The 141,558-nt window shown below is 51.1% G+C and overlaps 2 protein-coding genes across 9 annotated transcripts; one reads left to right on the top strand and one right to left on the bottom strand.

Moving 5' to 3' along the window:
• Positions 1 to 94,776: 94,776 nt before the first annotated feature.
• Positions 94,777 to 107,245, bottom strand: KLHL28 (kelch like family member 28). Of its 5 annotated transcripts, XM_086892732.1 has the most exons (7): positions 107,145 to 107,229; positions 105,071 to 105,323; positions 104,031 to 104,929; positions 100,225 to 100,668; positions 96,488 to 96,696; positions 96,307 to 96,356; positions 94,777 to 95,289 (listed from the first exon to the last, which is right to left on the bottom strand). In XM_086892732.1, the coding sequence occupies exons 3-7, from the start codon at positions 104,927 to 104,929 to the stop codon at positions 95,272 to 95,274; spliced, it is 1,620 nt and encodes a 539-aa protein (XP_086748858.1). In that variant the 5' UTR covers positions 105,071 to 105,323; positions 107,145 to 107,229; the 3' UTR covers positions 94,777 to 95,271. The 5 variants fall into 5 exon arrangements, with proteins under 5 accessions (XP_086748858.1, XP_086748857.1, XP_086748854.1 ...); XM_086892731.1 differs by lacking the exon at positions 105,071 to 105,323 and having other exon boundaries at positions 107,145 to 107,245; XM_086892728.1 differs by lacking the exon at positions 96,307 to 96,356 and having other exon boundaries at positions 107,145 to 107,233.
• Positions 107,246 to 107,547: 302 nt separating this feature from the next.
• Positions 107,548 to 141,169, top strand: TOGARAM1 (TOG array regulator of axonemal microtubules 1). Of its 4 annotated transcripts, none has more exons than XR_015287983.1 (22): positions 107,548 to 108,951; positions 114,119 to 114,275; positions 114,715 to 114,840; positions 115,415 to 115,711; positions 117,219 to 117,949; positions 120,284 to 120,513; positions 122,379 to 122,479; positions 123,063 to 123,146; positions 123,415 to 123,578; positions 124,398 to 124,569; positions 124,705 to 124,839; positions 126,256 to 126,403; positions 127,563 to 127,668; positions 128,012 to 128,247; positions 130,911 to 131,069; positions 132,056 to 132,182; positions 132,326 to 132,444; positions 133,061 to 135,974; positions 137,089 to 137,308; positions 137,586 to 137,672; positions 139,615 to 139,864; positions 140,879 to 141,169. XR_015287983.1 is itself a non-coding variant. In XM_086892907.1 (22 exons), exons 1-21 carry the CDS (start codon positions 107,590 to 107,592, stop codon positions 139,845 to 139,847), a joined length of 5,181 nt encoding a protein of 1,726 aa, XP_086749033.1. In that variant the 5' UTR covers positions 107,549 to 107,589; the 3' UTR covers positions 139,848 to 139,864; positions 140,879 to 141,169. The 4 variants fall into 4 exon arrangements, 3 of the variants coding, with proteins under 3 accessions (XP_086749034.1, XP_086749033.1, XP_086749032.1); XM_086892907.1 differs by having other exon boundaries at positions 107,549 to 108,951; positions 117,222 to 117,949; positions 135,785 to 135,974; XM_086892906.1 differs by having other exon boundaries at positions 107,549 to 108,951; positions 135,785 to 135,974.
• Positions 141,170 to 141,558: the final 389 nt, after the last annotated feature.

The following is a 141,558-nucleotide window of genomic DNA, read 5'->3' as shown; positions in this document are numbered from 1 at the left end:
AGGGAATGTAAATCTCGATGGCACCAAGAGCATTGATCTATTGGGAAGGGGGCAAGAGAAAACTGAACAGAAGAACCCCAAAGATCCACAGAAGAATGTCTGAATATGTGTGAGAATTTCTGGATATGGAGCAGGGTTCTGTTTTTAAGGGACAATCCTTTGTCACTGAGGTGAATGCAGAGACACACAGACAGATCTGTAGACTTTATTCTTTCTCCTAATTGTTTTTTGGTTTTTTTAATTAAACTTTTAAATTCTATAAAAATTCTGTGAAGCTCGTTTTTCACAGCTGGCAGAGATTGAGTGACAGGGCTCTGGAAGGAGCAGCCCTGGGCTTAGCAGCAGTCACCGAGGCCAGGGCAGTGTTTGAGCAGGGAAGGAGAGGCAGGCAGAGGTGGGGAATGGCACAGATCTGGTGCCCCTGGAGAGCGAGGGTGGCATCAGGGCCCTGGCACTGCCCTGGGCAGAGCTGAGAGCCCCAGGGGAGCTGAGAGCCCCAGGGCTTCACCCAGCACAGTGTTTCCTCCTGGGATTAAACAGCAAACCCGAGCTCTGGTCCCAGAGTGAGTGCCCTGTGCCCACCACAGGAGAGCAGTGGGGCTCTGGGGACCACCCAGACCATCCCTGTCCCCTCTGTGTCCCCACCTGACCATCAGAGAGGTCACCCAGGAGATCCAGCCCCATCCCTGTCCCCACCACACCCTCAGAGAGGTCACTCAGGAGATCCAGGCCATCCCTGTCCCCTCTGTGTCCCCACCCCACCATCAGAGAGGTCACCCAGGAGATCCAGCCTGCCCTGGTGCCCCTGGCTCAGTCACATCCCGTGAGCTCAGCTCCTGACTTTCCCATGACAAAAGGAAAGTTGGATTTGTCTCCTGGAGGTGGAATCGGAGCCTTTTCCCTCCAGAAGAAACATCAGCCCCGAGGGATGATTTATAATCCTAAATACACTGATATTATCCTGCCCAAAGCAATATCCTACAGAGACAGAGGACAAGTGATGGCAATCGTTTGTTCATGTGTCACCGGGCATTAGAAACAAGGCAGCATTAAAAATAAATCCAATTCATTTGCTCTGGGCTTATCTTTGAAAAATATGTTCATTGAGCCGTGATTAGAGTGAGTCTGAGATCAGCCAGAGGAGCCCAGCCAGCCTGGAGCCTGGAATAGAACGGGGAGTGAAACTTCAAATTACTGCTGCCAACAAGGCAGGGGCTGGGGCTGGACATTGCACGTGCTTATCCTGGCACAGCACAGGGGATGGTGCAGGGAAATCAGTGCTGCACACCAGGGACAGCAACAGCCAGCAGGGACAGACCAACAGCCAGCAGGGACACAGGAACAGCCAGCAGGGACAGACAGAGCAACAGCCAGCAGGGACAGACAGAGCAACAGCCAGCAGGGACAGACAGAGCAACAGCCAGCAGGGACAGACAGAGCAACAGCCAGCAGGGACAGAGCAACAGCCAGCAGGGACACAGGAACAGCCAGCAGGGACAGACAGGGCAACAGCCAGCAGGGACAGACAGAGCAACAGCCAGCAGGGACAGAGGAACAGCCAGCAGGGACAGACAGAGCAACAGCCAGCAGGGACAGAGCAACAGCCAGCAGGGACAGAGGAACAGCCAGCAGGGACACAGGAACAGCCAGCAGGGACACAGGAACAGCCAGCAGGGACACAGGAACAGCCAGCAGGGACAGACAGAGCAACAGCCAGCAGGGACAGACAGAGCAACAGCCAGCAGGGACAGAGGAACAGCCAGCAGGGACAGACAGAGCAACAGCCAGCAGGGACAGAGCAACAGCCAGCAGGGACAGAGGAACAGCCAGCAGGGACAGACCAACAGCCAGCAGGGACAGACAGACCAACAGCCAGCAGGGACAGACAGAGCAACAGCCAGCAGGGACAGAGGAACAGCCAGCAGGGACAGACAGACCAACAGCCAGCAGGGACAGACAGAGGAACAGCCAGCAGGGACAGAGCAACAGCCAGCAGGGACAGAGGAACAGCCAGCAGGGACAGGGGAACAGCCAGCAGGGACAGGGGAACAGCCAGCAGGGACAGGGGAACAGCCAGCAGGGACAGAGGAACAGCCAGCAGGGACAGACAGACCAACAGCCAGCAGGGACAGACAGAGGAACAGCCAGCAGGGACAGAGCAACAGCCAGCAGGGACAGAGGAACAGCCAGCAGGGACAGACAGAGCAACAGCCAGCAGGGACAGACAGAGCAACAGCCAGCAGGGACAGAGCAACAGCCAGCAGGGACAGACAGACCAACAGCCAGCAGGGACAGAGCAACAGCCAGCAGGGACAGACAGACCAACAGCCAGCAGGGACAGAGCAACAGCCAGCAGGGACAGACAGACCAACAGCCAGCAGGGACAGACAGACCAACAGCCAGCAGGGACAGAGCAACAGCCAGCAGGGACACAGGAACAGCCAGCAGGGACAGAGGAACAGCCAGCAGGGACACAGGAACAGCCAGCAGGGACAGGGGAACAGCCAGCAGGGACACAGGAACAGCCAGCAGGGACAGGGGAACAGCCAGCAGGGACAGACAGACCAACAGCCAGCAGGGACAGACAGAGCAACAGCCAGCAGGGACAGAGGAACAGCCAGCAGGGACAGGGGAACAGCCAGCAGGGACAGAGCAACAGCCAGCAGGGACACAGGAACAGCCAGCAGGGACAGACAGAGCAACAGCCAGCAGGGACAGAGGAACAGCCAGCAGGGACAGACAGACCAACAGCCAGCAGGGACAGAGCAACAGCCAGCAGGGACACAGGAACAGCCAGCAGGGACAGACCAACAGCCAGCAGGGACAGACCAACAGCCACCACACACATGGCACAGGGACAGGCCATGGGATGGGCACAGAGCTGAGCATGGATTCAGATCCTCCACGGGCACCACAGCCCTGGGACAAAGGTTCCCACAGAGAACAAACTCACCAGGAAGTCGTGGAATCACAGAGGCAGGAATGGTTTGGGTCCAAGGGACCTTAAATCCCACCCATGGTGGTGACACCTCCCACTGTCCCAGCCCCCGTGTCCAGCCTGGCCTTGGGCACTGCCAGGGATCCAGGGCAGCCCCAGTGCTGGAAGGGGTTTCCCTATGAATCACCCTCTCATGTGGTTAATGTAGTATTTAATAAATTGATTGTTTTCTTTCTTGCAAACCAATCTCAAATTTACAGTAAAGCCAACCAACCTTCTCAAGGACTTCCACCCCACTGGTTGTGCTGTGCCACCATCAGCTTGGGGGGGAAAAATACAAAATAACATTTTTCTGTGGGTTTGAGGATTGCTTTTAAATAGAAATCAGGGGGGGGAAAATAATTAAAATCTTCTTTCTGTGTTTTATTCCTATCTAACCTTGCACAGGCATCAGCAGATGGGCCCAGCACAGCCCATGGCCGTGGGCAGCAGCTTGGAGAGGAGATGATGGAGATGAACAAATCCAGCTCTCCAAAGCCCGGCACAAAAGCACCAGGAAGCCACAGGAGCTGAGCCCGGGAAGATCCCTGGCTAATGAGGTTCCACTGATTAATCTCATTAAATATTTCATTAGGGTAATCAAGGGAAAGCAGTGGGTTCCTGCAGCAATTCCACCTTCAGCAGAACAGCCAGAAGGGAGAGGAAATCGCAGAGGGGCTGAGACTGATCCCATTTATTTATGGGATACTGGCTGGGATGCTGACCAGGAGAGCTGGAATAAATGGAAGCAGGAGAAAATGAATTATTTTCTGATCCATTCCTTTTCTGAATAAACACCATTTATGTCACCTAAAAACCACACATGGAGAGAACACATGGAATCTGGGAGCAGAGCTCTGGAGTCCTTAAATCCTGGGAGGACACTGCAGGAAAGGCAAAGCAGAGGAGGTGGGCAAGAGGCAGAGCTCCCACACTGGATTTTGGAAGGATTGAGGAAATGTAAAATGTGGCAAACTGCTGATGTGGCAGACTGAGGCCCCCACACCACCAATCTCCCCATTTTCACTTGGAGCAATGATATGGGCACATTTTTTGCCTAACACGGAGTTTATTGGAATTAAGTCTGTTGCAGATCCCTTGTTCCCACGGCACACTGAATGTTAATCAAAATGGGAAACGACACGAACATAAAACAGAGTAAATAGATTAAAGTTGAATTGTTCATTATTCAATAACAATTCTCAGCATCCCACAGAATCCCAGGATCACTGAGGCTGGAAAAGCCCTCCAGGATCAGAGTCCCAGCTGTGCCCACCCTGTCCCCAGAGCTCCGAGTGCCACCTCCAGCAATTCCTGGGACACCTCCAGGGATGGGCACTGCAAACCTCCCTGGGCACTTCCAGTGCTTAATTCCACCCTAAAAGCTGGTGAGAATGTTGGAGCAAAAGGGAATTACAGTGACTTTGGAGGGAGCTCCCTTTGGGAGCGGGAGATGCCCAGGGACACGGTGCCAGCAGCTCTGCAGGGCTGGGACCAGAGGGATTTGGGATCCCTTCATTCCCTCAGCACCACCCACCAGAGAATCTGCTCTGATGGAAAACCACAATGGTTTGGGGCTGGAGGAGGGCAGGGATGGATGGGAGATTGGGAATTGGGAATTGCTGGCTGGGCTGGAATTGCCAGAGCAGCTGTGGCTGCCCCTGGATCCCTGGCAGTGCCCAAGGCCAGGCTGGACATTGGGGCTGGACACTGGGACAGTGGGAGCTGTCCCTGCACATCCAGGGTGGGATTGGGATGGGATTTGAGGTCCCATCCCACCCAACCTGTCACACTGTGCTAGGAACAGCAAAGTGACAGCACAGACTCTCAATCTTAGCTGCAAACAGAGGGGGTTTTATTCTTCCAGATCCTCTTTATGGACAGTTCTGAGAAGGTCTGAGAGGTGAAACTCTCATTGGCCATGAAAGCAACACATCACCATCACTGGACAGCTGGAACAACACCTCTCGACTGTTTCTTACAAGGAAACAGCAAAGAACAAACACCTGCAAAGGTTGTTTTCCTTCTCCAAGGGCTGTTTGAGTTCCTCCTTATGATTTCCCAGGCCAGAGTGAGCAAGTTGTGTACCTGACTTTCCCACAGGCTCAGGCTAGTGCCTAAAAATCTCTGATTTAAGCACTGTCAGTTCCCAGCCAACCCATCCCGGGATTCTGTCTGATTGCTGCAGTCCCAGGAGAGGCACAAAGCTCAGCACTGCTGAAATGAGGCTGTGCAGGGGCTGCCACCACAAACCAACATCCCCAGGGGCTGGGGCTGGCAGAACAGGGAGCACCCTGTCCTTACAGCCAGGGGAATACAGCCCTCCCTCTGAAACAGCCAGCAGGGAAAGAAACCCCCTGGAACAGCCAGCAGGGAAAGAAACCCCCTGAAACAGCCAGCAGGGAAAGAAAACCCTCCAAAACAGCCAGCAGGGAAATAACCCCCCCTGAAATAGCCAGGGAATGAAAGCACCTTGGTCTAAACCAGGCAGAGGAGTTAAACCCCTCACTCTGAAGCAGCAGGAGAATTAAACCCCTCACTTTAAACCAGCCAGGGGAGTTAAACCCCTCGCTCTGAAGCAGCCAGGGGAGTTAAACCCCTCGCTCTCAGCTCCCCAGCACTCTGCCAAGGCCCATTGCCACCCCTGGGGTCTCTGTCTCTGGGGGTGTCTCTGCTGTGACCCCAAAAGGGGTTTGGCCTGGCCTCAGCCCTGCTCTGGGCTCTGGGTGCAGAGGCAGCAGGAGATGAGAGCCCTGCTTCCCTGCCTGGGTGCTCAACTGGCCAGGAAAGGTCAATTGGAGATAAGAGGTGGCCAATAATGCACAGCTCTCAGCTGGTACTTATCATTTCACAGAGAGACTTCAAATTGCTTTGCAAAGTTGACCAAGCATTATTTCTTAACCTCTCCATGTGCTAGAGAGCCCATTTTCCTCCTGTAACTTCCTGGAGATGATTTGAGCCCGGTGATTAAGGGAGCTGTCTCATGAAGAAAGCACTTCAGTACCACTGAGGCCTGGAGAATCAGGCAGGAGCTTGGACTGGAGGAGGTGAAGTGATGAAAACGATCATTTTTCCATTAGAGATGGCAGAAAGCAGAGCTTTGGACACACCTGGAGGCCCAAAGCCAGAGCTGGAGCAGGAGAGAAGAGCCCAGGGTGTGACCCTGCTGCCCCAGGTCCCACTGGGGACACCGAAGGCAGGCAGTGCCACAAGGAAAGTGGGGATTTGGGGGGCAGAGTGGCTCTTCCAGACTTTTCCAAGTGCAAGGACACAAATCCAGCAGATTTTTTGAGAGATGGGTGTCAGTAACTTGCTCTGGTCATCCCACATTGACAGGAGGTTCTTGCTCAGGCCCCGGCACGGGGGCACCAGCTGTGAGCCAGGAACGGCCTCAGTCTCTGGAATGTTCCTGGACACGGGGTGATCCTCAAGTTTTAGCTTTCATATTTCCCACATTCTGCATTCTGGTGTGTGACTCTGAGCTGGTGCAGAACTGGAGCAGAGTTAAAGGAATAAAGCAGGGATTCATTAAAAGCCCTTCCAAGGATCACCTTGGGCAGTGCAAGAGCCCGGCCCTGGCTCCAGCCAAGATGGGTCAGGAGTTGGACACTGGGATCAGTTTTGCTCCATTCCCACCTTGGGTTCATTGTGCAATTGCAGCCTCAGGTGATGAAGGCCCATCCTCCCAGATTCTCTCCTCAATTCCCTGCTGCTTGCACTTGTTGGGGCTGAGGCTGCAGCGCTGCCCTTGCTGCTGGGGCTGGCTCTCGGAGTCTGCAATCCAGAGTGTGTGCCCTTCTTTCTGATCCTTACTTATGAGACCCAGAAAAACACTGAATTTCATAGAATATGGAATTCATGGCCGTGTTTTCATGGTGATACATGAGAACAAATGTTAAAGTCAGATAGGAAAAGCTAAAAGTGTGAGTGTGTAGATTAGAGAGTTTTCTTAAATCCCTGTGTGGAAAAGGTCAGTTTAGAGAACAGAGACAAGGTGGAGGATTTGGGGTGTTGTCTCTTGTCCTTCTTCTTTCTTCTTCATGTTCTTCTCCTGGAGGTTTTTGGGTGACAGTGAGTGACTGGACAGAGAATGCCACAGGGCAGCACAGAGGTGATGGGTCATTGGCTCATTAAGGAAAATAATATACGTGTCTGTTGTTAATTGGGTAAAAATTAGGGTAAAAAAAGGATTGTTGTGTGTGCTGAGCTGTGAGGAGACCCTGCTGACACTTTGTGTGCACTTCAGAGTTCTGCACAATGACACACTCTGCAAACAGCAAAGCTCCAACCGAGGGATCCCTGAGGGCAGCACAGCTCACCCTCAGCACCCTGCTCCTGCCACAGCCTGGGGTGGCATCACAGCTCCTGTCACTGTCCCCTGGCCTTCCACAGCTGAGAAATCACAGCAGCAAAGCTCAGAGCTGGCACTGAGCCACGGAACCATCACCAGCACAACCTGCCAGGGCTCCTCTGGGGCTGCTGCCCGTGGCCACAGCAGGGACAGCTCCTGTTGGGAAGGTAGAATCAGAAAGGAATTATAAATATGACTCTTTAGCCAGAAAGGCTAAGGAAGAAATACAAATGAAAGCAGGGTTTGAATAATTCAAACAAACCAGGCTGCTATGCCAGAACACATTCTGTCCCCCAATAAAACTGAGACCCCTCTCCCCAGCCTCATGAGGAAAGGCCTGAAGGACCCTGAGATAACTAAAAATATGCAAAAGCAGTGATTTCTATAGGTCACACTCAAATGTTACTGTATTAGTATACTTAGAGAGATTGGTTAGTGAAGGAATAGAATATTCAATGTATAGATTATATAAATAATTGTAAAGGAGAACTTGCTCTCTTGTTTCTCTTGTTTCTCTTGTTTCTCTTGTTTCTCTTGTTTCTCGCTATGCTCTTGCCTCTCTTGTTGCTCTTTTTCCTTCTCTTCTTCTTGCTCTTCTTTCCCAGCTCTCTCACTTCTGTTCTGTCACTCTCTTTCTTAGCAATCTTAAATCTTAAACTCATGTATTCATATTTTACCCCTTTTGAGCCTGCTTTGAGCTCTATCTGCTGCCTCCTAGCAGGCTCCCCCTCTCTCTCCCACACCCTAAAATAAACTCCTAACACCTAATTATAAATAAACTCCTAACACCCAACTCGATTTTAAAGGTCTTTGCTGTGTCTCAGACCGTCCCCAGAAAGCGTCTCCTACAAGCTCCCCCTGCCCAGCTGCTCCAGCCCCAGTGTCCAGCCTGGCCCTGGCCCTGTGGCCAGCAGGGAGGGGACAGCCAGGCTGGCAGTGGTGACACCCCCAGCCCTGCTCAGCCTGATCTAAAGAACGCTCAAAAATTGATGGATTTATTTTTTTCCTCCCCTCTCAGGTGATGAATTGATGATTTATGAATATATTGCATTTCTGTGGCTGGCTCTGGAGCCCTCTAAGGATTATTCAGGATAAAGGGGATGGACAGAGAGTAGGGGATGCCAAAGCCTTTCCAGCAGCTGATGTGGTTGGGTTTTTTCTTCGTTTTTTCTCAGTTTTCATGGCAGTTAAATCCAAAGCTTTTGTGGCACAAAACTGGTGCTGAGGCAAATCCAGTGCAGCTTTTCCTGCTGGAGGAGAGCGTGGCCTCAGGCCAGCTCGGGAATGTCCCAGGGACTCCTCTCCTGGAGCAGCTCACACCCAGGGGGGGCCTGGCAGGTCGCTGTGAACGGGAATTAATCAGCATTAATTGGGGCTGGCTGCTCACACGTTAAAATTACATCTCCTGGAACCCTGGGACTGGGCTTGGAAACCAGAGAGGGGCTGGGGATGGAGGGACAGGAGCCAGGGAATGGCTCCCAGTGCCAGAGGGCAGGGATGGATGAGAGATTGGGAATTGGGAATTGCTGGCTGGGCTGGAATTGCCAGAGCAGCTGTGGCTGCCCCTGGATCCCTGGCAGTGCCCAAGGCCAGGCTGGACATTGGGGCTGGACATTGGGACAGTGGAAGGTGTCCCTGCCATGGCAGAGTGGGATGGGTGGGATTTGAGGTCCCTTCCAGCCCAAACCATTCCATGATTCCATGGAAATGGAATTCCCAGTCCCACACCCACCCCCTGCAGCCTCACCAGGCTTTGCTGCCCCTTCCTGCTGGGCAGCTGCTCCAGGAATCCATTCCTCCAGCAATTCAATCCCCTGCTCTGAATTTCACGGCTTGAGGACAGGACACTGCAATGTTTGGAGGATCCAAGGCTCGAGTCTGGGTTCCCCCTGCCCGTGGGGAGCCCAGGAGTGACCCCTGCCCTCCCTGGGGTCCCTGGGGACCCCTGCCCCAAGGAAGGAAGCGCTGCAGGGCTGGCAGTGCCTCCTGTGCAGAGCTGCTGCCGGAGACCTGGAGGGAGCTCCCTGTGCTCAGGAGGAGACTGATTTCATGGGAAAGCTGCAGGAGGAGACTGATTTCATGGGAAAGCTGCAGGAGGAGACTGATTTCATGGGAAAGCTGCAGGAGGAGACTGATTTCATGGGAAAGCTGCAGACTGACGTGGCAGGAGAACCCTTGAGCAACAACAACTTCAGAGCAGGAACAAGCAGTGCTGAGAGAACGACCCCGTTCACATCTTCCCCTGTTTATGATACTCTGGGAACTTCAATTTCTGTATTTCCTCCTTTAATCTGGCACTTTGATTTGGGCAGCTCCAGAAATTACATTTTAGGAACATTTTCCAAGGGAAAAACTCTGCCTGTTGTTTGTATAACAGGCTGGGAAACAAAGCAATTGCAGGCTACTCCGAGTGTAATAAAGGTCTGTGGAAAATGTGTTTTGCTCAGCAATGTCAGCTTTATTTAAATCTTCAAAGTGATTGTTCTGCATTTAAGCATATTCCAGTGGCTGTCTGCATCGCTGCATGGCAAAATGGAATTTCTCTGACAGATTATTCTCCTATTCAGGGCGTCAGGTGAGAAGTCTGTGAGGCTGAGGTGTCTCTGTGTCAGGCTGAGCTGCTTTACAAAGGCGCTGCGATTGCTGCTGGCACTGCCTCGTGCACAGACACAGCTTTCCTGAACTGCCTTGGAATAAATTCACTTGGTGGCTCCTGGCTCATCCTGCTGAGCTCTGGGTGTTCTGCAGCGGTACCTGCTCTGAAACAGCCCCTGGCAGGGCCTGCAGGGGCTCCAGGAGAGCTGGAGAGGGACTGGGGACAAGGGATGGAGGGACAGGAGCCAGGGAATGGCTCCCAGTGCCAGAGGGCAGGGATGGATGGGAGATTGGGAATTGGGAATTGCTGGCTGGGCTGGAATTGCCAGAGCAGCTGTGGCTGCCCCTGGATCCCTGGCAGTGCCCAAGGCCAGGCTGGACATTGGGGCTGGACATTGGGACAGTGGGAGCTGTCCCTGCCATGGCAGGGCTGGGATGGGTGGGATTTAAGGTCCCTTCCTTTGGAATTCCATGATTTTTTTAATGTACTTTAATTTATTTTTAATTTTTATTTCTTTTTAATAATACATTAATGTATTAATGTATTTTATTAATTCTAATTAAATATTATTTGGAATTCCATAAAACTGCCTGATTTTATTAATTCCCAGTTTCCCCCCGCCTTCCTGTGCTGCTGTGGGAATGGGGGTCAGGAGGAGGCACCCAAAGGCACCTCAGGGCTCAGGGTCCTGCAGGACATTCCCTGCTGAGCTGCCAAAACAAATGCAAAGAGCCCAGGAAGGGGAAATCCCAGGCTGGGATGGGGTTTTAAGGAATAAAACCCATGGGATTGCAGTTCCATGAGTGCTGCAGGCTGAACTGGGGTGACAGGAACAACATCCCTGTGTGTCTGGGACCATTCCCAGCTCCCAGTCCCTGTTCATCTCAGCACACAGAATGGGTTGGAACCCAAAAGACCCTAAAACTCCTCCGGTTCCCACCCCCACAGCAGGACAGGAACAGCTTTCCCTCCAGCAGACTGCTCAGAGCTGCATTTGGGTGATCCTACAGCGCTCTGTGGGGTCCTACAGCGCCCTTTGGGATCCTGCAGCACTCTGTGGGGTCCTGCAGCACCCTTTGGGATCCTACAGCACCCTTTGGGGTTCTGTAGTGCCCTTTGGGATCCTACAGTGCCCTTTGGGATCCTACAGTGTCCTGTGGGGTTCTGCAGTGCCCTGTGGGATCCTACAGTGCTCTGTGGGGTTCTGCAGTGCCCTTTGGGATCCTACAGTGCTCTGTGGGGTTCTGCAGCGCCCTGTGGGATCCTACAGCACCTTGTGGGATCCTGCAGCACCCTTTGGGATCCTACAGTGCCCTTTGGGGTCCTACAGTGCTCTGTGGGATCCTACAGTGCTCTGTGGGGTTCTGCAGTGCCCTTTGGGATCCTACAGCGCCCTTTGGGGTCCTACAGTGCTCTTTGGGATCCTACAGCGCTCTGTGGGGTTCTGCAGTGCCCTGTGGGATCCTACAGTGCTCTGTGGGGTCCTGCAGTGCCATTTGGGGTCCTACAGTGCTCTGTGGGGTCCTGCAATGCCCTTTGGGATCCTACAGCGCTCTGTGGGGTCCTGCAGTGCCCTTTGGGATCCTACAGTGCTCTGTGGGGTCCTGCAATGCCCTTTGGGATCCTATAGCACCCTGTGGGATCCTACAGCGCCCTGTGGGACCCTGCAGTGCTCTGTGGGACCCTACAGTGCCCTGTGGGATCCTACAGCGCCCTTTGGGACCCTACAGTGCCCTGTGGGATCCTACAGCGCCCTGTGGGATCCTGCAATGCTCTGTGGGACCCTGGAGTGCTCTGTGCAATCCTACAGTGTCCTGTGGGGTCCTGCAGCACCTTGTGGGATCCTGCAGCACCCTTTGGGATCCTACAGTGTCCTGTGGGATCCTGCAGTGCCCTTTGGGACCCTACAGCGCCCTGTGCATCTCCCCAGTGCCCCCACTCTGTCCTTGCCCCTTCAGAAGTCAGGAGCCGCCTGCCTCCTGCTCCATTCCCATGTCAAATTCCAGGAGTTCCGTCAATCCCTGGGCTCCCCTCCCCTGCTCTCGGATCCAGAGCTGGAGCAGATGTCTCCTGGAGGATCCTGCACACGCCGAGACATCTCCTGGGGGAAATTCATCTCTTAGCCAGGCTCACTCTGCTCGTCCTGGGCACCGAGGAGGGCGAGGGGAGAGGGATGGGGAGGAATCCTTCCTCTTCCAGAGCCACCTCTTGCTTTGCTCTCTGCAGAGGAGGATCAGGTCTGCACTGCCGAGCCAGGCTGCCAAAAGCTCATTACAGTAATTACAGCGCTCCTGACAGAGCCTGCAGCCCAGGAAAGCCGAGCTGTGTGTGTTCTGCAGCGGGAATCTGCCAAGAGCTTTATTCCTCATCCCGGATAATGATTCCTAGAGCTGAGCGTTAGCTGGGGTAGCCATGGCAATTCCAGAGCCTTCCCCAAACCTCACATCCAGCCCATCCCAGCACCTGGAACGGGCTCCGTGGGTTTGGTGTCCCCTGGTGAGCTCAGGACAGGAATCCTGCATTTCCCCTGGCTGGAATATCCCCCTTTCCTGTGGGGACACAGCTCTTCCTTCCCCTGCCACAGCCTTGGGGGGCTGGGAGCACCCCCCGACCCCCAGGGCACCCGAGAGGGGAACAGCCCAGTTGGGAAGGGAATTGGGAGAGTTTGGAAGGAAATTGGGAGATTTGCTCCAGCTCAGGTGAGATCTCACCTGCAGAGCTGGGTCAGCCCAGGGCACCAGCACAGGAGCACTGGGAATGTGCTGGAGGCCAGAGGAGCCACGGAGCTGCTCCAGGGCTGGAAGAGCTGGGAATGCTCACCTGGAGAAGGGAAGGATCCAGGGAGAGCTCAGAGCCCCTGGCAGGGCCTGAAGGGGCTCCAGGAGAGCTGGAGAGGGACTGGGGACAAGGGATGGAGGGACAGGAGCCAGGGAATGGCTCCCAGTGCCAGAGGGCAGGGATGGATGGGAGATGGGGAATTGGGAATTGCTGGCTGGGCTGGAATTGCCAGAGCAGCTGTGGCTGCCCCTGGATCCCTGGCAGTGCCCAAGGCCAGGCTGGACATTGGGGCTGGAGCAGCCTGGGACAGTGGGAGCTGTCCCTGCCATGGCTGGGTGGGGTTTGAGGTTCCTTTAACCCAAACCACCCTGGATTCTGTGCTGGAGAACAGCCTGGGACAGGTCCCATCCCGGTGACCCCAGGGGGACACTCAGCCAGGCAGTGGCTGCCCTTCAGGCTGTGGGGGACAGGCAGGGACAATTTCAGCCCCACACCCCATCTCTGTCCCCTCCAGTCCCCAAAAAACACAGCAGGCAGTGCAGAGCTTTCAGCACCACGACCCTCATCTTCCTCACTCATTTAAAGCACAACAATCCTTTTAATCCAGGGACCCTTCCCAGGACACCAGAGCCTCCCAGTCCCTCCCAGGACAGGGACAGTGACAAGGCAGTGCCACCTTTGCCTGAACATTTAAAGCAGAGCCTGCAGTGCCCAGCTGAGCCCTCCAGCCTTTTCCTTTCCATATCTCTGGAGAAACCACAGCCAGAGAAGGGCATTTCAACGCCTGGCACAGCCAGGACAAAAGCTCTCACCACAGCCCAGGTTGCCACAGTCCCTGAGACATCAGGAGATGAAAAACTTTCTTCTCTCAATTCTCCCAGCCCCTGTGGCAATCGATTCTTTGGGGAAGAATAAGAGTTTTTAACTTGCAAACCAATTTAGAGTGTTTGAATATCCACGAGCTGCCAGTGATTGGAAGCCTGCTGCTGCCAGGAAAGGGAACAGCAGTCACAGCCCTCAGACGAGCCATTTATAAATGGCACACTTCAATTAAAAGAAATCAAATCGATATGACAATAATTTCATTTGCAGCAGGTGGTGCTGCAATTTTTCTCTCTGGGAAATGGGATGCACCTGTGCAGCACAGAAAGAGCAGCAAAGGCCTCATCCACAACCTTCAATCCCGGTTTTGCTCAGACCTCCAAGGGTTAACAGCAGCCAAAAGCAGTGAGAGCAGAACGAGCTGCAAGGTGGAGAATTTATGGAGATTTTTAACAGCCAAAATAAAAAATAAACCAGCAGTGACATCACCTCTCAGTGCCACCCTGAGCCTGTTCCCAGCTCTCCTGCAGCACCTCCATCGCTCCTCTCCACGGGAAAAAGCCCTCTTGTCCCTCTTGGCAGGGTGGGAATGGTCAGCAGCACCTGGGACCAGTCCGGGGCAGGATTTGGGATGATCTCAGCAGCTGGGACCTCACCTGCCTGGGCAGGGCCAGCAGCACCTCCTGTCCCTGCTCTGGTTTGGGCTGTTCCTGACCCTGTCCTGCTCCTGTCCCTGCTCTGGTTTGGGCTGTTCCTGACCCTGTCCTGCTCCTGTCCCTGTCCCTGTCCCTGTCCCTGTCCCTGTCCCTGTCCCTGTCCTGTCCCTGTCCCTGTCCCTGTCCCTGTCCCTGTCCCTGTCCTTTCCCTGGTCCTGTCTCTGCTCTGGTTTGGGCTGTTCCTGTCCCTGTCCTTCTCCTGTCCCTGTCCTGCTCCTGTCCCTGTCCCTGTCCCTGTTCCTGTTCCTGTCCCTGTCCCTGTCCCTGTCCTTTCCCTGCTCCTGTCTCTGCTCTGGTTTGGGCTGTTCCTGTCCCTGCTCCACTCCAGGCTGCTCCTATCCCTGCTCTGCTTTAGGCTGCTCCTAAGCCAGAGCAGATTTTATCCTGGTTTGGGCCAGCCGGGTTCTGCCCGTCCCTGCCAGCAGCTCCAGGTCCTGGCAGGGCCCTGAGGACGAGCAGAGCTGCTCATGGACAGCATTCCCAAGCTTTGGGGTTCGCTCCTCTCCGTTCACAGCTGAGGGAAGTGGTTTTGAGTACAAAGCCCAGCCTGGGCAGGATCAGAGGCTCAGACTTGACTGTGTCACAGGAAAATACCGACCCAAGGCTCCTCCGCTCCCTCATTCCGCAGGGAAGGAGCTCCCTGCTCGCATCCACAGCTCCTCCAAAAGCTGGGAAAGAGGAGGGAAGACCGAGAAAATGCTACCACCAAGTGGAGGTGAATGTGCAGGTAACAGCAAGGAAAGGTGGGGCGACACCAACACCTGCGAGTGCCACCAGAGCTCCCAGTGATTTATTCAGGACAGAGGGCACCGTTCCATTTTGATCTCCCACAGGGAGCAGTGGGTTTTCCTCCCATTTCCATTCCAGCTATTCCAGAGCTCCGTGCTCAGCCCCAGGTCTGGGAGCACAGGATGGCTGGGTTTAGGGAGCAGGAGGAACAGGAGGATGCAGGAGCATCTCCCACCCCCAAGGATTTCCCTCAGTGGCTCTGCCAGATGCCAGCTCCCAGCTCCGGCGTTCTGGCTCCCGTGCCCGGACATTCCCGAGGGAAGGAGCATTCCATGGCACCTGGCAGGCAGGGGAGAGGCTTCCCCATGGCAGGAACAGCCCTGGATCCTGCTGGAGCCTCCAAGCCCACGGGGAAATTCCTAACCCGTGCTCACGAGATTGATTTGTTTTCCAAAACTCACCGACAGTTTGAGCACTCGGGTGTTTAATAACAGATTCTTGCAAATATTCTTTATTCCCTAGACTGTGAAATGCAGATGGAGTCACAGGGTCCCAGGGAAGGGACACCAGAGGTGCCACCCCCTGCTCCAGCAGGGCAGAGCTCAGGGCACAGCAGAGGGCTCTGGAGTGTCCCCAGGGTGGGATCCAAAAATGGCTTTGTAATTCCTCAGGTAAGAGACTGCAGAAACCTGGGCTGGGGGAGATCAAAACCACTGAGCTCAGGTTATTGCTCTTGACTCCTGGCTTTTCTTTCACCCCAAACATCTCCTGGCAGGCCAGGAGTTCTCCTGGCTGCGGTGCTGGAGAGCCCAGGAGCTGAGCAGGAAGGCAGAGAAACCCAAACTGCTTCCATCAAGCGGCAGAGCTGAGCTGTCCTGTGCAATCCAAACAAAACCAGGGCTGCAGGAAACCAGAGCTGCTCTCCAGGGCCTCGGCTCCAGTGAAATTCCCATCCAGGTGCTCCAGGACGCTCCTGCTGTGCAGGGATACACTGATGAGAACCCAGAGAAGATTTCTGGGCAGCTGTCCAAGCTCTGGGAGCAGAGGTGGGGCAGGCCGAGGTGCAGCCCTTTAAAGCCAGGTTTTAGAGGAGAAGGCATCAGAGGAAAGCTCTGATGGTGGCCAGGCTGGAACAGCCCCAAGGCCAGGCCATGAGCAGCTGCTGGGCTCTGGAGCTGCAGCTGGGGCAGGGATGAGGGGCTGTTGGTACCCAAACCCAAAAATGCTCACTCGGAGCTGGGCAGGAGGAGTTTGGGAGGGTGGGGGCTCCTTCTGCCTCTCCTTTCCCCACAAAATCTCCGGATTTCTCTCTCCCTAAAGGATTCTGACAAAATGTCTGTCCCTATGGCAACCAGGGAAAACAAATTGATTCGAGAGGTGTCTGATCTTCGGAATGCATAGAAATGATGGTTGCCATGGCAATGCTATTTCCAAACGAATGGGGCTATTTCGGGAGCAATTAGCGATGGAGACTCCGGCTCCAGGTGAGTCTCAGGTGGCTCCTCACCTGCCCAGCCTCAGAGAGCTCCAGGAGCTTCCAGGAGCTGGAATGGAGGAGGCAGGAATTTGTCAGGGACGTGGAGGGAAACAGCGGCCAGGGCAGGTCAGAGTGTGGGGATGGCCAGGCTGAAGTGACAGCAGCTGTGCAGGGCGGGGACACCCCCAGGTGACACCAACAGGGACATTCCAGCTCTCCCAGTCTGGGGCTGGAGAACAGCTCGGCTGGGGGGCCACGGGGATGAGGTGGAAGCTGTGTCCCAGCCCTGGGGACAGGGGACAGCAGTGCAGAAGAGCCAGGACCATGGAGCAGCCCCCTCCAGGCCTTTGATGAGCAGAATCCTGACATGCTTTGGGTTGGGAGGCATCCCAAATCCCACCCAGTGCCACCCCTGGATGTGCAGGGACAGCTCCCACTGTCCCAGGCTGCTCCAGCCCCAATGTCCAGCCTGGCCTTGGGCACTGCCAGGGATCCAGGGGCAGCCACAGCTGCTCTGGATAAGCTGAGCCCCAGTCTGGAACCTTCCACAGAGCAGCAGCAGCAGCAGCAAACACCAGTTCCATTGCTCCAGACCCAACACTCCCGTCTTTCCCCGGAGTTTGGCTGTCACACAGCCCCTGCCACAGCAGCTCCACAGCCCATGGCAGGAGGTCTCAGAGCAGAAAGGCCTTGGATGGTTTCCTGGTTTGCCAGAGGATTCTGGAGCTGGGCTGAACACTGGAGAGCTGGGGGTGCAGAGCTTCCCGCAGGAGTTCTCCATCCCCCTTTCACCTGCACACACCTGCTCATGAGAGGTGCACCCCAAACTCTTCCATCGCTGCTGGGGGCTCCCCAGGCTGGCACAGCTACGGAATTTCTGAATAGAAACACAATGAGGAGACAGAAATAAATACAAATGAACAAATGCAGCCCCTCAGCATTCAGCCAAGCCCTGCTGACAAAGGATTGTCCCTTACAAACACCGGCCTGTTGCACATTCACAGATTCTCCTGCAGGATTCAAACATTCCTCTGAAGCTGAGATGTTCCTTTGTTTAACTTCAAAGTTAAACTTTGTTTAACTTTGTTTAACTTCAGCTCCCCCCAGCAGATCAATCTTCCTTGTGGCTCCATCGAGTCTCTCACTCCCCATAACAGAGGTTCAGGAAATTCCTCCCTTGGAGCTCCTCTCACCGCTGTCTTCATCTGTCAGAATAAAATAAATAGAAAATAAATAAAATAAAATAAATAGAAAATAAATAGAAAATAAACATAAAATAAATAGAAAATAAAATAAATATTAAATAAATAAATAAAATAAATATAAAATAAAATAAACATAAAATAAATAAATAAAATATAAAATAAAATAAACATAAAAGAAATATAATTAATAAATAAATATAAAATAAATAACATAAAATAAATATTAAAAAATATAAAAAATAAATATAAAATAGATAAATAAAATAAAAATAAAATAAATATAAAATAAACATAAAATAAATATAAAATAAATATTAAATAAATAAATAAAATAAATATAAAATAAAATAAACATAAAATAAATATAATTAATAAATAAATATAAAATAAATAACATAAAATAAATATAAAATAAATAACATAAAATAAATATAAAATAAATATAAAAAATATAAAATAGATAAATAAAATAAATATAGAATAAATATATAAAATAATAAATAAATATATAAAAATAAATACGAAATAAATATAATAAATAATAAATGTATTAAATAAATATATAAAATAAAATAAATATAAGAATAAAATAATCTGAGAATGCAGGGGGGTTTCTGGCTGTCTTTTCATTCTCTGGGTTATACGAACAAAAGCAGTCTTTATTTTAATACCATACTACAGGCTAGGAAATATATAGATAGATAGATAGATGGATATAGATAGATATAGATATTATTACACCACTATTTCCAAGTTTTATCAATAACAGAAATGAACTATATTAACACAGCAAAGTTTTCCAACATTACACACATAACATTCATTTTAATATTTGCAAAAAGCCAACAATATAATTTGTACTTACAACACACCTAAACTTTCAATGGTCTCAGACTCTTTTCTAGCCTAAATGAGTCCATGATAAAAACCAGAGATCCCCATCCCTCCTCCTTTATCAAGCTGCTCTGGAAAGACCTGACCACCCCCGAAATTCCATGGATTCACAGCTCAGCCTTGCCCCCTCACATCAGGCTAATTTACAAATAAAAGCCTTTCTCAGATGATTATCTGAACACACCCAGTGCCACACACAAAAACTGGAAGCAATTCGGTCAGAGAACACGATATAAAATCAAATTAAATGTACATGACTAAGATCTAAGTCCCCAATAAGAAGTTTTTATGCCTCAGTAAGCAAACAGGGCTCTCCTTCACATTTCCATTTATAATCTCCTCTTATCATCTGCTTAACTCTGACAATTTTAGCAGAGAGCTTCGGGCTTGTGGAAGCCCAGAAAACATCCAGGTTTTACTGAGAGCAAGAGAAGCTGATAATCCCACTTCATTTTTTCTTTAATATCCCTAAGAAGTCCAAGTTCAGCTTGGGGCAGACCTTCCACCACAGACAATTTTCCATTTGAAAGTTGCATTTCCTCCTCTTCAAGAGTAATAAAACACTTCAGCATCCGAGGGTTACACTTGTCCCTGACCCCAAGGAACCCTCTGGGGGAACTGGGATGGGAAAAGAGCCATTCAATCCCACCATCAGGATGTATAAATCCACAATCACACTGACATCCAGCAGCCCCTGGCACTGGATATCCATGGGAAAAGGGGCTTTTTCCAGGAGTTTCCCAATTGTTGTGGCACAGATCAACCCTTGAAAAGTGTGCTCTGCTGTCTCCCAGGTGAGTTATGTGCTGCTTGCTGCAGTGATTGGACAAACTGACAGACTCTTCTGACAGATCAGATGTGCCCATGCGTTTACAAACCATTCCCAGAGTTTTTCCCTGGCTGGATCGTTTGTTTTCCGATTTGTTGTTGCATGCAAAGCCTCTTGCTGAGATGGCTGGGGGTGAATTTAAACATCACAGTGAGGCAGGGAGTGGATGAGGAGCTCTGGCATTCACAAAAGCTGGCAGAGCTAGAGAGAGATGATGGATTATTTATCCAGGAGGATGGAGGCGAACATTCCAATGCAGTTATGGGTATTCATTTAACAGACAGGAATAACAGGATCTGCTCATGGGCAGACGTGAGGCCAGGGCTTCCCCACCAAACTGAGCTCCTGGACAGTGAGCTTCACCCCAAATCACCTGGATGCAGGAATTTCCACAGCTGCTGTCTCAGCAACCAGAGTGTCTGTGGAAAATGAGGAATTCAGAGAATTCCACAGCCTGGAGCTGCCTGAGATGTCTCTGATCCCAGCTGGGAGGCTCCGTTCAACTCCCAGCCATAAATAACCAGGAGACAGGAATAAACTCCTCAGCTCAGTGGGAATGCCCAAGCTCCAGGCTATGGGATGAAGTATTGAGGTTTCCTCTGCACTCAGACACTGCAGCAGGATGTCATTCCTGCTCCAGACACCCTCGGGATGCTGGGATCCCCTCCACGGAGAAATGCTGCAGAGGAGTGAGAGGTTCACAGCTGAAAATCTCTTGGTGGGGAGGAGCAGCCCCGAGGCCAACACCAGCAACATGTGGGGAATGCTGAGCAAAAATCCGGGACTAAAACCAAAACAGCAGGGTGTAAAATCATGGAATGGTTTGGGTGGAAATGGAGCTCAAATCCCACCCATCCCCCCTGCCATGGCAGGGACAGCTCCCACTGTCCCAGGCTGCTCCAGCCCCAATGTCCAGCCTGGCCTTGGGCACTGCCAGGGATCCAGGGACAGCCACAGCTGCTCTGGCAATTCCAGCCCAGCCAGCAATTCCCAATTCCCAATCTCCCATCCATCCCTGCCCTCTGGCACTGGGAGCCATTCCCTGGCTCCTGTCCCTCCAGCCCTTGCTGATATCAGGTCTGGGACCAGGAGCTGGTGCTGAAACCACCCTGGCCTTGATCCTTGCAGGAATTGAGATTTCCCTGGGTAAATCCTGCCCCACCTCCTGCAGTGAAAGAGGAAAAAGGATCCGTGGATCTTCCCAGACCCTTTGGAATGTGTTACCAGCTCCTCCATCCTGCAGTGTGACCTCCTGGCTCCTCTGGGTGGAAAGAAACCAATATTGAATTAACACAAATTTCAGGAGTCGTCCTTATCCTTGCCCTCCCAATTTATCTGCTCAAGATAGTTCAATTAATACTTTTGAACTTCAAAAAAAAGAAGTAACAGATGAATCTGCAGCTTCCCCTGCTGTGGGGTTTGTTTTTGTACCTCGCCAGCCGTGTCAGTCCCCACCTGAGTATGAGGCCACTGATCCAAACCCACTTCCCAACCCTCACATTTCCAGGATTTTGGTGTGTTAAGGAGCCTTTTGAGCAGGGAAAGGCCTGGAGGCACTTCCCAACCCTCACATTTCCAGGATTTTGGTGTGTTAAGGAGCCTTTTGAGCAGGGAAAGGCCTGGAGGCACCCAAGGTCTGAGTGTGTGCCTGTGGAGAGGAGCCACGGCTTGGATGGGAATTGTGCTACAATTTTTGCTGGAGCTGAAACTCCACTGGGGGAAAATCAGCTCGTGGTGTGTCCCCAAGGCAGCAGGAATTGCCTCTCTTCCTTTTACTCCGGAGTTTGGATGGATTCCCAAAATCCCAGATTTCCCAGCTCTAAGGCAGAGAAACAGAACAGCCCCAAAGAAGAGCAGACACGACCTCTCCTCCCTGCCACGAGCAGGGATTAAAGCCCTGCAGGGAGAGCATTTCCTGGGCATCTCTGTTCCCCTGCAAGGCACTGAAGTCTCCTTGTGCACTCCTCAGATGAGAGAAACATCTCTGGTAGATCAGAGGGAGTCTCTTGAAAGGGAGACGGGGTTTGAAAACCTCTCTGCTTTGAGGGATTCATTAAAGGAGGAAAGGAGCAGGAAAAAGCGAACACAGAGAGGAAGGGAAGCGTCTGATGGGGTTTCAAAGCTCCTGGGGCTGAAGCAAAGCCAGAGAAGGGATCCAGGCTGCAGGGTCACAGCCAGCTGGATGCAGGGAAACTGGGAAAAAGGGATTTGGGGGAGGAAAGGCCATAAAGGGGTCTCATCCTCATGGATGAGCCTTTGAGGGGTCACTGTGCTCCAGACACCCTAAAGCAGGACTTGGGGATGGGCTGGAAGGTGCTGCTTCCTGCTGGGAATCCCTGAGGGATTCCTGGGTTATCCCAGATACCCAAAGCACAGAACCTCCCAGGAGAACCCGTGACCCTGCTGAGGTTACAGACCCTGGGGCTGAATTTCCCCGAATTTCCCGATTTTCCCTGAATTCCTCTTGAACCTCAGAACCTGATTCTGCAGGCACAAGCTGCAGTCACAATCTGATCTTTTCCTTTGTGCTTTCTGGTGGCTGAAATGCTGAACTTTTCTCTCAGATCCTGTGAATTCCATAATAAGATTCCACAGGAAGGACCCTGGTGAGCAGGGCTCATTCCAGGTGCTGCCCTGGACACCCAGCAGAGATCACCAGACAAGGATGAGACTCGCTTTTCTCAACCTTCAGCTTTGTTTTCATCCTTAATTAGAACAAAACCTGAAAAGTGCAAACTCCTCAAAGAGAAATACTCAGAAAAAATGGCAATTTGGGGCTAGGAAAAGACAAATTGGAACTTGCTGATTCAGTAAAATGTGTGTATTAAAAAGAAAAAAAAATAACAAAACCCCACAATATTTTGTTTAAAGAAACATTTTCTGAAGATGTCAAAACAGAAAACTCCTCCTGACTCTTTTTTTTTTATGAATTTTCTTTCAGAATGAAATCTACTCGGTTGCATTGTTCCTGAGGGGGTTTTAGGCTTTTTAAAAGAAATGGATATTCAAATTTAATGCCATTCTGCTGTTTCTCCCAGAAGAATTGTTGACCACCAGATTATCCCACAATCAGCTGGAGACCAAAGTATTCCTTTAATTGTTTGCCCCATGCTGCTCAGAATGAAATTCTTCCCCAAAAGTCACAAGGTTGTTGTGGCCAAAGCCAAGGAGCAAAGTTGTCTTTTGCTGTTATCGAGATCAAGAGGGGATTTTGTTTTAAATTTAAAAGCCTCTCACCAGTTTGTTGCTCTGCTGATCCTTTGATCTTGGAAAACAGCGGGATGAGCCCTTGGAACGAGCCTTGCCTGGGAGGGAGCTCTGAATTGCTTTTCTATCTCAGATCATTTTCTTTCTGCTCCCATTTCAACCCATGTGTGGGATATCCGTGTGGGATACTTAACTCCCATCATCCACGTTCTACTCTCCTTGTTAAGCAGAAATCATCATGCAGAGCTGGCAGGGAATTCTCAGGGATGACAGGAGGAGCTCAGGTGGGTGTCACTGCAGCTCTGCCTGCCCTGGCTGATGGACACAGATCTGCAGCCAGCGGTGTCCAGAGCCAGCAGTGAGCAAACCCTGTCACTGTCACACCGTGTCCCATGGAATCCTGGAATTCCTGAGCCTGGAAAAACCCTCCAGGATCAGAGTCCCAGCTGTGCCCACCCTGTCCCCAGAGCTCCGAGTGCCACCTCCAGCAATTCCTGGGACACCTCCAGGGATGGGCACTGCAAACCTCCCTGGGCACTTCCAAGGCCTGAGCGCCCTTTCCATGGGGAAATTCCTGCTGCTGTCCCCCCTGAGCCTCCCCTGGCCCAGCCTGAGGCCGTTCCCTCTGCTCCTGTCCCTGTTCCCTGGCAGCAGAGCCCGACCCCCCCGGCTGTCCCCTCCTGCCAGGGACTTGTGCAGAGCCACAAGGGCCCCCTGAGCCTCCTTTGCTCCAGCCTCAGCCCCTTCCCAGCTCCCTCAGCAATTCTCCAGCCCCTTCCCAGCTCCCTCAGCAATTCTCCAGCCCCTTCCCAGCTCCCTCAGCAATTCTCCAGCCCCTTCCCAGCTCCCTCAGCAATTCTCCAGCCCCTTCCCAGCTCCCTCAGCAATTCTCCAGCCCCTTCCCTATCACGAGGGGCCCAGAACTCAGGATCTGAGGTGTGGCCTCAGCAGTGCCATCACAGGGAGACAATCCCTGCCCTGCTCCTGCTGCCACCTGTTCCTGATCCAGCCCCTCTGCCCTTCTGGGCACACCTGGCTCATGTTCACATCCCATCCTTTGCCCACAATTGACCAAAGAACCTCTCCTTCCCCAGGGAAGGGATCCCATTCTGCTCAGTTCAGCTGCACAGCCACGTCCCCAAGTCCAGCCCCAGCCTCTCCTCCTCCTCACATCATTTATAAAAACACTTCTAAAAAGCCTGCTGTTACTCAGGAAGCTCCAAGTCTCACAGCACTGCCTCCTCCAGAATTTCTGAGAGCCCCAGGAATTTGTCAGACAATCATTTCATTAAAAAACTCCACCAGGCTGTATCACTCCTCTTTTATTTTCTCCTGTAAATAACAACAATAAGCCAGGAGCACAATGACCCAACATTTGGAAACAGATGATGAAATGTAGCTGGAAAAAGGGCTTGAGCAGAACCTTTAATTCAACATTTCCCTCCTGTACCAAACAACAGCACCAAAAAACAAAACAAAAAAAACCAAACCCAAACAAACAAGCCCCACAGAAAAAACCCAAACCAGGATTAATTTAACAAAGCAGCCGTGGCTGTCCCTGGATCCCTGGAGGTGCCCAAGGGACACTGGGAGCAGCCTGGGGCACTGGGAGGTGTCCCTGCCCATCCAGGGGTGGCACTGGGGGGGATTTAAATCCCTTCCAAGCCAAACCATTCCGGATCCTGTGAGCTCAGGCTGGATCTCAGGAGGGGGAAGAGGCACAGCTCCAGGGGAAGTGAGTGCCAGCTGGAGCTGGGGGACACCAGCAGCGGGGGAATCTCCTGCAGCAGAAACAAAGCCTGAGCGCCCTTTCCATGGGGAAATTCCTGCTGCTGTCCCCCCTGAGCCTCCCACAGCCCCAAGTCTCAGAGGAAGCCCCAGAGCCCAAGGCACCAAACCAGTGCTGCGGGTCAGACACAGCAGATCACAGAATCCTGGGATGCCCTGGGCAGGGAGGAATTAAATCCCATTAAATCTCTGCCATGGGCACCTCCCACTAACCCAGAGTGCTCCAAGCCCCATCCAACCTGGCCTGGAACATTCCAGGGATCCAGGGTCAGCCACAGCTTCTCTGGGAGACCCAGAACAGCCCTGAACAGGACTGAGAGCAGCCACTGAGTTTCACACACATCAAATCTCCTGGAGAAGGTGCTCCAGCAGCTCAGCCAGTGGGAAATGCTGCACTTCGGGAAGCAGCAGGAACGTGTTCAAATGGACTCATTGCTACCAACAACATGTGGGGAATTATCTCTCCTAAGGTAGCAGCACATGCAGAGCTGTCCCCAATTGTAAAGGCTGAAATATAGCAGCAATCTACAGCCATAAGGTGAGATTTCCATCTTTATATGACATGAAAAATGTGCCACACACAGGTTTGCCCATAAACAAAATTGCTTTTTTTTCAGCTCTGCCTTTAATGTGAAATATCAATCTTTTGGTGGCTTTTATTACAGAGAATTTAGCTTTTGTTTTTGACAGATGGCTCGCACTCAGTCCAGAGCACGACTGTATATCATCCCCGTTATAGACACATCTGAATTGCAGAACATATATTTTAAAAAGGCAGTAATAAATGGCAAAATACCACCTGGCAAAGCGAGGGCAGGCAGAGAGAGCCCACTTGGCTGTGGATTTGAGAGTGAAGAGCTCTGTCAGCTCCCAGGTTTGTGTTCACATGACAACATCCACCCTTTTGGCATCCAGCTGCTGCCCCACTGCAGCACAGCCCAAACGAACAAAAATACCGTGGAAGGCCAGCTGGCAGGGGATGGTGGGAGGAACACACACAAATTTCAGTCATCACAGGTTTTCTTCAAGCTTTGTGAAGTTTACTGAAGTTTTGCAAATAACTGATCCAAACCTGGGAGCCCCACCTGCCTCACCCTTCCCAGCCCCCTCCATCATTTCACTTTAAATGAATTTGAAATGATTTTATCACAGAGCTATTTAATTTATTTCATATTCAAAACCAGAAAGAGGCTATTTCAGTAAAGAGTAGCTGTTAATCACATTTTCTATCCCATTAACTCACCTGTCCCTTCAGTTTCTGTTCTCTTTTCCACCACCCACTCCAAAGTCCAGATGTTCAGCTCCACATCTGCCTGGGTCTTGTCTTCCCCCCAGTCCCTGCAGGTGCTTCCTGCTCTTTTCATGGGACACTGGGGAGGAATTTCTGGCTGGGCTGGGATTGCCAGAGCAGCTGTGGCTGCCCCTGGATCCCTGGCAGTGCCCAAGGCCAGGCTGGACCCTGGGGCTGGACACTGGGACAGTGGGAGCTGTCCCTGCCATGGCAGGGGGGATGGGTGGGATTTGAGGCTCGTTTAACCCAGACCATTCCATGATTCCCTGATTTAAGGAGCTCTTTTCCAGGAGCAGTTTGAGCACCCAAGGCAGGAGGAGGCAGAGGTGGGGACACCTCGGAGCTGTGCCCATAAATCATCACTGGGGCTTTTCTGCTGGGCAAACAGGCAGAACAAGAGACATCAACCTGCCCAGCTGAGTCAGTAAAATCCCTGACTGAGGAGGACAGGCAGAAATTTGGGATGCAGCAGCCAGAGCTGCTGTGGTGGTGTTTGTTCAGGAACACAGCCCTGCAGAGCCCCCGTTCCAGCCACACCGACACACAATCAGCGTTTATTATCAGCTCTCTGCCATCAGCCCCTGGATTTACCATTTCCCAGGTAGCTGCACAAAAATATTACTGCATTTGAAATAACAAAACCAACTGCTTTTAAAAAGCCCTGGTATTTAAAACCTTTTGGTTCCCGACACAACCCGAGGCAGCTGTGTGGCAAAAGCGAGTGTTCAGAACATAAATGGCTGTGATGAATCCATCAGGAGTGATTCACTCCCTTTGCTATTCAGAACAGGGTTTCATGGCCCTGAATTAAAATCAAATAACACCCATTTCATCCATTCCTGCTTGGCTTTTTGTTCCAGTCCTGCGTGCAGGTCGCTTTTACATTTTTAATTGCCTGCTCTGTGGGGATGACCAGGGCACAGTGTTGGACATTCTGGGCACTGCCTCCTCAATTCCAGGAGCAATTCCCACACCAGGCAGAGGCTGGTACAGGTTTTTCCTGGATGGACCAGGCAGGGAAGAGCTGGAGAGTGCCCAGGAAGGGGAGATGAGGGAAGGAGCCAGCCCAGAGCTCCAGGAGGGCTCGGACACCGCTCGAGGGATGCCAGGGGTGGGATTGTTGGGGTGTCTGTGCAGGGCCAGGGGCTGGGACGATCCTTGGGATCCCTTCCAGCTCAGATATTCCATGATTCTATGATCTCTGCCCTCTGTGATGAGACAGGAGTCTCCACAATTTACAAATTGCAAAGAAAATGGAAGAAGTCCAAGTGAAAATTAAAAGCAAAAGGTGCGTGGATTCACGAGCAAGACCTGAGAAATTCCCTTTCCAAACAACTCCCAGGTAGGCATGGAATGGCAGGAAAAGGGGAATGGCCTGAAGCTGAATGAGGGCAGGGATAGGGGGGATATTGGGAATTGGGAATTGCTGGCTGGGCTGGAATTCCCAGAGCAGCTGTGGCTGCCCCTGGATCCCTGGCAGTGCCCAAGGCCAGGCTGGACACTGGGGCTGGAGCAGCCTGGGACAGTGGGAGCTGTCCTTGCCATGGCAGGGGTGGGATGGGTGGGATTTGAGGTCCCTTCCAGCCCAAATTATCCTCTAAGTGCCCCCATGGGGCGAGCACCCCACCCCACCCAACCCATCCCACCCATCCCATCCCATCCCATCCCATCCCACCCCACCCAACCCATCCCACCCAACCCATCCCACCCATCCCATCCCATGGACTGGCTCCACCTCATCAGGGTGTGGTGATTAAATCAGAGACCGAGCTCCTGATGGCCCAGGTTTATCCAGGCCCACCTGGAATAACAAATCCCACTGCCTCGTGCCACTACTTCCTTCACATCATTCTTCAGGCACAATTTTTAAGCATTTTCTTGATTCTTGAGCACAAAGGACTAATCTTTGGTAAAAAAAAGCTATAAAAATTTATCCCAAAAGCACAAGGGGGACCCTGCAGGGCAGTGGGTTGTTATGGATACACAACACATCCCCCAGCCCACAGCCCTGGTGGGATCCCTCTCCAGATCCATCAGAATAGCGGGAATGACTTCAGCAGCTTTTCTCTCACTCACATTGTTGGAACAAAGCCCCTGAGTTGGAATAAAGTCCTGAAGAGCCCCCTTGGAGCTGCAGCTTTTGTAGCACGGGCTGAGTGTGCACGCAGGGCTGGTTATTCTCCTCTGTAATTGATGTAATTCTCTAACCTGTTTAATTCATCCAGGGGTGTCAGGAACTGGCTGCAGCTCTGCATTCCCTGGATGCACATCCTGTGCTTGCTCTCTGCTCGCCCCATGGCACAGCCAGGGTTTCACTGAAACCTGAATATCAGAGCAAAGTGATCCTGCTGCAAATCCTGAGCCTCTGCCAGCCCTTCCTTTCCTTGGCACTGCGCCTGAAATTGAGGACTTGAGAGTTCAGCACCTGCAGCTCTGTGAAACCATGGGGAGTCTCAGTGGAGAGGTGAAGTGGTTAATTCCACACTGGGAATCAGAATCATGGGATGGTTTGGGTTGGAAAGGACCTCAAATCCCACCCATCCATCCCACCCCTGGATGTGCAGGGACAGCTCCCACTGTCCCAATGTCCAGCCCCAATGTCCAGCCTGGCCTTGGGCACTGCCAGGGATCCAGGGGCAGCCACGGCTGCTCTGGCAATTCCAGCCCAGCCAGCAATTCCCAATTCCCAATCTCCCATCCAAAGAGCAGCCAGCATTCCCAGCAATTCCAGACTGACTGGGATTGTCCCCATCCCTCACACCTGCCCCTTCTCCCCCAGTGCAAACCAGAGCAGGAGCAGCAGAACCCAGCAGTCTCCCCTGAGCCCTCAAGATTCATTCAGGCCAAGAAGGAAAATCTGAACCTACACCAGGATGGAGCTGAAAATCAGGAAGGGAGAGCTCTGGGCAGGTCAGGCTTCCCCAGAACCATTTACTGCCCTGGGATTTAGTGCTAGCCCAGCTGGAGGCACCCACACCAGCTCTGCTCTGAGTCCCTTCCCATGGAGACTGCCTTCGTGGCACAATCAATTCAAGGAAAATTCCCTGCCCAGGGAGAGGGGATTGAATTTCACACCCACAGAGTGGACATGAGCCAAGGCTTGAGCAGGGAGAGGGGATCATTCTGGATTAAGATTTAAAAGATGTTCTGTGATCTTGGGCTTAATGAGTGGAAAGGCCAACACACATAATGCAGACAAGAGTTCTACATTATTGCTGTCTTCAAGGGAACATTATAGAATTTTAAAAATCCATGTTCAGTAATTATTAGAGCAGGGTTAATTAAGCAGCCTGGTGCCCCAAATCTCTCTGCAGCAGCCAGCCCTGACCATTCACCCAGATTTCCACTTCCAGGCAGGAAATTACTCTTTTTCCATGGATAATTTTACCCAAAGCTTTCCTGGTGGGGTAGCAGTTCCTTCCTCTCCATTTTTACTTCAATTACCCACCTTTGTGTCATCTTCCCTGATGAATGAGGTGCATCTGAACCTTCTCAAACATTTAAACTCAAAGTTTCTGTTTGTTGTTTTTCCCAAGGCTCCCCAGCCTCCTCCCAACATCAAATGGAGTTAGGAGGTGTTTCCAGGAGCAGGAGGGGGTGGCTCAGGGAGGACAAACTGGGATAAATCAGATTTACTGTCATCTCAACCCAATGAAAGGAAACATTGGGTGCTTTCTCCTCTCCGTGAGGAAGCAGAGGCTGAGGTGCCACCCTGGGGCATCGCCTCCTCTTGTAGAAATCAGTTAAATTTAATGTCAAATGGAAAATCTGATCAATAAAAGCCGTGCCTGAGCTGTGCTGCAGTGACACGTGGGAAGCAGAGAGAGACTGTGGGACCAGAAGCCGAGAGAGGAGATGTCAAAACCCTTAATTTAATTGGGAGAGGGAAAAAGCAAAGGCTGCAGAGCTGTGCCACAGCTCTCCTGTAATAATTCCTTATTTACTGGGAATAAAGCAGGGACAAAGAGCAGCGGGAAGGTGGCTGGAGAGGATTTGTTGCAGCACTGGGGTCGTTTGTCCTGTTCCAGCTGGAAACCTCAGACCCTGAGCTGACATCAGCTGGGTGTTGGTCAAACTGAGGGCAGCAGCTCCAGGATTCCCCACCCAAGGTGTCACTGCCCCAGGCGAGATCTGCCACGCTGTCATCACAATCCCCTTGAGCTTTGTTTCCCCAAACCCATTTATTTCTCCTTGTTCTTCTCCTCTTCACCAACCTCGTCCACAGGGTGAGGAGCCACAAACTGATCCCTCAAACCAAGGGCACACGAGTGTCTCGGTCCTCGTGCAGTAAAACTGGAATGTGGCTTCAATTCTGAGTGGTCAGTGAGCATCATGGCCAGGAATCCAGCTCCAGGAGAGGATTCCATCCTTCCAGCTGGATGGGATTCCATTCCATGGGATTCAATTCCATTCCATTCCATTCCATTCCATTCCATTCCATTCCATTCCATTCCATTCCATTCCATTCCATACCATGGGATTCCATTCCATGGGATTCCATTCCATTCCATTCCATTCCATTCCATTCCATTCCATTCCATGGGATTCTTTTCCATTCCATCCAGCTGGGTGGGATTTGAGAAATACAGGCACATATCCTCTGGATTCAGCAGTGGTGCTTTGGTTCAGCTTTGGGTGAATCACGATTTCTGGAGGGTTAAGGTTTAGCTAAGGGTTAGAAGCAATTTATAATGACCAAGATGTAAGTCAGATAAGCAAATTGTAGGTTAATGATTATGAGATGCTCAAGCCAGAGCTAATTGTTCTGTTGTTGATAGAAGGAAGTGCAGTGAGTGGTTCTGGGAACAGACTGAACCCAGGGAGAGCAAGGGCAGCACCTGGGCTCTGCCCCAACCCATCCCTGAGCAGGGCCTGGATCCTGCCAGAGCTCACACTCACCTGAGGAAAACATTCCTGACTCCCCTGGATCCTGCCAGAGCTCACACTCACCTGAGGAAAACATTCCTGACTCCCCTGGATCCTGCCAGAGCTCACACTCACCTGAGGAAGACTTTCCTGACTTCCCTGGATCCTGCCAGAGCTCACACTCACCTGAGGAAAACATTCCTGACTTCCCTGGATCCTGCCAGAGCTCACACTCACCTGAGGAAAACATTCCTGACTTCCCTGGATCCTGCCAGAGCTCACACTCACCTGAGGAAGACTTTCCTGACTTCCCTGGATCCTGCCAGAGCTCACACTCACCTGAGGAAAACATTCCTGACTTCCCTGGATCCTGCCAGAGCTCACACTCACCTGAGGAAAACATTCCTGACTCCCCTGGATCCTGCCAGAGCTCACACTCACCTGAGGAAAACATTCCTGACTCCCCTGGATCCTGCCAGAGCTCACACTCACCTGAGGAAAACATTCCTGACTCCCCTGGATCCTGCCAGAGCTCACACTCACCTGAGGAAGACTTTCCTGGCTCCATCCCTTGAGGCCACTGACCCAAGTCCAGCCCAGCCACCCAAACCAAGAGAAGAACTGAGCAGGGTGAGGGACCCACGGGCTCATTTTAATGCTGAGTGGGGATGGGAGGTGCTGGGGGTGGCCAGATGGGCTGGAAGGTGTGGATGGATGGGGATGGAAGGGTTTGGGGAACAAACAGAGGGAGGAGAACCTTGTTTGGGGCGGTCACACCTTTTGGGGATGCCCCTCGTGAATAAATGTACCCCTCTGTGACTTTAATTAGTGATCTAACTTTAGTTAGTGATCTTTGTCCGTGATCATATCGGTTTTTAACGATTCAAGGGAAGGAGGAGTGGAATTCAACCCCAGCACAGGGCTCAGGCTGCCAGCCCTCCTCAGAGAAGCTGTTTCCATCTTCAAAAGGCAGAAAAAATCCTTCCTGAAACTCCCTCCCTCTACAAAGAAAGGGGATACAGGATTTTACACTGGAAGTTTTATTTATTTCCAGGGATGATGCAGCCACAGCTTCTCTGGACAAGCTCTGCCAGGGCCTCACCACCCTCAGAGCCAAGAATTCCTTTGATAGAAAAGATTCCTTCTTTTCAAAGACTTGCAAATATTTTACACACACCATTGCCCTTTCCCCTTCCACACTCCACAGCTCCAAGTGGTGTTTGATTTTTTCAGTAATACGACTTAATACTCGAGCTCAATGGTCGGGTTTTTTTTTTTCCAAGTCATGTAATCCCCTCAGCTTAGCTATTTAATTAAAAAAAAAAAAGAGAAGAAAGCAAATATCTGAGCTGCAAAAGGTTACAGACTGCAGTGACTCCGTGTGGAGATGGTGCTGCCTTGGGAGGAGCAGGGAATTCTCTGTGCCACTGACTGGAAATGTTCCTCCTCCTGCTCCCCCTTCCTGTGAGGGAAAAGGACTTGGGGGGAAAACTCAGAGCAGCTGAAACATCCAAACAGCAGCTGGGAGCCTGGGGGTCTGGGAGTGGGGAAAACACCACAGATTTATGGGAAAACCACAGATTTTATAGGGATAGCCACAGATTTCTGGAAAAGCCACAGATTTTATGGGGATAGCCACAGATTTATGGGAAATATATCTGGATTTATTTTCCATAAATCCACAGATTTGTGGGGATAGACAGAGATTTCTGGAAAAGCCACAGATTTCTGGAAAAGCCACGGATTTTATAGGGGTAGCCACAGATTTATGGGAGAAGCCACAGATTTATGGAAAAGCCACAGATTTTATAGGGATTGCCACAGAATTATGGAAAAGCCACAGTTTTTTATGGGGATAGCCACAGATTTTATAGGGATAGCCACAGATTTCTGGGAAAGCCACAGATTTATGGGGATAGCCACAGATTTATGGGGGAAGCCTCAGATTTCTGGAAAAGCCACAGATTTCTGGAAAAGCCACAGATTTTATGGGAAAACCACACAGTTTTATAGGAAATCCACACACCCTCAGTGGTTGCTGGGGCCAGCTCAGAGTTGCCCAGGCACAATTCCATGAGGTGCCACTGCCCCTCTAAGCTGCACATCACCTCACCCTGTTTATCACTGAAAACCCAGAGCATTTTCCCCAGGAATATGGCAGAGCCAAGGGAATTTTGGGGAAAGGGATGTGCCACTGCTCAGGGCTGGGATCTGCTGCTGGGGCCTCCTCAGCCATGGGGAGGCCTCACTGCCTCCCAAGCCAGCTTATGCTGAATAAAACTTTCAAAACACAGCTCCCAAAATGTGTCTCTGCTTTGTTTCACCACCTCTGGAACTCCAAACAAGCCCAATTAAACTATCCTGGATCAGACCACCTGGTTTTGTCCCTGCCCTGGATGGACAGGGCCAAAAAACTCCAAAATCTGCAAGAAATGCTGGCCTGAGGTGACCAGGCCTGTGCTGCCTCCTGCTCTAAAAGTCCTTTGTCTTCCAGCCAGGTATTGCCAAATTCTGAGGGGTTACAGAAATGCTGAAGCTAAAGAAACAATGGAATATATGTAATTAATTCTTAGGGGTCCTGCATGAGCTCTGGTGCCAGGAGTGAGTTCATTTCCCCGAGCAGCAGGCGATGTCCAGCCAAAGTTTCACCTCTGGGATTGCTGTGTTCTCCAGCTCATCCTCATTTCTGGGGAGAGGAGTTTGTCCCCTCAGGAACTCTGACATTTGAGGGAGATTTCAGGGTCATGTTTAGATTTTTGCTTGGATAAAGCACCTTGGCCTGTGAGCACCAGCTTCAAGGAGAGGCCACAAGCGCTGTGCCAAGGGAGCTGCAGGAAGAAATTCCCAGCTCCAGCTCCAGCTCCAGCAATGCCCTCAGGACAGAGCTACTCTTCACCTTCGTGCTCACAGAATCCCTGGTTTTTATTAAAAAAATAATTTAATTTAATTTAATTTAATTTTAGCTATAAAATTATAATTTTCTAAGTGCTGAAGTTCACAAAAGCCACCCTGCAGCTCTCAGGGTTCCTGTCGTTCTCCTGTGTTTTCCCAGTGTTTTTCCCACCCCAGGGCCCAGAGACTGGAGCCAGTTTGGATCCCATCCCAAAGCTTCCCTGATCCCACAGCTCCCGGGCTCAGTGGATCCTGTGGGGGCAGGGGGGGCTCTCCCAGTGCTCCCACCAGGAATTCCTGGCTGGGCTGGAATTCCCAGAGCAGCTGTGGCTGCCCCTGGATCCCTGGCAGTGCCCAAGGCCAGGCTGGACATTGGGGCTGGACACTGGGACAGTGGGAGGTGTCCCTGCCATGGATGGGGGGGATGGGTGAGATTTGAGGTCCTTTCCCACCCAAAGCATCCCCTGATTCCCTGACCCTGTGAAGGGGAGGCTCACTGGTTTCTCCCCAGCTCCTCCCCACAGCCCCACTCCCTTCCTCCATGGGGCTTTCCCCCACTCCATCTCCAGGAGGACATTCCCTTCCTGGGCATCCCATGGAAAAGGCTTTTCCTGCCATGTCATCCGTGCCCAAAGGACAGCAGGAGCCTGGATTCCCAGCACTGTGTCACAGCTGACTGCTGGCACCGGAATTTTTGCAGCACAGCTTTCTAGAATAAAACCGAGTCTTTGAAATAGTGGCTTTCATTAAGAGAAAATTTTAATTTGTCTTCATTAATGACATGTGTGCTTAGTGAATGACCTACATTTTGATTACTGAAGGGAATAATAGATTTTTTTTCTCTTAGCTGGAAGGTACCAAGTTATTTTTATTTTCCTCTTTAATCCTGGAAATGGGTTAGGCTTTAGTTGGATACAGAGATTCAAACCCACCAAGCTCATGATGCAACGGGGTCACAGCTCTGGGACTTCCAGCATTTGCATTTGTGCATGAGGCAGATAATTCCTGAGGGATCAGAGAGAATGGCCAGGCTGTGTGTGCTCCAAAATAAATCCCATGTCTACAAAATTCCCAATTCCCAATCTCCCATCCATCCCTGCCCTCTGGCACTGGGAGCCATTCCCTGGCTCCTGTCCCTCCATCCCTTGTCCCCAGTCCCTCTCCAGCTCTCCTGGAGCCCCTTCAGGCCCTGCAAGGGGCTCTGAGCCCTCCCTGGATCCTTCCCTTCTCCAGGTGAGTATTCCCAGCTCTCCCTGGATCCTTCCCTTCTCCAGCTGAGCATTCCCAGCTTTCCCAGCCCTTCATCCTCACCCTGGGGACCCAAGGGCTGGGGCAGAGGTGAAGCCAGGAGCAAATCCTCCCTCAGGAGGCACCCATGGGGTGCAGGGCCATGGACCAGAGCTGAGCACGGGGTTCTTTTCCAGGGAATTCACTCCTGGGGGGCCTCTTGGGCTCACAGCAGCCAAACCCAGCACCCCCAGCCCTCCTCCCCTGCCAGGGCCCGGCAGCTCCTGCTCAGGCACTTCTGCACCCTTAACCCCAGAAAGGGAAAAAAAAAGCCCTACTCAGGCTCCCTGCTGCCATCCAAAAACCTTTCTCCCTGATTTCCCTCCGTGAATTTGAAATCCTGTGCTGTGAATCTTAATTAAATCCACATTTTTCAATATTCAAGTGTGTTGCCAGAACATTTTCTGTCCTTCCACGGGAGCACTGAGAAGCCTTTTAAGTGTTTAGGAGTTCCATTTTCATTCTTAAAAGGCACGTTATGTCCTTCACTCTTTCAGATTTAGGCTCCAGGCACTCCTACAAGTTTTGTTGGTTTTTTTTTTTTTCTCCCCTCACTGATGCAGTCTTAAAAGAAAATATAATTCCAAAGTTTCTGCTTTCCACTCAACCCTTGTTTTTCTCAGCTGTCTCCTGGGCTGGCTCCACTCTTTATGCAAATTTCCTGCAGTTATGCAAAAAAAAATCTAATTAGATTGATTGATAGTGTCATATCAACAAAGCCCAGCCCTGCTTTGCAGTGCGCAGGAAATGCGAGTGCCAGGCAGCATCGGCAGCTGTCCCTGGGGATGCAGTTATCATTTCCTGAGCAGGGCTCTCTCCTGCCCTGGATCACATTTCTGTGATCACAGCTCTCCTGAGTGCTGGTAATCTCCTTTTCTGGCTGCCTCAGGAGCTGCCCAGGTGAGGAGGAGCCCCAGGTTTCCCTGGGAATGGGAATTGTGGGGGTCACACACGGAGCCCATCGCAGTTCCCAGGGAAATGGGGCTGGTCTGGGAGGGCTGGAAATTCCCTGGAAATGCTGCTCCCCTGGCTGGGAGAAGCTGTGAGGCTGAGCACAGAGCAGATCCCACACTGGAGGAGCCATGGGGGCAAAAAGGGAATTCTTTATTGCAGGAAAAAGACCTTTTAATGCAGGAGAACTGACTGGGTTGGGTTGGAAGGACCTTAAATCCCATCTTGCTCTGTTCCCCTGCCATGGGACACATCCCACTGTCCCAGGGTGCTCCAAACCCCATCCAGGGCAATCCAGGGATGGACTTTGAGGGATAAAGCTCTTCCTTGGCTTCAGAGATGCCCTGCACATGACAGAATGATGAAAAACCTCATCCCACCCCCTGCAGTCCCCCTGGAACGCCCCAGCCCATCCCAGGGCTTCAGGGGAAGGCAGGTGGAGTCACCCTGGGCAGTGAGAGGGGGAAAACCCAAATTCTCAGAGGGCTCAGTAACAACTTTGACTTCAAGCTGCAGAACATTCAAGCGGAACAAGGTCCTTGACAAATCTTAAGCCATCCAAAGGAAGGCTCTTTGCAGACTTTAATTACCAAGACACAAGGTTTTGGTCTGGTTTATGGTATATTTTGAGAAGAAGTAGTCAGGAGAAGAAGCAGAGAGAGAAAAGGCAGAGATGAGGTGGATAATGTCCTGCCTGAGATCCAGGGTGTCTCATCCACAAAAATGGGATCCATCAGCCCTTGTGCAGCGAGGCAGTAATTCCACACTGGAGAGACCTTGTGTGGCTGTTTCAGAGCTGGGAGCTCAGTGCTGCCCCACAAACCAAGCACCACTTTTTATACATTTCAGCACAGAGGAACTGGCTAAAGTCACACAGTTATTAATTAGCATCCTGCCTGTCCTGGTTAACGATCCTGTCCCAGGCTGATTGGTCTCATGCTCAGTGCTCCTCTTGTCTGGGTTGTGGTTTCCTGGGTCAGGGTCCCAGCTCTCCTGCTGGAGCTCCCTTTCCCCAGCTAGAGCCTGTTTCAGTGCCTGAGTTGCCTTTCCCAGTTTCATTCTCACCCCTGGAGCTCTGCCAGATGTCCTTAAATCCTGCCTGTCCTGTGCCCACTGCCGTGGTTCATCCTCCTGGCCTCATTAACCTCCCCCTGAGCCCGGATCACTGAGCCCTGAGCCTTAACAAGGCAATTCCACCCAGTAATTTGCTTTTCCAACAGCTGGACATCACTTGGAGCTCCTTGGCTGCTCCGTTCCCTGGATTCAATCTCCCTCCTCGTGGATTAGGCTGGAAAAGACACGAAGATCAAACATTAAAGAACACCCTCCTTTAAGACAATTTGACATATCCCACATTTTGCACCATTCCCAGCTGGCTGTTTTGAGGTTCCTCTGGTCTCCCACAGCCCCTCACTGAAACTGCTGAGCGCTGCCAGGCCCTGCTGGGGCACAGGACTTTGCTCCTCCACTCCCTGCCAGAGCATTTTCTGTGTTCTTTGCCACAGCTCCTCAGTGTTTGAGCCCCTGCTTTAATCCTGGCACCCCATTTCCATTCCCTAAAATTCACCTCCGTGCTGTCCCTTCCCCCCAAAGGAGGGGGAGATGCCAATTTTGGCAGAAATTCTCAGAGGGGCTGGGGAGCTGGTGGCTGGAGAGCAGCTCAGCAGTGCTAATCACAGATTCCCATTAATTCCATAATGGGAGGATTCCCCAGCAGTGGAGCAGCAAAGGCTCTGCAATCCCTGTGAATTTTTCCCAGGAAGGCTGGGAAAATCAACCAACAAACTCCAAGTGTGCCAGGAGAGGCAGCTCAGCTGCAGCCAGCCCTTCCTGCTCCCCTCATCCCTGAATCTGAACCCACCACAGAGAAACGTCTGTGTGTGACAGCATTGGTGGCATCCTTTCATCACGGTGAGAAGGGGAAATGCTGCAGAATGAGCTCTGTCCTCCGTCATGTGATGGGTGTGAGAGCTGGGGAGGCTCGGGAATATCCCTGGAATATCCCTGGAATATCCCTGGAATGTCCCTGGAATATCCCTGGAATATCCCTGGAATATCCCTGGAATGTCCCTGGAATATCTCTGGAATATCCCTGGAATATCCCTGGAATATCCCTGGAATGTCCCTGGAATGTCCCTGGAATATCCCTGGAATATCCCTGGAATGTCCCTGGAATGTCCCTGGAATGTCCCTGGAATGTCCCTGGAATATCCCTGGAATGTCCCTGGAATGTCCCTGGACAGGCAGGGCAGGGATCAGGCCAGGATTTACCCCAGGAGGGCAAGAGAGAAGCTCCAGGTTCCCAGGGAGAACGAGAAACACAGAGGCCCAGAGAAATAAGAAGAATGAAATATTTCCTGCCTTGGAAAGCTGCTTGTCACCTACCTGAGGAAAGGAGGAGAATAAAGATAAATCTGCTGCAAAAGGAAAATCCCAGGCCTGGAGGAGAGCTGGCATTTTCCCAGGACAAAGCAGGAGGAGCAGCTCACAGAAAGGCACAAGAAACTGTCTGCTAAAAAGTGTCTCTAGCTTAAAGCCATGTTCCTTAGTGCCTCTTATTATTACTCCTTAAATACTCCCATTTTACTCTGGAGCTGAAGAGCATCCAGCTTTCCCTCCAGGAGGAGGAGAAGGATTCCCCAATCCTCGCTCCCCACACATTCTCTGGGCATGTTTCTGATTATTGTCCCAGCATTGCTAAATGAGAATATTTAATAAAATTAACTAAAATTGCTCCCCACTCTTGTCTTTGAGAAAGTCCACAGGTCCCTGCAGCCTGTGGCTTCCTCTGGCAGCGTTTTTCATCTCTCCTGCAGGCAATCACTCATCTCCTCGGTCCGATTATGGCTCTCATTATTATCCATCCTCTCCTATTTCAGCAGTAATATCCCATCTGTGCAGTGGCAACTGCTCCATTCCCTCCTTCCCTGCATTTCCCCACTGCAAATCCGGATCATGGATGTGCTGTGGATCTGCTTGGATTTAAACAGCCTCGAAATCCTGCCCAGCCCCTCCACTTCTCCCTTCCTGCCCTCGTCAACTTTGAGATTCACTCTTTCATTTCCTTTATGGAGTTTATTTCCTTTATTCCTCTCCTGGGGCTCCCACCATTTCCCTCTGCATTGTCTGGATTTGAGGGTCACTTCTTTCCTTTCTTTGCTGAAGATTTATCCCTAATCCCTTTCTGGGATGGATTTGTTACCCCAAGACCCAGCTCTAAAAGGTTTTGGCACTTTGGGGTCAAACAAATTGGGGATTTATCCACATCCAGCTCCCTGATTTCTGCCAAATTTCCCAAAAAACCCTCAGAATTCCTCAGTTTATCCCTCTGAAATTCCCAACCTGCCTGAGGCTCTGGGCTCTTTGGCAGTGTTATAGATACAGTTTATATTGTTGGCTTTTCCCAAATATTAAAATGAATGTTATGTGTATAAGAATGGAAATATTTGTTGTATTAATATAATTTTCTTTATTTCTGTTATTGATGAAATTTAGAAATAGTGGTATAATACATATATGTTAGGTTATGGCATAGCATTAAAATAAAAACTGCTTTTGTTTGTATAACCCAAAGACTGACAAAGAGCTGGAGATCTTTTTTCCTTTTGTAAAGTCTCTGATCCAGATGAAGCCAGCAGTGCCCAGAACTCTGGGGGAGGAATTTATTGCATTTCTGGGATCAGGGAATGTAAATCTCGATGGCACCAAGAGCATTGATCTATTGGGAAGGGGGCAAGAGAAAACTGAACAGAAGAACCCCAAAGATCCACAGAAGAATGTCTGAATATGTGTGAGAATTTCTGGATATGGAGCAGGGTTCTGTTTTTAAGGGACAATCCTTTGTCACTGAGGTGAATGCAGAGACACCCGGCCAGATCTGGGTACTTTATTTTATTTTTTTCTCCTAATTGTTTTTTTATTAAACTATTAAATTCAATAAAAATTTTGTGAACCTCGTTTTTCACAGCAGCATCTCCCCCCCTGCTTTTTTTAATCCCTTCAGACTCGGTGGCTGAACCTGAGCTGACCTGTGAGTGCTCAGTTCAGGGCTCTTGCTCACAAAAAGAAGAGAATTCTCTCCAATTCTGTCCCCCTGCTTACCCAAACACTGCAAATATCATTATCTGCTATTGATCAGCTGCCTGCCAGCTAAAGGAACCGTTTGGCTGCTCTGCTCTCAAGTGCTATTGACTCACCATTATTGCTGCAACTTTTTTGGGCTGATTTATCCACGGCAAGATCAAGTCTCTGCCACTGATTTGATTCTCATTTATCCCCGTGAGGGGCATAAATGGATGTATTTCCACCCTCCATCCCCTCCCTGAGGACCAGAAGCAGCATCCTCTGATATTTCACTGTTTTATCCACTTTTCCTGCTTTTTTTTTAACCTTGTCACTTCACCCCCAGCCCCTTTTCTTCAATCAGTGCTGTTTGTTATTATGGTTTGATTTTCTTGTCCCTGGACCATGAAATCAGGGTAATACAATACCAACCAGAAATATCACAAGAGGGGATGTTAAAGTATGAAATGCTTAATGCTGCCTCAGTATTTTAAAAAAGAATATTCTGACTGGAGGGAGCAGAGGCTGCTGGCAATGCTCCTTTGAATTAATGCTGCTTAAATATGCCAAATTTCCCTTTGATCTTATTAATTCCAATCACAAACCAAGCGCAGCTTTCAATCTGAGAGGGGCTTTTATTTTTTTTCTCCTCCTGAAAAAGATCAAAATATATCTTGTGTCCAGCAATTAAACAGTTTGTTTCTGAACTCCACCAAGTTTAATATTCCACTTGAAACGCAAGGGTAGGAAGCCAATTAATAAGAAGTGTATTAACCGTGATTTATGCTGAGCTTAAACACTTGGCAGTGAGGCTTTAATGGGATTTTGACTTATTTAATGGGTTGGGAGAAGTGGGAAGGCAGGGAGGAGGTGACTTGGGGTCTGGAGCTTCCTCCAGTCTGTAGGACTCGCTTCCAAAATTTAAAATATGAAGGCAGAGCCCGGCAGTGCAGCTGTCCTGGTGTGCTATTTCCATGTGCTTTAATCCTGGACCTCCTTTGCTCCAGGCTGAACTTTCCCAGCTCCCTCAGGGATTCTCCAGCCCTTTCCCAGCTCCCTCAGGGATTCTCCAGCCCTTTCCCAGCTCCCTCAGGGATTCTCCAGCCCTTTCCCAGCTCCCTCAGCAATTCTCCAGCCCCTTCCCAGCTCCCTCAGCAATTCTCCAGCCCCTTCCCAGCTCCCTCAGCAATTCTCCAGCCCCTTCCCAGCTCCCTCAGCAATTCTTCAGCCCTTTCCCAGCTCTGTTCCCTGCCCTGGACACGCTCCAGCCCCTCCAGGTCTCTCCCAGCATGGGCCAAGGATATGAGGTGAAACCCAGCCTGCCTGGTTCCTGTCCCTCATCCCTGCCCTCCCTCAGCCGCCCCCCATCCCCTCTCCATGCTGGAATCTTCTCCAATAGTTCAATCCCCATCCCAACAGGAGCTCCTCCACAGCCAGCCCAGCTCTGGATCCATCCCCTGCCCTGCCCCAACCACACACGTTTATTCTTCACAAAGAAGAATAAATTCACATTTCTTCACACAAAGTGCAGCCAGAACTGGGATGTGCTGTGTTTGGGTGTCTCCTCTGCTTTGACAGCATTCCCATAAAGCTGAAGAGATCCTCTTGTGCTGTGATGGAGCTGAAAATCCGCGTTATCCCAACAATGGGATTGTTTATGCAATTTGTTAGTGGTGTTTTAAAAACCCAGATGTTCAGGCAGCTCTGGAGGAGCACCAGGATGCTGGAACGTTGATGCATGTCATAAACCACAATATTTTATTTAACTCTGAGTAAAACTCAGCTGGCAAAGATACTTTATGGATCCCTATTAATGGGAATGGGAGCCATGGATCATCCCTAAGGCAGGGAACAAATTGTGTGGGCCGGCTGCTTCAGGAGGAATCGCCCAGAGCTGCGTTTGCCATCCAACACAACAGCTTCATCTGGGGGAGAGGTTCTTCCCGTGCTCTGCTTCTGCTGAATGCCTGATCCACTGAGAAATATAATCATTTCTGCTGGAAAAATCATGGAATGACAGAATGGTTCCTGTTGGAAGGGACCATAAATCCCATCCCATTGCAGCCCCTATCCCATTCCACCTCCCAGTGTCCCAGGCTGCTCCAGCCCCAATGTCCAGCCTGGCCTTGGGCACTGCCAGGGATCCAGGGGCAGCCACAGCTGCTCTGGCAATTCCAGCCCAGCCAGCAATTCCCAATTCCCAATCTCCCATCCATCCCTGTCCTCTGGCACTGGGAGCCATTCCCTGGCTCCTGTCCCTCCAGCCCTTGGGAACAGTCCCTCTCCAGCTCTCTTAAAATGTCCAGGCTGGACATTGGGGCTGGAGCAGCCTGGGACAGTGGGAGGTGTCCCTGACATAGCAGGGCTGGGCTGGGCTGGGCTGGGCTGGGCTGGGCTGGGCTGGGCTGGGCTGGGCTGGGCTGGGATGGGATGGAATGGGATGGGATGGGATGGGATGGGCTGGGCTGGGATGGGATGGGATGGGATGGGATGGGATGGGATGGGATGGGATGGGATTTAAGGTCCCTTCCCACTCAAACCATTCTGGCATTCTGTGACCCTCGAGCTGACCCCAGCAGTGACACCACCTGCATCCCCAGCAGTGGCTGTGAGGGATGTGCAGGACGTCCCCTGGAGATGGGAAGGATGAGGACTCTCTTTGCCACCTTTTCCTGGCAGCAGAAAAAGAGGGAAGGGGAATGGAAAGCATTGAATTGAGCAGCTCATTTGGCACACAGGGACTCAGGAGAGTGCAGGGCGAGGAGGGGACACAGGGACAGCCTGGGGACACAGGGACAGCCTGGGGACACCCTGGCTGCTGTGGAACAGGAGCAGCTGGGATGAAGGTGCTGCCCCTTCCAGGTTCCCTTTTCCTGACAGGTTTCCCTGGAGCGTGGAGCATTCCTTTTGGGACAGCCAGCCCTTCCTTCCCCGAGTGTCCCTAATGGACACTTTATTTTGGGAATCCCTAATGGATTCCTTCAGCTCCTGTTCCGGGAGGCTTTGGAGTCCGAGCTCAGAGCAAAGCCCCGCTGCTCTGACAGGGATTTGTTCCTTCCAGCTGGCCATTTTTGCATGACTTGAGAGCACCAGGAGATTACAGAATGTCCTTTCCTCTTCGGGGTTTTTAATTAACATTTCTATTATCGAGCTTAATTAGCACAGCTCTGGCTTCCATCTGCTTTTCCCTGCTGCAGACGCTTTGCTCCGACATCCTGCAGCCCATCACGAGGGATAATAAATGAGCAGTGCCGCTGTCACAGGCCCATCTGGAGGCACAGGGCCTGGGGGAGCAGGGACAGCCACTCGGGTTTGCTCCTGGTGTCACCGGGGCTGTTCCTGCCGCGGTGGCCGCAGGAGCTGCAGGTGCTGGGAGCGCTGGTCTGGCCGAGCTGAGCTGTGTCCTTGTGTGGCTCCCTGGGGATGAGCAGGACCCCGTGCCAGGGCCCTGGGCTGCAGCACCAGTGAGGCTGGGCAGGGATGGGCAGGACAGAGCAGCTGAGTGCAGTGACCTTGCAGTGTCCTGGCACAGATGGAAGTGCCAGCTCGGCTCCTCAGAGCAGAGCAGCTTCTGACTGAAGCCATCACCTTCCTGCTCCTCTCCCCTTTCTCCTCTCCCCTTTCACCTCCCAGCAGCCCAAGAGTTCCACAAATGCCCCAGACACCTCCCTGCCTCCCTCAGCATCCTCTGTCCTGTGCAGCTCCCAGCCTTGCCCTGCCCTGGTTCTGTCCAGAGCAGCTCCCAAGGGTCCCTGGCCCTCCACAGCCCCTGCTGGGAGCTCCTGCTGTCCCCAGGAAAGCAGGGTCTGAATGCCAGAGCCCTGGAATCCAGAGTGGTTTGGGTGGGAATGGACCTAAAAATGACCCAGTGCCACCCCAGCCATGGCAGGGACAGCTCCCACTGTCCCAATGTCCAGCCCCAATGTCCAGCCTGGCCTTGGGCACTGCCAGGGATCCAGGGGCAGCCACAGCTGCTCTGGCAATTCCAGCCCAGCCAGCAATTCCCAATTCCCAATCTCCCACCCATCCCTGCCCTCTGGCACTGGGAGCCATTCCCTGGCTCCTCTCCCTCCGTCCCTTGTCCCCAGTCCCTCTCCAGCTCTCCTGGAGCCCCTTCAGGTCCTGCCAGGGGCTCTGAGCTCTCCCTGGATCCTTCTCCTCTCCAGGGGAGCATTCCCAGCTCTCCCAGCCCTGGAGCAGCTCCGTGGCTCCTCTGGGCTCTCTCCAGGTCCTGCTGTGTCCCAGCTCTGCAGGTGGGGTCTCACCTGAGGTTCCCGTCCCTGCTGCCCCCACTGAGGGCTCAGCCCCGAATTTGGGGTTTCTGGGCTGTCAGAGCACACGACCAGAGCACATCCAACTTTTCATCCAGCAGATCCTCAGGCAAGGCTCCACCCTGGAGGAGACTTGAGCCAAACACAAAGAGAATTCCCAGAATCACCAGGTTGGGAGAGACCTCCGAGATCATCGAGTCCCTCCCAGCCCTGACACCTCAAGCAGCCCCTGGCACCGAGTGCCACATCCAGGCTTTTCCTAAACACATCCAGGGATGGTGACTCCAGCACCTCCCTGGGGAGAGCATTCCAGCACCTCATCACCCTTTCTGGAAATCCTTTTCCCAACCTCCAGCCTGTATTTCCCTTGGTGCAGCTCGAGGCTGTGTGCTCTGGCTCTGTCAGTGGTGACCCCACAAGCTCCTTCAGGGGTGGTAAGGGCACCTCTGAGTGTCCTTCTCTCCAGGCTGAACAGCCCCAGCTCCCTCAGCTGGAGCAGGGAGCGAGACTGGGAAGCCCAGCAGGAACATCCCAGGGCCTCCCTGGAGGCACCAAACCCCTCAGCTCTGATTTCCCAGCGCTGCTGAGAGGGGCTGAGCACTCTGGCCGGACCCAGGGAGAGCAGCCAGGCACCCCTGGCTGGGGAGATGGATGGGATTGGCTGGATAAATCCCTCAGATCTGTGTGAGGCAGCTGGGTTTTGGTGCTGATTTATTGCAGCGGGGCTCGGAGTTGCCCGAGAGCCCCAGGAATTAGCGGGGATTGCAGGGAGCCCCTGGAATTTATCTGGGAGCTGGGTTAAAGCAGGGAGGAGAGATGTGCTGGGTCAGCAGGCCCTGTGTCATCCCAGCCCTGTCCAAGATGGAGATCAGAACTTTCCTGGGCTGCTTGGAAAGGAGCTCAGCTGAAACCTGCCTCAGTGACACCAGAGAGGCACCGGGAACGTGTGGCAGGGAGACACCTGGGTCCTGTCCTGGGTGATTGCAGGGAATTAATTAATGCCTGGTGCCAGGGCTGGGATCCCTGGTGCCACCCTCAGCCCAAGCTCACCCTGAGCCTCCCAGGAGCACACAGGGTGTTGTTTTTGTGGGGAAAACACTGAAATTCCAGCCCCGAAGGAACAGCGGTAACACAAACCTTGCGGCTTCCTGCAATTAATTCTCACAGAGCTTTGTGAAAAGATTGATTTTATTAATTCCCAGGGGTGGCCGATCCGTCAGAACCCTGCAGAGATGTAGGACTTCAGTAGCCACAGTGCCTGCTGCTGCTGAAAGCTGCCTGCAGTGGGAGGACACGTTCCCTTCAGCACCTTCCCTCCTGACCTGGCCAAAACCAACCACCAGGAAAGGCCCCAGCATTCCCAGCAGAGGGGACAGGGCTGGGAATGTGTCCCTTGGGAAGGGAAGGAGGGTAAATATAGATGGGAGATTGGGAATTGGGAATTGCTGGCTGGGCTGGAATTGCCAGAGCAGCTGTGGCTGCCCCTGGATCCCTGGCAGTGCCCAAGGCCAGGCTGGACATTGGGGCTGGACATTGGGACAGTGGGAGCCGTCCCTGCCGTGGCTGGGGGGGCACTGGGGGGGATTTGAGGTTCGTTTCACCCAAACCATCCCAGGATTCTGTGATTTTCTGATTTTCTGAAAGGATGGTGAGTTCTGGAGAGAGCTAAGGACCAATCTGAGCCTCGCTCCAGGTGCCTACAGAAGTGTGGGATCTCCAACACAAGTGCTTCCATCTGGGACACAAATGTCTGAGATCTGCTGGCTGAGGCTGGAAAAAGACGAGTTCAGACCAGGAGCAGGAGAAATCACTGAAGGAATTCACCCACCAAAACCAGCTGAGCACGAGGCAACACAAATCCTCCAGAGGTTCTCACTTCAATCCCTTAAATCCATCAGGTGCTTGGATCTGGATTCCCAGAGATGGAGAGGGCACAGCCCAGCTGTGGCAGATCCCCTGGGATGAGGGTGGGATTCCCTGCAGGCCAGCCAGGGCAGATGTGCTGGGATCCCATTCCTGCCAGGATTCCCTGCCTCCAGCCCAGAGCTGAAAGCCCCGTTCCCAGCTGGACTCTGCAGATGTGGACTCTGCAGATGAGGACTCTGCAGATGAGGACTCTGCAGATGTGGGCACTGCAGATGAGGACACTGCAGATGAGGACTCTGCAGATGTGGACTCTGCAGATGTGGACTCTGCAGATGTGGACTCTGCAGATGTGGACACTGCAGATGTGGACTCTGCAGATGTGGACACTGCAGATGTGGGCACTGCAGATGAGGACACTGCAGATGAGGACACTGCAGATGTGGGCACTGCAGATGAGGACACTGCAGATGTGGGCACTGCAGATGAGGACACTGCAGATGAGGACACTGCAGATGAGGACACTGCAGATGTGGGCACTGCAGATGTGGACTCTGCAGATGAGGACACTGCAGATGAGGACACTGCAGATGTGGGCACTGCAGATGTGGACTCTGCAGATGAGGACACTGCAGATGAGGACACTGCAGATGTGGACTCTGCAGATGAGGACACTGCAGATGTGGGCACTGCAGATGTGGACTCTGCAGATGAGGACACTGCAGATGTGGGCACTGCAGATGTGGGCACTGCAGATGAGGACACTGCAGATGTGGGCACTGCAGATGTGGACTCTGCAGATGAGGACTCTGCAGATGAGGACACTGCAGATGTGGGCACTGCAGATGTGGGCACTGCAGATGTGGGCACCAGAGGAGCAGGATGGCCCAGCCCCGTCCATGGGCTCCATGTGCACCCACAGGGGCTGGCAGCAGGATTGGGATAAATCCCACCCCACCCCTGCTGCTTCCACATCTCCATGGCAACCATCCCGCTCAAATTAGCGAATGGCAGCCAGAAACTGGAGACTACTCAGGAAATTCTCCTCAAATCCTCCCTGCTCCCCCAGTCTGCTCCACTGCACTGCACACAAACATCTGCAGGGATGTGCTGGGTGTGGGGCTCGTGGCTTGGCTGAGTTCCCTGTGCCAAAGCTGCTCAAAACCCCGAGTGCTCGCAGCACAAGAACTGAGCTTTTATTTATTGGTGTCCCCAGGTGTCCCCAGGTGATCCCAGGTGTCCCCAGGTGTCCGCAAGTGTTCTCAGGTGTCCCCAAGTGTCCCCAGCTGTTCCCAAGTGTCCCCAAGTGTTCTCAGGTGTCCCCAGGTGTCCCCAGGTGTTCTTAAGTGTCCCCAGATGTCTCCAAGTGCCCCCAAGTGTTCTCAAGTGTCCCCAGGTGTCTCCAAGTGTTCCCAAGTGCCCCCAAGTGTTCTCAAGTGTCCCCAGGTGTCTCCAAGTGTTCCCAAGTGCCCCCAAGTGTTCTCAAGTGTCCCCAGGTGTCTCCAAGTGGCCCCAAGTGCCACAACACTGTGAGGTCACCCTGCAGCCCCCTCCCAGCTGGGCAGAGCCTTCCTGGGATCAGAGCTCCAGGCACAAGTTCTGAGCTGTTGGAAATGTCCTGGTTTCCATTTTCCAAATCTTCCTGCTTGAAGCACCAAAGCCACAGAACTTCCCTTCACTCCTCCTTTAGCTCCTGGGTAATTCAGCCTCCCAAAGGCTGGGGGCTTTCCTGGAAGAGCAGGAGGTGCCCCTTTGGGTGGGCACCAATCCACCCGAGGCTCCATCTCTGCTGTGTGAAGTGAAACCCAGCAGGCAAATCTGAAATCAATCTCCTGTTTTCTGGTGCCTGGCTGGGTTTTATTTGTGCCTGGAGAGGCAATCAGGAATCAGGTTTGTCTCCAGGTTTAGATAAATCAGTGGGAGGTGTGGAGCAGGAGAAGAGCGGGCAGCACGTGGCAGTGCCACAGCTCTGGACACAGAACTTTCAGCCACAGGTCCAGCTTCAAATCTGAAAATGTCAGAAGTCCTCACGGCACCCGAAGGCAGAAGGGATAAAATCCATGTTAAAGTCTGGACTTTGGCAAGGGTGCTGAACTGATGGCTCTGAACTCCCGCTGAGGATGGAGAGCAAGGCCCAGCTCAGGCTCTCCCAAAGGCCATCTCGGTGTGTCAAACGTGGAAACAACATCAGAAGAGATAGAATAAATAAAAGCCAGAGGAGGCTGGATACTGGGAAAATTCCCTCCTGGAAAGGGAGGGAAATCTGCCCAGGGCAGGGTGGGAGTGCCCATCCCTGGAGGGATTTCAGAGCCCTGGGGATGTGGCACCTGGGGACACCTGGGGACACCTGGGGACACCGGGCAGGGCTGGGGAAGGGCTGGATGATCTCAAAGGGATTTTCCAGCCTAAACAAGTCTGTGATTCCATAAATCCCAAACCCCATCCCAGCAGCAGCTGTGGCTGTCCCTGGAGCTTTGCCTGATGAGGGTGACTCCGAGCCCTGTCCCCCCAAATCCCAGGGTGGGGAACAAACAGGAACAGTCCTGGGCTCGGAGGGAGGAGAGCTCCCTCGGGTGGGAAGGGAGATTCCATGGGGAGTGGGAAGCACGGGGCAGCCCCCCTGCTGCACAGCAGCTCTGGAGCTGGAATGGGAGCTCCGGGAGGGGAAAAGCACTGCTGTCAGAGCAGAGAAGAACCAGCACTGCTCATTGCTGAAGCCTGCTGAACAGAAAACAAAGCTTTAAGCCTGAAGTGGTCTTTATAAAACTCTGTATTTTTTTTTTCCATGGAGTCTCTTTTTCATCCTGTGGCACTCGGAGCCTCTCTGGGAACAAGAGAGACCTTGGGGTGTCGCACAGCTCCACAATGAACTGCTCAGAGCACATTTCTTAGGAATTTCAGAGGGGTACGAGGCAGGACTTCCCTCTTTTTGAGCTTCCCTTCAGTGCTTTCAGACATGGACTCACCCTTCTGCTCAGAATCCGTGTATCTCATGGGATAAACCCGGAACAGGAAAGGAAATGTTATGGGATTGTTCCCCTTGCTGTCCCTTTGTGCTGAGCTGATCCTGGAAGTGCAGCTGGGGGCCGGATCCCAGCAGCCTGAGCATCCAGGTTGGGAATGGAACCTTGCTCCAGGATGGGAGAGCTGAGCAGAGGGGCCAGGACAGGGAATGCAGCCTGGGAAAACCCCAGGGATGGAGAACAGAGCCTTGGGTGATGTTTGTGGTGCTGGGCGGTGCATTCCGGCCCCATCCTCTCAGGATGCCGGCATCACCGCGGTGGGAACAGCCCCGCAGGAGCCCGAGCTGTGCCCGATCCCCACCTCAGCAACACCAACATCCAGGGATGGGCACTGCAAACCTCCCCCAGCCCCTGCCACCGCCTGCCCACCCTGCCCTTGCACAAATTCCTGCTGCTGCCCAACCTGGCAGTGGAGGTCTGAGAAGAATCACAAATACTTGACCAGATTTGGATCATTTTAGGGCAAATATGAACCCAGAAGGGATTTCTCCAGAAGTTCCTCTCACCCCTGGGAGCTGCAGCACTGAGGGACTCTCAGGGAGGGTTCCAGGGCTTTGCTCCTCCCTGGATAATTCTCTTTGCCTTAGAAGTTGGGATTTATTGCTTGTAACTAAAAGAAAAACCAGCAAGCAGGAGAGGTATCCATCATGTGTCCATCACATCTCTTTAAACCCCATTCTCCTCTCATTCCCAGTAAATAACCTGCAAAATTATGAGAAAATAAAACCCCATCATAATAAAAATGACTTTTTAGGCAGTTGGCAAAGCAAATTTCCAAGCAAGAAAAATAGAAGCCTGGGAAATAACTCAATATTTAAGATACCAGACCATCTTCATCAGCCTGTGTTACCAGATTAAGTTGTCAATGGAAAATCTTGATTTAAGGCTTTTTTTCAGAAGTGCTGTGACTTAGATATTGAAATTTCCCAGCAAATAAAGTCATACACAGGGATAAATCAGCCCCTTCTCTCAAAACATTTGCTCAGGGATTTAATTTGAAACCTGAATAGCTTATGGCATTTATTATCAGCTCATTGAATGACAAGTTTAAACTTCAGTTAAATATTCAGCCTGCTTTTAATGCGACATTTTCACTGCTCATGTGCAGCAAAGTCTATTTATTATTCCCAGAATAAAGTTCAGATATGGGAAAACAAGCCCAGGAAGAAGAATTGGAATATTGAGGAGTGATGAGTTTATTTTAAGTGCTCTGCCAGCTACTTTTAAGAACAATTACAAACTAAAATGCTGGGTTTTGGAAAATTTTGCTGAATTGGGGCATGGAGGGTGATTAAGATGTGTTGGAATTTCCCCAGGCCCCCGTGACTGTTCCTGCCCTGTCAATCCCCTGTGAGAAGGATCCATCCAGAATATTCCATGTATTCCATGGGATCACATCCTGGGATTGTTTTCATACCCTGATAAACTTCAAACAAACTCATCCTCTTCCCCTTCTTTTCCTGTCAGGATTTATTCTTTATCTTCATGGATGTCAGAAACTTTCTTCTGCCTTTCAGCCTGAGCTTTTCCACGGACACTTGAAATCCCCTTGTCCTCACGGCAGCCCTGTCCCTCAGGATAAATCCTTCCCTGCTGTCCAGCCCTGGGTTTCTCCAAGGCAGTCCCACCCCTGCCAGCTGCTGCTCATCCCCACATCTCTCACCAGGGGAGAGGCTCAGTTTGGGCTTGCTTTGGGCACAATTGCCTTGAACCGGACACGAGGAGGGCACCAAAGCTGCTGGGCACCCCAGCTCCTCCCACATCAGGGCTGGGATGGAGTTTCCATGGAATTCTGGAGTGGTTTGGGTTGGGAAGGAGCTGCAATCCCGTTTATTTTCCTGCTGCCGTGGCAGGGACACCTCTGACTGTGTCGGGCTGCTCCAGCCCCCGTGTCCAGCTCTGGGCACTGCCGGGGCTCCAGGGCAGCCCCTCTCCTCCCTGCTGTGTCCCAGCCGTGTTGGGCGTGTTCTGCCCGGCACATTCCCACATCCCACACCCCACATCCATCCTGAAAGCAGGCAATTATCAATAAACCCCCGTGGAGGGCCCGGCTGTCCGTGGCCACCCCCAGCTCAGCGTTCCTGCTCCCCTCCTCAGCTCCCTCCTCTCCCTCCTCCCGCAGCCCAACTCCAGCGTTATCTGCGGAACACACACGGACACAAACCAAAACAACCTCCAGGAGCCAGGCTGGGAGCGCTGCAAACAGAAAGCTGAAAGCTCCGTACTGGAGCAAGCCCATGAATAAAACCCACTGCACGTCTGTGGAAGGAAGAGTTATCCCTGGAAATGAAGTTCCCCGGCTGAGGAGCTCGGAGCGGCCCTGGGCACGCAGGCAGAGCCCCGGGGAAGGATGCTCATGGAATTACAGGAGCTGTGGCACCTGCCAGCCCTCACAAGGCAGCGCAGGATTCCATTCCCAGTCGCTTTGGATTCTCTCAGCTGCTGAGAAAAGCTTGGAGCAGTTTGTTTGTCACGGGCATTGTCACCTGTGCTGTGCCACAGCCAGGGTGCTGCTGGCCCCCGGGCACCTGGAGGAGATGCAATTCCTTTTGGACACAAGGAAAACCACTTTAAAAATAGGAATTATTTGCATTTATCCCATTTAAATGCTGCGCTGGAACACAATGTTGCACATAATCCCAGGAGAGAACAGGTTAAAACAGAAGGAAAAAAGGTAATGGGAAAAAGAGGAAGATAATTTCACCACCACTCAATCTCTTGCATTAAATATCTGCCTCCAGATATATTCAATATCCAGATTTCAGAAAGAGCCAGAAGTGCTTTACTCTGCACTATAATATAAAAAGTCCTGCTGATGGATAAATACAGGATGGCACATCCCTGTCCTGCTAGCTGGCCGTGGCTCTGGAGCAGGGACAGGGACAGGGACGGGGACAGGGACAGGGACAGGGATGGGGACAGGGACAGGGACAGGGACAGGGACAGGGACAGGGACAGGGACAGGGACAGGGACAGGAGTAGCCTCTGCTGACCAGGAGGGGACAAGGCCAGGGCCAGGGATGGGGACAGGGCCAGTGTGGCCTCTCCCAAGGACGGAGCCTCTCTTCCCCGTGTCACGGCAGGAACCCCGGGCTGCTCAGGGAAAGTGCCGGGATAAGGAGCTGATCCCTCTCTCCCGCTGCCTTTCATCTGGAGAGCTGCAGGACTGGAGAAGCCTGGAGCTGCTCGTTATCCTGCCAGCCCCGGAGCACAGCGGGATCAGCTCCTCTGCAGGGCCAGCCCCGGAGCACAGCGGGGGCTTTAACCACGGGCAGCTCATTAGAGCGGGCAGGGCTCCCCCAGAGCGACCGAAAGCGGGGCTGGGGCCGGGTTTCCCTCATGGACCGGGGCCGTGTGTCCCTCAGGGCCGGGTGTCCCTCAGGGCCGGGTTTCCCTCATGGGCCGGGGCCGGGTGTCCCCCGTGGGCCGGGGCCTGGTGTTCCTCAGGGCCGGGTGTCCCTCAGGGCCGGGTGTCGCTCAGGGCCGGGGCCGGGTGTCCCCCGTGGGCCGGGGCCTGGTGTTCCTCAGGGCCGGGTGTCCCTCAGGGCCGGGTGTCCCTCAGGGCCGGGTTTCCCTCATGGGCTAGGGCCGGGTTTCCCTCATGGACCGGGGCCGGGTGTCCCTCAGGGCCGGGTGTCCCTCAGGGCCGGGTGTCGCTCAGGGCCGGGGCCGGGTGTCCCCCGTGGGCCGGGGCCTGGTGTCCCTCAGGGCCGGGACCGGGATTTGCGGGGACAGCCCGGGCTGCAGAGCATGTCCTGCCTCGCCCCCCGACCCACGGGCTCCCGAGCCCGGCTCCTGGCCCCTGGAGCAGCAGGAAGGATCCCAAATTCCCGCATGGAGCAGGAGGGAGTTAGTTATCCATGAAAGGGTCTCTTCCCACCTGGGCCTGGAACCCCGCTTCCCTCAGGAAATGCTGCTCAAGGAGCAAGGGATGTAGGAGATTTTCCGTCTCCACCCCAGGGATTCAAAGCAAGTCCGGAGGAAATGAATCCGCAGAAGGGAGGCAGAGCTCTCCCTTCATGGGATGGATTAAGGATTTCTCAGTCTGGAAGAAACAGCCCTGTATAAAATCATCTGCGACAGCTCCGGTGCCTAACACACCTGGAGCAGTGTTTAAAACCGCCAGGCTTTGGAGTGTGGGATAACAAAAAATAAATAAGAAATTAAATTTAAAAATAAAATTAAAATAAAATTTAATTAAAATAAAATAAAATAAAATCCTTCTCCTGCAATCCCTGCATGGCCTGTGTGGACCCAACACAGGAGCCCTGAGCTGATCCGACTCTTTCGGGACACAACCTTGCCCAGCCCAGCCGATTTCTTGCCCTGTAAATTGAATTTGTGTCAGGTTTCTGCCCCATCCCGGTTCCTGCAGCTCCCGATTCCAACATTCCCAGACAGGAGACCCCTGGATCCGGCCCCTTCCTCCTGCACTTCCCCACAAAACCCTCTGCCCTCGCAGGGATGCCAGGATTAACAAATGGCTTTGTCTGCAAATGGAAATGTCCAAGTCTGGTAATTTATATCACTTCATTACCCCCAAATGTAAATGTTAATAAAAGCTGGGTTCATCCTTCAGCACAGCTCTGATGGGCTCGGGGTGATCCCCCCTGTCCTGCCCTCCCAGGGGGAGCCGGGAACGATGGGATTGGGAAAAAAGAAGGAATTCCTGATTGCTGTGTGTGAAAAACGAGCTTCACATCATTTTTATAGAATTTCAAAGTTTAATAAAAAAAAAACAATTAGGAGAAAAAAATAAAGTCTACAGATCTGTCTGTGTGTCTCTGCATTCACCTCACTGACAAAGGATTGTCCCTTATATTATATTAATATATATTAGAAAATATATTATTATAAAATAAAAAATAAAATAAATAGTAATAAATAAAATAAATAAATAAAATAAAGTAATAGATTAGGTAAGAGACAATAAAATTAAAAATGAAACGTAATATAGAATATATATTTTATATATATTTCTTATATATATTTTATAAATAAAATATATATTTTAAATATTATAAATAAGAATATATAATAATATATTAAATGATAAATATAATAAATATGATAAATATGATAAATATAATAAATATAATAAATATAATAAAATAAATAATAATTATATCTATATATAATATATAGATATATATTTAAATATATAGATATATATAATATATAATATAATGTAATGTATATTATATAAATATATAATATTTAATATTATATAATATTAGGGTTAACCTAATATTATAACCTAACCCTAACCCTAACCCTAAATATAATATATTTAAATATTTGTTTAAATATTTTAAATTTAAAAAGAAAATAAAATGAACTAAGGCAAAAAATGCAAAATGAAATTGAAAAAATAAGAAAATAAAAATTTTTAAAAAATTTAAAAATAAATTTAAGCAAATTTAAAAAATGAACAATAAAATAAATGAAATAACAAAATAAGCAATAAAATATAAACAAATATATAAACAGTAAATATAAACAATAAGTGAACAATAAAATAAACGCAAAAACATAAATTAATAAATAAAATTAAAAAGAAATTAAAAATAGAAAACTGAAATAAAATAAAGTAAAAATAAAATATAATCAAGCAAAGTAAAGATAGTAAATTAAAAATAAATGTGCTAAACTGAAGCTGCCAAATGGGGAATGGGCAGCAGCTCCAAATTCCGATTAAACTTCCCAGAGCCCGTGATGCGAGGTTGGAGCTGAAATCCAGGTACAGGGAGCAGAGTCAGGGATGTGGGAATGGGGCTGGAGAGGCGGAACAGGAGCAGCTCCGGCTCTGCAGTGACACCCAGAGAGATGCCAGGGCACAGGGAAACGTGTCCAGGAGGGATCAGCTGCGGCAGCAAAGGGGAACTGGAGATTTCATGGAATAACAGAATCCTGGAAAATCCCTCCCAGCCCAGCCAGTCCCAGCTGTGCCAGCCCAGAGCTCCGAGTGCCCCAGCAATTCCTGCGACACCTCCAGGGATGGGCACTCCCCCATAATCAGAATTTTGGGCGTTGGAAAGGAGCTCAGACCCCACGCAGTGCCAGCCCTGCCATGGCAGGGACACCTCCAGCCCCTGTCCAGCCTGCCTTGGGCTCGGGGACAGACAAAGGTACAAATTCCACTCCAGAAGCACCAAACTGCAGCTTCCCCTCTCCTCATTCTCCTCTGCTGACCCCCAAAGCCCCGAGCCAAACCCTGCCCTCCAAAACAGCAATCAAAGGAATTCCTTGAACTCCTCGATGGCTGTGGGGACCAGCAGGGGACAAGGATTGAGGGACAGGCTGTCCCCAGCCCGGCTGCTGGCACATCCCTGCAGGGCACTTGTGGCTCTGCTCACCTTCACAATCCCACATCTCCTGCATTTCCCAAACAAAAAAATTCCTGCTGCCTACTAAAGCTGAAATGAGGCATTTTGAGAGCTTTTAGATTTATACAGGCAATGCCTCAAAAGAAATGGATGGCTCCATTATAATGAGAAAGAAAGGAAAACCTTTCCCAAAGCCCATTACGAAATAAATAATAATAAAAAAAAAGAAAAGTCATTGATGTTGCCTGCTCGACAAAAAAATCTAATTTAAGCTTTATGACAAACATGACAAAACAAGCACGGGCTGCTCGGGATCATTCAGGAAACACAGCAATAGATGAATAAACAGCCATAAGTAATGCAGGGAGAATTTGTTAATTAAACATTCCATGTAACCGAGCTCGTGGGCCGGCTGGGGGTTTAACCCAGCTCTATTTTTAGTGCTCCCTGAGCCAAGCAGCTCCTGAACCCACAGGAATTACAGAGCCCGAGCTGATTGTGGGCTGGAAGTGGGGCTGGCCGGGTTATCCCTCCCTGCGAGCCAGGGATTGTTTGGGATTCACATCCCTGGGGTGTGCCAGCCCTGCTGCTCCTCACCCTGCCCAGGGACAGTTCCAGGGATGGGACACAGGAGTTACACAGGGACACAGCAGGGACAGGGATGGGGCACAGGGCCCTCCCTGCCCAGGGACAGTTCCAGGGATGGGGCACAGGAGTCACCCAGGGACAATTCCAGGGACAGGGATGGGGCACAGGAGTTACCCAGGGACAATTCCAGGGACAGGGATGGGGCACAGGAGTTACCCAGGGACAATTCCAGGGACAGGGATGGGGCACAGGAGTTACCCAGGGACAATTCCAGGGACAGGGATGGGGCACAGGAGTTACCCAGGGACAATTCCAGGGACAGGGATGGGACACAGGAGTTACCCAGGGACACAGCAGGGACAGGGATGGGGCACAGGGCTCAGCCCAGGGACAATTCCAGGGATGGGGCACAGGAATTACCCAGGGACAATTCCAGGGATGTGGCACAGGAGTCACCTAGGGACACAGCAGGGACAGGGATGGGGCACAGGAGCTGCCCAGGGACAATTCCAGGGACAGGGATGGGACACAGGAGTTACCCAGGGACACAGTGGGGACAGGGATGGGGCACAGCTGGGCTCAGCACCCCCGAGCCCTGTGCTGGAGCTCTGCTGTCCAGGGCATGGCTGAGTGGGAAATTGATGCCTTCGTTTTCTTCTCCTACCAAGCTGTCCATCTCTGGAGATGGAGGGAGATCCCCTCCATCATGGAGGAGTCTCCAGTTCCCACCACCTGCACAAGCTCCACATTTTGGGCCGAAGTCCATCCCCAGGTGTGTCAATAATAAATTTTATTTAATAAATTTTATTTAAAAGCCAGCAATGGCAGCGTGGCTGAGCCACCAGCTCATCCTCCTTCCAACAACCAAGGCACCTCCTAAAGCCACCCCCTGGCTGCAAAGGCTTTATTAAAGCTGTAAGGTTTTAATAAAGTCATTAAAACTTATAAGATATTGGGAAGGAATTGCTGTCTGGGCTGGAATTGCCAGAGCAGCTGTGGCTGCCCCTGGATCCCTGGCAGTGCCCACGGCCAGGCTGGACATTGGGGCTGGACATTGGGACAGTGGGAGCTGTCCCTGCCATGGCAGGGTGGGATGGGTGGGATTTAATCCCCTTCCAACCCAAACAATCCCAGATTTCTATCTGATTCTGTACAGTCTAAGATGGACAAACCCATAAATACCCATAAATAAGATTTCCTTGAGGCTCTCAGGGGCTGTGCCCACTCCAGAGACCACAGGAATGGCCCCAACCTCCTACTCCCAGCAGCAGCAGCAGAGGATCACCCACCACAGCCCAAAACCGAGGGCCAGGCCAACAACAAATCCAGCTCTGATCACAGAGAATTCACCCAGGAGCCTTTAGCACATTAAGTGCCTGGTGACAACACGCTGACACACAGTTTATTACTTGCCAAACCCTTGGATGTGCTGTTAATAAAACCCATCATGTAACAGCCCTTCATTTTTAAGGAGCTCAATCCTCTTGCAGCAGAAACCAGACCCATTTATTCATGTTCAGAATGCTCTGAAAGGCATTCAGACCGTGTGGAACGGGCTGCTTGTGCCTGATCTCCTGCAGAAATGCTGAGGATGATGTTTTATCCCCGTGGAAAGATGTCCCTGAGTGCTGAGGTGGCAGCAGGGCCGGGGTTATCTCTGCCTGCTCCACGGGCAGCACAAAGGAGGCTGCAGCAGAGCATTCAGAAAGTTGGGAATTTCATTGGGAATGCTCAGTAAAGGCTTTTTTCCCTCTGGGAAGCCTTCCCCAGCCTTGCAGCCCCGCTCCCTGCTCCTGCCCAGGCTGGCATCCCTGGAAGGGCTCCTCGGAGCTGGGAGCTGCTGTTTGTGGCTGTGCTCAGCAGTGACCTGGAGGTGCCTGAGCAAAGCTGGCCCAGCTCTCCAGCGTTCCCTCACTCCATAAACACCACCAGAATCCCTCCCCTGGGGGATCCCTTTGGTGCCAGCTCACCCCATGGAGCTGGGGATGGCCTCCTGGGGCAGGACACCGCTCCTGGCACGTCCCCACACTGAGCTCCTGCTTCCAGGAGGCTTTGGGACATCTCCCTGTGCCCCCAGGAGCCCTGGGCTCACCCCACAGCCTCCAGGAGGCTTTGGGACATCTCCCTGTGCCCCCAGGAGCCCTGGGCTCACCCCACAGCCTCCAGGAGGCTTTGGGACATCTCCCTGTGTCCCCAGGAGCCCTGGGCTCACCCCACAGCCTCCAGGAGGCTTTGGGACATCTCCCTGTGCCCCCAGGAGCCCTGGGCTCACCCCACAGCCTCCACAACAGGTCAGACCCTGCCAGGAAGGGATTGTCAGTTGTCTCTTGACAATTCCCTGCAGGGAGCTGCAGGTGGGATCTGCTCCATGCTTTAATTCCTCGTTCTAATGGCACAGGTAAATACCCTGGAAGTGTTTAACAAATAGAGAAGATTTCTGATGGCCAGATGCCACTTGGGTGAGTTCAGGAGCAGCAGAAAGAGAAGGATTTCTATCTGCAGAGTGAAAGGGGCAGGATGCCAGGGACGGCTCCAAGACCTGCCCTAAAAGCACAGCAAAGGAGGGGAGGTTTAGATTGGGAATTGGGGAGAAACTCTTCCCTGGGAGGGTGGGCAGGCCCAGCTGGGGATCCCTGGCAGTGCCCAAGGCCAGGCAGGAGCAGCCTGGGACAGTGGGAGGTGTCCCTGCTGTCAGGAAAATTAACCCACAAACACCAGAGGAGCCCTTTTACTTTATTTAAATAAAGGGAGAGGCCATGGGCCATTCCCCTCTATTTTTTGCCTCCTTTTTATCCCAATTTCCCGGCTCCATGTGCCTCTCTTTCCCCACTCACTGAGATACTTGAGAGGCACAGACTTCCCTGAATGCCTGATACCTGAGATTCCCCTCTAATGTAAAACCCTCCCTCTTAATTTTTAATTCTTACGGAATTTATGGTGTTTCCCACTGTCTCTTTCATCTTTCAACACCCAGTTTCATTTATCAGTTTGTTTGTGAAGGCAAATGTATTTTTTCCATTCATCATCAGTCAGTGGAATCCTTCCCATTGTTTCTTGTTTCTCTCAGTGCTGGTTTTATTTAGCAGCAGACCCACGGCTTGTTTGGAAAGACAAACCCATCCTTCGTGTCAGGGGGAACACAGGGACTGGAAATGGGGAGGGTGGGCCCTGAGCGAGGCAGGAACCGTTTCTTTGGCAGCACAGAAAATTCACGTATTAAAAACAGACTTGGGAAGAGCTGGGCACCCACCCCGTGCTTTTTGTTAATCCTGACACCTTCCAGGGGCAGGGATTGAGAGCAGGGCTGGGGAGAGCCCCAGTTTTCAGCAGCTCAGGGGCTTTCTCTGAACCCCCCAGGCTCCAGGAGAAATTGTCTGGTGCATGGCCAGAAACCAGGGCAGGGAGATGAGAAATCAAGGAAAGACAACGAACCACAAAGTGAAATAAATCTGCCTAAATTATTCAGCAGCCTTGATGAGGGCAGCACTTGAGAGCACTGCAGGGAGGCTGGGCCAGCTTCCCTCAGAGCCTGCTGAGGAATCACAGCATCCTTCAGGCTGGGAAGGAAATCAGCTCCCTGGTCCAGGATGGGAGAGCTGAGCAGAGCAAAGGAGAAGGGCAGGAAGGGCAGTGCAGCCTCAGAAAAACATCCAGGAGAGGTTTGTGGTAAACTGCAGTGGATTCTGGTCCCATCCCCTAAGAATCCCAGGATCCCTGAGGTTGGAGAAGCCCTCCCAGCCCATGGAGCCCGAGCCCTGAGTGCCACATCCAGGAATTCCTGAACCCCTTCCCAGAGACCATTTCCATGTCCCTGCTGCTGGCAGAGGAGCTGAGCCCGTTCCCTCTGGGCTCTTCCAGCGCTGATTTAGGATGTGCAGGTGCATTTGGGATTTTGCATTCGGGCTGAGTTCAGAAATAGGAGCAGGAAAAACACAAACCCTTCCCATCCTCAGTGCTGGAGCACTGTCTGGAATCCTGACAAGCAAACAAAGCTCCTTTCCCAGCTCGGTGGAAGGTTCAGGGGGAGCCAATGAAGGTTCCACGGCTCCTGCTGGCAATCAGCTCCCGGGAGAAACCTGCGGGAGCCCCAGAAATTGGCAAAAGCTCAGAGCCTCTGCTGCATCCTCAACCACAAACATCAGCTCCAGAGCCTGCTCTGCAAACAAATCCTTTGGTGCTCGCTGCCGATCTGGAGAGGTTTGGGTGGTTCTGGAGAGGTTTGGGGTGGATCTGGAGAGGTTTGGGTGGTTCTGGAGAGGTTTGGGGTGGATCTGGAGAGGTTTGGGGTGGATCTGGAGAGGTTTGGGTGGTTCTGGAGAGGTTTGGGGTGGATCTGGAGAGGTTTGGGGTGGATCTGGAGAGGTTTGGGTGGTTCTGGAGAGGTCTGGGTGGATCTGGAGAGGTTTGATGCGGTTCTGGAGAGGTTTGGGGTGCTTCTGGAGAGGTTTGGGGTGGATGTGGAGAGGTTTGGGGTGGATGTGGAGAGGTTTGGGGTGGTTCTGGATAGGTTTGGGGTGGTTCTGGAGAGTTTTGATGTGGTTCTGGAGAGTTTTGGGGTGGTTCTGGAGGGTTTTGATGTGGTTCTGGAGAGTTTTGATGTGGTTCTGGATAGGTTTGGGGTGGATCTGGAGAGGTTTGATGCGGTTCTGGAGAGGTTTGGGGTGGTTCTGGATGGGTTTGGAGTGGTTCTGGAGAGGTTTGGGGTGGATCTGGAGCGGTTTGGGGTGGTTCTGGAGAGGTTTGGGGTGGTTCTGGAGCGGTTTGGGGTGGTTCTGGAGAGTTTTGGGGTGGTTCTGGAGAGTTTTGATGTGGATCTGGATGAACACTGCTTTCCAAGGAAGCGGGGAGGGATCGTTCCCATCCCTTTCACTTCCTGCAAGGGTAACGAGGAAAATGTGGCTGCCTCACTAAAACAGAGCTGAATTCCTGGTTTTCATTTAAATAATTTAATAAAATAATTAAATTTAAATCATTTCAATCTCATTTAAATAAATGCAGCAGATCAGTAAGTCACCAACCTTGACTTGGTGGCACCTGAGGAATTAAGGAATAAGTAGAAATGATTTACACAAACAAACAAAACCCACAGACTGGAACAGCCCTTTCCACAGGGACCTCAATTCCTCCTCATCCCTGACCCACAGGGCATTCCCACACCGCATTCCTGCCCTGTTCCTGCTCCAGAGCAGGAGCCCTGAGGGGAGGAGAGCTTCACTCCCCCTCTGTTCCTCACTCTGGTGTCTCTGGATGATTCCTCCCCAGCAGCTGCAGGTTAAACTCCCACCACATGTCCTGCACATGGATTTATCCCCAGCCCACAGCCAAGCTCCCTTCCCATGGATCCTGCTCCCAGCTGTGTCCAGGGAAACCTGTTCTCCTCACTCTGCCTCTTGGTGCTCTGGCTTCCTCAGGGTCCCTCCAGAAACCTCCCCCTGAGCTCACAGGGAGGAGGAGGAACACAAAACTCCTGCTCTAGGTGTTAACAAGTGATTTCATTTTTGCTTGCCTTCTTTAAACCTTTGGCCCTTGTGGCAGACGGATTTAATAAAAGGAGGCACCCTCCAGATTCAGGTACTCAGGGCATTTTTGGAAAAAACAGATTTTTTAAAGCTGTTCCAGAGGGAAAATACTGAATCATTCCAAGCATTTAAAATCACATGACCTCCACCCTCATCCCTGGGCTGAGGGGTTGCTGAGGTACAGCTCTGAGGTCTGAACAGGAATTTCTTTTCATCCAGCCCAGCACGAGCACTCAGCTCAGGCTCACCAGGCAATTCCTCCTGCACAGAGCTCCTGCTGGACATCACCTGGGGACTGCACGAGGAACCTCTCCTGCTCTTCAGCACATCAGGTGCTCAGAAAAGCCAGGCAGTTTCCAAGGCTGCTTGGAGGAGCAGAAGGGATTTGCCATCCTGGGTGTTTTACCCTGGCACAGCCCACGCTTCTCTCCCCTGCAGATCTCTCCTTTTCCCGTTTCCACTCCAGCTGGAGAAGCTGTGGGCTGTTCCAGCTGGAGAGGCTCCTCCAGGTCCCAGGGAATGTGCTTCAGGGAACCCCCATGGGTGCTGGGACCCATCCCTCCTCGTTTGGCTCAGCCTCAATTCCTTGCTTTGAAAGCAAATCACCAGGAACTATCCCAGCACACATCATCCCACGGAAAATGCAGGGGATTTTTCCCAAGTGCTCGGCTCCCTTTGCTGGTTTGGAGCTGCTTTGTGTATTTTGAGCGTGTGGCCAATGGACACTGATTTTCCTTGAGGTTTCTCTGTCCAGCAATGGCTTGGGGAGGAAAAAAGCGAAGGAGAAGTGTCAGGGAAGGGGTGAGCAGGCTGTGTCCTCACCTGTCACCTCCCCTGCCAGGTGAAGGTGGCAGTGTCCTTATCTGCCAGCAGAGTGTGGTACCTGTGAGCCTCCAGGGAAAAAGTGAGAGGCTTCTTTTCAAAGAGGAACCTCAGCTTTGAAGTTCCACTGTTATCTCCAAAACAAATGTTCCAGTTGTTTCGGAAGCAGGAGATGCTGGTTTTATCCAAGCCTCCCCTCCTGGATCTGCTGGGCTGATGTGATGTGCTGCCACCAGGGACACAGCCCCACACAAAGGGGACAGAAAAAGGAGCAGGGGACAAAGGAAGATGGAAGCACCAGGATGATGCTGCCGTGGGGAGGGCTGGGCAGACACGGTCCCATCCCCCCTGAAATCCCTGCACAGATTTTGGGCCACACAGGAAAATAAAAATGGGAAATAAAAATGGGAAAACAGAACCAAGGGATAAATGGCAGTAATACAGAATGCAGGGATAAATACAAAATGCAGGGATAAATACAGAATGCAGGGATAAATACAGAATGTAGGGATAAATACAGAATACAGGGATAAATACAGACCTTGGCTTATCACAGAATCCCAGGGTGGTTTGGGTCAGAAGGGACCTCAGATCCCACCCAGTGCCACCCCTGCCATGGGCAGGACACCTTTCCATGGATGAGTTTGCTCCAAATCCCATCCAACCTGAACCTCTGGAGTCTGGGGCCTGCACCCTTTTCCACCTTTGCAGCTGGAAGAGCCTTGGTGGAGGAGCTGCTGGTTTCCCTAAGCCCTGTGCTGTCTGTGCAGGTGGAGTGGTGCTTCCCAGCCCAGATGAAGGGCCAGGAGAGCAGGAGAGGCTGGGAAATGGCAGAAATTCCAGCAGAAAACCACTTGGATGAACACCAAGCCTCTGCACTGACAGCCTGGAATCCCACAGGGCTCTCTTTGACACCAAGGGTTGGGGAAGGAAGGTCCCAGGGGGTGCTGGGGCACTGCTCGTTTGAAAAGGAGGTGAATTTTGGGGGGAAGGTTGGAAGTACTGGCTTCCACCTGGGGCCCACTGAGAACTGGGCAGTAACTGGTCAAAACTGGTCAGGAACTGGTCAGTAACTGGTCAGAACTGGTCAGTAACTGGTCAGAACTGGTCAGAACTGGTCAGTAACTGGTCAGTAACTGGTCAAGAACTGGTCAGAACTGGTCAGTAACTGGTCAAGAACTGGTCAAGAACTGGTCAGAACTGGTCAGAACTGGTCAGTAACTGGTCAGAACTGGTCAGAACTGGTCAGTAACTGGTCAGTAACTGGTCAAGAACTGGTCAGAACTGGTCAGTAACTGGTCAAGAACTGGTCAGAACTGGTCAGTAACTGGGCAGTAACTGGGCAGAACTGGTCAGTAACTGGTCAGAACTGGGCAGAACTGGGCAGAACTGGTCAATAACTGGTCAGAACTGGTCAGAACTGGACAGAAATGGTCAGAACTGGACAGAAATGGTCAGAACTGGTCAGAACTGGAGCTGGCTGCCGTGGGCAGGCAGAGCTCAGGCGGGAGCTGCAGGATCAGGGCTGCCCTGGGAGCTCCTGGTGGAGCTGGAGGTTTGTGGTGACCCCTGGAGCCACCAGCCCTCCTTAGGAAATCCTTTTGGAAATCCTTTTGTCTTTTATTGTGCAATTTCCAGTTCACGTTGGCAAATCTGCCCGGTTGCTTTCATCTCCTGCTGCAAGTTTTGAACATTTTGTCTTTTGTAGCACTTCAGAACATCAAATGGACTTGCACTGGAGAGGAGGATGCAGATTTCCAGCACAAACCACACTTTTATGCTCACTTCTCCCTGAATCCCCTGCTTCAAAAAGCAATGCCTTAGTGCTGCTGTAAATTTCCTTTAAAATCCATAAAAACATAAAACTCCAGGTTCAAGGGAAGAAACCAAAAGCACTGTGTAGCCCTTCAGCAATAAATCAGACATAAAGCCACAACTAAGTGTCTGAAATGAAGTCAGAAGGCTGCCAATGTTCCTGAAATTGGCTTGAAGTCGTGGGATCTAAAATCCTACTGGAACTCTTGGGGCTTCCTGTTTTCTTTCCGGAATGTGAATCTTTAGGATTTGTGTTTTCAGGCGTGATGGGTTTGCTTTGGATCCAGAGGCAGCTGTGAAGGGCGGTGGAGCAGGGTGGAAACTCCCAGCACCTCGGGAATCGGTGCCCTGGGAAAGGAGAAATTCCTGCAGGATCACAGAGAGAGGTGGGGGGAACCAGAGCAAGGGAGAGGAGGTTTTATGGAATAAAGGGTGGATTTAATTCAGATAGAAGGAGGAGGTTTTTACAATGAGGGTGAGGAAGAGCTGGGCTGGAATTGCCAGAGCAGCTGTGGCTGCCCCTGGATCCCTGGCAGTGCCCAAGGCCAGGCACTGGAGCAGCCTGGGACAGTGGGAGCTGTCCCTGCACATCCAGGGGTGGGATGGGAGGGATTTGAGGTCCCTTTAACCCAAACCAGTCTGGTGATTTTATATGGGATGGGATGGGATGGGATGGGATGGGATGGGATGGGATGGGATGGAATGGAATGGAATGGAATGGAATGGAATGGAATGGAATGGAATGGAATGGAATGGAATGGAATGGAATATTTCTTGATGCCCAGCTCAAGTCTCACTGCTTTCCTGGATGCCCCCAGTGCCCTCCATGCCCAGGGCCCCCATCCCATTCCCTGATCACCGCCCCCAACCTTCCCCTCCCTGCTCCCAGCACACAGCATCCCCAGAACCCCCATTAATGAACAATTGCCTTTCTCTCCTCATTTCATAGCTCCAAAATTAACTCAGCTCCTAAAAACCTCGCTTTTCGCCTGGCTTTGTTTTGCTCAGCTCATTCCAGCACAACCTCTTCTCCAGGATTCCAGCAGGGTTGGCTTCTCCCAGCCTGCAGCTGAGGGGGAACTGTAATTCCTGAGCCAATAACCATCTCACACTCGTACGTGCATAATTTCAAATAAAAATATTGAGCACCCCGTGGCTGCCTACAAAGACGTAGATGAACTGTGAGCCTCATTTGTGCTGTGTGGATGCCCGAAAATCCCTTTTTAATTTGCTCTGTCACAGTTAAATATGATTGCTCAGACAGCACAGAGCATCTTTTACGGCGGGGAGACAAAGAAATCATTTGGATGAAAGAAGTGGGGAAACAAATTTCCAGCCAGATCTCAGCGCAAACGAAATCCCACTCCTGGTTCATGGTACATAATCAAGGTTTTATTAGTTCTAAATCAGCTCGTATGAATAGAGGGATAATGCAACTGCTGGGTAAAAATAGATTTTTAGGGAATTAACAGCACAAGAACACGGAGCTGCTGAAAGGAAAAGAGCCCAAGGAAGGAAATGAAATCTCATGGAGGTGAAAGCTGCGGGCTGTGGCTGTTGTGATTTGCACCAACAGGAACTGGAGCTCTCCAGGAGCCGGGATGAAATTCCCTGGAATTCCCAGCAGCAGGATCAGGAGGGGCTGCTCTACCCTCACCCTTCCCAGGGAGCTGCAGAAACAGGGAATGGCTTTAAAGCACAGAGGGCAGGGATGGATGGGAGATTGGGAATTGGGAATTGCTGGCTGGGCTGGAATTGCCAGAGCAGCTGTGGCTGCCCCTGGATCCCTGGCAGTGCCCAAGGCCAGGCTGGACACTGGGGCTGGACACTGGGACAGTGGGAGCTGTCCCTGCCATGGCATGGCAGGGCTGGGATTTGAGGTCCCTCCCACCCAAACAATCCCATAATTTTCTGGGAATAAACCATTTCGTTCCTCCTCTGTCCCTGTTTCCATCCAGCTGTGACCATTTTGTCCTGGAGCCATAAATGTCACTGAGATTCAGCCTGAGAGCAGCCAGGTTCTCTCCTGTCAGAATCCTCTGGAGCCCCTCTCTCCACACTTTTCCCAGGGACACTTTTCCAGGAGCCACCGGGGCTGCCGAGCACCCGACACAGCAGCAAACCAGGGAAGGTGAGGTTTGCCATCAGCGCTCTCCTTCCAAACCTCCCCAGGACCTCTCTGCTCGAATTGCCCTGTAACAAACAATCCAAGATTTTGGATTCCAGGTGCAATTTGGCCCTGCAGGAGGCAGGGGAGGAACCTGGGACATGGGGCTGGGCTGGGCTGGGTTTGGTCTTAGGGATCAATCCCGAGCAATTCCATGATTCTCTAACCCCAGCAGCGTTAGGTTACAGTTACATTTCTGTGTATGCATTTATCTGGATAATCTATATATAAAAATTATATATATGTATAAATATAGAAAAGTATTTATGTATAAATATATAACTATATGAATAAATAAATATAAATATATTGATATAGTAGAGAAGTATAAATAAATATAAATATAAATATAAATATAAATATAAATATAAATATAAATATAAATATAAATATAAATATAAATATAAATATAAATATAAATACAAATACAAATACAAATACAAATATAAATATAAATATAAGATAAATAGAAATATAAATGTAAATGTAAATGTAAATATAAATATAAATAAAAATATAATATAAATATAAATACAAATATAATATAAATATAAATACAAATACAAATATAAATGAATATATAAATAAATATATAAATAAATATATATAAAGTATAAATATATAATAGATACATTATAAATATAACATTTAAATATATTTTTATATACAAAAATGTAAATATTACATTTTAAAATATAGAAATATATATAAAGATGTAATAGATACATTATAAATATATAAATATAATTTTGTATAGATAAAAATGTAAATATTACATTATAAAATATAGAAATATATATAAATATATAATAGATACATTATAAATATAATATATAAATATAATTTTATATATATAATGTAAATATTACATTTTAAAATATAGAAATACATATAAATATAATAGATACATTATAAATACAATATATAAATATAATTTTTATATATAAAATGCAAATATTACATTATAAAATATAAAAATATATAAATATATAAAAGATACATTATAAATATAATATATAAATATATTTTTCTATATAAAGATGTAAATATTACATTATAAAAGATAGAAATATATATAAATATATAATAGATACATTATAAATATAATATATAAATATAATTTTATATATAAAATGTAAATATTACATTTTAAAATGCAGAAATATATATAAATATCTATCAATCACACTGAAATGTTGTTCTTGGAATCCAGGCCAACAATAATACCAATTTTTCTGCTCTCCTTATGAAAAAAACTCCAAGGTAAAAGTTCTCCAAATTGCAAGAATTCCCTGCCAAGGAAGTTAAATTGAACATTTGCAGCAGCCCCTTGGGCTCTCCCAGGGGAGAAATCCACACCTGCCTGGATTGGACAGGGATTTTTGGGGCTGTTTGGATGGTTGGGTTCGGGATTTTTGCAGAGAATATTTTGTAAAATCATCTGGAAAGGCTGTCAGGTTTGCACAGGATGATGAATAAAGATCAGCCTCCGCTCTGTTCCGTGGGAGCAGAAGAAGATTCCGATATTTCTATTGATGAAAGAGAACAGCCCCACATCTGTTTGCTTCTCCAGCCCTTTCCCGTGGGACTGAGGCTCCAAAACTCGATCTGTTCCAACCCAGCCGTTGCTCAAAGACAGAATCCCTGAATTTCCACCAGGAATTCCCATTTTTACAACCCAGAGATTTTCAGTGATGTTCTGGGCAGTGCTGGGTTGCTCTGGAGCTCCAGAAAGGAGGAAAACGGAGCAAAGGCCTGGAAAGCCCAGGCTGGAAAAGAAACCCTCAGGAAATGGGATGAGACAGGACAGGGATGCACAGAGAGGGAAAAAATTCCTCCTCCCTCAGCTTAGAGGTGATCCCGTGGAATTGTCAGGCACGGAGCTGAAAATAAAGCTTAAGGGGGAGTTAATCACAAGGTACATCATTAACTCATGGAATTCACTCCTCCAGAGTACTGGAGAAACCAAACCATGAGGAGTTTCCACAGGTCTGGACAAAGCAGGAAAAGCAGATCTGTTGGTGAGTATTAAATGATGTCATTGCCTTTGAACTCCAGGCAGCTGGGATGAAATACTGGAGGAAAAATCTCTGGATTATTCTGTCCTCTCCCAATTTTCCTGGATTTTTATTCTGTGCAGGATCCCTGCTGGAAATGTCCCTCAAGGGCTGTTTTCTCACAGGGATCACGCTCCTCTCTCCCAGGGGGGATCATTCCAGCCCGAGCACAGGGATGGGATCGGGCTTGGAGCAGCACAGGAGCTGCAGGATCCCAGAAAATCAGAGCTGTGGTTTGGTGATCCCTGTGGAAAACACTGCTGGTGCTCACACATCCCTCTGTCTCCTCTGTAAATGAAACTTGTCAGTTTAAAAAAATGGAAATTAATTATTTTCTTTAGTTGATGACTTGTTCCAGTCCAGAGTGTATTTTATTTTTTCCAGCATTAGAAATGGCAGATTTTTGAGGGGAAAATTGTGAATGCAAAAAAGATCACAACCCATTTTTCCAGCATGTAAACACAGAACCATTAAAGCTGGAAAATCCCTCCCAGCCCAGCCAGTCCCAGCTGTGCCCAGAGCTCCGAGTGCCACCTGCAGCAATTCCTGGGACACCTCCAGGGATGGACAAACCTCCCTGGGCAGCCCCTCCAAAGCTGAGGAGTCTCCTAAAATTAAGGAAGCTTCTTTTTTATTTCCAGGCAGGCTGATATTTTCAATGAATAAATGGAATTATGTGGGAAATTGCAACGAGTTCTTCGGGACCCACATCAGTCAGTGATGGACAATTCACTTCCTCCCCCTGAGGGAACGCAGTGCCTGAATTTTTAGGAGCAGATGGAGGACAAATAACATTAAAAAGAGGGAATTTTCCTAACCCAGAATGATTGTTCAGTACAAAAGGAAATCCTTTGACAAGCCAGGCCCGGCTCAAACAAGTGGAAATCAGGTGGAGATGCAGAACTTTGATTTCCACCTCCATGTTGGGATGTGCTAATTGTGCCCTCTGGGAGCTGAGCCCTTTGAAAGCAGCATTTCTTCATCCATACATGAAATAATTCCTGGCTGTTTCAAACACAGCCTTTATGTCTGAAGTAAACATATGTTGATCAGTTATTTCTAGAATAATGCACCATCTGCTATTTGACAACATGTTCCTCTGAGTGTGGTGATTAGTGACGGGTGAAAGGGAACAAACATTTTCTGTGAAATTCTCCTCGCTCGCAGACATCTCTGGGGAAAGTTGGAATCTGGAAATATTAATCTTCCAAAAGGATCAAGAGGTTGTTTAATCCAGCCCATGGCACCGAGGCAGGTGATTTTAACCTTCTCTTGCAAACACACCCAGGAGGACACACCGGAGCCCCCCAGAACGCTCCCAGCCCCAAAATCTGAGAAGCTTTATCTTTTCTGGACAATTTATGTTGAAAAATAAATTGGCAATTTTCTTTCCAGGTTATTATATTGAAATATTCCTGCAGTGAACATCAGCTGGGAGAGGAAAACACATTTTCTTGATCCTCCTAAAGCCCTGCCCTGAGACCTCACTTGGGCTTGGACACACCACAAAGTTCTCTTCACCCTCCTGGTGTGTGGGACGTATTCCTAAAACAAAAAACCCTTAAACTGGGGGTTTTATTTGACATAATTTGGGGGTTTAATTTGACATAATTTCATCCATCAGTGTTAACCAGAGCAGCTGTGGCTGCCCCTGGATCCCTGGCAGTGCCCAAGGCCAGGCTGGACATTGGGGCTGGAGCAGCCTGGGACAGTGGGAGGTGTCCCTGCCATGGCAGGGTGGGATGGGGGGGATTTTAGGTCCCTTCCAATCTAAACCATCCCATGGTTTTGTGCAAAGCCCACAGCTGCAAAGCCCACAGTGGCTGGAAAAACTCTCCCTGCAGGAAAAATCCCCAAATCACCTTTCCATGTCTCTGGAAGCTGTGATGGAAAAAGCTGCTCCAGGAGCGACGCTGGAAAAGCTGTCAGGGTTTTTTTTTTTGTAAGTCAAGACGTTTGAACATTATTTCAGATTAATCTGATGCCTGATTTGGGCAAAATCAAATCATTCTGTGAAAGGGAAGAAAGATTAAATTATAACTACAAAAAATGTTCCAACAAAATCCCATTCAAACTGTAAAGAATCAATGATTTAATTTCACAAACACTGGAGCCCAGGATCACCAGCCCCTGTCTGGAAAGCAAAGGCTGGTTTTGAAAGCATCAGGTAAATATTCACTTCAGTTTTCACCGGGGTAAGTTGCAGACAGCTCTTCCCCAGCAAGAAATGCCAGAGCTTTCAGAGCAGAGTGAGAAAACGGGAGATAAAACACCACAAAGCTGCACAAAGACACGACCCAGCACGCTGGTGGATCATGAAAAGTGGAGTGAAGACCTGCAGCAGACCTGCTGGGGAACACTCTCCCCTTTGTTCAGCTACAGAAGCGCCAGAGCAGGGCCCCAGAGCTGCTCTGCTCCCATCACCCTCAGCAGAGCAGAGCGGGAAGGGCCCTGAGCCCTGAGCCCAGAGCGGGATCAAAGCGTTCCTCTGGTCCTCTCAGAGTTCCTCTGATCCTCTCAGAGCATTCCTCTGGTCCTCTCAAACCATTCCTCTGGTCCTCTCAGAGCGTTCCTCTGGTCCTCTCAGAGTTCCTCTGATCCTCTCAGAGCATTCCTCTGGTCCTCTCAAACCATTCCTCTGGTCCTCTCAGAGCGTTCCTCTGGTCCTCTCAGAGCGTTCCTCTGGTCCTCTCAAAGTGTTCCTCTGATCCTCTCAAACCATTCCTCTGATCCTCTCAAACCATTCCTCTGGTCCTCTCAAACCATTCCTCTGGTCCTCTCAGAGTGTTCCTCTGGCCCAGCTCGGGCCTTGCAGCACAGGCAGGGTGAATGAGAGGTTTGGGAGCTCGTGGCAGCTCTCCCAAGGATGGAGTGAGGGCAGCTGGGCCCCGCTCCCAGCCGGGGCTGTGGGAACCCAGGGCAGATCCATCTCTGTGCCCCTCTCCGTGGGGCTGGGGCTGGCTCCAGGGATCCCTCGGTTGGAGCTTTGCTGTTTGCAGAGTGTGTCATTGTGCAGAACTCTGAAGTGCACACAAAGTGTCAGCAGGGTCTCCTCACAGCTCAGCACACACAACAATCCTTTTTTTACCCTAATTTTTACCCAATTAACAACAGACACGTATATTATTTTTCTCAATGAGCCAATGACCCATCACCTCTGTGCTGCCCTGTGGCATTCTCTGTCCAGTCACTCACTGTCACCCAAAAACCTCCAGGAGAAGAACATGAAGGAGAAAGAAGAAGGACAAGAGACAACACCCCAAATCCTCCACCTTGTCTCTGTTCTCTAAACTGACCTTTTCCACACAGGGATTCAAGAAAACTCTCTAATCTACACACTCACACTTTTAGCTTTTCCTATCTGACTTTAACATTTGTTCTCATGTATCACCATGAAAACACGCCCATGAATTCCACATTCTATGAAATTCAGTGTTTTTCTGGATCTCATAAGTAAGGATCAGAAAGAAGGGCACACACTCTGGATTGCAGACTCCGAGAGCCAGCCCCAGCAGCAAGGGCAGCGCTGCAGCCTCAGCCCCAACAAGTGCAAGCAGCAGGGAATTGAGGAGAGAATCTGGGAGGATGGGCCTTCATCACCTGAGGCTGCAATTGCACAATGAACCCAAGGTGGGAATGGAGCAAAACTGATCCCAGTGTCCAACTCCTGACCCATCTTGGCTGGAGCCAGGGCCGGGCTCTTGCACTGCCCAAGGTGATCCTTGGAAGGGCTTTTAATGAATCCCTGCTTTATTCCTTTATCTCTGCCCAGCCCCTGCTCCAGGAGCCTCTCAGGCCTCAGCAGAGCCTGCAGGAGCCCAAGGGGCCACAGAAGCTTTTTGTGCCACCTGGGGCATAAAGGCCCTGAGCTTGCCAGTCCTCCTCCCCTCACCTTGCCCCTTGCCATCAGTCAGAACACAAATATCACACTGGAGGCACTGCCTTCTTTCCCTGGCTCCTTTTCCAACATATTAACGCATTCTGGAAAATATCCTGACAAATATCTCAGGCCCATATCCATGAATCGGCAACAAAATTCATGAAACGGAATGAAGTCATTTAAATGAGCAAATGTTTCTCACAGAACGGGTTGGGTTGAAGAGATTTTAAAGCTCAGATCATTCTTACCCCTCGATGCCCCTTCAGCATCCAGCTGGGATTTTCCACATCTTCCAGGGATTTACCACCTCTTCCAGGGATTTTGCACCCCTTCCAGCTGGGATTTACCACCCCACTCACAAGGAACTCGCTGGGAGTTTTGCTGTGAGTGAAAGCAGAGCGTGCAGGGGTTGGAAAAAGCAGCAAAGCAGAAACAAAAAAGGTATTTTCTGGTTGTTTTTCCAGCTGGTTACACACAGAGCTGCGGAGAGCGCTGACCCAGGAGGGTTCAGGCAGGAGACATTTCCAGGAATAATGCACCTTTCCCTCTTGGATGGATGGGAAGGTTTCCTGCACTCCGTGCTGAGGGCAGTGCTCCATCCCACAGCTTCCCTTTGAAATGGGAAATACCAGATAGGGATCCCCATTGGATAAACTGCACCTAGGCCCAGTTTTTGTAGGTAAAATCAGGATGTGCTGAAAGCACATTTTACATAGACTAGAAAGGCAGAAAACTACCCCAAATATACATAATATATCGTGTCTATGTGAATATATTTAATTTATTTTTATGTATGTATTTTATATTTGATGTATTTAATGTTTAATAGAATATTTCAGCTGGAAAGGACCTGGCCACAGCTGGACAGGGCTGGGAGCAGCCTGGGACAGCGGGAGGTGTCCCTGCCATGGCAGGGGTGGGATGGCTGGGATTTAAAGTCTCTTCCACCCTAAACCATTCTGGGATTCTGGGATGCTACACTGCTCATCTGCTCCGAGCTCTCTGATCCCCCCAGGGCTGCCCAAAGCTGCTGAGGCCTCACAGGGGCTGTTGGGGGGTCTGGGCAGGGCAGGGGCTGGGCTGGACCATCCCTGGGGTCCCTCCCAGCTCCCATTCCCTGGCTGTCCCCGTGTCCCCTCAGCTGTGCCAGCCTGGGGACACCAGCCCCTGCCCAGGAGCTGCTCCACCCTCTCCCAGCCTAAAAGCGGGGCTGGAGGGAGGAAATGTGCAGCTCCTGGGTCTCCCCGAGGACAGCAGCAGTGGGGCAGAGCGCCCTGGGAGCCAGCAGGGATTCAGGATGCCGTGGAATCACCGAGCCCTTCCCGTTGGAATGGGCCATAAACTCCCCAGGAAAAGACAAAACTCCAGGGGTGTCTCATGGCAAAACCAGGAGCAAAGTGTATCAAGGCTTTAGATGTTCCAAGAGTGGGCAGAGCATCCATTAATTAATTCATCCCAAAAGGTTCCTGGGAGCTCCTCAGATGACTGAGTAAAGTGTTAGTAACTCCTCAGTTATTATTTCCCTCAGTTTATTTGTTTCCACGACACATAAATGTTCTGATTGAACACTTAATGACCACAAAATACCTGAGCAGCACTTTTCCCCTAATAATGACACTTCCCATGTTCCTTATGGCCATCAGCCTGGAGCTGAAAAAGGCTGGAATAATCCCATTATCTATTGCAGCCATTTAGTCGTAGAAATGGAGCATGAAATAAACACTTTAGATCATTAGCCCTGGAACAGCAGCACAGCAGGAGCTGGAATCACCCCTAACCCACCTTAACTCGGGACACACCTCACAACAAACCCCTGGGATCCGTCCTGGGAATGCTCCTGGAAAAGGCTTTGGGAGCAAAGAGGCTGAACTTAACTCCAGGAGTCCTTAGGGAACAGGGACAGGAGGAGAGGGAACGGCCTCAGGCTGGGCCAGGGGAGGCTCAGGGGGGACAGCAGCAGGAATTTCCCCATGGAAAGGGCGCTCAGGCCTTGGAAGTGCCCAGGGAGGTTTGCAGTGCCCATCCCTGGAGGTGTCCCAGGAATTGCTGGAGCTCTGGGGACAGGGTGGGCACCGGGCACTCAGAGCTTGGTCTGGGAGGGCTTCTCCAACCTCAGGGATTCTGGGATTCTTTTCCATGTTTTTATTGTCTGTCCCCCCAGCTCACAGCCTTCCCCGGGAGAAGGTGATGCCAGCACCGTGAGGGAAAGTCGAATTTATTGATGGAAGGGGCACGAAAGAGCCTCAGTTCATTAAAGCAAAGGGAGGAAAATCAAGCTGTGACAAACAAGAAGTGATTCCCTCCAGGAGCTGCTCCTCCCTGGCTGCGGTGGCAGATTTCGGGGGGTGGCACAGGAGCTCCCTGTGGTGCCAGGTTTGGTGTCCCTGGCAGAGAGCAGCTCCCTGTTGTGTCATACCCACCTTTATTTCTCCTTTTGCTGCTGCTGTGGACCCTGCGTGTCCGTGGTGGCTGTCAGAGCACCGCACGCTCCCCACGGGAGAGGAGCTGCCAAAACACCCAGAGCAGCCTGGAGCAGGGGCTAATCCAAGCTGAAAGCTTCGTCTCCCTCTTTTATCATCACTTTTTAACAATAACCAGAAAATGATATTTGCCACAGAGGCTGTTGGAGGCACTCCAGGACGAGGGAATATTTCAAAATGTGTTGGGTGAAATAGATGCAAATGAGCCGCAGACAAAACTCGGATTGTTGTGTGTTGTTGGGTGGAAAATGTGACTGGGAAATGTGACAGCCTCCAGGGAGGGTGGCAGGGATGCACTTGGGAGGGGGAAATCGGGATGAGCTCATGGCCAGGCTGGAGAAAAGGAGGCTCAGGGGGACCCTGTGGCTCCACACAATCCCTGGTGGGACGGAGGATTCCTTCTCTGGAGCAGGGCCAGAGAGGGAACAGCCTCAGCTTGATGTGGGATATTGGGAAAATTCCTTCCCAAAAGGAGCTGTCCAGGCCTGGCACAGCTGCCCAGGGCAGGGCTGGGGTGCCCATCCCCAAAGGGATTTAAAGCCCTGGGTGGGCTGGGAATGTTTGGGCTGATGGGCTCCGAGGGCTTTTCCAGCCTGAACAATTCCATGATTCCCTAAAGCTGTGGTGTTGTCCCAAACTCAGCGTGAGCCAGACCTTCCCCAGTGCTGGGGTTTAGGTGGGAGCCCAGATGTGGCTGCTCAGATCAGCCCTTGGATGTTTAATTGTCACCTCTTCCCCCTCCGGGCTGGGTCCCCCAGCCACCAAAGCCGCGCTGGAATTGGGGAATAAAGGCTGGACCAGGGGCAGCCTGTCCCAGGAATCTCCTGCCATGATTCCGTGCCAAAACATGGAAAATTCAACTCCTCTTCCTGTGGTCCTTCCAACCCCATCCCCGCTAGGGGATGACCAAAAAAAGGGGTTTGGAAGCCGTTTTTGTGCCCGGCAGGCTCTACCCGTGTCCCCAAAAGCCGAGGCTGATGTGTCCCGTGCCAAATGAAGCAGGAGCTGTATCCAGCAGTGGAAGGGCAGCATTCCATGGAAATTCCCCCTCTGGAGAGGAAGGGACCAGGGTTTGCCAGCTGGGCAAAAATGGCAATGTTGGGGTAACTGCAGGGGCAGCTTTTCTCTCTGAATCCTCGAGTGTCTCACTGGAAGGAAGGCACTGCCTCGAGATTTGCGTGTTTCATTACCTGGATATTCCATTTCCATTAAAAATACCTCTAACAGGATTAATAATTACACTTAAAACAGGCAGGAAGGGGGAGGGGATGGAGCAGGGTGGGATCCCAACAGCAGCAACCCCAAAAACACACCAGAATTACCCAGAACATTCCATGGTGAGGCACCAGCAAACCCTACCATGCCCTTCAGAGGATTTTATATCCCAGAGTAAAGGATCTTCCAGGAGTGCCTGTGGTGTCCAGCCTCTCTCCATCAGTTTCCTGGCTGCAAGCAGAGCAGGATCTCGTTCCCAAAGTGCTTCTCCCAGTGAGTGCCCAGGGGAGGGCAGAGGAAAACAGCCCAGGCCAGGGAAGCAGGGACTAAATGCAGGTTTTGGGGTGAATCCCACGGGGCTGGGTGTGATTCCAGTCCCTGCCAGCTGAGAGGAAAAGGGTCAATGAGATTATACTGCATTTTTAAAGTGAAACTCTTCACTTTAAAGTGGAGGGAGCAGAAAAAGGAGCAGAACCCAGCTCCTGGCAAACCACAATAAGCTGTGGAGGACATTTAGTGGTGATTTCCCTTCTGAAGGGAAAACAATATTAGAGATCTGCAGGGCCTGAGATTTGCATCTTTCCCTTCCTCATCTCCGTTCCCCCTAAATCTTTTATGGGGCTCATTAAGAAGCGCTGTGCACCACCAGCGTCATCAGAAATAAACTCCTGCCCATTTCCCAGTGCCTGGGGCACTGCAGGGGCTCAGGGAGATCCACCAGGGCCCTGCTGCTGCTCCAGGGAGGGAGCAGGGGGAAATTCAGCCTTTCCCCCCGAAATTTCCACCTTCTCCCTGCTGAGCTGTGCTGCCCCCGGACCTCAGCAGCATCAGCTCCTTCTCAATTTCTGCGTGAAGAGCTGATTAGAGCTGAGTGCAGCTGGGAGGAAAGACAGAGTGCTGGATGGGTTGGAAGGAGCCCAAATCCCAGGCAGTGCCGTGGGCAGGGACACCTCCCGCTGCTCCCAGCCCATCCAGCCCAGCTCTCCTGGCCACACTGGGAGCGTGGGACCCTTCCAGGAGCAGTTTGGGGAGCTGCAGGTTGCTGTAACCCCTGGGTGCTCTCTCACACCCCCCCCAAAGCCCAGCTGGGGTTTTGTGCTGGCTTTGATGAGCTCTGCCCCAGCTCAGGGGGGGAAGCAGCACCAGGATTTATTCAGATCCTTGCAAACAAATCTTCATTAACCTGCCCGTGGAAAAGCTCGTTCTGTCAAGTGCTGGGTGCTGCTAATGAAGAGAAATGAGCTGGGGCAGACGGGGCTGGGGCTGGGTGACCTTCCCTGGGCTCTGCTCCCGCCTCACTGCTCTGTGCTTGCAGACTCCTGCAAGCTGGAGTCATGGAATCATGGAATATCCTGAGCGGGAAGGGACCCACAGGGATCATGGATCCAGCTCCAGACCCCCCAGCAATCCCAGCTGGGCATCCCTGGCAGCTCCTGGAGCTCTGACAGCCTCAGGGCTGTGCCCATTCCCTGGGGAGCTGGGCAGTGCCAGCACCTCTGGGGAAGAAGAGCCCTCTCCTGATAAAAGATGCTCCCAGAATTCGGATCAGGGCTCGCCCAGGTGGTCCCAGCAGCTGCAGGAGCTCGGTGCTGTTCCCAGAAATCCACGAATTCCCCGTGCCCAGACAGCTCTCGGGGCAGTTTGGAGCCCTGGCTCGGCTCCTGAGGACAGGGAAGCCACAAGTTTGTAGCCAGTTTAGCATCCATCATCCAGAATAAAGGAAAAAATCATGGCATTATCTTTGCCTCATTTTCAATGCAGTCGACAAGAGCGATTTCACTGCTCCAGGCCAAGCAAATTACACACGATACAGGATTGCAGATAAAATATTGGGCTGCATTCAAAATTCGCTTTCGAGTTTAATGCATTTGAGCTTGAGCTGGCAATTCATGGGGAAGGAAATAATAGAGCTGAGCACCATGGCTGGATGTGCTCAGTGCAGAGCCTGAAGGGCAAAGAGCTCTGCTTGGAGCTGCTTCTGCTCCCTCAGCTTCCCCTGGAACACAGGAACACTCCCAGGGCTGGAGCCAGGCTGGGAGAGCTGGGAATGTTCCCCTGGAGAAGGGAAAGGATCCAGGGAGAGCTCAGAGCCCCTGGCAGGGCCTGAAGGGGCTCCAGGAGAGCTGGAGAGGGACTGGGGACAAGGGATGGAGGGACAGGAGCCAGGGAATGGCTCCCAGTGCCAGAGGGCAGGGATGGGTGGGAGATTGGGAATTGGGAATTGCTGGCTGGGCTGGAATTGCCAGAGCAGCTGTGGCTGCCCCTGGATCCCTGGCAGTGCCCAAGGCCAGGCTGGACATTGGGGCTGGACATTGGGACAGTGGGAGCTGTCCCTGCCGTGGCAGGGTGGGATTGGGGGGAATTTGAGGTCCCTTTAACCCAAACCATCCTGGGACGATGGCTCTGTGATGGGGACCCTGCATGGACAGGGGGGTACAAGAACCCCACCCTGGTGAAGATGAGGTAAGAAGCAGAATTTTTGGTTTAAAATATTCAGGTTATTTGAGCTCAGGCCAGTTTGGGATGTTTCTTCATGGAGAAGATGAACTGGTTCAACCCAAAATGATTCAGATTGGAAGGAACTTAAAACCCCATTTAACTCCAGCCCTGCCATGGCAGGGACAGCTCCCACTGTCCCAGGCTGCTCCAGCCCTGTCCAAGCTGCCCTTGGGCCCTGCCAGGGCTGGAATCATGCTGGAATGATGGAACATCCACGGCACCACCACAGCTGGGAGGATCTGCCAGGCTGTCCCCAGCGGCTGGGAGCCGGGATCCGAGCAGCCTCCCTCCCCTGCACACAGCCAGCCCCTGCCAGCCCTTTGATGAAGCTTTCCATTTTTTAAATTGAAGTATTTCTCATGCCTGCTCACACACCTCTTCCAGAGCCCTGATATTTATCTAACATATTGAAAAATTATTTTAATTTTCAGGATTTTTTCCCCTCTCCCTCCCTCCCTGGCAACCTGGCAGAGATAACAAAGCCATGAACAAGCCTCATTCATTTCATGCATTTCTGAACATCATGGCAACCACTGTCAGAAAATTTAATCATGTTGCTTTCCTAAGGTTTATTTTGCATATTTCCTCCATCGCTCCGTGGAGCGTGGCCGTGGCAAACACGACTTGCTTGAAGTCCTGTGCAAGAGAGAGTCCAGGATTCCATCCCAGAGTGGGACTGGGGGACCTGCAGGGATGAAAAAGCCGGGATGTGAACGAGGAATGTTCACTGCACCCTCCTCTTGCTCTGCCCTGCGCCTCCTTTAAAGCTTCCTGATGCCAAAGAGGTCAGGATCTGCTTTTCCTGCTGGGGTGGGGAGAGGGGGAGTGGATCCCAAAATATTCTGGAACCATGGAATGGTTTGGGTGGGAAAGGACCTCAGATCCCACCCATCCCTCCCCTGGATGTGCAGGGACAGCTCCCACTGTCCCAGTGTCCAGCCCCAGTGTCCAGCCTGGCCTTGGGCACTGCCAGGGATCCAGGGGCAGCCACAGCTGCTCTGGCAATTCCAGCCCAGCCAGCAATTCCCAATTCCCAATCTCCCACCCATCCCTGCCCTCTGGCACTGGGAGCCATTCCCTGGCTCCTGTCCCTCCATCCCTTGGGAGCAGTCTCTGCTCCTCTGAGATAAAACTCTTGGAGCTGATGGCTCAGAAGTGAAGCTGCCTCGGGTTCCCAATCAGCTTCACTCACCTGCAGTGAGCAGATAATAATAAAGGAAATATTCTGTGCCTGCAGCACCATCTGTGCACTTTCCCTGCTCAGCACCAATTAATTCCAGCGTGAGGAGCCTTCTGGAGCCGCCAGGAGGAGAAGCAGGTACCAGCCCCAGCTCCCAGACCCCTTTCCCTCCCAGGCAATTCATTTGCGTTTGACATTTCCGAGCTCTCCAGCTCCATAAAATTCATTTCTGACTGGTCTCATGTAAATCAAATTGCTTGAGATTTCTGCCTTCAGATTATAAGTGATCACATTAAACCACAAGATGCTCTTGGCCACAGCAAGAATAAAAATGAGATTTTCCTCAGTTGTTCTTTTTCGTTAAAATCTCTCTCTTTTTTTTTTTTTTTTTTTCCTGAGGGCAACTTTGTCATTCCCAAATCATTTGTCCACGTGGTGTTTTGGTGAGATCCAGCTTGGAATATGGCATCCAGCTCTGGAGAAACCAACGCCAAAAGGACCTGGAGCTGCTGGAGAGAGCCCAGAGGAGCCACGGAGCTGCTCCAGGGCTGGGAGAGCTGGGAATGCTCCCCTGGAGAAGGGAAGGATCCAGGGAGAGCTCAGAGCCCCTTGCAGGGCCTGAAGGGGCTCCAGGAGAGCTGGAGAGGGACTGGGGACAAGGGATGGAGGGACAGGAGCCAGGGAATGGCTCCCAGTGCCAGAGGGCAGGGATGGATGGGAGATTGGGAATTGGGAATTGCTGGCTGGGCTGGAATTGCCAGAGCAGCTGTGGCTGCCCCTGGATCCCTGGCAGTGCCCAAGGCCAGGCTGGACACTGGGGCTGGACATTGGGACAGTGGGAGCTGTCCCTGCCATGGCTGGGGGGGATGAGGGGATATTTGGGGTCCTTTCCCACCCAGCCCATCCCGGGGTTCTCTCCTGAGTTTGGCACAGGGTGTCCCTGGTCAGTGCGAGGCTGCTGCACCCCAGGGGTGTTCCCAGCACCAGGGAAGGGCTTTGGGAGCTGGAGCTGTGGGGACAGTTCTGGATGGGAAACTCCTCTGCTCGGGCCCAGGAACAGCGGGATCCTTTCCAGGTGGGATCAGGGATCAGCCAGGCTCCCCAGCCCCAGTGACACCAGGGACACCAGGGACACCAGTGACACCAGGGACACCAGGGACACCAGTGACACCAGCACAGCCCCAGTGACACCAGGGACACCAGTGACACCAGCACAGCCCCAGTGACACCAGTGACACCAGCACAGCCCCAGTGACACCAGCACAGCCCCAGTGACACCAGTGACACCAGTGACACCAGTGACACCAGCACAGCCCCAGTGACACCAGTGCTGCCCCAGTTCCCCTCCCACCGCTCCAGTCCCGGCTGCCCGAGGCTGCTTTGTTGTTGTTTCCTTTAATTAGGCAGGAAACATCTCCCCGGGCTGCAGGTAATTGCAGGAGCAGCCTGGGCACTCGGGAACTTGGGGAAAATAAATGCAGGAGGCTAAATTAGCTCCAGCATTTTTGAGTTGCAGAAGTGCAAAGGCAAAAAATAAAAAATAAAAAATAAAATAAACCCAACAGCAGCAGCAACAAATATTCCCAGAGAGCCCCGTTTGCTGGAGGCAGAGAGGGAGGAGGGAGGGAATTCTGGATTTCCAGCTCCCAGCCAGGTCAGAGCCTGGAATCCAGGATCTCCCCTGCCTGGGGACATCTCCAGGTTCTCCTGCCCTCTGGCCACGTCCAGTGTGTCCCGAGCCACGCCTGGGAACCGAAGCAATCGCTGGGATGGGTTTGGATGAGTCCAGGGAATGCCTGGATGTGGCACTGGGGGCTGGGGACAGGGTGGGCATCGGGCACAGCCGGGACTCGGTGACCCCAGAGGGCTTTTCCAGCCTCGGGGATCCCGGGATTCTGTGGCTGACCCTCGGGCAGGAGGCTCCAGGGGGCTGAGGAGGGTCAGAGGGTTCTGGGAGGGCTTTTCCAGCCCCGGGGATCCTGGGATTCTGCCTTGGTGCCTCCTCTCCCACAGCTCCTGGGGAGAATTCCAAGCTGACGCTGCTCCTGTGGGTTTGCCATGGAGAACTGGGGTTCCAGGGGGATGTTGGAGCATCTCCCCTGGACCAGCAGTGGCTGCAGCTGAGCTGGGGGTGAGATCCCAGCAGCCCTGCCCTTCCCAGGGCCGTTCCAGGCAGGAGGAGAAGAGCACTGGGAACCATCTGGAACCTTCTGAGCTGAGCAACCAGAGCTGGGAAAATGTGCATGAAAGGGTTGGACACCACTAGGATCACACAAAGGCACAGTTTTACTGACTCTCATTAATATTTGGGGAAAAAAAACGCTGAGCAGGGACTGTGAGTGTCAGATCTCAGTCCTGGCAGGCAGAGCCTCCCCACAGGTCCTGGCAGGGTGGGGGCTCCGGGGGCAGGGGGACACCCCCAAACCATGTGGGGGTCACAGGGAGGAGCTGCTGCCCTTCCCTGGAACCATTTCATGGTGTTTTCAGTGGGGCTGAGCTCACAGAGTCCAGCCTGGCTCCGTTTGTCAAAGATCACAGTGGGGTGTTCCCTTAATCCGGTTCTTGCAGCAGCACAGTTTGATTATTCCCATGGCTGCTTTTCCCTGCAGGGAAAGGGAATCCCAGGATCCCAGACTGGTTTGGGATGGAAAGGGCCTCAAATCCCACCCTGCCATGGCAGGGACACCTCCCACTGTCCCAGTGTCCAGCCTGGCCTCGGGCACTGCCAGGGATCCAGGGGTTCTGCTCTGGGAATTCCAGCCCAGACAGGAATTCCTTCCCAAAATCCCACCTAAATCTCCCTTCTTTCAACTTTAACCCATTCCCCTGTGCTTTCCCTCACAGAAATTCCCTCTCCAGCCACAGCAAGATGCTTTCATGACTTCCAAACCCACCAAGAACCTTTGGTTCCCGAGCTGAGCCACGAAGAACCATCAGACCCAGCAGGCAGATTGCTTTTGTTCTCCTTTCCTGCAGATTTCCCCCAGAACAGACAGAAGCAGTGACACTGATTACTTGTTACATCATTAATATTTAACAGCTTGCCATAATAAAATATTTAAACTCAAATATATTGATTTTCAGCACGTTAATACAGTTGCAGCACAAACAGGATTAGCAAGGTCTCATATGCAGAACTTTAATTAAATCCATAAACCACACTTTTTTAATAAGCTCTCACACAAAACTTAACTTCAAATAAATGCTTTCTAATGGGCAGGGAGGCTCTGCAGGACCCAGAGAGGATTTTTGGACCTGAGCATGTCACACATTTCCTGGTGGGAATTCCTGCCCTCCTGGGAACCTCAGCTGGCGTTTCACCTGCTCCCAGCAGCCCCAATGCTGCCTTCAGACAAGAAATCAGAGTTTTATCGATAAATGGTAACAGTTGGGCAGGGGGAGGAAGGAGATGAGCTTTAAGGTGCTTCCAGCCCAAGCCAATCTGGGATTTTGTGGTTCTCCAGCACAAGGAGTGGGGCTGGAGAGCTGGGAACACACTCAGGGATCACCTGCCATGGGCCAGGCCGAGGCAGGACCTTGCATGGGGTCACCTGCCAGGACCTGTGGGGGATTTTATCCTGCACCACCTCCAGGGATGCTCCAGCTCCCATCCCACCACTGCTCTGGCATCATTTCCTACCTTTTCTGGAAGTTTCTCTGTGCTGCTGCCACCAGTGGATGCCCAAAGGCAGCAGCTCAAATGAAATCATGGTGCTTTGGGGGAAAAAAGGCAATTTTAGCACCCTGCATCTCCCCTGGGCAGCACCTGTGGCCTCACAGCTCACAGAGAAAGGCCAGGACCTTCCTCCTCATCCTGCTCCATCAATCCAAGCTGCTGAGGGACTTTCCTGAGGAGCTTCCCACCAAACCTCACCCCCTGAGCAGTGCTGGGCACCTCCTGGGCACAGCCCGAGCTCAGATGATCCTGCAGGAGCCGAATCCCAGCCGGGAGCTGCGATCACATCACCAGAGGTCCTTCATGGACCTCATCCTGGAAAGCCTGGAATGGCTGGGAAGGGCCAGTTTGCCATCAAATCCTGATTCCAGAGCCAGCCAATGTCCCCCCCTGTCCTGCCCCCTCGCAGGGAGCTCCTGGAGAGGGGATTCCTGCCTGGGACCTGGGGGTGCTGGTGTTCCCAGAGTTTTGGGAGAAGGAACAGCCCAGCCAGGCCCCACCACCCTTTGGAGCTCTTCCCACTGTGATCCCTGGTTTTGGAAAGTGCCTCCTGAGCATTGCCCCAGCTTTTTACAGCAGGGAGGATCCGGGTGGGGGTCGGGCTCTGCTCCCATGGAACAAGGGACAGGACAAGAGGGAAAAGCCTCAAGTTGGCCCAGGGGATGTTTAGATGGGATATTGGGAAGATTCCTTCATGGAAACGTTGGCCATGGTGTCTGTGATGGGTGAGGTGAGCAGCGCCCTCAGATCCCTGAATTCCTGCCTCACTTCTCACCAGCACCATACCAGAAATATTGTTTCTACACTTCAGTTTGACTTTTCCATGTTTTTTTGGTTTTTTTCCTAATAAAACAAAACAGTGGGGGGAGGAAAAATGACCTTTTCAGGTTTTAGATATTCTGGAAAGGGGAAGGAAAAAAAACCAACCCAACTAAGTGATTCTGCTTTAAAAGCCATTAAAATGTTCCAATGGAGGAAGCTCAGGGATCCGTAATTATTACCAGTGGCAGGGGTTATTTTTCCTGCTCTTGTTAGAACCTTCTTCACAACTAACAGCCAAATGAGATCCTCTGCCGCTGCCTCCGGGGCTTGCTGTGAGAATTGAATCCCTGCAGTGGAAAGGGGATGGAATTCCTGAGGGGCACAGCCCCCTGCAGCCCTGGGTGCCCCGCAGAGGAGCGTGGAGGGCTCGGCTGGGGGCACCCCAATCACCCAGCCCCGGCCTGGGTGGGCATTTCAGCCTTTTCCCCATGGTTTTCATGGTTTCTCCTGTAGTTTTCCCACAGTTTTCCTCCGGGATAGCAGGAATCCCTGCTGAGCCAGGAGAGCCCTGCCTGGCCGGACCTGCTGGTGGCCACTGCAAATCCCAATCCCTGCTGCAGCTCCCTGCCAGCACTGGGAGCAAATCCCAAATTACCTCTTCCCTCCAAGTGCTGAGGACACACAGGGACAGCCGGCTGTGCTGAAAATGCCTTTTCATCTGCCAGCACTTCTGGCTGTGGAAATCCCTTCCCAGTGCTCAGCTGGGAAATTGTAAATCTGCTTGGGATGGGTTCAGGGGATCAGGATTGGTACTGAACACCCCTGGGAGACCCTTCCAGGTAAATCCTGGATCCTCTTCAGCCAGCGTCATCAATCCTGGATCCAGGATCCAGGCCATGGATCTGCTACATCAATCCTGGATCATGGATCTAGGCCATGGATCTGCTCCTTCAATCCTAGATCCAGGCCATGGATCTGCTCCTTCAATCCCAGATCCAGGCCATGGATCTGCTCCTTCAATCCTGGATCCAGGCCATGGATCTGCTCCCTCAGTCTGGGATTCAAGCCATGGATCTCCTTCCCTGGTTCTGCTCCATCCATCTGGGTTCCATACCATGGACCTTTTTACCTCAGTCCTGCTCCATCAATCCCAGACCCATGGTCATGGAACTCCTTCCCTGGTTCCCGTCCACCGATCCCAGTCCCATCCCGTGGATCCCATTCCCGGTCCATCCCATGGATCCCATTCCCGGTCCCATCCCATGGATCCCATTCCCGGTCCATCCCATGGATCCCATTCCCGGTCCATCCCACGGATCCCATTCCCGGTCCATCCCATGGATCCCATTCCCGGTCCATCCCATGGATCCCGTTCCCGGTCCCATCCCATGGATCCCATTCCCGGTCCATCCCATGGATCCCATTCCCGGTCCCATCCCATGGATCCCATTCCCGGTCCGTCCCATGGATCCCATTCCCGGTCCATCCCATGGATCCCGTTCCCGGTCCCACTCGCGAGTGCAGCGTTGCTGAGCCCGGCTCCGGGCTCCTTTTCCCTTCTGGAGAGATGCGGGATGACTCTGGGCTGGGATTGCAGCGGTGGCTGCAGTGGAGCTCTACCACCACCTGCAGGGCTCCTGCCGGGCTGCTCGGGCTTTGGCTGCCCCTCGCTTCTGCTCCCGAGGGTTTTCCAGCCCGGGGACATCCCGGGCAGCTCCCGCTCCCGGCAATCCCGGGAAATGTTATTTATCGATGCCCAACAAAGCAAACACGCTGTGGAATAACAAACCCCGCTCCCGCTCCCGGTCCTGCTCCGCTCCGGGACCATCCCCAGGGATCTGGAGCTCCTCACGGCTGGGACTGCCCGGCTCCCTTGGGAAGGAGGTGGGGGCTCGGTATTCCCTGATTTCCAGCACATCCCCCGCAGGGACAGCCGGAGCAGCCCTGCCCTGCCCGGGGCCGTTCCCAGGACATTCCCTGCTGGAAGCCAGCCCGGTGCCTGCCGGTGCTGCCCCCTGTCCCGTGGAGCCCGGGGGGCGAGCACTTCCCGGCAGGAAGGGTTCCCGGTGCTGGGAGCAGCTCCACAGGGCGCTGGAGGCTCCCCGGCCGGCCCCGGGCCCCCCGGGCCCACCCTGCCCGCAGGAGGAATTCCCATGGCACAAACCGGGGTAAGCTGTGGGGCTGAGAGAGCCCGGCTGTGGGGCTGAGAGAGACCGTCTGTGGGGCTGAGAGAGCCCGGCTGTGGGGCTGAGAGAGCCCGGCTGTGGGGCTGATGGGGCCCGGCTGTGGGGCTGAGAGAGCCCGGCTGTGGGGCTGATGGGGCCCGGCTGTGGGGCTGAGAGAGCCCGGCTGTGGGGCTGTGGGGCTGTGGGGCAGAGAGAGCCCGGCTGTGGGGCTGAGAGAGCCCGGCTGTGGGGCTGATGGGGCCCGGCTGTGGGGCTGAGAGAGGCCGGCTGTGGGGCTGTGGGGCTGAGAGAGGCCGGCTGTGGGGCTGATGGGGCCCGGCTGTGGGGCAGAGAGAGGCCGGCTGTGGGGCTGATGGGGCCCGGCTGTGGGGCTGAGGGGCTGAGGGGTCCGTGCTGCTCCTCCGGGCGAGCCCCGGCCGCTCCCGGCCCCTCGCCAGGGCTCCTGGAGCAGCTCGGACCCCTCAGCCCCACGGCCGGGCCCCCTCTGCCCCTCAGCCCCACAGCCGGGCCTCCTCTGCCCCACGGCCGGGCCCCCTCTGCCCCACAGCCCCACAGCCGGGCTCCCTCTGCCCTACAGCCCCACAGCCAGGCTCTCAGCCCCACAGCCCCACAGCCGGGCCCCCTCTGCCCCACAGCCCCACAGCCGGGCCCCGTCTGCCCCTCAGCCCCACAGCCGGGCCCCCTCTGCCCCTCAGCCCCACAGCCGGGCCTCCTCTGCCCCACGGCCGGGCCCCCTCTGCCCCACAGCCCCACAGCCGGCCTCTCTCAGCCCCACAGCCCCACAGCCGGGCCCCCTCTGCCGCTCAGCCCCACGGCCGGGCTCTCTCAGCCCTACAGCCGGGCCCTGAGCCGGGCTCTGGGCTGCAGAACCCGGGCCGAGTTGTTGTTATTCAGCTCAATCCCATCAGCTTTTATCCCTCAGCAGTGACCTTACGCTGCTGCGTTAAGCCTACAGAAACAGCATTTGTAATTAATCCATTTCCATACGATTAGCGTGTCAAATGTCACAGGGATGCGTGTAGGATCCCTCCGGAGCCTCAGATCCTTTTGTCCGCTTGGCTTTGAACCCTCGGCGGTGTCAGCAGCGAGCGAACAGCGCGGGGGCCCGGGGGCTCCCCACGGAGCCCTCCCTGCCACGGAACCCCCGGCTCGGCTCCCGAAATCCCGGTGCTGCTCCATCCCCGGCGGGGGCGAGCCCAAAGCGCGGCTGAGGTGGCCCTGGGAGAGGGGACAGGCCCGGCATGGCCGAGGTGGGGCTTGGACACTCCCCATTCCTCTGCTCCCAGCTCCCCATCCCATTGATCCCATCCCATGGATCCCGTCCCATCCCATCCCATGGATCCCATCCCATCCCATCCCATGGATCCCATCCCATCCCATCCCATGGATCCCATCCCATCCCATCCCATCCCATGGATCCCATCCCATCCCATGGATCCCATCCCATGGATCCCGTCCCGTCCCATCCCATCCCATCCCATGGATCCCATCCCATCCCATCCCATCCCATCCCATCCCATGGATCCCATCCCATCCCATCCCATGGATCCCATCCCATGGATCCCATCCCATCCCATCCCATCCCATCCCATCCCATCCCATCCCATCCCATCCCATGGATCCCATCCCAGTTCCAGCAGCACTGTTTCAGGATGAATCGATGCCATTCCGACCTCTCCCACCTCACCGCTGCTGCATCGTTTATAAACAGCAGGAAAATAATGCTGGGAGAATCAGAGGGATTTGTTTTATCTTCCTCTGGCATGAAAACATCTTGTACCGAGTGCCTCTTACCTGTGAGGGAAATCCCCCTCATTTCCTGCTCATTTTTGAGTTTCATTCCATGTATTCTCCCAGAGCTTGGTGGGAAATGCCCCAGCTCCCACCAGGGCTCTGCTGCCATTCCCAGGAATTCTCTGCTCATCCCAACATTTATATTTCAGCTCAGCCACAGCTGCTCTGGCGATTCCAGCCCAGCCAGCAATTCCCAATTCCCAATCTCCCATCCATCCCTGCCCTCTGGCACTGGGAGCCATTCCCTGGCTCCTGTCCCTCCATCCCTTGTCCCCAGTCCCCCTCCAGCTCTCCTGGAGCCCCTTCAGGCCCTGCCAGGGGCTCTGAGCTCTCCCTGGATCCTTCCCTTCTCCAGGAGAGCATTCCCAGCTCTCCCAGCCCTGGAGCAGCTCCGTGGCTCCTCTGGAGGAGGAGATGGAAGTTTTCATTTGGACTTTCACACTTTTGTGGAAAGAGGAAACATCTCCTATTGTTTAGGCACAATCTTCCTCAAGAACTCCCCCCTGTAATTGGGTTCTCTGCTGAGTCTGGCTCTTCCTTCTGAGTAATTAAAAACTATGACCTTTCCTAATTGAATTTAATAATTAAAAAGTCATTTTGAAAGCAGGTTCTTCAAATAAGTTTATTTATTCCTTTTCTTTCTGCAGAAGAAAAGAATTTTTCTATCCTCAAACCCTCACTGAAGGTGATTCAGGGGGGGAAATTCCCCCCTCTCATTCCAAGAGGGGAATTATCCCTGATCCTGGTTTTTGTCTCTGTATCCAGCCCCAGGCCAAGCCATGGGCAGCCACGAGCCACCTCTGCACCCCTGCTGTTCCCTGTCCTGCCACATCCCCATCCCAAATCCCCCCTTTCCATCCCTTTGCTTCCTCCTGGAACATCCAGGAGTAAATTCCTGCAATCCCACAGGGTGTCCATGGCCCAGGGCTGTCCCAGAGCTGCTCTGGTGTCCTGCAGACCCCCCCAGCTCCCTCCCAGGGGTGTCCCCACGTCTCAGGGACACTGAGTTCAGTCCCCCTTGCTGTCATTCCCCAGGGACCCCTGGGGCAGCTCTGGGCACTGCCCTGGCACCGCCACAGCCCTTGGAATTATCCCTGCCACCATCCCCTGGCATTCTCCCTGCCACCATCCCCTGGCATTCTCCCTGCCACCATCCCCTGGCATTCTCCCTGCCACCATCCCCTGGAATTATCCCTGCCACCATCCCCTGGGATTATCCCTGCCACCATCCCCTGGCATTCTCCCTGCCACCATCCCCTGGCATTCTGCCTGCCACCATCCCCAGTGCTCCCAGAGCTTTCCCAGCCCAAGTTTCCCTGGAGCTGCTGGCACAGTGAGGCTGGCACGGAGCAGGGCCTGGTGTGTCCCAAATTCCTCCCTGCCACCACTGCATCTCCAGGCAGTATTGAAATGCTTTTCCCCCCTCCATTTTCTCCCTCTCCTTCTCTTCCTCCTGCTGGAAATTCAGGATGACACAGTGCGATAAGCTCTGTCACTTTGAATTAAAGCAGCGGTGCCGGGCTGGATCGGCGGCGACGTGAATGCAGATAAAATGTGAGATCCCAACAAGGAAGGAGCCGTGGGGAAGAGGAGGGACATGGAGCCGGACACTTCCCAGGATTAACTGGGGCCTCTCCACCTGCAGCCTGCCAGCAGCTGGTTGGGAACCACAAAAATCAGATTTTGTTGGTTTCAAATGCTGCCAGACTCCTCTGGGGTCGGTGTTTGGGGGGCCCCAGAGGGTGAAATGTTTGGATCCCTAGGGAGCCTCAGCCTTGCTGAGGATTTGGGAAGATCATGGGAATGGGAATGGGGCATCTAAACTTCTCCCATGCACCCAGGGAGCTGCTCAGGCAGATCTTGAAATGGATTTGGAAAAATCAGCTTGGAGCCATAACTTAAATCTCCCACTGTCCCAGGCTGCTCCAGGGGCTGTCCAGCCTGGCCTTGGGCACTTCCAGGGATGGGCACTTCCAGGGATGGGCACTTCCAGGATGGATTCACCCTGTCAAAGGATGAGGATTTTAAACACAGCACTGATTCCTGGCCATGAGAGTAACTCTGAAAATGCTCATCCCCATCCCAAATCCCCATCCCCTTCCCAAATACCCATCCCCTTCCCAAACATCCATCCCCTTCCCAAATACCCATCCCCTTCCCAAATACCCATCCCCTTCCCAAACATCTATCCCCTTCCCAAACATCCATCCCCTTCCCAAATATCCATCCCCTTCCCAAATCCCCATCCCCTTCCCAAACATCCATCCCCTTCCCAAATACCCATCCCCTTCCCAAATACCCATCCCCTTCCCAAACATCCATCCCCTTCCCAAATATCCATCCCCTTCCCAAATACCCATCCCCTTCCCAAATATCCATCCCCTTCCCAAATACCCATCCCCTTCCCAAATCCCCATCCCCTTCCCAAACATCCATCCCCTTCCCAAATCCCCATCCCCTTCCCAAATACCCATCCCCTTCCCAAACATCCATCCCCTTCCCAAATACCCATCCCCTTCCCAAATATCCATCCCCTTCCCAAATACCCATCCCCTTCCCAAATATCCATCCCCTTCCCAAATCCCCATCCCCTTCCCAGTGTCTCCGTGCTCCCCGTGCTGATGCAGGAATTCAAAGTGTTCCCTGTTTGGGATGATGAGAATCCCAATGGAATCATTCCCAGTTTGGGATGATGGGATTCCCAATGGAATCATTCCCAGTTTGGGATGATGGGATTCCCAATGGAATCATTTCCAGTTTGGGATGATGGGATTCCCAATGGAATCATTCCCAGTTTGGGATGATGGGATTCCCAATGGAATCATTCCCAGTTTGGGATGATGGGATTCCCAATGGAAGCGTTCCCAGTTTGGGATGATGGGATTCCCAATGGAAGCGTTCCCAGTTTGGGATGATGGGATTCCCAATGGAAGCATTCCCAGTTTGGGATGATGGGATTCCCAATGGAATCATTCCCAGTTTGGGATGATGGGATTCCCAATGGAAGCATTCCCAGTTTGGGATGATGGGATTCCCAATGGAAGCGTTCCCAGTTTGGGATGATGGGATTCCCAATGGAAGCATTCCCAGTTTGGGATGATGGGATTCCCCTCCCACCCCAGCCGAGGGGGGCGCGGGGCTGGGGCTGCTGCTGAGGCTCCGAGGTCTCCAGTGGAGCATCCCAGATCCATCCCAGCCCCCCTGGAGTGCAGGGGCACCTCTGGCCTGGCACAGCAGAGCGGGGTCCTCCCAGTGCCTCCCAGTGCTCCCAGTGCCCCCCAGTGCTTCCCAGTGCCTCCCAGTGCTCCCAGTGCTTCCCAGTAACTCCCAGTGCCTCCCAGTGCTCCCAGTGCTCCCAGTGCCTCCCAGTAACTCCCAGTGCCTCCCAGTAACTCCCAGTGCCTCCCAGTGCTCCCAGTGCCCCCCAGTGCCTCCCAGTGCTCCCAGTGCCTCCCAGTGCTCCCAGTGCCTCCCAGTGCTCCCAGTGCCTCCCAGTAACTCCCAGTGCCTCCCAGTGCTCCCAGTGCCCATCCCAGTAACTCCCAGTGCTTCCCAGTGCCTCCCAGTGCCTCCCAGTGCCCCCCAGTAACTCCCAGTGACTCCCAGTAACTCCCAGTGCTTCCCAGTGCCTCCCAGTAACTCCCAGTGCTTTCCAATGCCCTTCCAGTGTCCCCCAGTAACTCCCAGTGACTCCCAGTGCCTCCCAGTGCTTCCCAGTGTTTCCCAGTGCTCCCAGTGCCTCCCAGTGTTTCCCAGTAACTCCCAGTGCTTTCCAATGCCCTTCCAGTGCCCCCCAGTAACTCCCAGTGTCCTCCCAGTGCCTCCCAGTGTCCTCCCAGTGCCTGAGGGATGGTACAGGACAGGAGGAAACAGCCTCAGGTTGCACCAGGGTGAGTTTAGATTGGATATTAGAAAATTCCCTCCTGGAAAGGGCTGTCCAGCCCTGGCACAGCTGCCCAAAAAACCTGAGTTTTCCGTGGGTTTAAAACACAGCAGACCACAAAAGGCCAAAAATAAAAAATAATAAAAATAGGAATTCCCATGCAGTGCTTTGTGCTTCAGGTGAATGGAAAGAATTGAAGGCATTTTGGGATGTTTTGCATTGTTTCATACAGGGAACGGGGATTTCCAGATGGGAAGTTCACTGAAACAACGTTAGCTCCCAATATTTGTAACAAGAATAAAAATTCCAACAGTCTCTGGGAGGAAAGCACTCCTGGGAGGAGAGCCTGGCAAGCAGCTCCTAGACGATCACCTTTTAAAAAGCAGAAATCCCGAGGTGTATGGACACAAATAAACTCATTTAACACATTGTGAGGTGCAATTTGAGACACAAGGAACTGGAACCGATGGTAATTGTGACATGGCAGCTGCAGGTCCCTGATTTTCCAGCTCCCAGCCTGACATTCCCATGGGATTAGCGAGTTTTCCAGAGTTTTACCCTGATTGTTGTGTCTGGTCTCCCTCTGCCCAAGCCCTGAAGGGACAGGACAGAAATGGGGATGGGGTTGTTATAAATTCATATCATATTATTGGCTTTTCACAAGTATTATAATGAATATTATATGGATAAGATTAGAAAATTTAGCTGTAATAATACAGTCTTCTTTATTTCTGTTATTGATGAAACTCAGAAATAGTGCTATAATACATGTATGTTAAGCTATGGCAGCATTAAAACAAAAACTGCTTTTGTTTGTGTAACCCAAAGACTGACAAAGAGCTGGAGATCTTTTTTCCTTTTGTAAACTCTCTGATCCAGATGAAGCCAGCAGTGCCCAGAACTCTGGGGGAGGAATTTATTGCATTTCTGGGATCAGGGAATGTAAATCTCGATGGCACCAAGAGCATTGATCTATTGGGAAGGGGGCAAGAGAAAACTGAACAGAAGAACCCCAAAGATCCACAGAAGAATGTCTGAATATGTGTGAGAATTTCTGGATATGGAGCAGGGTTCTGTTTTTAAGGGACAATCCTTTGTCAGTGAGGTGAATGCACAGACACCCGGCCAGATCTGGGTACTTTATTTTTTTTCTCTTAATTGTCTTTTTTTATTAAACTTTTACATTCTATAAAAATTCTGTGAAGCTCGTTTTTCACAGAGTGAATTTAAGGGACACGATCCCTGAGCTGATCCATCTCCAGGGGAGGAGTTCATCCCATAACAGCAGGAAAATCCTTCAGGCGTTTCTCCTGCACAATAAAAATCAGTTTCTGCTGCTCTCTCCAGTGAGGCAATGTCACATCCACAGCACAAGGCTGATCTGGGACATCATTCACCTCCTCTGACCTCATCCCAGGGGAAGAATTCCCCATGGAAAGGGCTGGAACAGGGTGGTCTTCAAAGCCCCTTTCACCCCAAACCATTCTGGGGTTCATCATTCCCACTGTCTGGAGAAAGGGAATATAAAAAACATTTTTTGATTTTCACTGCTTTGACTTCCATAAATGAAAGATGTTGATATAAATAATCACCATAATGTGGATTTTTTTTGTTGTTGTTGTTGTGATTGATGGGGTTTTTAGGTGATGTTTTTGTTGTTTAGGGATTTTTTGTTGTGATCCATCCCTGGCAGTGTCCCAGGCCAGGCAGGGCAGGGCTGGAGCAGCCTGGGACAGTGGGAGATGTCCCTGCCGTGGCTCTGGGTGGGTTTTAGGTGCCTTCCCAACCCAACCCAGTCTGGAATTCCATGATTCCTTCTCCTCCCCACGCACAAACATGCAAATAAAGCCATGGAGCCCCTCCTGTGCTGCCAACACATGCTCTGGAACAATTAAACCAGGCTTTTATTACTGGCACTGTGGGTCAGATTAACAATTGAATGAATCCCTGTGGGTCAAATTAACAACTCCAGCATTTTCAGTGCAGTTTCTGGTATTTCCATTTAAAGTTCTGCTCAGTTCCACCAAATCTGAAGGAGACCTGCAGGATTTTATGGTCAGTGCAGTCTGGGATACCTGAATGATGTTTTATGGTCACAAAACCCTCCTGGACTGGTGAAATTCCAGGGATTGGAATGGAAGAACTGGAGCAGCCCTGGCTGCAACCAGCTCTGCAGGAATTCAGGAAAAATCCAGAGCACTCAACCCTCCCCATTTAGCAAAATCATAAAGAAATGGTTTTTAAAGCAACTGTGCCAAATATTATTGCACTTCAAAATAACACTGTGTGGGCTGGGAAAACAAACACCCAACACGTTAAAATGAAGGGAAAGGAAACTCTGGAGGCAAAAAAAAAATATGAATCCTTAGTTCCAGGCCTTGCAACGGGCAGAGACCACAGAAATTTAAGGTGAGAAGACAACCCAAAATGTGCTAAATTGGTTAAATTATGTTTTAAATGATGGTTGTAACCCACAGCATCGCTTTCTTGGGCCCGGTTTTCCTGATTAACCCTGTTTCAGCAGGATATGTCACCCCTGTCTCAACTCCCCTGGGGTGAAGGGCAGAACAATGAACATCAAGGTTAAAAACCCCACTGAAACACCCAGCAGGAGCTCCTTGCACAGGGGCTGGCACTGCACAGCAAAGAAGAAAGCAAACAGTGGAACAATGCAAACATGCTTTTATCAGGAGTGCACTGACATCAGAACAGCCTGGGCACCCCTGCTTTAGCACCAGTGGGAGATGGGGATGCTCAGGGGGAGCAATCACACAGTCCTTGAGAAAAGGGGGAGCACGGGAGAAGGATGGGATGGAGGATTTGTGGGGTATCATGCTAGGAACGCTGCTGCTGGGATTCCTCCTTGCATTCCAACAGCAGGGCTAAGTGGGTTCAGCTAGAACTCTTCTCCCAAAGCAGAAGGGGAAAGTTAAAAACGCAAATTCTCTTCATCAGACCCAAAAACGTCCCGAGGAGGCAATAAATTCTCCTTGTAATCGTCTCCAAGGATGATCCCAGCCCTCCTAGCAGGAAGCAGGTGACAAAGGAGAGCACAGGCAACATCCTATGGCATTTATTATGTACAAACCTTGAGATACAGAAACAAGGCAGCCCTTGGTCATAAAAAACCCCGTGAAGCGCTGGCGCTTTCCCGGCGCGCAGACACGGGCAGGGCTCGGCACCCCGAGCTCCCCCAGCGCAGGAACCCCACATTCCGCAGGGGGAAGAGACAGAAGCTCTGGGAAGGGAGGGACGGACAGATTCCCAAGCGGATGGCGGCTCTCTCCCGCAGCCAGCGGGGTGCCCAGGGCAGCTCGGCTCCCTGGCCGCGCTCCGGAGGGGCCGAGGGGGCCCCGGTGGCTCCCGGGGCCGGGGAGGTGCTGGCTCAGCCCGGGCCGGGCTCAGAGCGCCGTCAGGCCGAAGTTGCAGCGGCAGTACATCATCCCCGCAGAGTCCAGCCACGAGTCCGAGATGGGCTCGTACCTCTGCACCGTGTTCAGGTAGGACGAGCCCGAGTGGCCTCCCACCACGTACAGGTGGTCATCGATCACCGCCGCACCCACACCTGCAGGGGAGGAAATGTCAAACGGTGTGGGACTCACTGGGGTGTGGGGATCAATCATTGGGGGTGTGGGGATCAATCATTGGGGGTGTGGGGATCAATCATTGGGGGTGTGGGGATCAATCATTGGGGGTGTGGGAATCAGTCATTGGGGGTGTGGGGATCAATCATTGGGGGTGTGGGAATCAATCATTGGGGGTGTGGGGATCAATCATTGGGGGTGTGGGAATCAATCAGGGTGTGGGGATCAATCATTGGGGGTGTGGGGATCAATCATTGGGGGTGTGGGAATCAATCAGGGTGTGGGAATCAATCATTGGGGGTGTGGGAATCAATCATTGGGGGTGTGGGGATCAATCATTGGGGGTGTGGGAATCAATCAGGGTGTGGGAATCATTGGGGGTGTGGGAATCATTGGGGGTGTGGGAATCAATCATTGGGGGTGTGGGAATCACTGGGGATGTGGGGATCACTCAGGGCTCTGGGAATCACTCAGGGATGTGGGAATCACTCAGGGATGTGGGAATCACTCAGGGCCGTGTGCCCAAGTGGATTTTCCCCCCAGCACCCCCAGACCTCGCTGCCCAAAGAGCAGGGCTGTAAATGAGGAGCCCTCTCTGCCCAGCTCTGACACCCCTTCTGTGCTGTTCCCATCCCCTTTCCTATCACAAAACCTCCCTCAGTCCCAGGGCCCCTCTCAGGGAGACTGGGATAGGATCCTGGAATCTCCTGAGCTGGGACCCCCAGGGATCATCCCAGACCCCCCAACAATCCCAGCCTGGGCATCCCTGGCAGCGCTGCCCAAACGCTCCTGGAGCTCCGGCAGCCTCGGGGCCGTGCCCATTCCCTGGGGAGCTTTTCCAGAGCTCATTCCACCCTCTGGGGGAAGAACCTTCCCTGATCTCCAGCCTAAACCTCCTCCAGCTGCCCTCAGGAGGAGCTGCACCTCAATCCTGCACCCCTGAGTGTCCAACCCAACAAAATGCAGCAGAACAGTGAGCACAGAACTCTGGAACTCACCACTGCTGAAATCACTGAAAAAACAGGAGCTAGAGTAGAATTCCTTCTTCCTATAAATTTTGTTACAGCTCAGCATTAATAAACTGACCTTGGAGAAACCAAGACCCCTCCACAGAGCTGAGTCCCTGCCACTGCCCCTGCAGGTTTTACCAGCTCCAGGTTCCTTTCTGCCGTGTCCCACCTGTCCTGGGCTCCTTCATGGGCCGGCACACCGTCCACTGGTTCTGGTGGGGGTCGTACCTCTCGATGCTGGACAGGTGGGACACCCCGTTGTGTCCCCCCACCACGAAGATGAAGCCCAGCATCACCCCCACCCCAAAGTTTATCCGTTTGTCAGCCATGGAGGCCACGGTCTCCCAGGAGTTCTTGCTCGGATCGTAGCGCTCCATGCTGCAAAGCAAACACAGCCGTGAGCCTGGGGTCTGGGGTGGGGATTCACTCCTGGAGAGCCACAGGAACAGCTCCAGGATCTGGGGATTCACTCCTGGAGAGCCACAGGAACAGCTCCAGGATCTGGGAATTCACTCCTGGAACCTGACACAGCTCCAGCCCGGGGTCTGGGATGGGAATTCACTCCTGGAGAGCCACAGGAACAGCTCCAGCCTGGGATCTGGGATGGGAATTCATTCCTGGAACCTGACACAGCTCCAGCCCAGGATCTGGGATGGGAATTCACTCCTGGAGAGCCACAGGAACAGCTCCAGGATCTGGGAATTCACTCCTGGAGAGCCACAGGAACAGCTCCAGGATCTGGGATGGGAATTCACTCCTGGAACCTGGCACAGCTCCAGCTTAGGATCTGGGATGGGGATTCACTCCTGGAGAGCCACAGGAACAGCTCCAGGATCTGGGAATTCACTCCTGGAACCTGACACAGCTCCAGCCTGGGATCTGGGATGGGAATTCATTCCAGGAGCCTGGCACAACTCCAGCTCAGGATCTGGGATGGGGATTCACTCCTGGAGAGCCACAGGAACAGCTCCAGGATCTGGGATGGGAATTCACTCCTGGAACCTGACACAGCTCCAGCCCAGGGTCTGAGATGGGAATTCACTCCTGGAGTGCCACAGGCACAGCTGGTTCTACCAGAATTCCCACACAGGAATAATGGAATACAGAGGAAAGGGCTGGAGCTGGTGGAAAATTCCGTGGTGCAGTTGCTTGGCACAACCCAAGGGCAGCACCCAGAAATTGTGTGTTCACCTGGGAAGCATCCATCACATCCCAGGGCACTTCCACAACCAAAGCAGCCCAACTGTGCAGCCAAAACCCAGTTTTAACCCATTTTTATAATATATTCAGACAAAGGTTGGACTCAATGATCTTAAAAGACTTTTCCATCCCAAATGGTTCTGTGATATTTCCCCCAGACACTGCCATGGCTCAGCCTCTCCCATGTCCTTCCTGTCCTGCATCTTCAGTCACACCCTGAAACCAGGAGGTTCCTCAGAGCTGAAAGCTCTTTCAGGATGCCTGGTGCAGGTTTTTAAAAGAAGAATTTAAAATGTATGTCATAAGAATAATAATCTATTAATATAATAATCCATTAAAATAATATAATAATATATTAATATTATAATCTATTAAAATAATACTATAATCTATTAAAATAATACTATAATCTGTTAAAATAACACTATAATATATTAAAATAATACTATACTCTGTTAAAATAACACTATAATCTATTAAAATAACACTATAATCTATTAAAATGATACTATAATCTATTAAAATAATACTACAATCTGTTAAAATAAATTTTTTGTGGGAATCTGAACACAACACAGAGCTGAAGTGTATTTCTATGGGTACACAGCAAATCCAAAACTGCCTTGAGGCTGGCCTGAAAATAACATTCAGAGAGGAAAAGCATGTGGAGAGTGTATTCATATTCCTCAGGAAAAGCAGAGAAGAGGCTGCTGATGAAAACACCGAGGGCAGGAGAGACCTGAGATGAAAGGGAAGTGAATTCTCATCATTATTAATATTTCTGATCATTGTACAGATGATTACCACTCTCCTGGCTCAGAGCTGCAGCTGCAGGAGCACAGAGGGGCAGAAGAAAGGGGGACAGGAGATCAGCAGCAGCACAGGGTTTGGAAAGGGGGTTCACTACCCAGGGGGAGCTGATTTAATGCCAGAGCTTGGAGGAGCCATGATGGTACTCACCCCTCCAATCATAAACAAAACCAAAATCCTTCACAGAATATGGAACACCCTGAGCTGGAAGGATCAAGGAGTCCAAGGACCCTTTTCCTAACAAAAGAAGATCCTTTTCCTAAAAGAAGAACCTTTTCCTAATGTCCAACCTAAACCTCCCCTGTCTCCAGTATAAAAAGTCCATGCAATTCATCATTCCAGTGTCTGAACAATCACTGTGCCCCTTCCTAGGAGCAAGAGTTTCATTCTTTACTCAGCCCTTACACTTGTGGTTTATGATTTTGCTTCCTGGAGGGACATTCAGCTGGTTTGCTCCCATTTTAACGATGGGAAATGGTTCCCTTGGATAACTGGATGTCCCTGTTAAAGCAGCACCAGGAAAACTCCTTGGGAATGCAAGGTCAGAAACACCCCCTGGAGTCAGAGCAGTAATCCCCATCCTGAGTTCTGCTGCTGGCAGCAGCACTGATTTGAGATCCCATCAGAGTTATGTATTTATTTTGTGTGTATCAAGCATGGGAAAACTCCTGTTCACCTCAGGTCAGGGCTTTCATGGCAAAACTCACCACCCACCCTCAGATTCTGCAGGATTGAGCTACAAGGGTCAGTAATGTGCAGGCACGTCTGTGTTTTTACCTTTTTTGGTAAAATCACCTTTTAGGTGATCTAAAAAAGAGCCCAAACAAGGTGGAACACACAAAGTGAAGCAAAACCAGAGATTTCCCCTTTGAGTGATGGGACTGATGTGACAGAGCAGGGATTAATGAGACCCAGGATCTATTGGAAATGATTTCATCGGCTGCCATGGGGGTTCAGTGGTGCCCAGGTGAACACAGGGCCACCCCCAGCACGTTCAGGAGGTTTGGTGATGCCCAGGTGGGCACAGGGTCACTCCCAGCACGTTCAGGAGGTTTGGTGATGCCAGGTGGGCACAGGGTCACTCCCAGCACATTCATGTGATCAGGGAAGGATTACTAACTCTGCCCAGGAGGTTTGGTGATGCCCAGGAGGGTCAGCCACCCCCAGCATGTACCTATTTATGTGTGCAGGGAAGGATTAATGACCCTGCCCAGGGGGTTTGGTGATGCCCAGGTGATCACAGGGCCACCCCCCCAGCACGTTCAGGAGGTTTGGTGGTGCCTGGGTGAGCACAGGGTGACCCCCAGCATGTTCATGTGATCAGGAAAGGATTTGTGAGGCTGCCCAGGGGGTTTGGTGGTGCCCAGGTGGGCACAGGGTGACCCCCAGCATGTCCATGTGGGCAGGGAAGGATTAATGACTCTGCCCAGGAGGTTTGGTGGTGGGCACAGCGTCACCCCCAGCACGTTCAGGAGGTTTGGTGGTGCCCAGGTGAGCACAGGGTTACTCCCAGCATGCTCATGTGGGTAGGACAAGGATTAATGACCCTGCCCAGGAGGTTTGGTGATGCCCAGGTGAGCAAAGCGTCACCCCCAGCACATTCAGGAGGTTTGGTGATGCCCAGGTGAACACAGGGTCACTCCCAGCACGTTCAGGAGGTTTGGTGATGCCCAGGCAGGTCACCCACTCCCAGCACGTTCAGGAGGTTTGGTGGTGCCCAGGTGAGCACAGGGTCACCCCCAGCACGTTCAGGAGGTTTGGTGGTGCCAGGTGAGCACAGGGTCACCCCCAGCACGTTCAGGAGGTTTGGTGGTGCCCAGGGGAACACAGGGTCACTCCCAGCACGTTCAGGAGGTTTGGTGGTGCCCAGGCAGGTCACCCACCCCCAGCACGTACCTGTTCATGTGAGCAGGCCCGTAGCCCCCGATGGCGTAGATCATCCCATCCAGCACAGCAGCAGCGAAGCAGCTCCGTGTCCTGCTCATGGGGGCCACCAGCTGCCACTCCTTGACCTTGGGGATGTACTTCTCCACGCTCCTCAGGTAGGACTGGCCGTCGTAGCCGCCCAGCGCGTACAGCTCTCCGGCCAGCACCGCCACGCCCAGCGTGCTGCGGCTCTCAAACATCCTCTCCAGGGAGCTCCACGTGTTGGTGTCGGGGTCCCAGCACTCCACTGAGCTCTCGTGTTTCCTGTAGCTGATGCCCTGGCACACGTGGGTGGCGATGCCTCCCACCACGTAGATCTTCTGCTCCAGCACGCAGATCCCAAACTCGTAGCGGGGGATGCTCAGAGGGGCCAGCCCGATCCACGAGTCGTTCTGGGGGAAATACATCTCCATGCTGCAGGGGAAAACAGGAGCTGGTCAGGAGAAGGGGATCCAGCTGGAGACAGGGCCCAAGGGGGGCAGAAAATACACACCAAAACACCAAAATAAACAAAACTGGTCAGGAAAAGGGGATCCAGCTGGAGACAGGGCCCAAGGGGGCAGAAAATACACACCAAAACACCAAAATAAACAAAACTGGTCAGGAGAAGGGGATCCAGCTGGAGACAGGGCCCCAAGGGGGGCAGAAAATACACATCAAAACACCAAAATTGGTCAGGAAAAGGGGATCCAGCTGGAGACAGGGCCCAAAGGAAGGAGAAAATACACATCAAAATAACCAAAAGTGGTCAGGAAAAGGGGATCCAGCTGGAGACAGGGCCCAAGGGGGCAGAAAATACACACCAAAACACCAAAATAACCAAAACTGGTCAGGAGAAGGGGATCCAGCTGGAGACAGGGCCCAAAGGAAGGAGAAAATACACATCAAAACACCAAAATTGGTCAGGAAAAGGGGATCCAGCTGGAGACAGGGCCCAAGGGGGCAGAAAATACACACCAAAACACCAAAATTGGTCAGGAAAAGGGGATCCAGCTGGAGACAGGGCCCAAGGGGGCAGAAAATACACACCAAAACACCAAAATAACCAAAACTGGTCAGGAAAACAGGATCCAGCTGGAGACAGCAACCAAAGGAAGGAGAAAATACACACCAAAACTAGTCAGGAAAACAGGAACTGGAGCTGGAGACAGCACCCAAAAGGAGGGAGAAAACACACACCAAAACACCAAGATTGGCCACAGAAAGGGGAGAGGGAAAAGCAAATGTCAGAGAGGGAAGCACACATCTGTATTTACAAATGTACATTTGGAAACTACAGCTTGCACTTTATAAATCCCCACCTTAGGGGCACTCTGTAATTTAAATAAAATGTTAATGCAGCACAAACCAACCTGAAAGATTGTTGTGACAGAGATGGACACTTGTGTGAATATTCCTATATTCCTATGTGTGAATATTCCTAATATCCCTATAATTTTTATTCACACAGCTCATATTTCTAGGAATATTAGAAGGTACTGTGCTTGAATCTAATTGCTCACTGAAATTTACTTTATTGCTTGGCTAGTGGATATGTCTATCAAACTTTTTTCTTTTTAGTTTATTTTGTTTCTTGGGGATTGTTTTACATGGGTAGAATTCTCCTCTTTGCAGGTACAAGCTGGTTTTTTTTCACAAGAATAGATTGTTATGCAAATGATTCTCATTCCTGTGATTCTTTTTCTCCCAGGAACTTCCCAGGTTGGTTGTTAGCTTAGCCAAAATAACAAGACCTGATTTTACAAGGCCTTTCTTTTATAAGGTTTTACCCATATGTAACAAAAACACCCAGGTCTTTAAAAGAGCTTATTTATTTTAAACAGCATTTGAAATCTTAAATTGAAATCTTAAATTGAAATCTTAAATTGAAATCTTAAATTGAAATCTTAAATTGAAATCTTAAATTGAAATCTTAACTCTTAAATTACTATTTTGTTTTAATTAAACTCAGTGTGAGAACATGGTGGGTCTAGCTTGCCCCATATAAAGTCTAGCCAATCTACCTGAATAGTTTAATTAATGAATTACCTAAATAATTAAGAGGCTATCTGGTAGAGAGGAAAAACAGGAGCATGAGGCCCCTGGAGAGCTGACACTAAGAGCCCAGCAACAGGAGCTGCTGAAACACCAGACAAGAGAAATTAAATATATTCTAATTAATTTTGTTACTAGGAAGCACCAAAAAATTGAAATTAATCCAAATTATACTGGCAGGCTACATTTTATAATCACTGAAAGAAGCAGAGCTGAAGAATATCAGAGAACGACTTCATTCACCCAAAGATTTTTTTATGAAGCACAAACCCCCACTTTATTTCTCAAGCCTATAAACCCAATTCTCTGTCTATAAACAATTCCCTGTCCCAACATTTGGTTGAGTATCAGTGAGTACCACTGGGAAAATTAACTTTAAATGACTTTGATATCTCTGAACACAGGAAAAGGAACACACAGCTCGCCCCAGGTTTTTAAATGTGCTTCTCCCTGTGAGCACAGGACTGTCACATATTATTATTGTTATATGAATTATAGGAATATATCCAGAATCCAGCTGTGGAACCAGTTCAGGCAGTCTCCCTGGGCACAGGGAACACTCCTGGGGCTGATAAGGGCACTCTGAACATCAAAGCTCTTCCTGTGCAAGTATAAATGTGTAAATCGGTATTTGTATATAAACAGCCCACACAAAGTTTAACTACCAGCTCTGGGAGTGGTAATCCCATGTTCTAAGCAAACCCAGCCACACCAGCCTGCAGCATAAAGTTGTTTTTCCCTCTTTCATTCCTTCTGCTCCTCAGGATGAGCCTCAGGGATGCTCTCCAGGAACGGGGGAGGTTCATTCTGGAATGCAGGGCAAGGAGGAGGGGCACTCACCTGCTCCTGCCAGCACAGCACAGACACCTGCCTGGGGACTAAAGCCATCATCACATCACATCCACAGCTCCTGCATGAAATCCCAGGATCCCTGAGGCTGGAAAAGCCCTCCAAGATCAGAGTCAGTCCCAGCTGTGCCCACCCTGTCCCCAGAGCTCCGAGTGCCACCTCCAGCAATTCCTGGGACACCTCCAGGGATGGGCACTGCAAACCTCCCTGGGCACTTCCAAGGCCTGAGCGCCCTTTCCATGGGGAAATTCCTGCTGCTGTCCCCCCTGAGCCTCCCCTGGCCCAGCCTGAGGCCGTTCCCTCTCCTCCTGTCCCTGTTCCCTGGGAACACAGCTGTCCCCTCCTGGCAGGGAGCTGTAGGGAAAAGTCCCTTTGATCTGAGCCTCCTTTATTCTCCTTCAGTCTGCTCTGATCAAGTCTGTTTTAATTCCAAGGGTTTTTGAATTACCAGGAAGCACATTTGTCAGATACCCAGTTAATCTTTCTGATTTGTTTGAAATAATAACAAATCGTGGGAAAATTAATAACAAAATAAATAAATAACCAATCGAGGGAAAATTAAGTGAAATGAAAATACCTGGAAGGAAAAATAAGAACTGTACAAACTTAAGTAACTATGATAAGCCACATTATTAACTCAATTAACACAATCAAAAGAATTTCAGAGATTTTTTTGCACAAACAAAACCCCCTAACACTGCAAAAAGCATTTTGAACTTGGGGCTCATCCTTGTTAAAAACAAACAAGGGGGAACTGAACTGAAGAGTTTTTATGGAGGAAAGGAACAACCACAGCCTGCAAACTCTGCTGGGACTCCCAGCTCTGTTCCAACCCCAGTGATTTGGGGGTGCCCAGCTGGCAGTGCCCACCCCCCTGCCCAGCTGTTCCTCACCTCTCCAGGCAGGCGAAGAGCCCGGCCTTGCCCCCCACGGCACAGAGCACCTTGGGCGCGCAGCGGGGCCGCGTCAGCAGCACGCTCTGGTGGGACAGTCTGTGCTCGGGCATGAAGTGGTACTTGAGGGCCTCGTTCAGCAGGTGCTTGCAGGTGTGGTCGTCCCTGATCAGGTGGTTGGCCTCGTAGAGCCGCGTGAGGAACTTGACGCTGAGCAGGGGCAGGCGCACGCAGTGCAGCAGCTGCGCCAGGTACTTCTGGCGCTCCTGCACGTCGTACTTGATCCAGGACTCCAGGGCGTAGAACACCGTCTCCTCCGTCACCACGTTCAGGCAGTCGTTGGACACGATCTCGTCCAGCTCCGAGTGCGTCAGCTCCAAGAACTCCTCGGTCTGGCACACGTCCTCGAAGTTCTGGCAGATGAACTTGTTGGCCGCCAGGTACAGCTCGTGGCAGCCGTAGGTCTCGGCGAAGCGCGAGATGCCGATGCAGTTGCCGGGGTCCAGCTGGCTCTCCAGGAAGGCGCAGCACTCCTTGACCACCAGCTTGACCTGCAGCAGGTTGGCTGCGGGCAGCAGCGACTCCACGGTGTCCTGCGAGATGAAGACGGTGCCGGTGTAGGCGTACTCCACGATGGCCTGCAGCGCCGCCTCGTCCACGCACTGGAACTCCACCTCGGCGTTCTCCTTCTCCGACAGGTTCCCGGTGAACATGGCCTTGAAGTAGGGGCTGATGCTGGCCAGCACCACCTTGTGCGCGTGGATCTTGGCCTCGCCCACGCGCAGCACGACGTCGCAGAGCTCCTGGTGCTGCCGCAGCAGGTTGAGGCCCTGCAGGAGCTGCTCCGAGTGCAGGGGGGTCAGCTTGGCCAGCAGGAACGGCGGGGACGACGGGTCCATCTGGGACAAACACAGTTTGGGAGGTGTCACTCGGTGTTTTGTAACTGGGACGCGCCACACGGAACGGTGAAAAGGCGTTTTTACGTTTTGGCTTTTAAATCGTACGGTTTGTTACTTCCCAGCTCCCTTTTCAAGCCTTACCTGCTACACCTTTTTCATGCAAGTGAAACCCAGGACCTTCAAATGTTCATTGGCACTCTTATGCTACATTCAACTCTGAATTTAAAAACCCCACAACCATCGCTTTGTTTTTGTTCTGGAATCAAATATCTATGATCTGATTGTTGGGGTGTCTGTGCAGGGCCAGGAGCTGGGCTGATGGTTCCTGTGGATCCCTTCCCACTCAGGACATTCTGTCATTCTACATCAAGGGTTTGAGAGAACTGACCAGTGGCTGAAATAGAAACAAACACAGATAACTAAAGAATACAACTGGCTAATTGGAGACAAAGTTTTCAAAGTTCTCAAACTCCTTTTGTGCAGTTCAATTGCTGCCTGCTTCGTGCTCCTGGGGAGCAGCCCAGTCCTGCTGTGCCTTTCTCTGGCAGGGAACAGCTTCCCATTCCCATTCCCTCTGCCAAGCACCCCCAGAGAGCCAGTGGGGCTGGAGCAGGTTCCTGTGCTGTGGATGCACACAGGAGAAACGGGAGATCCTCAGCTCACCTCACCCTGCGGCTCCCACCATGCCAGGAAATCCCTGCTGGGCCGGTCTCAGCCCCTGCAGAGCTCCCCAGGTGAGCAGGGGGACAGGCTGAGCTCTCTGGAATTCTCTTCCCTGGCACTGGCAGCTGCCCACGCTCCCCAGGAGCGCAGAGGGGAGGATCCTCACTCCCCCACAGCTCCACAAACTCCTCTTCCCCCGCGTCCCCGCGTGCATCGTGACACCGGAGCCCTCGGGTTCCTGCTCTCATTTCAGCTCCAGGAACACTGCCAGGGTGCAGCAGCTCTTTGCTCAGCCCCCAGCGCTGCACGGCTGAGGGGTGGAGGGCAGGAACGTGTCAGGATCCTGGGCACGGGAAAGAATCCCATTGTTCCACAGGGAACACTGCAAGCACCCCACTCCCCAGCCCAGCAGCTCCTCATTTGCTAAAATGATCTGCAAGATCTCGCTTCTTTTATCTTAATAATAAGTTCATGGTTTGCACAGCTCCTTAAATGACACCTCACTTGCAGGGGAGCCCACTTAAAAGTGCTTAATTGGAAATAATCACACGGGTTGCCAGAGTTTAAATACAGAATACAATAGCAGTGACAGGGAAGGGGCTGAAAAACCTCTTACCCACAAAGAGATAAATAAGCTCAACTATTATCACTCTGTACTGGAAAAATTAACTGAAAGAAACTAATTGAAGTGCATCTGCAGAAGGCAAGATCATATATAGCAGTGTTTTCCCTATCACAATTTTGCAGCACAAATTACACAAGGGAGAATTAAGTTAAAATAATAATAAAAAAATCCAGCAGCTAAAAGAATGTATTCCGATTTTGTGTTTGCATTCAGTTTCTGACTTCATCATGCAAACACACAAAAATCAGGCACCACCACAGGCAAAAAGGAACAGTCACGGTTCAGCTGCAAAACCTGCCAAAACACCTGTAAATAACTGTATTTAAGGCATTCTGCAGCAATAACGCTTCGAGTACCACCCTGGCAGAATCTCTCACCCCCCTGCACGGCCAGGCTCGCCCGTCCCAGGGATCTGCTGGGTTTTATTTTACTGTTTAGTGAGAAATCAGCAGCTGGAAGATGAAGCAGCCCTGGAATTGTGACACCCAGCAGACGGTCACCCCCGGGTGAGTGCGGGGAGTGCTGAGAGCAGCAGGAGGAGCTGCGGGCTCTGCCCTGCCCCGAGCGGGGAGCGGGAGCTCACCGGGCCGGGGGAGCGGCTGGGGCTGCCCGGAGAGCCCCGGGCCGGGCAAGAGAGCGAAACACAGCCCAAGCTGCGCTACTTCTGCAATTCCTGCCCTGCCCGCGCTTGTGCCTCAGCCCGGTGCCCGAGCGCCGCTCCCGGCCGGGGACAGGGCTCGGAGCAGCCTGGGCTGGGAAAGGTGTCCGTGCCCAGGCTCCCAAAGCACGGCGGGGCCCCGCCACTCTCCGCTCACACGGGGGTCTCCCCGTGCCGCAGCCCGCCCGGGACACGGGAAGGCGGCACTGCGGCCGTGTCGCGGCCGTGTACGCGGCGGTTCCCGTGGTCCCCGCTGTCCCCTCTCTCACCTGTGCCGGGGTGCCCCAGGCCCGGCCCGGCCGCGCCGCCGCCTCGTTCCGCCGCTCCGCCACCGCCCCTACGTCACTTCCGGTCGCCCCGCCTCCCGCGCCCCGCCAATCAACGGCCGTGCCGCCGCACACACCCACACCCGCCGTGCCCGGGCGGTACCACACCGGCACTGCGCGGGGGGGACGCCGTGGGTTCGCTTCCCCGGAGCTTTTGCTTCATGTCCGTCACCACCGCTCTCGCGGCGCTGCTCTCCGCTTCTTTATCACCGCTTCCACTGCCCGTCCCACCCGCAGCGGCCTGAGGAGAAGTCGGAGAAGCACGCGTGTCCCCCCCCGCTCGCCGCGGCGTGGTAGGCGCCGCGCCGGCGCGGCACGCGGCGCCCCCTGGCGACGGCGGCGTTGCCGGGCGGGGCCTGAGGGCCGCCCATGGCCGCGGCCTCGGGCCATGGCGGAGCCGCCGCCCGGAGCCGCAGCACCGCGGGGCCGCGGCCGGGCCTGGGAGCGCGACGGCTCCGCGCAGGACGGTGAGAACGGCACGGAGCCCTCCGGCACCGCTCACAGCGCTTCGAGCACGGAGCTCCCTGGACCCGCTTTGAACGGTTCGGGCACGGATGCCCCCGGCCCCATTCACAACGGTTCGGACGCGGAGCCTCCCGGTCCTAATGAGGACGGGCCGGGCACGGAGCCCCCCAGCCCCGCTCACAACGGTTCGGACACGGAGCCCCCCAGCCCCGCCGAGGACGGGCCGGGCACGGAGCCCCCCAGCCCTGAGGAGGACGCGGCTCCCCCGCTGGGGCCGGAGCTGTCGCTGGTGCCGCCGGAGCTCCGCGCGCGGCTGCTGGACCGGCGGGACTACCGGGGCCGTGCCCAGGCCGTGGAGCAGCTGCGGCGGGCGGTGGAGGGCTGCAGCCCGGCCGCGCTGAGCGCCGCGCCCGCCGCCGCCCTGCTGGGGCTGATCGCGCTGCTGGACGCGCTGCTGCGCGACCCCAACTTCGCGGTGGCGCGGGGCGCGCTGGAGGTGACCCGGCTGCTGGCGCTGCGCCTCGGCCGCCGCGTCCCCGCCGTGCTGGCCCCGCTGGTGTGCGCGGCCGCCCGGGCGCTGGGGGACGCGCAGCCGGCCATGCGGCGGGACAGCGGGCGGCTGCTGCTGCGGCTGATGGCGGCGGCCGGCCCGCGGCCCGTGCTGCGCCTGCTGCTGCAGGAGCGGCTGCTGCGGCACCGCAGCGCCCGGCTCCGCGAGGAGCTGCTCAACGCGTGCATCGCCGCGCTGCTCACCTACCCCGCCGCCCAGCTGGACCTGCCCCAGCTGGCGGCCGCCCTGGCCCCGGCGCTGCTGGACGCCAAGCGCAGGGTCCGGCACGCTGCCATGGAGGCGCTGGCCGCGCTGGGCTCGGCCCTGGGCCCCGGCGATGGCGGCGCGCTGCTCCGAGCCCTGGAGGCGCTGGAGCTGCGGGCCGGCGGAGCGGGGGTCGTGCGCGCCGTGCAGGCCCGGCTGGCCAGGAACGTGCTGCCCCGGCTGGGCCAGCAGGGACTCGTGGAGTACGGAGTGCCCTCGCCCTCCTCCGGGCACTGCCGCGGGCCGTGCCAGCCGCCCGGAGCCGACACCGAGTGGCTGCTGATGGGCAGCAGGAGCCGGAGCGCCCACGGGCACTGCGGGCACCCCGCCTGTGCCCAGCGCCGAGCCAGCCCCAGGAGAGTCCTGAGCGCCGGCAGAGGCAAAAACAAGCTGCCCTGGGAGAACGAGCCGGCTGCGGACAGGGAAGGTGGCTCGGGGGTGAGGATGCCCGTCACGAAGGGTGTGGAGCAGGTATGGAACTCCCTCCTCGGCTGTTTTTATCCTTAAGGCGTTTCCAGAGGGAGGATGGAGAGCTGTCGGAGGCTTGTTAAGCATGGGAGGTACGGCTGCTGGTTCACGTTTCGTGGATCTGTACGCTCAGATCGCTCTGGGAAGGTAAATTTGGGAATTCCTTATGTCAGATTCAACCAAGCAATTTACCAGAGTACTTACCGCTTACAAAAAAATAGATGAAACTTTTTTTGACGTTAGCTGGGGCACTCCTTAATTCTTAATTCTTAATTCTGACAGCAGTGACGTGACTGTCGTGTCAACAGTGACAGGTGAACCCCAGGGAGTGAGCACAAAAGTGGGGAAAACAGCCTTTATTTGTATCTTTGTTGATCTAAAATATACACTTTGTATCTTTTGTTGAAAGCGGGGCTGACTGCAGAGCCTGTTTGGGGAAAAACTGAGCTGCTCCTTCAGCTGAAGGCAGAGCTGCGGCTCTGTGGCATGAGCCTGGGGGCTGCCAAGTGCCTGTGTGGCTCCTGCTCCTTGGGCTGATCCAAGCAGGAAAAATGTAGGTCAGGCTGGACTAGTGATTCTGGGTGAGTTTGGGGGTAATCACCTACTGCCCACGTCGGCAGCTGGAAAGGGGAGGAACCTCTGGAAAACTGTCCAGGTTCTTTTTCCTTTGCCTGCGGTTCTGTGTTTTGGATACCACGCATGGGGGTGTATCTCTGTGTGGGTTTTTTTCTGTTGGGTTTTGGGGTTTTTTTAAAGTGGACACGTTTGATTTATCGCAATTTGATCTCCTGTGAGGGAGCTGAAGCAAACAGAGCTCCTCAGGAAATCAGAGGCCGTGCAGAGGATATTCCTCAGTGCCACATTTACGCACTCAGATTTTAATTCTCAGTTGCTTGGTAACTTGTTGCTGGGCTGGATGAGGTCATGGACAGTGAGTGCTCCTCTGCAGCCCGGCTGTGGGGCAGGCCCTTCACAAAATAAACTCAGTTCATGTTTCTGTACTGCCAAACCTTGAGCTTCATGCCTAGACTTGAGTGCTCATCTCTTTCCTTGGTGCCTGTGTTACCTTTCCCAAGGCTCCTCAAGTCACCTGTGTCTTCCTGAGCTGATGAATCAGTTCCTTTGGGATATCTACAAACAGGGTTGGGACAGCAAGGTGTGTAGGAAACACCTCTGGAGCAAGAAGGCTTTCCTTTTTGGAACAGTTTTTCAGTATTAACTAATACAGCTTGTAAAAGAACCAACCCATGCCAGTGTTCTCCTGGCAGCTTGGGCCAAGCCCTGTGCTGCTGCTGCTGCTGTTTTTCTGGAGCTGTGAACAAAAATCAAGTTAGCACAGGCACCAACACCTGGCTGGGGCTTGGAAAGGAGGAACATTCCCTGCCTGGGACAGCCCCTCTCCAAGGAAGGCAGGGAGGGGCTCTGGAAATGGTCCTTTCCCGAAAGGAATGAAGAGTTTGTACATGTGGTTGTGTTTATCTCTGTAAGGGGAGGAGTTTCCAGCCCTGCAGAGAGGGAGAGAAAACAAGTGGCCAATGGGTTCTGTTTGGTTAGTGTGTAAAGTGCATTTCAGGGTGGGGTAAATCATCAGTTCCTGGAATGGTTTGGGTTGGAGGGACCTCAGATCCCACCCATCCCACCCCTGGATGTGCAGGGACAGCTCCCACTGTCCCAATGTCCAGCCCCAATGTCCAGCCTGGCCTTGGGCACTGCCAGGGATCCAGGGGCAGCCACAGCTGCTCTGGCAATTCCAGCCCAGCCAGCAATTCCCAATTCCCAATCTCCCATCCATCCCTGCCCTCTGGCACTGGGAACCTGATTTGGCACAGGATGAACTGGAGTCCTGTTGGCCAGACCTCAGTTACTGTAAAGGAAACTTGAAATATGGGGATGGTTTAATAGTGGAATATTTACCTGATTGCTGTAGTTGACACCTTTGCTGCTCCTGCTTCACATCCTGATCCTTCATCTCATCACACCTGACTGAAGCTCTCTAGGGCAGGGGACGCTGTCCAGTGGTGTTGGTGACCTGAGGGAGCAGCTGGAGCTGGGCTGGGGTTGGATGTCAGGAAAAATTCTTCCCCTGGAGGGTGGAATGAGCTCTGGAAAAGCTCCCCATGGAATGGGCACAGGAACGTTTGGGCAGCGCTGCCAGGGATGCCCAGGCTGGGATTGCTGGGGGGTCTGGGCAGGGATGATCCCTGTGGGTCCCTTCCAGCTCAGGATATTCCTTGATTTTCTGTCTTGGATGCAAGAAAATGAATTGTGTTTTTGATCTGGGAATGTAAAGCTGGCTGGTGTTCCCTGGACCGAGGACATTCCAGGAGCTGTGAGAGTCCAGCTTTTGTCCCTGGGCCATCCAGCAGTCAGGATCTGTGTGGGATGTTACCCTGGAACTGCCCTCAGCTCCCTCAGTAAGGAAAATGCATTTATCACACATAAATCTCAGGCAGTCAACTGGTTTCTGTACATGTCAAATATTAATTATTAATTCAGACATTCCTTTCAAATGAATTTGCTTAAAAATTAACTTTTGGAGTCATTGTGTGGCTGAAAGGATGCATGGAAGCAGATTAATGTTTAAGGCTGTTTTCCTGCCGGTATTTTTAGGGTCATGTTACAGAGAGATTGTCCAGGGCTGTGTCTAGACTCTGCTGATCAGATAAGATGTGAGTAAAACATCTGTGAGTTAATGTGTACTAAAAATAAAAGGCAGATAAGGCATATTGGCCTGAGGGGTTTGTCTGGCAGCCTCTGGGGATTCTCCATCCCTGGATGCACTCAGGTGTTCAAGGGCAGGTTGGAATATGGAATATTGCAGGGTGAAAGTTACCCCTGGGACACACAGACCCTGCAGGCTCTGACCCTGCTGCTGGAGGTGCCTTTGGTACCCAGAGGTTCCTTTTGGGGGAAAAAAGAGCATTTGGACATTTCACTGGACATTTAAGCTCTTTCACAAAGTTCCTGGGGATCTCCTCTAACTGCAGATGTGGAATTCTTCTCATTTCCATATTGATCTGATAACGGGAGAACTTGATAGCTGGGCTTTGCTGAGGTTCAAATGCCCTGGGAAATCAGATTTATGGAACAAAACCTCTTTGTTTTCCATCAATCAGAGGGACACAGAGGGTGGCCAGTCTGTGGGGCAAAGTGTCCCTTCCTTGGGTGTCCCTCTGGGACCTGAGCCCCCGTTTTTCTGGGAGAGATTTTGGGGAGATATTTGTCTTAGTGTGATGTTGGTTTCATTCTGGGAGAGCATTGCTGGTGCTGCTGGTGTTGGATTAGGAGCACCTTTGGTGTCATCCCAGCTCCACAGGGAGGGAATGTTTGCCTGTGATTCCAGGCTGGACAGGGCTAGGAGAAACCTGGGACAGAGGAAAACATCCCTGCCCATGGCAGGGGTGGGATGGGATTTATCCACCCAAAGCATTCCAGGATTCCACAATGGGTCACTCTCAAGGGCTGTGGTGGATGGATCCAGGTATTTTCCAACATTTGTGGAATTTAAAGGAATCTGAACCCATTTGAGAAATCCCTTTGCTCAGATCTGTTGTGTACTCCAGGGAAACATCTGGCAGCTTTGAGTTTGCTTTATTTCCCACCACCCCCAAGCCTGTGTTTAGTGAATTTGCAATGCTGTAATTATGATTTGTGTACAAGGAAGCAGAGTTTTCACTCCTGGAGCTGGGATGGGAACAGCTGAGCGAAGCTCTGCAGTCGTGGCAGTGTTGGAATTCACTCCTTCTGCACGTGTAGCTTTATCTGTATGGAAAAATGGGATGAAAGTTTATCCTGTGCCAGCTCCTAAGCAGAAAATTCCCTCTCTGCCAGCTGGAACCAGGCTGTGGTGATGTGAACAGGGAATGTTTCATTAAGGATCCGTGGATGGAATGATGTTTGGTGATTGCAGGAATGGGAATGCCAAGGTCTCATGTCTTTATCCCAACTTGTAATAACCTGCAATAAAGCACTTCAGCATTTTCCTGCTGTTCTTTCCCTCCTGTGTCCCTGGGAAGGGAGGGCAGAGTAAATACAGCCTGGGAATGATTTAAATCACCGATTTTACTAATTCAATCAGAAATTTATTTAAAGCATCACCTTGTCTTTGTTAGATATTGCTATTATTGAGATTTTCTCCCTACCTGTAGCCAGTTCTCAGTAAAAGCTGCTGGTGTTGCCAGGTACAGTTTTAGACTGAATCTGGAGTGTGTGGTTTGCAAGGAACTGTTCCATTCTGGGATTTTGGGGTTCTGTTGTCTATTTAAACACTTCCCCATCTAAAGCACATAATTCAAAAAGTCAATGCTTAATTTTTAATATTCAATTTTTAAAACAGTGCTATTTTCTACCAGTTTATTTTGGTGGAATTTTTTTTTTCCCTCTTTCAGTGGGAGTAGTTTTAACCTGTATTTTAGCTAGAACTGCAAAACAGCTACAATGCTTTGTAATGCTTAAAATGTTTGAGTATTGGGTAGGTGGGAAAGTCAAGCTCATGTGAGGATGTTTGTGCTGTTTGCACAGAGCAGTGCTTTCATGTCACACGTTTTTATTTTATTTATTTTGCTTTTATTTTTTATTTTTTTATTTATTTTATTTATTTTGCTTTTAATTTTATTTTACTTTTTTATTTTATTTTATTTATTCATTTTGCTTTTTTTTTCATTTTATTTATTTTGCTTTTATTTTTTATTTTAATTATTTATTTTACTTTTTTATTTATTTTATTTATATATTTTGCTTTTATTTTTTATTTTATTTATTTTGTTTTATTTATTTTGATTTTATTTTTTATTTTATTTATTTTATTTACTTATTTTGCTTTTTAATTTTTTTTATTTTATTTATTTATTTTGCTTTTATATTTTTATATTCTTTATTTTATATTATTTGTTTATTTTGCTTTTATATTTTGCTTTTATTTGTTTATTTTGCTTTTATATTTTTATTTTATTTTATTGATTTATTTTGCTTTTATAATTTTATTTTATATTTTATATTTTATATTTTATATTTTATATTTTATATTTTATATTTTATATTTTATTGTATTGTATTTTATTTTATTGATTTATTTTGCTTTTATAATTATATTTTATATTTTATATTTTATAGTATTGTATTTTATTGTATTGTATTGTATTTTATTGGTTTCTTTTGCCTTTCCCTACAGCTGGCTGCATCCAGTGATTTCCCTCCCTCCCCGAAGCTCCGTCCCTCGCAGGGAGTCCCGGGCAGTGAGGAGCTGTTTCTCAGCAGGAGCAGAGCTTGCAGACCTGCACTGCAGCCCAGTGTGGAGCTGAACCTGGAGCATTCTGTGCTCTCTGCTGGTGAGTGGGGCACAGGGACCTGCTGGAGCTGCCAGGGCACACCAGAGCTGGGGGTTCGGTGGCCAGAAGGCTCTGAAAGGCCTGGGCAAGACCAGACCTGAGTGGTTGTGTCCCCGTGGCCCTGGGCTCGCTCCTTGTCCCCTCTGGGAACTCCTGGTCCTGCCAAGTTTGCTCCCCTTCATTGTCACACACTCAGAGAGGGGATTGTTCTCCTGCCCCCCTGCAATTCCCAGCTGGAGCAGCGCCCTGGAACAGCAGCCAGTCCTTTTCCCTTTTTCCCTTTCCCTTTCTGAGGTTGCTTAGAGACTCTGGAATTAAGTACTCGGAGTGTATTTGAGTTTCACACTCTGAGCTACACACAGTCTGCATTCCCTGTGAAATATTACTGGATATTCTCTGGTGAAGTACTGATTTGCTTCTTTGTGTTCTCTTTTGGAAGGTGCTCTGGGCTCTCACCAGCCCCAGATTTCAGGGACACTTGGACACCCCCAGGCACGTGGGAAGAGTGGCAGTGTGGGCTCTGATCTGCAGTTTTTGGGATTAAATAACTGTCAGCAGGACAAAGGTATGTGACTTCTGCTGGTGGCCTAAAGCAGGACACGTCACTGTGGAGATGTCTCTTTGTTCCTTGGCTTCCCTAAGAAATGGAAACTGTTATGGAAGGTTGTTCAGTCCCTCTCCAGATGGAGAATGGCTCCTCCTTCCTGTGGGATTTAATTTGTGGCTGTTCATTTACAGCCCCACCTTTGATCTGTGTCAGGGTGTTGGAGAAAAGGTGCTGCTGTGGGAGGATCACAGCAGTGTTTGATCTACTTGCATCACTCTGTTTTTTAAATATAGTTCTCCAAAACATGCCTGAGAAATCATTTTAAGGCTGAAACTCACATTTGGAGGGGAATGCAATTTTCAGAATGAAGTTGGTTGATTTGTCTGCTTGCTTGGGCAAAGCCTTCAGGCTCTGACTGCCTAGTGGTGCATTATTTCATGGCAAATTATTCTTATGATAGATTATTTCATTGGAAATTATTTTTATGGTGCATTATTTCACTGGAAATCATTCTTACAGTGTATTATTTCATTATAAATTCTTATCACAAGACCGAGTTACCACAGGCACTGTTCTCTTTTCCTTTGCTCAGTTTGTTCCAGCCTCGGTTTTCCCAGCAAGACCCAGAGGAGTTTTTGCACTCAGGCAGAGCCCACCACGTCCTTCCAAGGTCCCAGTGCCAGCCAGGGCACCTTCATCCTGCCCTCCTTCCCCCTGTCATCCCCCAGGAACAGCCCCAAGCTGCTCTCTGCTCCTGCTGCCTCTCCAGGGAAGTCCCAGGAGGATCCCAGGAGCCTCTCCAGCTCCTGGCCCCTCAAAAGCTTCCAGGGGCTGCCTAAGCCTGGTTGCCAGAGGCAGCTGCTCAGCCAAAAGCCAGGAGACAGCACAGGTGGGAATGTTCTCAATGTGATAAAAAGGGATTTGGGGGTTGTATTTTGAGGGATTGATTTTTCAGTGGTCACAAAGTCCCCAGTGGCAGCTGAGAGGGAATTGGGCAGGTGCAGTGAGGCACTGGAGGGATTTATTGAGTTATTTACTTGTGGCTCCACTGCTCACATTGTTAGGTCCAATCTTAAGGCAGGAATCAGACAGCACACCAATGTGATGTGGAACTGAGACCTTTATTTTTTGCTCTTGCATTACTTATATAGTTTTTGCCAAGCATCTAAAAATAGAATACAAACTTATAGCTCTAGTTTATATAACACTGTTTTTGTTCTTCTCTAAACACGTTACTATCCTTATCTTAAAGCAAATTACTAGATGCTTGCAGACCTTTGTTTGATCCTTGTTCTTGCTCAATGAGCAGGAATACTTATCACCTTGTTTTCTTTGGCAGTTCACTGTTAGGGTCAGCATGCTCTGTAAAGAGGCTGCAAGCCAAGCACACCTGCAAAAGCCCTAACACACATCCCCACAGGCTTCTGTTCAAAAGAGGAGCCTTTGCATGTGTCATAAAGCAAAATATGCTGCAGCTTTGCTTTTCTTAATGTCTCAGGGAAAGGTCTGTCCTGCAGCTAAAATAAACCCCAAAATGGAGCACTTGCAGGGAAAGTCAGAGCAGAAATACCTGTTCATACCCCAGTTAACCCACGTGCAGGAGAAGGGTTACTTGGCCTTTTTGCCTCTTCATTTGAATCGTGGAATCCCAGAATGGTTTGGATTGGAAAAGACCTTCAAACTCATCCAGTTCCAACCCCTTGGGTTTTATATGCTTAATCTAAAAATACCTAAAAACAACCTAAACCTCTGGTTAGGTTAAACTGCTTCCTAATCGTTCAGGAGGTTTCTGAAACAAAGTTACAGTTTTGCACTGATTAAAGAAAATTGTTTGAATTTTCATTTTCACTGAGACCCATGTTTTTGTGCATATATAGAAAATTTCCAACTGAATGCTTTGGGAATTTCCTGCCCCTAGGCTGTGACTCTGCCTTGTATATGTATTTATCTAGCTTGCTCTATTGTTCTATTTATTATTTATTACTGTATTTATCACTTACCATATGTTTTCCATACACATTTTGATTTTTTTCTGGTTCTTTGGAGTCCCTCTCTTGTTACAGCAGTTTCCATGGAAGTTTGGGGATGTTTTTCTCTTAATGAAGGAAGTTAATTAGTTTTTAAAGGGACTAAGGGCATGTGCATGGACCTCATTGATCCTTGTGTGTCCCTTCCAGCTGAGGATATTTTGATTCTATATTGGTGTGCACATGCAGGAAACACTGATTTCTATTTTCCTAAAGGAAGGAGACACTAAAAGTGGAATAAATTGTTACCTCAGCCTGCACAAATGTATTTTAACACTCATTCCATGGCAGAAGGAGTTTTGTAGATACAGAGCTGAGAGGTGAAGTTTGTCCTTCACCTCTGTCCCTGACAGTCCTTGTGTGTTCCAGGAGACAGCCCGCTGGAGAAGCCTTCCCTGCAGCTGGAGAAGCCTTCCCTGCAGCTGGAGAAGCCTTCTCTGCAGCTGGAGAAGCCTTCTCTGCAGCTGGAGAAGCCCCCCCTGCAGCTGGAGAAACATTCCCTGCAGCTGGAGAAGCCCCCCCTGCAGCTGGAGAAACATTCCCTGCAGCTGGAGAAGCCTTCCCTGCAGCTGGAGAAGCCCCCCCTGCAGCTGGAGAAGCATTCCCTGCAGCTGGAGAAGCCCCCCCTGCAGCTGGAGAAGCCCCCCCTGCAGCTGGAGAAGCATTCCCTGCAGCTGGAGAAGCATTCCCTGCAGCTGGAGAAGCCCCCCCTGCAGCTGGAGAAGCATTCCCTGCAGCTGGAGAAGCATTCCCTGCAGCTGGAGAAGCCCCCCCTGCAGCTGGAGAAGCCCCCCCTGCAGCTGGAGAAGCATTCCCTGCAGCTGGAGAAGCATTCCCTGCAGCTGGAGAAGCCCCCCCTGCAGCTGGAGAAGCATTCCCTGCAGCTGGAGAAGCATTCCCTGCAGCTGGAGAAGCATTCCCTGCAGCTGGAGAAGCATTCCCTGCAGCTGGAGAAGCCCCCCCTGCAGCTGAGGGCTGGCCTGGGCAGGGTCTCGGGGCTGCGGGGGTCCCGGCCCGTGCCCCCCATCCCGCGCCTGCCCCGGGAGGGCAGCGAGGGCTCGGAGCTGCAGCTGGAGCCTGAGGAGGTGGACCAGGAAGAGGTGGGTGAAATGGAATTTTAACAGCAGTGCCTGGGAGAAACAAGGCTCACTCTAAAATTGGTGTTTTATAAAAGTTTGATGAGGGAAAAAAGGGACAGGATCCAGTGCTGGTGGTCAAAAGCACCATTAGCTTCAAGCAATCTCCTTATATTGCTTATATCACTTATATTACTTTTCATTACATTGGTTAAATGCATATTAATGAGGGTTATACATACTCAGACATTCCTGTGGGTTACATGTTCTGGGAATCCTTTTGTTTGGTTTTAACCTTTGCCTTGTCTGTGGATGAAATCAATACCTTTTATTTCTTCTTGAGGCTCCATCCTGATGTTTTGACACTTCCTGATAACTGGAGAGTCAGCAGTAAATTTTCTCTTGGTGTCCTGGTTCCTGTCATTATCTTCTCATTCAGATAAGACAGTCCACAAATACATTGAATCAATTCATTATCTGAGTTAGTTACACAAATAAAAGTATTTAGCAATACATAGTTGTTATTTTAATATGATGCAAAGGTCTAAGCTATAATAGTTATATTATATATATTCATATATTATACCTTACAGATATTTATATTATTTTTATATATTTATATTATTTATATTTCTACTCATATATTTATGTATTGTATATTACATTTATATTTCTGTATTAGTACTATAATATATAGTAAATATATATATTTTATATAAATTTAAATATATAAATATTTATACATTTAATATTTATATATAATATAAATATATAAATATATAAATTTCATATTTATAAGTATATATTTATATATATAAATATATAGTGAATATATAGTATTATATTTTATATTATAATATATAATATGTTAATATATTAATTATTAATAAATCATTAATTAATTATTATATTAATACTTAACTTATTATATTATATATAATATTATATAATATTATATAATATATGTTATATTATTTATTATAGATATTATATTTATTTATATATATTTATATATAATTATATATATTTATATATAATATATATAATGTTATATATATTATATATTGTATATAATATATATAATGTATAATATATAAATATATTTATATATATTATAGTATAATATTATAATATTTTTCTCACACTACCATTTGTATAAGCTACACTGCATACAAAAGCTGACAGATTAAACCATATCAAAAGGCAATTAAAAGAGATTACAAATTCTACTCTATCAGAATCTTGGTGATCAATAATAACTGGCAAAGGCCAGTGCATAAATACAAAGCCAATAACTCTACTGCCATTTATAACAATCCCCATCCCTGGAAGTGCCGGGGCTGGATGGGGTTTGGAGCACCCTGGGGTGCTGGAAGATGTCCCTGCCCATGGAGCAAGGTGAACTTCAAGGTTCCTTCCATCCCCAGCCAGTCTGGAATTCTCTGATTTCCTGGCTTTGCCTTTCTGCCTGCACCTTCCATCCTCTGCTTCCCACTGAAAGGAGCCTGGGGGGTTCAACAGAGGGAGAATTTCTGACATGGGAAATACTCAGCCGAGAGAGGGGAGAATGCTGCAGCGTAAAACTTCAGTAATTACAGCTTTTCCTGCTCGTTTGAGTAGGATCTCTGCTTGCTGGGCACTGATTGCATGATCCAGAGGAGGTTTAGATGGGATGTTGGGAATTGGGAATTGCTGGCTGGGCTGGAATTGCCAGAGCAGCTGTGGCTGCCCCTGGATCCCTGGCAGTGCCCAAGGCCAGGCTGGACATTGGGGCTGGACAGTGGGGCTGGACAGTGGGGCTGGACAGTGGGGCTGGACAGTGGGGCTGGACAGTGGGGCTGGACATTGGGGCTGGACAGTGGGGCTGGACAGTGGGGCTGGACACTGGGGTTGGACATTGAGACAGTGGGAGGTGTCCCTGCCATGGCAGGGCTGGGATGGGATGATCCTTAAGGTCCTTTCCAAGCCATTCCATGGTTCTGCTTCTAGGATGTGCAGGTTTGCTGGGATAAGCCTGAGGTCCTGCTGTGTGTGCTGGCAGCCATCAAACCCTTCCTTTAATCCCCTAAAAAGCAGGGAGCAGCTTTTGTGTTTTAGCAGGAATGTGTGCCCTGCTCGGGAAAGGGGAGCTGGGGTGCAGCGCTGCTGTCAGGTTGGGTCTGCTCACAGGATAATTATTCTTGTCAAATAAAACCAGGAGAGGGATCATTATAATCCCACAAACACCGTGTGAGAGGTGATCACACTGCCCTGTGCACCCCCTGGGCTGAGCTGAACACTCCAAAACAGATTTTATATTCCTGAAAGCAGTTTTTCCCTGGGCACTGAGTGTCCCCTGTCCTTTTTCCCCCTGTCCAGATGCAGAATTCCCTGCGCTCCCTGCGGAACAGCGCGGCCAAGAAGAGGGCAAAGCTGAGCAGCAGCATCGCCGACCTGGAGAGCCCCGACTCGGGGGTGAAACTGGAATTTTCCGGGGATTGCTCCTCCCAGGGCTCCTCCCCCGGAGCCGCTTCCACCGAGAGCGGAATTTCCAGCCAGGAATCGCCGGGCTCCCCCGTGGGCACGCTGCCCCCCAGGAGGAGAGTGATGTGAGTGTCACCTGAGCCTGCAGAGCCCTCACAGCCTCACTTAAACCAGGCACTCGCTGGTACATATTTTATATAGGCTTGCCTGATTTCTCTGTGTGAATTGTGTTCTTCTCTAAAAATACGAGAGCTGCTTAATCACTTTATTCTATTTTATTTTTTTTTTTCTGGTTTCTAACATGAAGCTGCAGAAGGCCAGGGCAGGGAGGCAGTGCCAGGGACAGTAAATATTTGATAAAGACTTTCCCTGGCACAGCAGGAACGTGACCAGAGTGAACAGGGGAGTGAGAAGGACAAGAGAGAAGAGGAAGGATAAGGTCAGGTTATTACAGCCTGGAAGTTGAATTTGGTTTGTTGAGAAGAGGAAGACAATGCAGATGTTTCTTATTGTGAATCAAGAGCTGGTTCCATTTATTCCTGAGAGATAATTGTGAATTTAAAATGCCTTCCCAGAGCTCTTCTAAATAGAAATTGGGTGGTGACAAATGCTCTGATTGTAAAGGGCAACAACCCAGGTGGTTATGAGCAGTATAAACTATTGTTTAATGAGATAAAAAGAGTTTTGAGGAATTTTGACAATTCTCCAGTCCAAACTCTCCTTTTCTGCTCTCAGAGCCCACGATGAAGCTCTTTGTAGCTCTGCTCTGAAGGTATTTTTGTGTGTACCAAAATCATATTTTATAGACTGACAGAATCCCAGAGTGGTTTGTGTTGGAAGGGACCTGAAATATCACCAAATTCCAGCCCTGCCATGAGCAGGGAACCTTCCTTAGAACTGACACAGAACTGCATCAACAGAAAGCAAAACAGGCAGCATGAAAGGGTTTGAGGCAGAAGGAGCCTGGAATGATTCACAAACAGAAGGTTTTCAGTTGTGCAGCACAGAATTAATTTATATTTACATCCATTCCCCGTGTGCATTACTACTGAATCACATTTTTTAAGATAATCTTTAAAATCCCACATTCAAATGCTGACATCCTTCAGAAGTCAAAGCAGTGGAGCCCTGGGTGGGCTGGTTTGGGCTAAGCCACGCTCTGAACATTGCCATGTCCATCATCCAGTGCTTAATATTTTACTGGGTCCTCAGTCAGAGGAGCTGTGAACCAGCCAGGAAGGGAGGGGACACGTGGCAGTCACCCTGAGCTGGGAGGAGTGACAGAGTCCATCCCAGGTGACACTGAAAGCCTTGGAGCACTCAAAAAATGCCAGGGAGTTTTGTGAGCACTGGCACAAACAGGCATTGTCTGTTCCCAAAACCTGTGGCAGGAATGGGGTTTTGGTGTGGCTGCTTTGGGAAGGGTTTGGTTTATCTGCTGCTAAAGTGCCGTGGGTGATGGGAGCTGGAAACAGGAATTAGGGATGTTCCTGGAGCATGGGCCTTCCCTTGCAGCCTCAAAGAGTCTTTAGTTGTGGGTATTGCACTGGCCCTGGGCTCCATCACCTCTCATATCCAGAGAATCATTTGTAATTTAAAAGAATTGAAAAGTTGTTCTTGTAGATAAGAGCATTTTCCTGGTGAATGTCTGTGGTGGACACTGAGCTGGGAGCAGCTCATCCCTGGAAGTGGCAGGAGGATTTGGTCACTCTCCTTGGCCAGGTTGGAACCAGCATTCTCACTCCCCAGGCCAAACAATTCCTTTATGGGTGTATCCTGAATTTAGTCCTAGTGTAAGGTTTCTTTAGGGTGTTCTTCATGATGGACCTGCTCATCAAATAATTCCCACTGAATTCTGTTTGTGCTCAGTGGGAATATTTGTGGGAATACTGGAAATATTATCATGGAGAGACTGAAATCCGTTGTTGTTTTTGGCTGGGCTTTGACAGCTGTGGAGAATTGCACCTATAAAATGTGTTTATCTGAACAGGTCAGACACTTTTCCAGCACTTGGCAGCAAATCCCACCCTGCAAAAGTATCTCCAGCAAGGCCCAGAGACGCAGAGGGGGCAGAGCATCACCCCAGCACAGGTGTGTTCCTGTCCATGCTCACCTCAGGGGCCAGAGTGCCCCTTGGTGGGGCTGTTCACGTAGCAAAGGGAACTTTCTGGGTGCTCTGGGGCCAAACTGGGATTTGAGGGTGCTCAGGTGAGGAGTTCCAGGCTTGCTCGTTTCCTGTTGGAATTGAGGTTAGGTGCTGCTGGAGTGCTCTCCCCTCCCAGGGCAGCACGGGTCCCTGGAACAGGCAGGGAACTGCTGGGTGGGATTATTTGTGTTTAACCAGTTTTGGTTCTGCTGGGTGGGGGAAAGGCCTTGTCCCCACTCCCTCTCCAGCTCTCCTGGAGCTCCTTCAGGCCCTGCAAGGGGCTCTGAGCTCTCCCTGGAGCCTTCCCTTCTCCAGGGGAACATTCCCAGCTCTCCCAGCCTGGCTCCAGGCTCGTGTCAGTGGGATGTGGACATCCTTCACATGGGTATTCAGCAGATCCTGTTGGCTTTGGTAACCTGGGAAAAGGGAAAGGGATCAGTTCAGACGTGGGGTGACATTTTAGGAGGATGAGGCACATCCCAAAACATAACCAGCACGATTTTCAGGGAGTGCTCTTTGTGCTTTCAGGCCCTGCAGAGTCAGTGCCTGGTTTTGCACCGAAGAACGATCTGGGGTTCACACCTGAAGATGTCGTTGCTGTTGTTGGTAAAGGTACCACAGACCCAAAATCATCCCCTGTGTGTGTCTGAGTTATGAAATGAGGGAAAATGTGCCTTTATGTAGAGTGGGAAAAGAACAAATGGATCTGCACACTGTTTTAGATTGTTCACAATCCCCAGTTCAGTGGGAATACAAAGAATTACGTTTGAAGGCGTTGCGGTTCCTGGATAGACAATTCTGCTCATGGCATCCCTGGAATGAGATGTTTGCTGTCCCTTCCACCCCAGAGCAGTGTGTGACCCCGTGTTCTGCCCTCCAGGTGTTTTTGGGAGCGCTCCTGCCCCAGCTCCCAGCCAGTCCATGCCCTGTGTGGCCAATGGGGACAGCCAGGCTGCCAGGGAGGGAGCAGAGGCAGCCCCAGGGAGAAGCTTCCAGCAGAACAGCACTTCCCATTCCCACTGCCATGCAGGGAATGAAGGAGAGGTAAGCACTGCACAGCCTGCTGCCTTCTCATCCTGGTGGGGTGGGGTGAGTGCAGCCCTGCTCAGTCACACTGAGTTTGGGCATGATTGGAACAGCCAAAGCCATCGAGCTACTGCTCCTGGTTTTCCTTTTGGGGCCACCTGGATGGCAAATGGATGTGCCAGGAGCTTCCCACCAGGCTCAAATCCCTGGAGAAGGGCTGCAGGAAGGAGGGGAGCTGGGAAATGCCCTCCCTGACTCCCACAGCACGTGCAGGTGTGGAAGGAGGGATTGGCTGTGTTGGATCAGGTCTTGTTTTCCCCAGGGATGAATTAATCCAGCTCCAATCAGAAGTTTTTCTTAAAAGGAAAACTCTTCTTGAATATTTGCCCATAATCTGGTTTCTGAGGAGTGGTGCTGTTTGTTAAATACTATTTACAAATGTAAATGGAGCAAGATTTATCTGAGTGAAGTGTGATACAAAGTCAAAAAACATTGAAATGAAACTCTTTCTGCAAGCCTTTAAAATAACATTTGAAGAATACTAAATCTTGAGGTTAATGATTAACAGTGTCTTAATTTTCTGATTTCCACTGAAGATGTGAACCCATGGCAGGATCAAATTCAAAGGAGTAAATGGATTAAATTTATTAAACTGAGTTTAAATTTAACTGGATTAAATTAATTTGCTGAGTTTTCCTAAGGCACAAAAAGTGTCATAAAGACATGAGAGAGAAGGGTCAGATGAGAGAAAATGCTGATTTTCCATGCTGACCTTGTCCAGTATCAGGAACTGGGGAATCACCTCTGGGGTAACTTAGGCATGATTTTTTTTTGCAGATAAAAGTGACCTTGTCAAAATCTGCTCAGGAGAAGCTGAGGAGGAAGAGGAAAGAAGACAGAGAACACAACCATAAAGAGCAGGAAAGCAAAGACTTGGAAGGGAAGGAAGAATTCCCTTGGGAAAGGATTAGACTGAGTATGAGTGAACCAGAGAAACTCACAGCAGAAAGTGAGGATGAGGGTTTTTCTTAAATGAATATTCCCTGCTCAATGCTGCTGAAATGGAAATTAGGGCTGGTAATACTGGGTTTTAACTTGGTGCTGGTTGGTTTTATTGTAGTTTGGACATTTATTTCTTTCCTAGGGTTTAATCTCTGTGGGGATTTATTGACATCGCCAAGAAATGGATCTTTGTCCTTAGAAAATGTGGCCTTGAACCCTTCTCTGAAAAGAACATCCAGTTTGAAGAGGTCAAAGTGTTCATCCTTGCTAGATTCTGGTAAGCTGGGACAGTAAACTCTTAAAATGTTTGGGTAGGTGGAGTGGGACAGTTTCAAAATACAATTTATTTGTGCAGTGGACAGTCCTGAGGTGCTCTGGAAAATCAGAGTTCTGTGGGGCTGGAGGGGATTGAATTCCTCTCTGGGGATCACTCAACTGCTCATTTTTCATCTGGAATCTGTTAGGGAGATTCATGAGACATCAGAGAGTTTTAGTTTGATCAGGGTGTGAAAGAATACAATGCATTAGCAGCAAGCTGACTGCCTCCTGTCCCCAAAACCCCTTTCTGGGTGCATTTGGCACTGAATTGCCTTTAAAATAAGCAGTAGGAAACTGCTGAGAGCAGAGGCTCCTACTGATGGTGCTCAAAGGTGGCCAGAATTTCTCAGGTGTCTCCTCAAGGTTTATGATGTTATTGGCACACTGTGAATGTGTTTGTACATCAAACAGCCACTGCCTTCGTGTCTGTGCCTCTAAAAAGGGAAGGATGGGGGCAGAATTGAATTTACATGGATGAAACTCGGATGGATGGATGGAGGGATGGATGGATGATGGATGGATGGATGGATGGATGATGGATGGATGGATGATGGATGGATGGATGGATGATGGATGGATGATGGATGGATGGATGGATGGATGATGGATGGATGATGGATGATGGATGGATGATGGATGGATGGATGATGGATGGATGGATGATGGATGGATGATGGATGATGGATGGATGGATGATGGATGGATGGATGATGGATGGATGGATGATGGATGGATGATGGATGGATGGATGATGGATGGATGGATGATGGATGGATGGATGATGGATGGATGATGGATGGATGATGGATGGATGATGGATGGATGGATGATGGATGATGGATGGATGATGGATGATGGATGGATGGATGATGGATGGATGATGGATGGATGATGGATGGATGGATGATGGATGGATGGATGGATGGATGGAGGGATGATGGATGGATGATGGATGGATGATGGATGGATGGATGGATGGATGATGGATGATGGATGGATGATGGATGGATGGATGGATGATGGATGATGGATGGATGGATGGATGGATGGATGGATGAGGGATGGATGATGGATGGATGGATGGATGATGGATGGATGGATGGATGGATGGATGGATTGATTGACTGAGACTGCCCCTGGATCCCTGGCAGTGCCCAGGGCCGGGGCTGGAGCAGCCTGGGGCAGGGGGAGCTGCCCCTGCCAAGGCGGGGCTGGCACTGGCTGGGCTTTAAGATCCTTCCACCCCAAACCCCTCTGGGATCCCATGTCCTTTACAAACTCCATTTCCTGTGGCACCATTTAGTGCCTGAGCTGTGTTTTCCTGGCGGGCTGGGAGCAGCTGGCAGAGGTGCTGACTCTCTGTCCTGTGTCACAGAGGAGCCGTGCCCGGCGCCGCGGGGCCGCTGCCGGGAGCCACCGGTGCCGCCGAGCCCCGAGGTGCTGGACCCCGCCGAGCTGCAGCCCTTCCCCAGGCCCGAGGCAGCGCTGGCAGAGGCGCTGGCACTGCTGGCTGACCACGACTGGTGCGTGCACAGGGGCCTGGGCAGGGTGGGCACGGGGAGAATCCTCTGGAAAACGCAGCAAAACGGGCGTCGATGCCCTCGGTTGGAGCTTTGCTGTTTGCAGAGTGTGTCATTGTGCAGAACTCTGAAGTGCACACAAAATGTCAGCAGGGTCTCCTCACAGCTCAGCACACACAACAATCCTTTCCCAGCCCCAGCAGCAAGGGCAGCGCTGCAGCCTCAGCCCCAACAAGTGCAAGCAGCAGGGAATTGAGGAGAGAATCTGGGAGGATGGGCCTTCATCACCTGAGGCTGCAACTGCACAATGAACCCAAGGTGGAAATGGAGCAAAACTGATCCCAGTGTCCAACTCCTGACCCATCTTGGCTGGAGCCAGGGCCGGGCTCTTGCACTGCCCAAGGTGATCCTTGGAAGGGCTTTTAATGAATCCCTGCTTTATTCCTTTAACTCTGCCCAGCCCCTGCTCCAGGAGCCTCTCAGGCATCAACGTAAAGTCAGATTTGAGATTAAAGGAGTTTTGTAAATTAGGGCTGGGAACTGTGTTTAAGGGCTGGAGAGGCCCCAGCAACACCTTTCTGGTGCTTTGTGTGGAATTAGCAGCTCGTCCTTGGTGCTCTGTGTGGAACTGAAGCATCTCTTTGGTGCTTCCTGCCTTGGGATGTGCTTACAGAGCTGCTGCCTTCAATGTGGGGAAGGAAACAGATCCTTGAATTGCCAGCTGGGAGCAGAACTGTGGGACACTGCTGAGTGGCTGCTGTGCTCTAACAGTCCCACAGGAAAAACCAGACTTGCTTGGAAAAAATTTCTTGCATTATTTTTTGGCTGTGAGGATGGAGAGGCCCTGGCACAGGTGCCCAGAGCAGCTGTGGCTGCCCCTGGATCCCTGGCAGTGCCCAAGGCCAGGCTGGACATTGGGGCTGGACATTGGGACAGTGGGAGCTGTCCCTGCACATCCAGGGGTGGGATGGATGGGTGGGATTTGAGGTCCTTTTGAACCCAAACCATCTGGGATTATTTCTCATTTTTATTATTTATCTAATTTCTCATCTTTATTTTACTATCTCATTTGTTTGCTATTTGATTTTTTGGAATTCCACACTTGAATGTTTTCATGAAACTTTTCAAGTGGGTGGAATTTAAATACTGTTTTTTCACACAGGGAGAAGAAAATTGAAGGTCTGAACTTTGTCAGGTGCTTGTCTGCCTACCATGCCCCTATTCTGACTGCAAAGCTCCATGAAACAACTCTGGCTGTGGCTCAAGAGGTTAAATTTTCCTATCAGAATATTCCACTGGCTCTCTCTGTGTATATATATATATTTTACAGCTCTCTGAAGTGATTTATGCTCACCTCTGCTGAGTTTTCCTCAACTGGGCAGTCTCAAGGATGATTTGAGACTCAGAGGCTGAAAAAAATATAGATTTTAACTTTATGAGGTTTTTATGAGTGTATATTTTAATTCTCACCCATTGTGAATCAAGTTAGAAATGTGTTTCTCAGTTGCTTGTAATGTTACTTAAAAATGACAAAGGGCAAACATGAATATTTATTTTAAAGTCTCTCTGCTAAACATTATTCATTGTTTTTTGGGTTTTTCCTGTGTGCAGGTCAAGAATTTACGCTCAGGTGTTTCTCGAGCTGCTGTGGTCTGTTTAGGGGATTTGTTCACCCACCTGAAAAAGAGCATGGATCAAGAACTAGATAATGCAGTAAAAGTCCTTTTGCACAAAGCTGGGGAATCCAACACTTTTATAAGGGAAGAGGTAGACAAGGCACTGAAGGCCATGGTTAATAATGTGACTCCAGCACGTGCACTTTGTTCTCTTATAAATGGAGGGCAAAGGTAATTCCTGTCAAGACTTTATAAAGAATATTGTGAATAGAGTAAATTTATCAAATGTAGGCTTTTTAACATCAGAGTACAGTAGACAGAAATTTGAAATCAGCTGTCCTAAACCTCTACCCAGGGCAATGTTTGTTGGCATAAATTGAATTAAAGCCCCTCTGTTCCTTTCTGTGCATTATGGAAGAGGTTGGCTGTTGATTTTGGAGCTTGGTGTTTTGTCTGGCTGTTCTGCACCACTTGAGTGATTTTATTTTTTGCTGTTACTGTGTATTCTTGGGGAGCTGCTGTTCTGCTTTGCCTGGTAAAGCTGACATAATGTTCTTTCTTTTCCTCCTTTGCTCTGCAGTCAGTTCCTGCCCTGGCCAGTTTTCAGCACCTCTCTATGTCAAAAATTGATGTATAACTTAGAGTTCTCTATCTGCATCTATCTTGCTTGATTCCTGCTCTCTAGGCTGAGCCTTTGTGTCTGCACTTTAATTTCCTTCTCAGTGCTGGTGGCCATTCTTTTCTGGAGTTAATTCCCTTCTTTCTCTGGCTCTGTTCAGTCTGTTTTCCTTTTCCATCCTCGTTCACTGCTCACCACATCTGAGCTGGGTGCTTCCTCTCCTCTCTGCCAGCCCTTGGTGACGTTTCCCAGGCTCCATTTCCCTTCATGGCACATTCCAGGTGCTCCATTCTCAGTCTCCCCACAGATTTCCTGCACAGCTCCAGTCCTCAGAGTTAGTCTCGATTCCAAATGTTGTCTTTTGTTTCCTGGGAACTGGTTGTTGTGGGATACATGGATTCTGTCTCCTGACAGCTCTGCTGCAGTTTCCTGCTCTTTAAACTGAAAGGCAAAAATCAGCCTTGGGATTTCTGTTCTTTAGGAATTTCTGGGATTCAAACTGACTTGGGATGGATGCCCCATCCCTGGGAGTGTCCAAGGCCAGGCTGGACGGGGCTTGGAACAAGCTGGGATAGTGGAAGATGTCCCTGCCCATGGATTCATGGTCCCTCCCAACCCAAACCAGGCTGATTCCATGATTTTGTGGATTTAGGAGCAGCAGTAACTGCCCATGGTTTTCATTCAGCAGCAAGGGAAGTGCCCTGTTTGGGCTCTCCCTTCTTGGCCCTCCTGGTCAGAACTGTCCCTGTCAGACATCCCCACCTTGCCTGGCAGATTCAAACCCACCAGCTGAGGGGTTTTCTCTTGGCATTTGCCCCCTCCACTCTGTCAGTTTGTAAAGGTTTTGTGATTCCTAAGGCATCAGAACTGAGCTGGGAGGCTGAAAACAGCATTTGGGCACGGATGAATCTGTTCACAGCTCAGATTTCCTAACTCATGGAGTACAGGATGTTTTTAATGGATAACACATCAGGGCATGGCCTAAAGGTGCAGCTTTTCTAGGCCTGGCTTTAGGAAGCTCTGGCCATGCCAGCAGGAAAGCTCCTGGAGCACAGGGCAGCTCCAGAGGCTGTGACCAGGAATGTGGAATTACCCTTCAAAGGGGAAATTTGTGTCTCAGTACAAGGTGAAAAGGTTTGTTTGACACAACTGCAATTCCACAAGAGATGTTCTCTCTAAATTGGGCTGAGTTGCTTAAATTCACCCCAACATAATCCTTCAATTATGGGGTCACTTATAATTCATGAGACCTCTTAAAATGTCCCTGGTTTCTGCTCAGCTCCTTTCAAGGCTGCCATGATCATGACTTTAATGCTGGCAACCCTGACTAGACAGAAATACTGATTATTCACCAGCTCCAAAGTTGGGTTTGCTTTTCACAAGAATAATTCTAGTGGGAGGTGGCCCTGCCCATGGCAGGGGTTGGAGCAAGGTCAGCTTTAGGGTCCCTTCCCAGCCCAAACCAGTCTGGGATTCTGTGAGTAGATCCATGATCCAAAAGCATGATTCCAGGGGTAGAGCTGAGAGGGATTTTACTCCAGGAATTGTAAAACCCTGTTTCTTACCTGTATGCACCGTGTTTAACTCGGAGGTGTTGTGTGCACACAAATGTTTTCCAGCTGTTGCCATGAGCAGCTTCATGGAGTGAGGTCTCAGCCTCACAATTCTTGTTTTCCCCTTGAAAGTGCAGCAGGAGTTAGAAATTATCCTCAAAGTAGCATTTTTCATCCAAATATAAAATTGGGGGCGTTAGAGTTTGCAGGATTTTGTTGTTGAGCACAAGTGGGAGCAGCAGAGGCAGCAGGATTTAGATAAAAGGATCGTTTGCTGCACGGGTTTGAAAGCTGATTCTGGCTGTTCTCTGCTTTGCATCAGCACAGGTGTTTATTTTGTACAGAGCAGGGATCATGAGACTCCTGCAGGATCTTTAGAAGTCGACTGAACACTGCTTTAGTCAATTTTACAGTGATAGCGAGTGCCCAGGATGTGTCTCTGAGCACAGGGGTTGGTTTTTTGTAGAGCTCATTGAAAGAACAGTCATATGCTTTGTAAAACAAAATTATTTGAAGGAAAACTAGAACTGAAATTGTAAAACCTCCCTGCCTGTATCCAACAAGAATAATTGTAGTGGAAGGTGTGGCAGGGGTGGGCTCGGAGGTCCCTTCCAGCCCAAGCACTCAGGATCCCGTGCTTCTAGGGGTTTGTTTGGCAGGGGGGAGGATTGCTGGGAGCAGCCCCTGCAGGAGCTGGCCCTCAGGTGTGTTTCCCTCCCCAGCCACCTGCACTCAGCCGTGAGGAGATGCACGGCGCAGCACCTGGGGGACGCGGTGCAGCGCCTGGGCCCCGAGCGCATCCTGGGGGGAGCCAGGCCCGCGGCCGAGCGGCTGCTCCCCGCCATCGCCAGGTTCACCCAGGACAGCTCCCAGCAAACACGGTGAGTGTTCCTGCAGGAGCCACCCCTGGGGCTCTGCACTGCAGCACAGCCTCGTTTAGGATGGAAAAACCTTGGTTATCGGGAAGGGTTGGATGAGGCCTGGAGCACCCTGGGTAGGGAAGGTGTCCCTGCCCCTGGCAGAGGTGCGAGGGGAGGGGATTTCAGGTTCCTTCCAACAAACCTTTGAGTGCAGTGGTTATCCCAGCACTGGCAGGACTGTTAGGACAGTGCCTGTGGCAGGAATCACCTGGATAGCTCTGGCACAGCCTGGCTGCAGGAGGAGAGGGGCTCACAGGACGTGCTGTGCACGGGGAGGATGCAGCCACACAGGGAATGCTGTGGGATCCACACTTGGATCTGATCCATGGCTCTAGCTGAGGAGGCTGGACCACCCTGGTTAAATCCAGCTGAAGGTGAAGGCTGTTCTTATTAATTTTGTCAGTTAATTAAAGTGACTCTTGAGCACATCCTCTGAGGGAGGATGGGAAAGGGTCTGGTTACTCATGTCAACAACAATCTTCGAGTTATGGAACCACTGAGCTTGGAAAAGACCTCAAATAACAGTGACTGGGCACTGCAAACCTCCCTGGGCACTTCCAAGGCCTGAGCTCCCTTTCCATGGGGAAATTCCTGCTGCTGTCCCCCCTGAGCCTCCCCTGGCCCAGCCTGAGGCCGTTCCCTCTCCTCCTGTCCCTGTTCCCTGGCAGCAGAGCCCGATCCCCCCGGCTGTCCCCTCCTGCCAGGGACTTGTGCAGAGCCACAGGGCCCCCTGAGCCTCCTTTGCTCCAGGCTCAGCCCCTTCCCAGCTCCCTCAGCAATTCTCCAGCCCCTTCCCAGCTCCCTCAGCAATTCTCCAGCCCCTTCCCAGCTCCCTTCCCTTCCCTGGACACAATCTCCCTGCACCTTTCCATTTTGGAGTGCCACACCTGTAATGGCCAGTGACAAAGGCAGTCCCTGTTCTGGATGTCCTGGTGCTCTCCCTGCAGGTACTACGGGCGGAGGATGCTCTTCATCATGATGGCTCATCCTGACTTGGATAAAACCCTGGAGAAGTTTGTGCCAGCCAAGGATTTGCCTTACATTAAGGAAACTGTTGGCACTCTACGAGAGAAGGTGTGTGGGAAAGGTCTTGTGTAGCTCCTGGGGCAGATGGAGGTGTCCTGGGGGCTGTTGGGTGCAGACAATTCCAGTACTGCAGCCACATTAATTCCCTGTGATTCCCTCATTCCATGAATTCCTGCTGTGCCTTTATGCAGGGCCTGGGGGAGATGCCCTTGGATACACCCTCAGCCAAAGGAAGGCGTTCCCAGACTGGAAATGTTGGACATTTGAGGTCATCCTCCACTTGCAGAGATGCTCCCATCATCCCAGACAGGTAATGAGCTCCAGTGCTTATCTGTGAGGAACTTGGCCAAGGAGGGAGCACAGGAACAGCCACACAGGGCTGGGAAAGTTCAACAGCCCTGAAGGAAAAGGCAACTTGGCCTGTTCCAGAGAAACTCTTCAGTAGAGGGGCTGGTTATATTAAAATGGCTTTGTGCATTTTGAAGTTAATTTGTCTATTGACCATCTCCAAAATACACACAGTACACAAAACACCTGGAATTGACTGTTTGGGATCACAGAACCATGGAATGGTTTGGGTTGGAAGGACCTCAAAGCCCATCCAGAGCCACCCCTGCCATGGCAGGGACACCTCCCACTGTCCCAGTGTCCAAACTGGCCTGGGACACTTCAGGGATCCAGGGGCAGCCACAGCTGCTCTGGGAATGTAGATCCAATGGATCCATCTCAGCATCATCCAAGATGTTGCTGTTCAGATTCATGGGAAAACCATTCCTGTTGGAGACACAGCACAAACCACTCATTCATACACAACTCTGGACACCAAGGGTTTAGTTAGACTCTGACAGGGGTGCTGAAGGGTTCAGATCATACTCTGACCACTTTTAGTTTTATCTTCTTATAGGTTTTATATTGACCTTTTTTAGGTCTTGAAGATACAATAGCAATTTTTGGGCTCAGATAGATATGAACAGAATGACCTTATGGATTACCCCAGGACATTCCAGCTGTTATTCCATATCATCTGATGGATGCCCAGATGAGTACATTTGCACTTGAAACACACATATCTATATGTTCTGTGTATAACTACATACAAGTACAGTTATTTCAGTGGTCACTGCCCATCCAGGATATCCCAGTAGTTCACTGGGTGTGTGACTGGTAGGACTGGAGCAGCCCATGGTAGTTAAATCAGGCAGTGGCAGTGACATTCAGCAGCCAGGGGTACCCAGGCATTCCAGCATTACAGGCTGTTCTCACCCCAGCTCCAATCCCCCTGAGGTTCACAGCACATTTCTGCATCACCCAGCGGGTGCAGGCAGGCCCCTGAGCAGAGACAGCCCCGGGGATGGTCTGGCTTTGCTCGAGGCAGGATTCATCCAGCCTTTCCTGCCGTGCCCTCGTGTGCACCACAGTTATTGTCCCATGGTTATTGTGAGACCCCAGACCAGCATTTGGCCTCGAGAGCAGCTCACATTTCATGGATCCAGTCATGGATTAGCTGGGATACAGTGTCCATGGTTAAGGCCACCCCTTGGGCTCGTGCCCACTTAGAGGTGGCATCTCTTCCCCAGTGATGTGAGGCCCCACGGGCCCACCAAGCTGGAAATAACTCTCCCTTGTCTGCAGCTCAGATCTACCTGGGACACTTCACTCCTGCAGCCTGCTCCAGCTGTTTGCTGTGATGTTCCTCACTAGCCTAGACTAGACTCAGGCACAGGATGGACCTCACTCTCAGCCCCCCTACCTGGCCACTGATGTTTTCCCATTCTCCAGCAAGATCAGTTTCCCTCTGTGTTTCCAATTGCCCTTTTCCCACCTCTCCAGCCACTCCCACAGAGTTTGTCACCATCCCCCGGTGCAGAGGGAGTGTGCTGGCCACCTCCTTCTCTCAGGGATGTCCAGAGCCAGCTGGAGGCTTCCAGCCTTGTCCTTCAGCAGCTCCCCATGGATTTCCTGCTGGTTCCACCAGTGAGGAGAGCCACATCCCACGCTCTGCTAGCTGGTTCTGTGCTGGGGCCTCCTCTGCAGTGTCACTGGTTAAGGAGGTGGGCACTCTGAACTCAGCAACCTCCCCCTGTTTCCAATCAATCCCTTCCTTCCAGGAAGGAATGAGATAGGAGTAGGTGTAAGTGGAAAAATAACAGTTTACTAACAAACAGCCAACAGGCAGGGGGGGAAATGTAAATAACTGCCAGATAGCAAAGTGCTAAATTTAATGAACTCCCCAGGAAAAGAAGAGACCCAAAATGCTGGAAATAGCCATTACTATCAGGGATGGCCTCAGGCTTTGGGACAAAGGGATGAGCTGGTGTCAGACCCCCCTTGGGAAGGCAGGAGCCTCATGGAGCAGTTCCAACAGCAGCCAAAGGCCTGACAGCTCAGCCAGGGTCAGCCTCCTGCCCACAGCCAAGCTCCAGCGCTGGGGCCACGCGGGGCTGCCCCTCCCTGGCTGCTGCTGCCCACAGGGATCTGCTCCTGCTGGGATTCTGCAGACAGCAGAGTTCATCCTTAAGGCAGCTCAAACCCTCTCACTGCTGTCCCTCCAAGCTGAGGGGAAAAACAAAAGTGAAAAGAGAACCCAGAAAGGGAAGAAACATCTTTGGTGGAACCAAGACCAGCCCACAAAGCCAACACCACACAGAGAAATCCCTCAAAGAGCCCGGGTGAGGGGACTTCACAGACAGCCCACACACACACAGGGTGCCTGGCTGAGATAGATCTGGGATACAGGAGCACTATGGATCACCCCAGGACACTTCCCTGTATCCTTTCTGGGAGGGGACAGGCCCTGGCACAGGCTCTGGCTGCCCTGGATCCCTGGCAGTGCCCAAGGCCAGGCTGGACATTGGGGCTGGAGCAGCCTGGGACAGTGGGAGCTGTCCCTGCCATGGCAGGGGGGCACTGGAGGGGATTTAAGGTCCCTTTAACCCAAACCATTCCATGGTTTGTGATTCATTGAACTGAAAAAGAAGCACCCCCAAATTTCAAGCAAGCCAAAAACTGCATCCAAGAGTTCAGAGGGCTGTGATTGCAGTGTCTCTTCAGGACCAGGTTTCTTTAGCACACCCTCCACAGTCCTAAATAATAACTGATTCTGCATTTACTGATACATTTTGATTGTATATTCCATTCCCCATCCAAGCCTTGTGTTCAGGAATTAGGAGTGAGGTAATGACTGCCTGGATGGTCTGGAAATGCTTACCTGGACAGAGAGGTGATCCCACAGGTTTTATAATTCTCTCCATGTCTCTCTAATGAGATCAGGTGCCACAAGAAATTTGTTTCTAAATATTCTAGGAAGAGCTGCTGGGTTTTCACCTCAGCATGGAGTGTTGCTGAGGTAACACCTGGTCTGGGGTCAGTCTTTAGGGTACTCTGGGAATAAAGAATTAACCTAAAGTAAGTTTTGGGGGGGTTGTGACCCATTGATGTAAGGGAAGTTCCCAATTGTTCCTGGTCACAAAACCAGCTGCATTTGGAGCAGAGTGGACGTAAGACTTTGTGAACAACAGTTACTATTAGATGATTTATTTTTAATTCACCACATTTAAGGTGAAACCTTGTGTTTACTTCTGATACTTGCACTCAGATGGGAAGAGAATGTGTGGGATGAGCTGATGGAATAACGATTCCCTTTCCCCCAGGGACGGCACGGAGGCCCAGGAAGCCCCAAGGAGGGCAGCTCCTCGCAGTGCCCTGGAGAGTGAGGAGTATGTCAGGGACATCGTGGGGTTACTGAACGCCAAAGATTTCCGGGAGCGCATCAGCGGCGTGCGGCAGCTGCTGCTGGACACGGAGAGCAGCCCAGCCCTGGTGCTCGCCAACGTCGTCAGGGTAACTCCGGGAGAAGGATGGGATTCAAAGGGCTTTGGAGCCTGACTGGAAGTTTTCTGAGAAAAGTCTTGGGTCCTTCTTGGAATAAGGATGATTGATAGAGAGCACTGAGGAGCAGGGGGGTCTGTGTCAGCCACTAAGGGAGGAAAGAAATGGAACAGGAGGAAAAATGTGGAATTTTTCACTCAGGGTGCTTTTGAACTACCGAGAAGCTGTGTCTGTCCCAGCCCTGGAAGTGCCCAAGGCCAGGCTGGACAGGGCTTGGAGCACCCTGGGATAGTGGAAGGTGTCCCTGCCCCTGGCAGGGGTGGAATGGGATGGGCTTTAACATCCCTTCCCATCCAAACCAGGCTGCGATTCCATGATTTCTGGAATCTTGTGTGCTGTTACTCATTCCATTCTTGGGTAAATATCAAAATATGGAATAGTTGTGAAGAAAGCAGAAAGGATTAATGAAGAACTGTAAAACTGTCTCTGAAGTAGTGTTAAAAGTTTTTGTGTGGGAGAGGGTAAGGAAAGTATTGTGTTAAATTTATTGTGCTAAAGCTCAGGATGAGGATCCTGTCCAATAGGAAAGGGGCTTCTGTAGGAGAAAGAAATGTCCAGCTGTAAATTAAAGATATGTACAATGAAAGAAAACCCAGGCTTGTCCTCCAGCAGCGCCGTATCTTTGTATGGAATGATGGAATTCTGCTGTGGAACCTCCTGGTATCCAAACTGTGGATGGGTTTGAAACCTTTCTGACATTCCCTGTAGTGAACAGAGCCATGTTTCCCTAAAATTACTGTCTGGCAGGAAATCTGAGTGCCAGTGAGAGTTGCTGTGCCTGGAATCCCTTGCACTGCAGGGCCTCAGCTCACATTAATGCACAGGATTCAAACAGCAAGTGTTGCTTGCTCTAAACCTGATCCCAGGTATTTGCACATCCCAGAACCTCAGGATCCCAGCGTGTTTGGGTTTGGAAGGGACCTCACACAACATCTGTTCCCAACCCCTGGAGACAGCAGAGCCATCATTTGCAGAGGTGGACAATGCCAGTGTGACACTAAAGCAGGTGATGAGCACCTCAGCTATTGATTCCCAATTCCATGAGTGCTTTTGGATGCTTTTCCAGATCTTTGACGCTTTCAAGCCTCGCTTACACGACTCCAACAGCAAAGTGAACCAGGCAGCTTTGGAGACCATGCACAAGATGATTCCACTGCTCAAAGACAATTTATCACCTGTGATCAACATGTTAATTCCTGCCATAGTGGACAACAACCTCAACTCCAAAAATCCAGGGATTTATGCAGCTGCCACTAACGTTGTCCAGGCCCTATGTCAACACTTAGGCAAGCAATTTACTCTCTTAATTTGAAACAGTTTTAATTGTTGTGATTGTGTTGTAAATTGAAAGTGTTACTCTTTCCAAGAGTTTCATAGAGTTGCTACACTGTGTAAAAAATCATGGGTTTATTCTCACCACACAAATCACCCTGGTATTGCCCAGTAGTGCTTTGGTTATTTTTCCATAGCATTTTCTTATTTACCTTTTCCCATATTGGGTTTATTTCCAGATATTTTAATTTCCCATTTAAGAATTTAACATGTTTTGCTCTTTGCCTTTAGACACCTCCCTGCTGCTGCAGCCATTCTGCACAAAAGCCCAGTTCCTGAGTGGAAAAGCAAAGCAGGACCTGACAGAAAAGCTGGCTGGTAAGGTGTTGTTCTCCTTCACTTGTTTGCTTGCTTGGGTTCCCTTAATTAGGGAAACTAATTGCAAGGTGGCTCTGTACCTTCCCTTCTGTCTCAGGAGGCTGTGCAGCACTTGTCACATTTCAGCTCTTTAATGGAGCTATTGCTGACAAAACAAAGGATTAGTATTAGTGTTTTATAGTCAGATGAAAGATCTATAAATACCTGGAATTTATAAATAATTATAAATATATTAAGGATTTAATTTACAGTTAAATACCTCATATATTTAAATACCTTAAGGATTAACATTTATAAATAGCTTAAGCATAGAGTATTTTTAACATGCATTGTATTCCCTTTCCCAGTGTTCACTCCTTCATGCTCTTGCCAGGAATCCAGAGTGGTTTGGATTGGAAGGGACCTTAAGGATTATCCCATCCCATCCCTTCCCATCCCATCCCATCCCATCCCATCCCATCCCATCCCATCCCTTCCCATCCCATCCCATCCCATCCCATCCCATCCCATCCCATCCCATCCCATCCCATCCCATCCCAGCCCATCCCATCCCATCCCACCCTCCCACTGTCCCAATGTCCAGCCTCAATGTCCAGCCTGGCCTTGGGCACTGCCAGGGATCCAGGGGCAGCCACAGCTGCTCTGGCAATTCCAGCCCAGCCCCTCCCCACCCTCCCAGCCAGGAATTCCTTGAGAAAGGCTGAATTTCCATGTTTTAAGTTTAAAAAATGCCTTTACGGGAAGTATGCTTGAACCAAATATTTCCTTGGCTCACTTTCAGAGCAGTTCTGTGTGAAATGGAACTCAGTAACACAATGGACAGGCTGTTCTTGAAATATCCCTAAATTTATGCTTTCTGAGGGTGTTCAACAGCCTTTAAACAGACCCTCTCTTGCTAGGATTTTTGGAGTGGTTTGTATTATATATCAGAGGAGGCTGTTCTGGCAGAGAGGGAAACATCTGCTAATGAAACACCGAATTCATGCTTGAGGATCTATTCCAACCAAAATGATTCTGTGCTTTAATTGTCCAAGTGGGGAAAATATATCATCCTATAAACACACATCTTTATTTTTTATACATATTTTATATGTGTGTGTGCAGGGCCAGGAGTTGGACTCGTGATCCTTGTGGGTCCCTTCCAGTTCAGGATATTCCATCAATCTATGATTCTACATTGACAGTATAAGGCTGCTTTTTTCTTAAATATTTACTGCTTATTTGTGAGATAGAGGGGAAATTGGAAATAACCAGATCTTACCCTGTGAGAAATAAAGGTCCTTATGAGAATCCTAAATGAAAAAAAAAAAAAAAAGGCTTAAAACCCACTTTATTTATTTTAGTTTTTTTAGCTTGATGGAAAAGTGTAATTATCAGCAGCACTGGTGCTACTGTGTAAACTCCTGGGAGAGGATAAAAGGAGTGGTTGTGGGAAAATCTGGTATTTTTTATGGGAGCTGAGGTTGCAACAGCAAACTCGTGTACAGCAGCAGTTTGAGGAGATGATTTAAGTGCTTTTAAATCCCTCTCAAAGGTGGGAATCACATGGAAATTGTAATTGAAGTTAATATTTTATCCTGAAATTAATATTTTATCTTGCTTGCTTGCTTGCTTGCTGCAGAGCTGTACCCCTCTCAAAGCTGGGGATCAAATCTAAACTGTAATTGAAATTAAGATTTTATCCTGATGCTTGGTTTGCTGCCTTGCAGAGCTGGTGCCGGAGCTGTACCCCTGTCAAAGCTGGGGATCCCATGGAAACTGTAATTTAAATAAATATTTTATTTCAGAGCTGGTGCTGGAGCTGTACCCCTGCCAAAGCTGGGGATCCCATGGAAACTGTAATTTAAATGAATATTTTATTTCAGAGCTGGTGCTGGAGCTGTACCCCTGCCAAAGCTGGGATCCCATCTAAGCTGTAATTTAAATGAATATTTTATTTCAGAGCTGGTGCCGGAGCTGTACCCACGGAAGCCCTGTGCTGTGGAGCAGAAGGTGCTGCCCGTGCTGTGGCACCTGCTGGGCCCGGCCAGCGGCGGCTCCGTGCCCGGGCCCCGCACGGCCGCGGCCAGCCTGGCCCGGGCCCTGTGGGCACAGATGGGCCCCGGCCTGCTCGCCCACGCCGCGGCCCAGCCCCCGCACATCGGCAAGAGCCTGGAGGAGCTTTTGGAGATGTAAAACCGCCGCTCCGGCAGGTGAAGCTCCAGCGCCGCCTGCGCCGGGCACACGGACGGGAACAGGCCCGCGGTGCCTGAGGGAGCTGGGGGAGAGCCCCCGGAGCCGGGCGGGGCTGGGCCGGCCTGGGGAGCTGAACTGGGCTGGGAGAGCCTGGGGAGCTGAACTGGGCTGAACTGGGAGAGCCTGGGGCACTGAACTGGGCTGGGAGAGCCTGGGGAGCTGAACTGGGCTGAACTGGGAGAGCCTGGGGAGCTGAACTGGGCTGGGAGAGCCTGGGGCACTGGACTGGGAGAGCCTGGGGAGCTGAACTGGGCTGAACTGGGAGAGCCTGGGGAGCTGAACTGGTCTGGGAGAGCCTGGGGCACTGAACTGGGAGAGCCTGGGGAGCTGAACTAGGAGAGCCTGGGGAGCTGAACTGGGCTGTGCTGGGAGAGCCTGGGGAGGTGAACTGGGCTGTGCTGGGAGAGCCTGGGGCACTGAACTGGGAGAGCCTGGGGAGCTGAACTGGGCTGTGCTGGGAGAGCCTGGGGAGCTGAACTGGGAGAGCCTGGGGAGCTGAACTGGGCTGAACTGGGAGAGCCTGGGGCACTGAACTGGGAGAGCCTGGGGAGCTGAACTGGGAGAGCCTGGGGAGCTGAACTGGTCTGGGAGAGCCTGGGGCACTGAACTGGGAGAGCCTGGGGAGCTGAACTGGGCTGGGAGAGCCTGGGGAGCTGAACTGGGCTGAACTGGGAGAGCCTGGGGAGCTGAACTGGGAGAGCCTGGGGAGCTGAACTGGGAGAGCCTGGGGAGCTGAACTGGGCTGGGAGAGCCTGGGGAGCTGAACTGGGCTGAACTGGGAGAGCCTGGGGAGCTGAACTGGGAGAGCCTGGGGAGCTGAACTGGGCTGTGCTGGGCCACCCTGCAGGCCTGAACTGGGACAATGTGCAGGACTGAACTGGGCCATGCTGGAAGAGTGGGCAGTGTGGGGCTGGCTCCCCCTCATTGTCACCTGCAGTCACCAGCTCCAAACCATCTGTGCTTCCCTTCAGAGGCTCCAGCCCAGGACGTGTCCCTGGATTGCTCATGGAGAACCACGCGGTCACATCAGCAATGTGCTTAATGTGGAAAAGTGGAAGAGGATTCCGGACACAGTGATGCAGTGCTATTTGTGAAAAACATGTATTTTTATACCCCCACAGGCAGTGGTGCAGTATTTGTTGTCTCAGAGCTCGGCAGTGAGGAGAATGAGCTCTGACCCTTCTCCTTCCCCAGCTGCAGGCTCTGGACACACTGGACATGGGACACAATGGGATATATAAATAAAGGGATTTATTTCTGTACAGGGATGTATTTCTGCAAAGGGGTGGGGAGGAGTGGCTCGAGAGCTGCTCTGCTTGAAGCAGCTGAACGTGAACCTGGGTGTGCCAAGGTGGGCAAAAGGCCAAAGGTGCCTGGAATGGTGTGACAGGAGGAGCAGTGACTGTTCCCCTGTGCTGGCACTGCTGAGGCACTTGCAGTCCTGGGATCAGATCAGCTCTGGGCCCCTCACTTTAAAGGGGACCTGGAGGGGCAGAGAATTGCTGAGGGAGCTGGGAAGGGGCTGGAGAATTGCTGAGGGAGCTGGGAAGGGGCTGGAGAATTGCTGAGGGAGCTGGGAAGGGGCTGGAGAATTGCTGAGGGAGCTGGGAAGGGGCTGGAGAATTGCTGAGGGAGCTGGGAAGGGGCTGAG

This window comes from Cyanistes caeruleus, chromosome 6 (assembly GCF_971803275.1).
Source record: "Cyanistes caeruleus chromosome 6, bCyaCae1.hap1.1, whole genome shotgun sequence".
Taxonomy (NCBI): domain Eukaryota; kingdom Metazoa; phylum Chordata; class Aves; order Passeriformes; family Paridae; genus Cyanistes; species Cyanistes caeruleus.
This window is presented reverse-complemented; position numbering and strand designations above follow the sequence as displayed.

Coding starts and splice junctions, on each gene's coding strand:
- KLHL28 (XM_086892728.1), bottom strand. CDS start 104,929: ATGGACCCGTCGTCCCCGCCGTTCCTGCTGGCCAAGCTGACCCCCCTG. Junction 100,669..104,030: donor CTCTTCGCCTGCCTGGAGAG/GTGAGGAACAGC, acceptor TTTCCCCTGCAG/CATGGAGATGTATTTCCCCC. Junction 96,697..100,224: donor GGGCCTGCTCACATGAACAG/GTACGTGCTGGG, acceptor TTTGCTTTGCAG/CATGGAGCGCTACGATCCGA.
- TOGARAM1 (XM_086892906.1), top strand. CDS start 107,590: ATGGCGGAGCCGCCGCCCGGAGCCGCAGCACCGCGGGGCCGCGGCCGG. Junction 127,669..128,011: donor CTCTGGCTGTGGCTCAAGAG/GTTAAATTTTCC, acceptor TCCTGTGTGCAG/GTCAAGAATTTACGCTCAGG. Junction 132,183..132,325: donor TTGGCACTCTACGAGAGAAG/GTGTGTGGGAAA, acceptor GCCTTTATGCAG/GGCCTGGGGGAGATGCCCTT.